At 50.0% G+C, this 121,896-nt stretch overlaps 1 protein-coding gene across 1 annotated transcript; it reads left to right on the top strand.

Moving 5' to 3' along the window:
• The first annotated feature begins 35,897 nt into the window (after positions 1 to 35,897).
• On the top strand, positions 35,898 to 121,657 carry NKD1 (NKD inhibitor of WNT signaling pathway 1). The gene is made up of 10 exons (XM_033218365.1): positions 35,898 to 36,147; positions 36,268 to 36,300; positions 36,974 to 37,107; positions 94,348 to 94,414; positions 107,629 to 107,735; positions 111,500 to 111,595; positions 115,115 to 115,262; positions 115,758 to 115,842; positions 117,215 to 117,342; positions 118,115 to 121,657. Exons 1-10 carry the CDS (start codon positions 36,123 to 36,125, stop codon positions 118,702 to 118,704), a joined length of 1,413 nt encoding a protein of 470 aa, XP_033074256.1. The 5' UTR covers positions 35,898 to 36,122; the 3' UTR covers positions 118,705 to 121,657.
• The last annotated feature ends 239 nt before the right edge of the window (positions 121,658 to 121,896 follow it).

Here is a 121,896-nt window from a genome sequence, read left to right on the forward strand (position 1 = left end):
GAATTTCCTAGACTCCAGAGCTGTGAGAAATAAATTTCTTTTCTTTATAAATAATCCAGTCTCTGGTATCCTGTTATTACATGCACAAAGCAGACTAAGACAGGCAGTATGGATTTTTTAACAATATTAATTATTCAAGTCCAGGAACCTGAGATATCTTTCCATTTATTTGTGTCTTCTTCTATTTCGTTCATCAGTGTGTTACAGTTCTCAATGTACAGATCTCTCACTTCCTTGGTTAAATTCATTCCTGAATTTTTTTGATGCTGTTGTACATGGGATTGTATTCTTAATTTATTTTTCGGATATTTTGTTGTTATTGTAGAGAAATCCCACTGATTAAAATTTTTTAAAAAGATGCTGTCTTGCTGTGTTGCCCAGGCTGGCCTCAAACTCCTAGGTTCAAGTCATCCCATTGCCTCAGCCTCTCAAGTAGCTGGGACTGCAAGTGAACACCATCATGCTTGGAATCCACTGATTTTTGTTTGCTGATTTTGTATCCTGCAACTTCACTGAATTCTTTTATTAGTTCTAACAGTTTTGTGGTGGAGTCTTTAGGGTTTTCTATATTTAAGATGTTGTTTGCTGGGTATGATGGCTCACACCTGTAATACCAGCACTTTGGGAAGCTGAGGCAGGTAGTCAGATTGTTTGAGCTCAGGAGTTCACCAGCCTGGGCAATGTGGCAAAATGCCATCTCTACAAAAAAATTAGCCATGTGTGGTGATGTACCTCTGTAGTCACAGCTACTTGGGAGGCTGAGGTGGGAGGATGGCTTGAACCTGGCAGGCAGATTGTGCCATGGCACTCTGGCCTGGGTGACAGAGCCAGACCTTGTCTCAAAAAAAAAAAAAAAAAAAGAGAAAAAAAGATGTTATCATCTTCAAACAGTGACTTCCTCCTTTCTGATTGGGATGGCTTTTATTTCTTTTTATTGCCTAATTGTTCTGGATAGAAATTCCAGAACTATATTAAATAGAAACAGTAATAGTGGGCATCCTTGTCTTGTTTCTGATATTAGAGGAAAAGCTTTCAACTTTTCATCATTGAGTACTATGTTACTTGTGGGCTTGTCATACATGGTCTTACTTATGTTGAGGTACATTCCTTCTATATGTATTTGTTGAGCATTTTTAATCATAAAAGGATGCTGAATTTTGTAAATTGTTTTTTATGCCATCTATTGAGATGATCATGTGACTCTTATCATTCATTTTGCTAATGTGGTGTATCACATTTATTGATTTGCACGTTAAACTATTCTTGCATCCTAGGGATACATCTCACTGGATTATGGTGTATAATCCTGTGCTCTTGGTGTATAATTCATGTGCTGTTGAATTCTGTTTGCTAGTATTTTGTTGAAAAATTTTTATCTTCATTAGGGTTAATGACCTATAATTTTCTTTTCTTTATTGACCTTACCTGACTTTGGTGTCAGGGTGATGGCCTTGCAAAATTAGTTTGGAAGTGTCCCTTCCCTTCAGTATTTTGGAAGAGTTTCAGAAGGATTAGCATTAAGTCTTTAAAAAATATTTAGTGAAATTCACCAGTAAAGCCATCAAGTCCTAGGCTTCTTTTTTCCTTGGAAAGTTTTTGATTACTGATTCAATGTCATTAGTCATTATTGATCTATATAGGTTTTCTATTTCTTTATAATTCAGCCTTGGAAGTTTGTATGTGTTTAGGAATTTATCCATTTCTTCCAGGTTGCTAATTTGTTGGTGTATAATTTTTATAGCAGTCTCTTATAATCCTTTGCAAATCTGTGGTATCAATCATAATGTCTCCTTTTTTGTTTATAATTTTATTTATTTTAAATTATCTCTATTTTCTTATTCTAGCTAAAGATTTGTCAGTTTTTTTTTTCAAAAAACTAAGCATTCGTTTCATCAGTCTTTTTTACTATTTAGCTATTTCATTATTTTTTGCTCTGATTTTTATTATTTTGCTTTTTCTGTTAACTGCTTTTGCTGCATCTCTTAAGTTTCGGAATGCGATGGTTCTATTTTCATTTGTCTCTCTCTCTCTCTTTTTTTTTTTTTTTTTTTTGACAGGGTCTCACTCTGTCACCCAGGCTGGAGTGCAAGGGCACAATCTCAGCTCACTGCAGTCTCAAACTTCTGGCTCAAGGGACCCTCCCACCTCAGTAGCTTGGATGACAGGCACACATCACCACGTCCAACTAATTTTTAAAATTTTTTTAGAGACAGGGTCTCACTATGTAGCCCAGGCTGGTCTCAAGCTCCTGGACTCAATTGAGCCTCTTGCCTCAGCCTCCCAATGTGCTGGGATTACAGGTGTGAGCCATATGCCTGGCCTCAAGATATATTTTATTTCCGTTTTGGTTTCTCTTTTTATCCATTGGTTGTTCAAAAGTGTGTTGTTTAATTTCCACATACTTGTGAATTTTTCAATTTTCCTCTTGTTACTGATTCCTAGTTTCATAGCATCGTGGTTAGAGAATATATTGGACATAATTTTGATTTTGTTAGGTTTGTTAAGACTTGTTTTGTGGTCTAACATATGATCTATCCTGGAGAATGTTCTGTGTGTGCTAGAAAAGAATGTATATTTTGTGACTGTTGAATGGAATGTTCTGTATATGTTAGTTAGGTCCACTTGGTCTACAGTATTGTTCAATCCTGTTTTTCCTTATTGATTTTCTGTCAGATAATCTATCCATTGTTGGAAGTGGGGTATTGAAGACCCCTACTATTATTGCATTGCTGTCTATTTCTCCCTTCATTTCTGCTAATATTTGCTTTATTTAGGTGCTCCAATGTTGAGTGCATATATAGTCATAATTGTTATATACTTTGGATGCATTGACCTCATTATCATTCTATAATGACCTTGTTTGTCTCTCATGACAGTTTTTGATCAAAAGTCCATTTTGTGTGAAATAAGAGTAGCCATCCCTACTCTCTTTTGGTTACCATTTGTTTGGAATATCTTTTTTCATCCTTTCACTTTCAGCTATGTGTGAAGTCATAGCCAACTCACTTAAAGTGAGTCTCTTGTAGGTAGTATATAGCTGAATATTATTTTTAAAATCCATTAAACCATTCTATGTTTTTTGATTGGACAACTTAATCCATTAACATCTAAAGTAATTATTGATAGGTAAAGGCTTATTATTGCCATTTTGTTAATTATTTTCTGTTTTGTAGTTTATTTATTTATTTCTTTTTTCTCTTTCTGTCTCTTTTTGTGATTTAGGGATTTTTATAGTGGTGTGCTTGATTTCTTTCTCTTTCTTTTTTGTGTATCTACTATGCGTTTTTCTTTTTGGTTATCATGAAACTTACATAAAACGTCTTACGTTATAACATCCTAATTTAAGCTGTTAACAATTTAACTTCTACAACATTCAAAAACCCTATACTTTAACTTCTTCTCCCCCCACATTTTATGTTGTTAATGTCACAATTTATGTCTTTTGTATATTGTGTATGCATTAACAAATTATTGTAGTGGTAGTTATTTTTAATACTTTGTCATTTATTTTTACACTAGAATTAAAAATGATTTACACATTACTGTTAAATACTTAGAGTATTCTGAATTTGATTATGTTCTTATCTATACAGTGAGTTTTATATTTTCCACATATTTTCTGTTGTTAGTTAGTGTCCTTTAATTTCAACTTGAAGAACTCCTATTAGTACTTCTTGTAAGCCAGGTCTGGTTGATGAACACCCATAGCTTTTGCTTGTCCAGGAGTCTTTTTCTCTCCTTATTTTTGGAGAACAGCTCTGCTGGGTATAGTATTTTTGGTTGCTAGTTTTTTTTTTTTTTTTTTCTTTCAGCACTTTGAATATATTATCAAACTCTCTCATGGCCTGTAAGGTTTCTGTTGAAAAATCTACTCATCATCTTATCAATGTTCCTTTGTATGTGATGAGTCACTTTTCTCTTGCTTCTTTCAAAACTCTCTTTGTCTTTGAATTTTGGGAATTTAAGTTTACTATGTCTGGGTGAAGATCTCTTAATATTTAATCTGTTTGTAGTTCTTTGAGCTTTATGACTCTGAATATTCATTTCTTTCTTCAGATTTGGAAAATTTTCTGTAAGTATGTCTTTAAATAAGCTTTCTATTCCTTTCTCTTTCTCTGCTCTTTCAGGGGTCCTGTAATGTGAATATTAGTTTGCTTGATCTCCCATTAGTCCTGTACACTTTCTTTACTGCTTTCCAGTCTTTTTCTTTCTATTCCTCTGACTAATTTCAAATGACTTGTCTTTGAGCTTGCTGATTTTTTTTCTTCTGTGTGGTTAAGGCTGTTTAAGTCTTTTATGAAATCTTTCAGTTCAGTCATGTGTTCTTCAGTTCCATAATTTCTGTTTGGTTCTTTATTATGGTTATATCTCTTTGTTGAGCTTCTAACTTTGTTTGCATATTATTTTCCTTATATCATTTAATGGTCTGTCTGAGTTCTTTTGAAGCTCTTTAAGAAAATTATTTTGAACTTTTTGCCAGGCAGTTCATAGATCTCCATTTCTTTAGGGTCAGTTACTGGTGCTTTTTTTTTTTTTTTTTTTTTTTGAGACGGAGTCTTGCTGTGTCGCCCGGGCTGGAGTGCAGTGGCCGGATCTCAGCTCACTGCAAGCTCCGCCTCCCGGGTTTACGCCATTCTCCTGCCTCAGCCTCCCGAGTAGCTGGGACTACAGCCGCCAGCCACCTCGCCCGGCTAGCTTTTTGTATTTTTTAGTAGAGACGGGGTTTCACCGTGTTAGCCAGGATGGTCTTTTTAAAGATACCTTTAGTGGTATCTTACTTTCCTAATTATTTGTGTCCCTTGTAGCCTTGCATTGGCATCTGCAGATTTGAAGAAGTAGGCCCCTCTTCTAGTCTTCGTGGACTGGCTTTGGCAAGAAAAGTCCTTCACCAGTCAGCCATTCAGAAACTCTGGGAAGCCTATCTGGTAAGGTCCATGGGCAGGTTTGCTGCTAGAGTTTGAGGACCAGGTATGGTCCGTGGTCCCTCATCTCTGGGCTGGCAGGTGGGGCTGGTGCCTGGGTCTGTGGGGCAGGCCTGGTGCCAAGGTCCACAGGAGCCAAACTGGCACTGTGGCAGACCTTGAGCTGGAGTTCACTGGCACCAGCTGGCTGCTAGGATGGGCTGGGTTCTGTATCTGCAGGGGCTGGCCTGGCACCAAGGTCCCCTGGGATGGACTGTAGCACTTGGGTTCAGAGGGGTGGGCTGGATCCTGGGTCTGTAGGTGTGAGTACATAGGGGCAGGCCTGGAGGCTGGGTCCACAAGGGCTTGCCTGGTGCCTGGGCCTATAGTGCTAGCTTGGTGCTGGGGCAGGCCTGGAGTCTGAAGCTACAGGGCCTGGCCTGGACTGTGTCCATAGGACTGGCCTAGTGTGATGGTAGACTTGGAGGCAGGGTCTGCAAGGGACAACCTAGCACTAGAGTGGGCCTGGAGCCTGGAGCCTGGAGCTAGGGCCTGCCTGGAGCCTGCGGCCATGGGAGGGGGTCACAGGGGCTGGCCTGGTCCCATGGTTCACTGGGGCAGACCAGGTATTGGGGTCTATAGTGAAGTCAGGTCTGTGCTGTGTTGCCCAGATTTAGGGGAGGGGTGAAATTGTCCTTTCTACCTTTCTCAGTGTTTTTTCTTACTTTTGTGCTCCATCCAGGTAGTGTAATGTTTCAACCTGGATTTCTTAGCTTTTGTGAAGATATTTTTGTGCATGTATGGTTGTTCAAATGGATGTTTCTGGAAGGGAATGTGTGCTGAAATCCTAGTCTCCCTTCATGCTGATATCACTCTCCAAACTTAGTTTGATTTAGAAAAATACAACAATGACATTAAGAAAACACATACACCTAAGATTATGGAGTAAAATTCATGCCTACTATACATGATTTTAGTTTTAAGCATTTCTATCTTCCAACTGCAGTTTAGCCAACAACAAAAGAATTCTTTTTCGTGAGCGTGGAGAAACTGATGATGGAAAGAAGTCAGTGTAGGATAAAATTGGTTTGTGAATTATCTGCAAAGTGGAATAATCAAGAGTTGGTTAAAATTACTGCTAGCTCTCCCCATCATCAAAATTTGTAAACAACAACAACAACATTAACAATAGTGTTGAAAACATTAGCCAGGTGCTGAGGATCTAGTGTGTTAGAAACTGAGTGTAAGAATCTCCAATTACATTATTTAGTTGAATTGCCTAAAAGCCCCATAAGGTAGGAACTTATTATCCCCACTTTATAAATAGGAGAAACTGAGGTTAAATAACTTTTTTGAAAGCACAGAGCCAGATCTTACTCTGCTTACATGGGGGATTATACAGCTGCAACAGCATAATCTCTCAAGTCAACCTGCACAGAAAAGAATGCGTCATAGGCAAGATACAGGGTGATGTCAAATGGCAAGAGATAGAGGTGAAATGGACTTTGGGAGGGTCTGGACATAGAGAGTTGGGATCACCGGGCCTTGGAGTCTGTTTCTGTCTGCACATCAGCTGCATCTTCCTTTCCTTTTAGACATACCTCACTTGCCTGTGGTCCAGTTTGGATAGTCCCAGCACAGCTTTACAGGACTAGGCCTCAATCCCAACTTCCAAGGAGGAAGGATCTGATTGGCTCAGCTTGGGTAAAGTGTCTGCCCTTGGTCCGGGTGGCTGTTTCCAGGGAGGATGGAGTAGGGAACTATAAATAAGGCTGTAGGGGAGGGGGACGGAGATCAAGCCCCTAGTGGAAGGTGTGTTCTCTGAGCAGACACCTCCCTGTTGTGTAGGGCAACCTGAGGCTCTGAGAAGTAATTTATCTAAGATCATCCAGCTCGCGATGGACCCAGAATGGAACCACTTGCTGAGGTTTTGAGTCAGGTAGACTTGGGTCTCAACTTTGGTCGTACTGTGTAACCTTGGGCAAGTCCTTGAGCCCCCAAAACCTTAGTTTTCTCAATTCTAAAATCTAGAAAATATAAACTGCCACATAGGATTGTTGTGTAGCGTAGATAATGTCCACTCAGCTCCCCACACATAATAGACTCTAGTGTTAGCATCAAGCTAGGTTACGGGATGGCAGCTTGTTGGGCTTTTCTTTCCCACAATAGCGATACTGACCATAATTTCAAAATAAGAGAGAATGAATAAGTGTTCATTCCTTTTGTCTTGTACTTCTTGCATCTTGAGTCTATTATTAACCTCTGTGTGACCCGTCAGCAGCTATTTGAATGCCACAGGGCTTCAATTTTCCCATCTGTAAAATGGGCACAGTCATTTCCCACTCCCAATCATCTCCAGTGGCAGGGGTGAAGTTCTGGTGGGCCCAGGGATATAAAAGAAGACACTTCAAGGGAAACGATAGTTCATTGCAACAGTTAAGAAATTAAAAAAAAGCCTGCATAGGGTTGAAAACTGGTTGGCTCTTTCTGTCATAGAGGTCCAGTATTGCCAGACATTCTGATTTTCTTTTTATTTTGAGACAGAGTCTCTCTCTGTCGCCCAGGCTGGAGTGCAGTGGCGTAATCTCGACTCACTGCAACCTCCATCGCCTAGGTTCAAGCAATTCTCCTGCCTCAGCCTCCCGAATAGCTGGGATTATAGGCATGCACCACTATCCCCAACTAATTTATATATATATATTTTTTAGTAGAGATGGGATTTCACCATGTTGGCCAAGCTGGTCTCAAACTCTTGACTTCAAGTGTCACCTGCCCCAGCCTCCCATAGTGCTGGGATTACAGGTGTGAGCCATTGTGCCTGGCTACATTCTGATTTTTGAAAAGAAATTAGAAAGTATTTTATTTCTTTAAGAAATATTCAAGTATCTGATCTTTTTTTCAATCGTTTAAAGTGTTTGAATATTCAAATTGGTATTTAAATTAAAAATCATCATGGGGGCAAATAAGACATTCCCTAGGGCCACCATTTGAGACAACTCTTCAAAGGGAGGCAGGGAAGTTTGGGGTCTTGCTTTGAAAGCTGTTCCCTACTCAATCTCTGGTCCAAGCCTCTGACCAGGCTACAGAATTCCTGACCTCCACTCTCCCCCCCACCGGAAGCCTCCTCCCTGCCTGGTGCCAGGGATGACTTCAGCTGGAAGACAAAGGGGCCTTCATGTTCAAAGGCCAGCAAGACGGTTCATCCTCTATCCTCCACAAACAAACAGGGAGGCTTTGATCTGGGTGGGGGTGGATGCAGCAGCTCCAATTAGGAGATCAGCCCGTGTCTGGGCTAAAGAATGTTTGTAATAAAATAAAAGATCTAAGTGGCTGTAATGAAGGGCAATAGAAAAATGGTGTCACTTGGGATTCTCTCTGAGTTGCTCCATTTGAAGTGGATGAACTGACTGGTACAGGAAAAGGGACTAGGGGCCAGTCCCCAGAGCCTCTCCAAGCCTTCATCCTCACCCCTGCTCTGGGATTGAGTGGGCACTACTGGGCACACTCAGGAAGGCAGCTAGGAGAGACAGCATGACCCTATTTTCTTTTTTTTCTTTTTCTTTCTTTCTTTTCCTTCCTTCCTTCCTTCCTTCCTTCCTTCCTTTCTTTCTTTTTCTTTCTTCTTTCTTTTCTTTTTCTTTCTCTCTCTGTCTCTTTCTTTCTTTCTTTCTTTCTTTCTCTCTTTCTCTTCTTTCTTTCTTTTCTTTCTTTCTTCTTCTTTCTTTTCTTTCCCTTCCTTCCTTCCTTCCTTCCTTCCCTTCCTCCTGCCCTCCCTTCTTTCCTTCCTTCCTTCCTTCTTTTTTTTTAAATAAGACAAGGTCTCTCTCTGTTACCCAGACTTGCATGTAGTGGTGCGATCATTGCTCACTGTCACCTCAACTTCCTGGGCTCAAGCGATCCTCCCATGTCAGCCTCTCAAGTAGCTGGGACCAGGCATGCGCCATCATGCCCAACTGATTTTTAATTTTTTTGTAGAGATGGGGTCCTGCTATTTCGCCTAGGCTGGTCTTGCATTCCTGGGCTCAAGCGATCCACCCACTTTGCTTCTGGAGGTGTTGGGATTACAGGCATGAGCCACCGTGCCTGGCCAGACCCTCTTTTCTGAAGCATGAACCTCCTCACCTTTGCAGACACAGCCACTTCCACCCTCCTTCACTTGACACATTTAAATCAAGGTGGTCCCCAGTGACTGTCGTTTGGGGGAAAGGTGTTCCTGCTGTTCCTGGCTTTTATTCTCATCCTGCTGTGAGGTTGCTTCCCTCTTGGAGCCTACCACATGGAGTTTAGTCTTGCATTACAGCAGGGCTTGGGCTATTTTCTGCTAGAAACTCTTTTTCTTTGAGGGCAGGAACCCTTGTGGATTGAGGATGGTGCAGTTCTTCTTCAGCTTTTACATCCACTGTACTCAGTGTGAAGGAAGCTTGCAGGGAAGACTTTGAGTTAAAGTCAATGGTTTGATATGCAAACTTACAAAAAAGGAGGCACAGAGGTGGTATCTCCAACATGCCAACTGCTTTATGTTCATCATCAGGACTGACACATATGATTGCTCAGATTGTGCAATGCATGATCACCAGGGATGCCTTCCACAGCCTAGGGAATGATTCCTTTCATCATTCCATGTATCTTCATGATAATGCTGCGAGGCAGTCATTTGGCTCTCAAATAAGGAAACTGAGGCTCTGAGGGGCTGAATGATATCCCCCAAAAAAGATGACTGAGCTAGGAATATGGAGCCTTCTGGACCCCCTGAAGCTCTCATGTCACCACATCAGACTGCAACGCTGAGTGTGTATTTAGTGCTGAAATGCATAGTGCCTGTGTACACTAACCCCTTATACATCCTGATGAGGTGGTGACAGTCATTATTATCTCCATGTTACAGATGAGGAAGTGGAGGCAGAGTGGGCTGGAAGGAATTTGACCCAGGATGCTGAGCAAGCAGAGCTGTGAATATTCGAGCTCAAGCAGTTGGACTCCCGAAGCCGGTGACGTTAACCCTCAGCTACCTTGTCATCATTATAATAGTAATACTTCATTTCTGGCTACTCAATCTGATATGTTTTTCTTTCCTTTAAATTGGTGATTCCATTCACTGGAGAAAGCCTGGGGAGACAACATTTATTCTGTTCCAGACCATATTTGTCCCTTCCAAGTGGACAAATAATAAGTCAACTAATTATTGTCCTGCTGAGGGACAAACAAGAAGTCCCTCCAAGACTTACTGGGGTGTAGGGTCTTCCCCTTTCTTGGTACCCTAATCATCCAGCACCCCTCTCCCCAGGAGCCACCTGCAGAGGGGTCCTCTGTGTTCTAGAGGTAGCCGGAGCTGTCCCTACTCTCTCACCCTCCCTGCGAGAGGGTCATGCTTCCAGGGAAACTGCCTGAGCACACACACACTGTCTGGATTTATCTACCATACATAGAATTGAGGGCAGGCCTTCTTTGACATGGAATTCTTTTATTTTTAATTTTTTGTTTCTAATTATTAGCTCCAGTTAATTTGGTATGACCTAACATCCCTTGCTTCTAAATTACCAGTGAGTAGATATAGTTGGGACATTAGCCTCATTCTTATCTAATCAGTGAGGAGAGATGCAACATTTTAAAGACAATAAGGGACCAGATATGATGGCTCACGCCTGTAATCCCAGCACTTTGGGAGTTTGAGGCAGGAGGATCGCTTGAGGCCAGGAATTTGGGATCAGCCTGGGCAACATGGCAAAACCCTGTCTCTACAAAAAAATTAAAAATTAGCTGGGCATAGTGACACTCACCTGTGGTCCGAGCTGTTCAGGAAGCTGAGGCAGGAGGATCACTTGAGCCCAAGAATTTGAGGCTGCAATGAGCTGTGATCATGCCACTGCACTCTAGCCTGGGCAACAGAGCCAGACCCTGTTTCAAAAAAAAAAAAAAAAAAAGATAATAGAGAGAATCCCAAGGAAGCAACCATCTTCCATCCTCCTAGTGGCTGGAAGAGGGAGATAATCCAAGGAAGGGCAGTTCTGGATCTGTGACTCTGATTGAGCTCTTGAAACAGGGGTCACCAAACCTGGGAGGTTGAACCAGTTCTTGTCTGAGCAAGGACAATCAAATCAGGAGGTCTCCCTGGAGGCACCTTTAGAGACACACATGTGCTTTTTCTGGCCACAGACTTTTAAAATCCATCTTGCTTTTGAATTAGGTTAATGAAGTCGTACCTCTGCCTCACTGAAGCACCACATACATGGCTGTGTTCACATCTGAGTAGACCCAGGGCACATTGATGGGGACCCTTGTCCTTTCCAGCTTTCTGGGGTGGTTGAGGCTCCTTTGTCAGAAAACGTCAGCTGGCATCCATCGGCCAGGGCTCTCTAGGTCTGGGGGGCACCTGTGTGCTCTCAGGAGCTCCTAGCCAATGACTGACAACAACACAGTGCTAGGGCTGCCTCCTATCCTGGGGTATAGGAGGCACTGTATGGGGGAATGGGAGGCCTCTTTTCTTAGTGTTGTTTTTCAAAGCTCAGGCTCCAGATCAGATAGACCTGAGTTGAAATCCTGGTTTCAGCCTTAACATATTGTGAGAATTTGGGCAATTCATGTGGCCTCTGTGGGCCTCAGTTTTCTCATCTATAAAAGGGGGATAGTGACCCTGTGCAGGGTCAATGTCATGAGTCAACGTGACAATGTATATAAATAACTTAGCAGTCTGACACCCTGTAAGCTCACAGCGTTGATATTAGAAGTATTATAGATGAGTCATGTTATATGTATTCAACTCAACTATACACGTCTGACCAAAGCAGAAAAAAATAAGCAAAACACACACACACACACACACACACAATATGGCAGCCATGAAGGTGCACCCCTTAAATCTCCCTTGAGGAAAAACATTGCCATTCAGCTACAAGAAGTGCAGTTGGCAGACAGCCTTCAACTTCAGCATCTTCAGAGTCTGCTTTGACTTTCAAGCTGAGGCCATGGACTTCTCAGGAGCTCCTAGCCAGTGACTGAGAACAACGCGAGTGCTAGGGCCAAAAGTGATATTCTTTCTTGACAGCGTGGGGCTCCTCAGATGGGTAGTTGTTGATTTGGAGCCCTTTTTGAAGTTGGTCTAGTCTTTGTCAACTTTGGATTGCAGTCAGAGGCTCCTCCTGCCTGATCCTGCGTCCTCCCTCTTGTATCTTTCTCAGGCATTATCCCCAAGAAACTGCACTCCTAACTCCATCTCAGCATCTGCTTCCCAGTCTGTCTTATCCCACTGACAAAGAGATGAGACAGAGATGGGAATGATAGAGAGAGGAGGAGAGAGAGAACAATTTACTTATTATTATTATTTTTCAAGTTCCAATTGTTTAATGGCATGGGCTTAAGAGAGATAACAATTTAAATGGGATGGGCAGAAACAAGTATGTGCTCCAGAGGGAATGTGATGACAGAGAGGAGCCTCAGTCCCCATTCTCCTGCGAGAATGGCTCCTGCCTGAGTATGGTTCTCATGCGTAATGTCACATGGCCTCTGTATTAGTCAGGGTTCCCCAATAGGATATGTACATAGAAAGAGGTTTATTATTATAAGGAATTGCCTCATGCAATTACAGAGGCTAAGTCCTTATATCTGCAGTTGGCAGGCTGGAGACCCAGGAGAGCTGAAGGTGTAGTTCTAGTCCAAGTCTGAAGACCTGAGAACCAGGATAGTCAATGGTATAAGTTTTAGTCTGAACCCTGCAGGCTAGAGACACAGGAAGAACGGATGCTTCAGTCCAAGTCTGAGACCGGAGAAGACACATGTCCCAGCTCAAGCAGTCAGGCAGGAGGAATTCTCTCTTAGCCTTTTTACTGTTCATGTCTTCAATGGATTGGATGAGGACCATCCACACTGGGGAGGGTGAGCTACTTGACTCAGTCTACTGATCCAGAAACACCCTTACAAACACACCCGGATTAGTGTTTAGTCAAATGTCTAAGCACTCCATGGGCCAGTCAAGTTGACATACAAAATTTGCGACCCCAGCTTCCCACAGAAGCCAGCTCCCTCAAGAAGAGATGAAGATTCGGCTCTATGTTGCTGGCATGGCATTGTGTACACAGAACAATGGTAGGTCACTCTGTGAGTCCCTGTGGGGATTTTCTAGGGTAAATCAGATCTTGATTCATGTTCACCGTCCTTGCTTATGAGTCTTTAGCACCCCCTAGACTGCAACCCCGACAGCCCTTAGATGTTATGCTCACTTTCACCACATCCCTCAGACTCAGCATTTACAAATGTTCCCCCTGACCTTCGCATCCAATCCCAGGGCTTTGGTCATGGGTGGTTCCAGCTGTCTGCACCTCACAGCTGATACCCCCTCACCTCCTGCCTCCCCAGGGCCACTCTCTCCCCATCCCACCCAAGCTGCCAGGGTGACTTTCAAAACACTCTTCTTTCATCATAGACCATAAGATGTTGGAACTGGCAGGGACTTTAGAGACAGTGCATCCTCTCTGATCTTCCTTGCAAGATTATAGCTGGGAAACTGAGTTCCAAAGGCAGGAAGAGACTTGCCTGGGGAGGCTGCTCTGGTCCTGAGGCCCTGGTCTTTTTGTGGGTCCCCAGGGGTGGTGGAAATGGTGGGGTGGTGAGAGGCCTAGGGTCATCATAGGTGGAGAGGGTGTGAGTAGAGTGACTGGGAGGAGTGGGGATGGGAGGGGAACTTGTGGGTGTGTGGCAGGTGTGTGTGCAATGTGCACACATCTGCATGTGAGCATGTGTGGCTCCTACCAAATGACCCCAGGCGACGGAATCTGGAATGGATGGGGAAAGGGAGTTGGGCAGAAGCCCAGCAGTGTCAGCTAGTTAATAGATAAAACCCATTCGTTGGGATTCTCGTTAGGGCACTGAGGTCTCCATCCACTTCAGACTCAACCTGTATCCATGCAGACCTCACTGAGGGCTTCCAGCAGGCTGTTCTGCTCCCAGCTGTCCTGGGAGAGTGGGTGTGGGTTTTAATTCTTGCCCAGAGCCCTGCTGACAGCTGGTGCTCTGTCTGGAGGCAAACCTGGGGCCCAGCTCAGTGGAACCATTTTCAGCTGTGTACCCCAGCGAGTGCTTGGCCCTTCAGAGCATAATTTCTCTCATGTGCACAAGAAGGGGTGGACCAGGATGGAGGCGGTTTCCAAACACCAGTCTTCCATGCCAACGTCTGTCCCCTGGCCTTGGCAAAAACCAGAACAATAAGGACAATGCCGTGAGTTGTTCATGAAACTAAATGCATCCAGTCTAATGGATTATCCTTTATTCTGAGATGACGTCCTTCCTTTTTTTGATATTCAAATGCCCTTTTGAAAATCAAATGATAGAAACTCTGTGTGTGTGTGTTTGTGTGTGCACATGTGCACGTTTGTATGCTTGTGAATAAAGGCAGGCTAGTGAAAGAAAGGCAGTGCTTATCAAAGTGAGGTCTGAGAATGCCTGGAGGTCCCCAAGACACTTTCAGGGGGTTTAGAAAGTCAAAACTGTTTTCATAAGAGTACTGAGATGTTATCTGCCCTTTTTACCATGCTGACATTTGCACTGGTGGTGCAAGAGCTACAGCCAGTAACCTGCTGGTCTGGTAGCACGCCCCAGGCTGGGACGTTCTTGCAGTAAAACAAAAAAGAGAAAAAGACACAATGTCACTTAAGAATGTCCTTGAAGCAGAAAAAGTTATTAACTTCTTCATTTTTCGACCCTGAGTACAAGACATTTTAATATTCTGTACAATCAAGCGAAGGTGTGCATGAAGCATTTCTCCTGCATACTGAAGTACAATAGTTTTCTTAAGGAAAAGTACTTGTGCAATTGAGTTGTTAGCTGACCTAGCTGAACATCATTTTTACTTGAAAAAAGAAGACTAACAGAAGAATTATGGTTATTCAGACTCAAGTATTGGTACACATTTTCTTGAAAATGGATAAAGTGTGCCTGTCACTTCAAGGAAAATAATGGACCATATTTGTCACCAATGATAAAATTCAAGCTTTCAAGATAATGGAGATAAATGCCTGGAACAGAGTGGCTGTCCAATAAAGTCTGTCTTTCCCCTCTTTCTCCTACTCCTATTTCCTCTTCCTCCTCCTTTTTTTCCTTTTTTTCTTTTTCTTTCTTTTGACAACATCTGACTCTATCACCTAGGCTGGAGTGCACTGGCACCACTTCAGCTCACTGAAACCTCTGCCTCCCAGGCTCAAGCCATCCTCCCACCTCAGCCTCCTGAATAGCTGGGACTACAGGCACACACCACCATGCCCAGTTTATTTTTGTATTTTTGTATTTTTTTTTTTTTTTTGTAGAGATGAAGTTTTGCCACATTTCCCAGGTTGGTCTTGACTTCCCTCTCTTCTCAGTGGAGATTAGCTGCTTGGCCCTGCCTGGCAAGGTGTCTGAAAATTGAGCTTGAGATGGGGTAGGAGGTATTGGTTTGGGCACAGAGTAAGCTGCTGTAAGAACAGTCCCCCAAATACAGCAAGTTCAACAAGATGGAAGATTATTGCTCTCATGGAAAACTCCAAGCTAGGAAGGGAATGGAAGACAATTTGACTCCATGAAGCAGATCAGGAATTTAAGTGACTTCCTTCTTGTGCTCTGCCCTCTTTTTCCATGTCGGAAGCTGGATCTCTGTGCTGTGTCTATGTTTCAGTCTGCAAGAAGGCAGGGAGAAGATGGGAAGGGCTAGCACACATCACTTCTGCTCACATGCCATTCACATATGGCCACATGTAACTGCCTGGGAGGCTGGAAAGTAGTGTAATTTCTAGCAATGTGGCCATTCTATGACTAAAAAGAATAAAGGGAGAATGGATACTGGGGGATGGGTGACAGTTTCTGCCACAATGTGAGTGGGGTAGGATCAGAAGAGAAAAATGTAGGAATAGCAGAAGTGTGACACCTGTGAGCTCACAGCTTCAAAGAGATGCTCAGGTGAAATCCCAGAGAGGCCCAGCTAGACTCAGCACCCTGGTGCTGCTACCTCTTTTCACCTAATCAGTCTGTGCACGGTATGTAGGCCATGTGTCTTTGCGTTTTCTCCAAACATCTGAACATGGTGGATCTAGAAGGCACTTTAGAGATCCTCTTTTTTTCTATAAAAGGAGAGGCAGAGCCCCAGAGACAGAAGACTCTTGACCAATGACACACAGCAATTCAGAGTTGGGGTTGGGACTAGAACCAAGCTTTCCCACTCCCCAGGTCCATAGCTCTCTTGCCATGGCACATAATATCTCTTTGATGATGCACCAGGCCCATTCCTTTCTGATATATCAGATGGCTACTTCCCTGAGCTGACCATCTGATTCCTTATCCTGTGTTACCTTGAAAAGCGTGAATATATGTTAAATGGGAAAGGAATGAAGCAAACATGTATCACACAGTTGAAAAGAAAAGCAGGCATAGGGATGTAGTGTAAGTAAGGTTATTCAGGGAAGGAGCATTTCGATCCCTTTTTATTCATACACCACCCAAGAGTCTTTTGGATGCAGGTGCAAAAATCCCACTGAAACCTGCTTACAAAATTAAGGAGGATTTATTGGCTCATATAGTCTCCAATTCCATATTTTTAGGATGGGTCACTTTTAACACCCCACTCCTGATACCCATTTCTACGTCACTTGAGATGTCTTGTTGACAAGCAGCAGCCATGGGCTCTGACTAAACTGAGACTTTTGGGCATTTATTGGAATGATCCTGGGGTGGTTTCAATGAAAGGACTGAAGAAAGGGCTGAAGAAACAGATCTGGAACTTATATCTTAGAGGATATCAGCAGCAGAAGAGTCTGCCACCTTCCAACCCTGAGTCTGTATGCAGAGGTCAAGTGTGGGCAAAGGAATTCTGATTGCATGCCTACCTCATCTGATACCAGAAGAAAATGGGGTAAACATGGAGAGCAATGACAGATAAAAACAGTCACCCTTTTTCCCCCATAAATGCATACTGTCATTATCCACATTTGCTTATTAGATTTATATTTTTTTCTCAACTTTTAACTTACAGAAATATGTATAGTTCTTATTGATGGCATCTTTCTAATGGGAGCAGTACATGTAATAGAACTTCTTGGCTCAATACTTACTAACTACATAACTTGGGCGAGTTACTCAACTTTTCTGAGACTTGATTTCTTCATCTTTAAGATGGGAATAAGAATTTCTTGTAGGGTATTTGAGATCATTAAGATAACTAATGCATGAAAGGATTTTAAAGTAGAGTGGTTGCCATTTTTATCATTTTAATTTTCCTCTCTCTCTACTATCTTGGGCTGGATTCCCAGAAGAAAACTCTTAGAGAAGGAAATGTGTAGGGGTTGAGAAAGTGGGGCAGAAAGGGAAGCAGATCAGGCAAGGATCCGATATTAAGCAAAGTACCACAGAGGGTAATTTTGGCTCAATTCCACATGTGAGCTTTGGAGACATAAGTCACAACTCAGAGTTGCATGAGCAGGGAACAAGGGAGCTGGGGTATTGATACCCCCATGTTGCCAATCATTGGTTGGGGTGTCTGGCAAGCTGTAGAAAGCATTCTGACAATGAGATGCAAGTGTTGACTGTTGGGAGTCAAAGCACACTGGGGATCAGGAAAAGGAGCAGAGGAGGTATGGATGAAGCATGCTACCTGTCCTCAGTGGCGCTCATTTGCACAATAGACTTGAAGGGGGTTTTTAACAAAGGGGCCAGGGTTAGAGAAAGCATGAAGGTGAGACTCAGCAGCCTGTCCCATCTGGGTCAGAGGTCACTCACTCTGACTCCAGGACTTTTTCCCTGGAGCTGCCAATTTGCAAATTGTAGGCTCAGCAAACTTGGAAAGGCAGGATGCTCAGCTCAAAAGCTGAGAGTATTTGTTTAAAATCTGGGGCTGAGCAATCAGGATTCTCACCTGGAAGCCTTTTTCACCATGGCATTTTGCCAGCAGGCCCTGTGCTGGGTCAGGCTGCACACACTGGCCCAGGCTCCCAGCAGTGCAAAGAAATGAGTGGTTGTTCCCACTGCCCACATTGTGAGGGTTTAGAGGCAGGCTCAGATTTCACAGTTGGCAAGAGGCTCGCCTGCTCAGGTATTCTCCCTGTACTTTCTGATTACCTGTAAGACCTCAGGCATTGACCTCAGCACTGGGGAAAACCTCACGTCTCACAAGACCACAGATAACTCTAGCTCCTGCGCTGCATCAAGAAGGACAGGCAGATCAAGTGTGTTGGGGACATTGAGAAAAGAAACATCAATTTCCACCTCATCAGGAAAGGTCTCAGAGAAGGGGTGGCTTTTGAGTTGTCCTTGAAAAGAACAATCAAAGTGTCTTATTTAGCCAATGGTCTAAAAGTTACATATTTAATATTTATTTTAAAAGCATTCACATGGCATTTATTACATGCCAGGAAAAGTTCAAGAGCTCTACACGTATCAACTCCGTTCCTATTTGTAGGGAATGTGAAGCTTACTGGGGATGTTTGTGGGGATCTTGGCTGCCCAGTGTGGGACCCCTGTCCTCTTTAGGTGTCTAACACATGTTCTCTTTCTCTGTGATGGCTAAGGCATGGCTGGCCAACGGGATGCTTCCCTCTCCAAAGGAGCAGGGAGAGCTGGAGATACCCTCCTTGCAAACAGCAACTTAAGGATCCAGCGCCTGGTGCACAGGTAACCTGTGGTGCTCTCTTTCTCCACCTCGACTATGCCTGTGGCCTCTTCCGGCCCTGGCCACACCTGCCTGACTTTCCCTGCTTTCCATTCATTTTTTCTCAGTTTGATTTTACAGCCACCTTGGAGTCCCTTTTCTGTTAGGGTTCATGAGCGTTGGATTCTGTTTCAGTACCCAGAACCTTGATTGGTTCAGAAGAGGAAGCTGGGAGATGAGGCCAGACGGGAACAAGACCAAGGAAGGTCTCGATTGCCAGATGAATCGTTTGTGACTTTAGCCTTTGGTCTAGTGGTTCTTAATCGGGGACATGCTTTAGGATCATCTGATACTTTGGTTAACTATTACCGCAATAATGCTACGTAACAAGTGACTTCCCACCCAACCAGGGCATACAACAACAAAAATTTATTTTTCTCACTACAGCTCTGCAAATCAGCTGGGGTGACTCTGATGAACTTGATTAGTATTGACTGAACTTGGGCCAGGGTACGCGTTGGGTTCAAGCCTGTTCTGTATATCTGTCATTTGGGGACTCAGACTGAAAGGGTAGTGTCCATCTGGAGCACACTCATGGTAAAGAGCTGGAGTGCAAGAGACAGGAGTGGAAATGTTCAATGCCTCTTCAGACCTTGGCTTGGAACTGGCATAGCATCACTTCTACCCACATTCAGCTGAGCAGGACGCATCACACAGTCAAGTCCAACATAAGTGGTGTGGGGTAGTCCCGTCTGCTCATAGTAAATCATGATACAGGGACACAAGGAAGAATTGTGGATTTATAATTTAATCTATCACACAAGGGGTGTTTTTTCACAACCTGATATCCTGATTCCAACCCTCTGAGTGGAATTTTTTATTTTTTTATTTTTTAGAGACGGGGTCTTGCTCTGTCACCTAGGCTGGAGTACAGTAGTGTCATCATAGCTTATTGCAGCCTCAAACTCCTGGGCTCAAGTGATCCTCCTTCTTTAGCCTCCTGAATACATGAGACTACAGGCATGCGCCACCATGCCCAGCTAATTTTTCTTCTTATTTTGTGTATAGCTATAGTCTTGCAATGTTGCCCAGGCTGGTCTTGAGCTCCTGGACTCAAGTGACCTGCCTTGGCCTCTCAAAGGCTTGAATTACAGGCATGAGCCACCATTTCCAGTTGGAATATTTGTATTTTGAAGAAGCTGCCCTGGTGATTCTGATGTGCACTGTCACTGGGTAAGTACTAAGTACCGCTACGGACGATGAGAAGCCACTGAAGGCTTTTGAGCAGAATGACATGAGCAGTTCTTGGCTTGGAAAATAACCTTGGGAAATAGGTGGCGGTGGAGGCTGACATATCTGCTAGTTAGCAGACTTGCAAATGACCCAGAAGGGATGATGAGGCCTTGAACCCGGTGTTTCGGGCACCTATTGCTGTGTAAGAAACCAGCACAAGACTCGTGACTCAAAACAATACCTGTATTTTTTTGTTTGTTTTTTTGTTTCTTTTTTTGAGATGGAGTTTCACTCTGTTGCCCAGGCTGGAGTGCAGTGGTGTGATTTCAGCTCACTGCAACCTCTGCCTCCCGGGTTCAAGCAATTCTCTTGCCTTAGCCTCCTGAGTAACTGGGAGTACAGGCACGTGCCACCACACCTGGCTAGTTTTTGTAATTTTTGTTGGGATAGGGTTTCACTATGTTGACCGGGCTGGTCTCGAACTCCTGACCTCATGATCCGCCCACCTCAGCCTCCCAAAGTGCTGGGATTACAGGCGTGAGCCACCGTGCCTGGCCAAAACAATACCTGTTTTATGAGTGCTTGTGACTCTGGGGGTTAACTGGGCTCGGTAGGGTAGTTCTGCTCCATGGGACTGCAGTCAATGGGGACCCATTTGGGCCAGACATCCTGGATGGTGCACACGTATGGCTAGCAGCTGTGGCTGGCCATCTGCTGGAAGCTCAAGTGAGGCTGTTGACTGACACACATACATGACCTCTCCATGTGGCTTGAACTTCCAGCACAGAAGCTGGGTCCAGAGAGTGAATGTTCCAGAAGTGAGCATTCCAAGAGGGAGAAAACAAGAGCTGCTTGTCCTCTTAAATGCCATGGGCAGCACGAGCATGGCATTGCTCTACCACATTCTGCTAGTAGTTCAGTGGCCACAGGGCCAGCGCAGAGGCAAGGGCTTCATGGGGAGAATGATGAATAATGTATATCCACCTTTAATCAATCACACCTGGACAGTGGCAGTGCTGAGGGAGGGTATGCAGACTCAAGAGAAGTTTAGGGAGAGTGGACAGGACTTGGCACCTCATTGGTCATAGAAAGAAGAACTTGGGATGCCAAGAAGGTGTTGCTCTGAGCATCTGTCAGGATGATCACTTCAACCCCCAGAGCCAACCATGGGGTTCTGACACGGGGCAGTCTCTCTGCTAGGTGTTGCATGTGTTCTCTGGAAGGGAAAGACGATTGGCACCTTTGCCCAGGACACTCACAACCCTGCTAGCATCGCATCCTAGTCAGATGAGCCAGGCTTCTCACAGAGCACTAATGGAAGCGGGCTCATGACAGGTAAGTTTTGATAGCAGACGAGGTGGAAAAAGAAAAATACTGGATGCTTCTGGGAGATAAGAGCTGCAGAAACCAGGATGGGATGTGGTATGCACAGGTCAGGGAGATGGACAGAGACTGGCCTCTGATTACCCTGAAGCATTAAGTTCTTGCAGATGTTATCAGAGACTGAACTATTCCCCTGCCTCCCCCAAGTGGTGTCAGCTGATTCAGGTGGGAGTCAGATGGCAGCACTACTTCATGATTTCCCTCCATCCTTGGCCCAGGGCCGTCTGGTGAAGGATGTCCTATAGTTCCGCTCAGTGGGAGAGAATCCAAAAATCACCTTACCGAACATCACTAAGGTCAAGCCCTAAAGGGCAATCCTGAGGCAGTGTATGATATATATTTTTATTTCTTTTTTCACTAAAGTACTTTTTTTTCCCTCCAGCTCCCTGGCTAAATTGGTTTTCCTTCAGATCTGGGGCTTCTGGTCTCGAGGTCACCTGTGTTTCCAGGCCAAGGATGGTTGTTAACTTGCTCCTCGGATTGTTCAGTTTCTCATTCCTGTGCTTTGACCAAGAGTCCAAGTCCATTCATTTAAAGTCATCTCTAAAGACCAGGCTTAGTTCTGGACGTGGCGGGACTGGCTCAGGCAGGAGGCTGACTCAGCCGTGGGAAACATTAATGCCTGCCCATGGTCATTCTTTTCCTTCTGAATGCCAGGTTCGTGGGGATTAGATGTAAGGAAACTTATAGAGGCAGATAGTCCTACTGCTCCCAGGGCTGCCACTTATAAATCATGTGACCTTGGGCAAGCTATTCCATAAAATGTGAGACTCGCTATCTCCATCCATAATGTTAAACTAAGACCTCTCAGGCAGACCCTGAGTTGTGTGCATTGGATAGACCCTGAGTTCTGTTATGAGGACAATCCGCCTTCCTCAAATAAGATAACGTCCCACTTCCCTCCTTCCTTTGGGCGACTTGATTCCTCCCATCCAGACTGTGGTTGAGGTGTGGTCACCAATCAACTCCATCTGGCCACAGGATTGGGCAAAAGGCTGTGGACTAATCAAACTCCCACAGTGACTGGTCCAGGAATAGACACATGACCCAAGTTTCACCAATCAGATTCCTTCCCTAGGACTTTTCTCACTTGAGCTGGGGAAGAATTATCTTTTCACTCTCAAAGCAAGGTTGTTAGGTTCTAAGACTGAAGCTGCTCTTGATCTCTTCTCCCAACACCTGGGTTACGTGAGCTCATAAGTTTGCCTTCTTCTTGGACTAGTTTCAGCTGGGTTCTGACAGTGTACCTTACAATCAAAAAGTCCTGAAGAAAGCATTACTTTTTGATGCTATTGTAATAATAATAATGAGAGCTGCTTTATTATATGCCTCCAGCTTGCCAGGTTCTGTGCCAGGTGCTTCCATATATTATCTAATGGTTTACCTCGACCTGTGGTTATTTTCGTGCCTGGTGGCACTCCCCGACTGCACCTAATCTCCTGGAGGTTGATTTCATCTCAACATTGCCCAGGGAACCCCGCTTGGTGCCTGTCCTGCACCTGGTGCATGGCAGCCTGACAGCCCCTCAGGGGGTCACCTTGGAGGGCCACATGGAGATGCGCAGTCTGTTGCCACACATGTTCCACAGGTCACATGGAGTTGGCCCTCTGGCCAGAGGTTGGATGGGTATTGATCTTCATGGGGTGGCTGCATAAAAGTGGGAGCCCTCCCCACTCCTGCCCTCCTGCAGACCCCAGCCTCAGCCCCTTCTTTCCTAAGCAGCCTTTCCTAGTATTATTTTAACAGCTGGCTCCAGAATTTTTTCTGGATACTGAGTAAAGGGTATGGGGAATAAGGAACTTGCTGCTCCTGCTAAGCCACCCAGGTGAAGGTGAGACCTCCTAGGGCTCCAGCTGGCTTATGGAGGAAGAAGTAGCATCTGTGCTGGGACTGACAGGTGGGCAGGAGTCAGGAGTTGGGAGAGCAGAGAGGGGAACCACACAGAGAGGACCCAGGCTCAGGAGGCTGTGTGGGCACCTGAGAAACTGGCCAGATGGTGGCGCTCAGACAGACCTGGGGTGCGAGATAAGGAGGAGCCTGGACGTCCCAGCACTGGCTTTCATTATTCTAGCACATCTCAGGATTTTTTAAGAACAGAAAACCTGGCATTTATATTGGCAATGAAAAATGTTTGAAATCTAAATTATTTTCATCTGAAGCTAGAAATAGCCAGAATGGGCCAGGTGCGATGGCTTATGCCTATAATCCCAGCACTTTGGGAGGCCGAGGTGGGTGGATCACCCGAGGTCAAGAGTTCGAGACCAACCTGGCCAACATGGCAAAACCCCATCTCTGCTAAAATACAAAAATTAGCCGGGTGTGGTGGCGGGTACCTGTAATCCCAGCTACTTGGGAGGCTAAGACAAGAGAATTGCTTGAACCCAGGAGGCAGAGGTTGCAGTGAGCTGAGATTGTGTTACTGCACTCCAGCCTGGGTGACAGAGCCAGACTCCGTCTCAAAAAAACAAAACAAAACAAAAAAACAAAAAGAAAAGACATCTCCAGAATGTTACATGTGCACTCAAGCACTGAATTGAATGAAGTACTGGTTTTGATGGTAACTACAGCTTTCCATCGTTTAAAACTCTTTTAGGCTGGACGTGGTGGCTCATGCCCATAATCCCAGTGCTTTGGGAGGCTGAGGTGAGAGGATCATCTGAGCCAGGAGTTAAAGACCAGCCGGGGCAACATAGCAAGACCCCATCTCTACAAACTTACAAAAAATTAGCTAAGTATGGTGGTGCATGCCTGTAGTCCCAGTGACTCCAGAGGCTAAGGCAGGACAGTTGCTTGAGCCTGGGAGGTTGAGGTTGTAGTGAGCTATGATCATGCCACTGCACTCCAGCCTGTGTGACAGAGTGAGGCCCTGTTTTAAAAAATAATTAATTAAATAAAACCTTTTCAAAATATCTTATTGCTGTTTAGTTTCCATTTTCCAGGTTTTTAATGAGGCTCAGGAGCTTTTCAAAGGTTCACTCTGCCCCCCTAGTCATTTGGTCTGTGTAGTTCAAGAGGACCCGTAGCATCCTTTTACAAAGAACAAGGTTAAGGCGTTAGGGGAGGAGCAGGCAGCACAGGAGGAAGAAGCTTTCAGCCCTTCCTTCCCCTCCTCTTTTCTTTTTTGAGGTCTGCTCCATTCTCTTAGGGCCTGATCCTGGCCTGCCAACGCCGGATAAGGTGTTGTGACCAGGCCTTCCTTCCCGCAGGATTCCCCCTGGAGAGACCCAAGGCAATGGATGGAGGATCCTTGGCCCCACCCCATCTCCTCACCCCACTCAAGGGAACAGCGTCTGAGGACAGAGGGCAGCAGGTAGTGCGGCCCCACCTCACTTCCTGCAGGGAGCTCTGTCACTTTGCTCCTGTGTTGCAAATGCCAGTGGAAAGGCCAGTGCTGTGCTGCCCAGTGAGGTCTTTAAGGTGTTGGCTGGATGCCTGAAGAAAGTGGGAGCCATGGAAGGTTGTATGCAGGAGAAGGGCATGGCCCCTTCTGAGTATGTTTCCACTGGTGGGAGGCCATAGAGAGAATGATAAAGAAGGAGAATGAGACCACATGGATGACAGCTAACCCCTGCTGACAGCCCATTCTGAGCCGTGCACTGTATGCCATTTACGGGCAAAATAAGTGAGCATGCATAGGTGGTCAAAGTTACCCAGCTGACAAGTGACAAAGTCAGAGCCATCAAATTTCACCTGAGATTCCTCCCCAGTTGTTTCAGGCATGTTTGATTCATTTCCTAGCAGTAACTTTGCAAGGATGGTCCTACTGTCCCCATTCACAGATGGGAAAACTGAGGGCAAATGGTAGAGCCAAGTAATGAATATGTTCTGCTTGGTCTTTACTTCTCTTAGATACTCAAGGAAGGCAGCAGGTCTGGGCAAAGAAGGAAGGTGTTTCTTCACCAGAAGCAAAATTTGTGTTGGAAAAGGGATCTTAGAAAAGCCCTAGCCTTGACATTCCTTGGCTCAGCCTCAGGGCTTTATACGTACTTTGATGAACACTTAATAAGTTGCAATTTTTCTGTTCTACCATAGCGTCAGCGCGTACAGTTGTACAGGTTATGCACTATATAATTCACGGAGTTCCAGGGCCTAAACCTGAGGGACCCATCTTGCAGCCCCTGAGACGGTGTGGAGTGGTGTCCACATATGAGGGCTTGGCTGACAAGTAGTGGGGTTTGAGTCTAGACTTTGCTACTTGGTTGAGGAGGTTTTTCCTATTCTCCTTGATCCCATTTCCTCATCTGTAAAGTGGAGATGGTATCATCGTCTCTTCTCCCTCTGGGGCTGTCAGGATAACAGGAGAGAACACACAGCATACGGCCTTTTACACAGGGCCTGGTGCTAGTGGGGCCTTGGAAGGGTTCAGTTTCTCATACTTCTGTCTCCCTGAGTGGGCTTGAGGGCAGGCAGAGGCCCCATCTAACTCATTCCTGCATCCCCGATGCCCAGTGCTGTCCTTGCACTTGGGAGGGACTAGGCACCCATTTGCTGAGGGACCAGAGAAATCATGCTGGAGGCAGTGAGGGGATTTGGGAAACACTGGGACAGCAGGCCCCAGTCCGACATCCCCATCCCTCTTTTCCCCTCTTGGCGACAGCCTTGCCTGAGTTTTTTCCCTTCCCGACACTTTCCTGCCTCCAGGGCACATTTTCTCCTGGATGAGTCCACCCAGGCAGAGGGCGAAGCCGGCAGGCACAGGCTGGATTCCTGCAGAGGCGTGCGTTTCATTTGGCCTGCACCATGGCTTCACGTTTTTAAAATTAGTTGCCGATATTTTACAATTTGGAGATTTCACCTAGAAACCTGGATTTCCAGCTATTCTTGAAAAATCAAAAGATCCAGCAGCCCTAGGCCTGCAGCTGGCAGCTGGTGTGCAGCAGCCACTGTTCCTTTGTGTTGGGTATATGCTGCTCAGTTTGCCACCAGATCCACCTGGTCCAAGTCCCCCTCCCTTATGACTCCTGCCCTTCCCATGGTGAACCTGCAACCCTTGGCTCTATGGAGTGCCCGGGCCATCCCACTGGCCTCGCAGGTCTTGGTTTGGCAAATCATGACCATACCAGGGTCTTTGCCTGTGGAACGGGTATATCTCATCAGAGAGAATCTGTGGGGGTGCCCTCCAAATGTGCCAACCAATGCTCACGATCAAGCCTCCAGTGTAACGATCTGCCCACTTTCTCCTCCTCCCCCTGTCTCCGTGAGCCAGCGAGGCTGCTGCCCTGTTTTGGGACACAAACATACACACGTTATTAGAACCTCAGATCAAAGGCGGCATCCTACAGCCTGCCTCTCAATGGTCCCTTTGTGCAGGCGGAAGCCTGTGAGAGAGTTAGAATCCAGGGAGAGCGGGAGGGGCTGGAGGGGGTGCTCAGCACAAAGATACTTGTCACCCGGAGAAGTCCACAGAAATGATGTTAAAAGAGGCGCCAGGTGGAGGATGTACCCTGGCTCGCTGTTGGAAGATGCAAATGGATAATTCTCAGTTCTGCAGAGGAGAAGAAAACACCCGTCCCTTGTGGTTTCAGAGGAAGAGGGCAACAGTGGCTGCTCACCCCCTCCACCGGCAGCAGCCTCCGTCTGCCTGCCTGCCCTCGCCAGGGGTGTATGTGATACTGAAAAGGGCTTCTTGGAACGAAAAGGTGACAGTGACCTTGTCTTGGGCACAGAGACAGAAGAAATAAAATGATGTGGGAGCGGGGCCTGGGGAAGGCCAGGGGAAGCCGTGGGGGCAGTGTCACCTCTGGCCAGATGGGCCTGTGTGTTCAGCCCTTCAGGCCTACAGCAAAGCATTTCAAAAGCCCCTACTGTGTGCCAGCCACAGTGTGATGCGAGGCAGGAGCACAGAGGATTAACTCGGGGTCAGGACCTCAGCGGAGGCAGAGAGGGCGACGCTGTTCTAACCAGGGCATCAGAGAGAGCTAGCATCTGCTGAGGTCCCCTCGGCTGGATGCTCTAAGCGTTTTACACACATTGTCTCATTTATCTCTAGGGTTGGTTTGAACAAAGAAGTGCTTTGAGAGTTCAGATGTGGAGCCAGGAATCCTGCCTGCCATGGGATGCAGGGAGAGGGGTGGTGAGCAGGTATGGAAGAGGGGGTTCTCTAGGAGGGGAACAGAAGCCAAGAGGCCACTGTGGTGCTGGGATGCGCAGGAGTTCACGGGTGTCTGCGGCCTGCGACACTTGCCAACCTCTCATCTTTGCAAGGCCCTGGGGCTCTCTCCTTGGGCCTCTTCTGTTCTCTGTCCACAGTCATTCCCCAGGGCATCACATCCAGTGTCGGACTTTCAATTCTATCTGCATGCTTATGAGGCCTGGGCACATATCTGCAGCCTGCAACTTGCTTCTGTATTCTAGGCTCATAGATCCAACTGGCCACTCGATCCCACTGCCAGGACACTCAACGGTCCTCTCAAAATAACGTGCCAAATGGAGCTCCCCTTCTTCCTTGCCTGGTAGACCAGCTCCACCCGCAGGCTTCCTCATCGCAGTTCATGGCAGCTCCATCCTGGGAGTTGCTCAGGCCCCACATCTTGGCAGCTTTCTTAGTTTCTCTGTTTCTCTCCTGCTCCACGTCCCATACATTTGCTAATGCTGTTGCTTCTAATTTCAAAATACATTCAGCCTCCAACTTCTTCTACCTCCTCCACTGCCATCACCTAGTCTAAGTCGCCATCATCTCAGTCCTGGCGCCAGACCATAGCCCCGTGATCCACACTTATTCTCAACAGAGCAGCCCAGTTGCTCTGGTTACTACTCTCTCTTTCTTTGAGACAGGGTCTCACTTTGTTGTCCAGGCTGGAGTGCAGTGGTGCAATCTCAGTTCACTGCAACCCCTGCCTCCTGGGCTCAAGCAATCCTCCCACCTCAGCCTCCCCAGTAGCTTGGAATACAGACATGCATCACCTTACCTGACTACTTTTTAAAATTGTTTTTTGTAGAGATGGGGTTTTGTCATGTTACCCAAGCTGGCCTCAATCTCCTAGTTGCAAGGGATTATCCCACCTCAGCTTCCCAAAGTGCTGGGATTACAGGCATGAGCCACCACACCCAGTCACAACTCTCTTCTAGTAACTCCTGTCTTTCTCCAGGAAAGCTGAAGTTTTTGCTGAGACCTACAAAGGTCTCATGACCTGTGCCTGTCATCTCCAACCTCATCTTCTCCCCGCTGCTCCCAAACTGTGGTCTCTCTGCTCTTTGCTGTTTCCAAAACATTCCTGGCATATCCTCACCTCAGGCCCTTTGCACATGCTGTTCTCTCTGCTTCTTCCTCATTTTCAAGTCTTTGTACAAAGGCTATCCTCTCTGATCTGTCGATCTAAAATCATTAGCTCCTGCCATGGTATTTTTTCTTTCTCTTTATCACTTGAATTTTTTCTCCCATAGACACACCACATATTTCATTGACTTGCGTATTTATTGTCTCTCTTCCCCCATGAGAATATAAGCTTCATGAGGACAGGCATTTTTGTCTGTTTTGTGGACACAAGAGCCTGATGTAAATTAGGCCGCCAACAAATCTTCATTGAATGACATGATAAATAAAAGAGAAACATCTTTATTTCTTGGTTGCCTCCTCCCTGACTTTGGCCTCTCCATCTCCTCCCCAGCACGTCTGCTTACACGAGGCAAGGGCAAGCTATGTAACCTTGGTTGCTTCTCAGAAGACTTAACTTTCTAGAGCTTCCAAGTGTGTGTGGTGTGTGGTCTATAGACCAGCACCATCAGCCTCACCTGGGAGCTGGTGAGAAATGACTCTCAGGCTCCACCAACACTGCATTTCAACAAGATCCCAGTGAATTCATATGCACATTAAATTCCAGGGAGTCCTCCTCTAGGCTATTTGACCCTAGCTCAAGAAAGGGGGATTAAGAGTCTTACAGGGAGGGATCCAAGGTCAGAACATACAGTTAGTCAGGGACCAGTCTGTCTGTGTCTCTCTCTCCATGGAGTTTACTATCATTGCTTTCCCCTAATGGTTCTTAGTCCGCTTCTTCCTGCTTATTTTTCAGCCCACAGCGACCCCAAGAAGCTGCTCCAACCCCTGGGACTATGGAGGTCTCCAGCTGTAGAGACCACCAGGAAGTGGACTGCAGGCCCTGGGCCTCTTGATTCAGATTCTGCAAAGAGATCCTGATGGGTTGGGCCAATGGGTCACACATCCAAACAGCTGTGGCTAAGGGGTGAAGGAGTCAGGTGTTACCAACATGGTGGCAGGGACCACCTTAAAGCTGTGTTCTCTGCCATGGAAGAAGGAGGAGGAGGAGGAAGCTAAGCTGAAAGGGAAGGCAGTTGATACAGGAAAATCAACTATGAGCTTTGCTATAGTGACCACTTTTCCTTCACTCCTTGAGCTATGACCTTAAGAACTGTGTACTAGTGGGAAGTACTTGCCTAGTATGTGTTCAATTGCTGAACACTTACAGAGGGGTGTAAGTGGACAAATATGTCCAAAAACACATGAAGTGCACACCATCAACACTTGCAGATGGTCTCCTTCAGGGAAGCTTTCCATACTGGCTCTCCCCTCACTGAGCTTTCCTTCCTATCGCCCTCCCAGTCTAGGCTCCTGGAGTCAGTAGTTGGAATCTCAGATGGGAAGAAACCTTAAAAGTCATCTGGTCCAGCATTTTTCTTTTTTCTTTTTTTTTTTTTGAGACAGAGTCTTGCTCTGCCACCCAGGCTGGAGTGCAGTGGCCGGATCTCAGCTCACTGCAAGCTCCGCCTCCCGGGTTTACGCCATTCTCCTGCCTCAGCCTCCCGAGTAGCTGGGACTACAGGCGCCCGCCTCGTCGCCCAGCTAGTTTTTTGTATTTTTAAGTAGAGACAGGGTTTCACCGTATTAGCCAGGATGGTCTCGATCTCCTGACCTCGTGATCCACCCGTCTCGGCCTCCCAAAGTGCTGGGATTACAGGCTTGAGCCACCGTGCCCGGCCTGGTCCAGCATTTTTCAAAGCATGTTCCATGAACTTGTTTTCCAGAAACGGTTTCCTGGTCTGGTGAGTTTAAGAAACCCTGCTTATGATGATGCTCTCCTCTTAGAGAATCACAAAGCTTGGCTACTCAATGAAAGCTCTGACAAGTCCTGCAGGAAAAGGACTTGTCTCCCTTTGGCTAAGCCAGGGCTGCCCAAAGTTTCTCATGGAGTCCTTTCTTTCACATAATAATAGCATCTCACAAACCAGTGGTCGGGGGAACCCATTATGGGAAATGCCAATCTTCCGGACCCTTCCTTCTATTTTACAGATGGAGAGGTTGTGTGGTGGTCAGATTGGCTGCATGTAACTGAAAAACAAAGGCTTAAAAAGATAGGGGCTTCTTTTGCTCTTTTGTTAACAAAGTCTGGGAATAGTCAAAGACTGGTGCTATGACTAGAAAGGCTTCTGATATGGTTTGGCTCTGTGTTCCCACCCAAATCTCACCTTGAGTTATAATGATCCCCACGTGTCAAAGGCAGGCTCAGGTGGAGGTAATTGAATCATGAGGGCAGTTAACCCCATGCTGTTCTTGTGCTACTGAGTTCTCATAGGATCTGATGGTTTTATAAGGGGTTTTTCCCCCTTTGCTCGGCACCTCTCTCTCCTGCTGCTATGTGAAGAAAGATGTGTTGCTTCCCCTTCTGTCATGATTGTAAGTTTCCTGAGGCCTCTCCAGCCATACAGAACTGTGAGTCAATTAAACCTCTTTCCTTTAAAAATTGCGCAGTTCCGGTATGTTCTTGTAGCAGCCTGAGAACAGACTAATATAGCTTCTCTGACCAGCGTGAGGAAGAGCAGAGAGACAGGGCTGGGAGGAGAACAGGGCGCCTGCCAAGGAGATGGTGAGGCTGGGCTGGCTTTCTCTCTCCTCCAGGCTCACCTGGGAAACCTGTGCTCTAAACTTGCTCAAATACCCTGAACCCAGGAGGAGTTGGTGGCACAAAAATTCAATTCAATTCAACCAACATCCAGACTGTACTTAAGCAGTTGTCTTTTGGCCCAGTCACCTCCAACCTCATCTTCTCCCCTCTACTCCCAAACCATGCTCTCTCTACTCCAGAACCAGGGGCCTCTTTGCTGTTTCCAAAACGTCCATAACAGTCTCCACTTCAGGGCCTTTGCACGTGCTGTTCCCTTGGCCTTTAGTACCCAAACAGAGTGGTTTGGAGACCTCAGCCCTAGTTCCTGGGGAAGCCCAGCCTCCTCCATCTCATATCTAAGGCCTAACGCCTCCTGGCTGCCTCTGCCTCCCATCTTTTCTCCTGCAGGATATCTCCACTCTGAAGATTGCCCTTGGCCCCATTAATTACCTGTGGGGGTCATCTTTCTGATTCCTTCATTTTGTCCTGTGCCACTAACCCAGGGAAGTGGCTAGGATTTTGCTGAGGGCTTGGAGTAACAAAGGAAGAAGAGAACACTGCCAATCGCATGTTAGAGCTCACTGTCCCAAAAGTGAATTGGCCACTCCCCACCTTGCTGGCTGTGCCTTCTTAGGCCCCATTATCACTCTCTTCCCATGCTGTTTCTTTTGAGACCTTTCTCTTCCCTTCCCTCCAAAATGCCTGATATTTTCTCATGCAGAGTAGTCTAACTTTCCCCTCCTCACCCAAACTAGGCTTCCAGGCCCCTTAGCAATGCCAAAACTCACCAGGGAACGATAAAATAAAGCAACTCCAGGGATCCAGGAGGAAACAGTGGAGACTTGGGAACTGATTTTCTCCTTCATATATCCCAGATCATATTCTTGGCAGTACTCCCTCCTTACTGAGCACAACATGCTCCTGGCTAAGGCTGGGCAGAGTGAATTTCTCTCCTTCCACAGCAGGTGTGATGGCACCTGCTATAGGCAGTGCTGTGTTCAGCATTGCATTCAGAGATGCAAGTCAGGCAAGAACCCTGGCCTCAAGGAGCCCTGGCTCCAGGAGTGAAACTTAGTCTCATCCATAAAAAATAATTGGAGATGGGAGGAGGCAGGGAGACCTTGACTAATCAGAGCAGAGAAGAGCCCGTCAGGTTGCAAGGTCAAGGAGGGCTTCCTTTAGGAAGTGGCATATGAAGGGGGCCAGATCAGCTGGCTTAACTCGGGGACAAGCATTGGGGCAGCCAACCCCGGGTGATGTAGGTTTTTTATTTTTTATTTTTTTTACATCTCCCAGCCCTATGTCTGACAGATTTCACCTAAACCAGCCTTGTTAAATCTCAAGCCCCATGAAACCCATTTCTGTTATAATCTCTCTCTCTCATCTCTTCCTTGCCTTCCTTTCCCATTCTCCTCCCCCAGAGGATGGGAAATCTTCAAAGAAAAAGATGTGTCACTGTAAGTATACAGCCCAAGAAATGGGCCAGATAAATTATTAAAACACATAAAAAGACAGTTAGTTGTGGGGTGGGAAGCCCTTGGAGGCCGAATGGCCACCCCAGGTGGACAGCATGCTGGTGGCCTCTGGAGACCCCCTTCTCAGAGCCCTGGACAGGCTAACATTTTGCCACAAGGCCCATCTCTTGGGTTCTCACCCCAGACCCAGTAGGGGTGTCATGATTCCAACAGTGGTGAAGTCCCAGGCGCCTGCTGGGCTGGGAGGCGCCAGGGTGAAGGTGGAGGGGGGCTTTGTGTCTGGGCTGGACATTTGGGATTTACTCCCTGCAAGACTCAAACTGCTAACTGCAGTTTTAGTTCTTGCTTTTATCTCTTTTTGAACTGTAAAAAGAAATTCCCAAGAGGAAGAGGGGATACTTTTTTCTCATGAAAGAAGAAAGCCAGGACTGGTTTAAGAAAGTAACCAACTTTCTAAGCACTGTGAGAAAGGATGCTCCAAGTTTTGCTTTGATTTAGAGGCACCCTGGTACCAGTGGGGAGGGGTGAGAAAGGCAAACAGAAACCCCAGATGAATTCCATTGCCTTTTTGGGGTCTGAAAGAGGGTGCCTACTCCGACTCAGATGCTCAAAGCCCTGCCTCCCTCCTACTCCTGACCCCTGTAGTTCTGCATCACTTGTTCATGCTCCTACAGCTCAGGGGTTCTTACTTCAGCATTACCCACATTTGATGCTGGATCACTTGTTCTGGTGGGGTGGGGGTGGGGGCTGCCTTATGCATTGTGGGATGTATAGCAGCAACCCTGGCCTCTACTCACTAGATGCCTCTAGGCATTACCAAGTGTCCCCCAGAGGGCAAAACTGTTTGCTGCCAGCTCCTTATGGGATGGAAAGAAAGAAAAATGGCCTGTTACCCCTGGTGTAACTTACCACACTGTTTACTCATTCATTACATTTATTGTTTCTTGCCTATCTTTCCCCTAGGTGAGTGGGAGTTCCATGAGAGTGGCAGTTGTCTGTTTTGTTCACTGATGTATCTTAAGTGCCTAAAACAATGGTTGTCACATAGCTGGCCCTTCGTATGTGTTTCCAGATGGGAGACTTTCTTTCTAGTGGTGGAACATTAGTTTTGCACTGTGTTGGAACAACCTGATGTAGTGAAAACAAGCCTGGGCAATGAAATAAACAGATTGGAATTCAGTTCCTAATTCCGTCATGGATGAACTGTGTGACCTTGGGCAAGTGAGTTCACCTCGCTGGGTTGAATAGGTTTCCTCCTTTCTAGAACAAGTATGAGTCTGCATCGGAGAGTGGTTGAGAGGACTATGTATGATGGAGGACGGGGACTGGCACATCAGAAGTACTGAATGAAGAACTGTAACATAAAAATGACAACACTAATATATTTCTGTGGTTTCAGCACTCCTCAAATGAAACCACCCAGCCGACAGGATTATAATGTACTTGCTTATAACATTAGCCTTCGTTTCTACCATAAAGGGTGTGTATAAAAGGAAGCTTGGAAGATGAAAGTAAGACACTTGGATGAAGAGGTTTATGACTCTGGGGGGCTGTGAATCCCTAATGTCCTTTTAAGATATGTAGATCTTCTGGAATGATGCTGCCCAATGCAGTAGCCACAATGCCAAGTGCAAATGATCACTTGCAATATGGCTAGTCTTTGAGATGTGTTTTAAGTGTAAAATACACACTGAATTTTAAAGACTTAGTACAATACAAAGAATGTAAAATATCTCATTATATCTTGAAATTATACTATTTTAGATACATAGTGTTCCCTTGGTATCTTTGGGGACTGGCTCCAGGATCCCAGAAGATACCCAAATCCCCAGAATTCAAGTCCCTTATATGAAATGTCTTGTAGTATTTGCATATAACCTACACATATCCTTCTGTATACTTTAAATCATCTCTACATTCCTTGTAATTCCTAATATAATGTAAATGTTATGTAAATAGTTGTTATACTGTATTAAAAAGTTTTTTATTCTTTATTTTTGCTGTATTACTCTGTTTGCATGTTTTCAGTCCACAGATGGTTGACGCCGCAGATGTGGAACCTGTGAATAGGGAGGGCTGACTGTATTGAGTTAAACGAAATATATTATTAATGTTTCATCTATTTCTTTTCACTTCTAAAAGATGCGGCGACGAGAAAATTTAAAATTACAAATGTGGGCCGGGCGCGGTGGCTCAAGCCTGTAATCCTAGCACTTTGGGAGGCCGAGACGGGCGGATCGCGAGGTCAGGAGATCGAGACCATCCTGGCTAACACGGTGAAACCCCGTCTCTACTAAAAACTACAAAAAACCAGCCGGGCGAGGTGGTGGCGCCTGTAGTCCCAGCTACCTGGGAGGCTGAGGCAGGAGAATGGCGTGAACCCGGGAGGTGGAGCTTGCAGTGAGCTGAGATCTGGCCACTGCACTCCAGCCTGGGTGACAGAGCGAGACTCCGTCTCAAAAAAAAAAAAAAAATTTACAAATGTGGCCCACATTATATTTCTATTGGGCAGTGCTGCTCTAGAGAGTCGGCAAAAAGGGCAGAATGGAGCCTCCATTTTACAGATCACAAAACTGAGCACAGGGAATTCACCTCAAAGGTCGGAGCTGGTTTCACTCTGAGCTCCGGCTTTTCTTTTCCCACGCCCGAGCTGCCTGGTACCAGGACCAGCGTAACATGGACCCACAGTGTCCCCAGAAGGGGGCAGGCGTTCTGAGAGCCACAAAGGTGGGGTAGAACCCCTTGATGTCCACCGCCCCCCCACCCCCGCCGCGCGACCTCCCCGCAGAGACCTCCCCAGACAAAACAAACAAACCCATGGGTCTGGCGAACTGCAGCGGGGAGCGGAAACCAAGGAAGATCAAAGACCCAGCGGTTACCCCCTTCCGGGCCGCGCAGTTTGGCAGCGCGCCCCGACCCGGTCGGGCACCCACGGGCCCCTGGACGAGGAGATGCGAGAGATTGGCTGATAACGGGGCGCTTTGGACGTTTGTCGCCGCCAAGAGAGGGCTGGGCCCACACTGACCCGGGGTGCGCTGGGGTCTCCTCCTGGACTTCCCAAATAAGAAACTAGAGGAGTGCGCTGGTGGGGAGCGGGGCACGGGGCGGGTAATGAACACTTTCTGTAGAAGGTAGGTCGTGGGAAGACCGGGAAAAGGCAGCGCTGTCGAAGCTTGCACCTGAGCAGCTCAGGTCTCCGCTCCCGACCTCAGTTTCCCCACCTGTAAATTGGACCCGCCGAGTCTCGCCCTGCCCATTTAGAAGGAACCTGGAGCGGAGGGAAGTGACAGTACAGTTGGCGAGGGCCGCGGTGTTCTGTCCCAATACCCCTCCTGGAAAAGCTGCCTAGCGGCTGGGAGCGCGGCCTGTGTCCGCCCCTCTGGTCCGTGCCCCGCCCCAGGCCCCGCCCCTTCCCCGCCCCCTTCCCCGCCCCCGCCGCAGCCCGCCTCGCCTTTGATGCGCCGCACCGGCCAATGGGCTCGCGGGGAGGCGCGGGCCGCGGCGGCGGGCTGGGGGCTCCGCGCTCCCGGGCGTCAGTCGGGCCGCGGCGACGGCGGCAGGAGCGCGTCGCGGCTCCGCCTCGGGCTCCGCTCGGCTCGGGGGCTGAGGAGAGGAGGAGGAGAGCCAGGCGAGGCGCCAGGCCAGCGGGCCGGGCGCATGGCTTAGGGACGCTCCCAGCCGCCGCAGCCCCAGCATGGGGAAACTTCACTCCAAGCCGGGTCAGTGCCCCCGCCCGCGCGCTCGCCCCGGGCCCCGCCGCCCTCGCCGCCGCGGTCGCTAACTCTCTCCCTTCCTTTCTTTCCTTCTCCCGCCGCCGCCGCCTTGCGATGTGCCTGCAGCCGCCGTGTGCAAGCGCAGGGAGAGCCCGGAAGGTAGGGGCGCGCGGGGCGCAGACCTCGGGGATGGACGCGGGGGACACCGCGGCCGCAGCAGAACGGCCCAGCCCGCCAGGTCTTATGACCAGGGCCACCCCCAAGCCCCAGTTCCGGCCACCGGCCCCCTAAACCCGCTCCCGGAGCACCCTTCGCGCCCCCTCCTCTGTCCCTTCTACCCGCTCCCCGCGGTCCTGCGCTCCCACCGCTGACCCTCAACCCCTCCCCCTCCCGCGTCCCTGCCCTCGGCTCCCAGGGCGCCCTCTCCTCAGACCCCCGAGCGCCTCTCCGCAAGACCCTGCCCCCTCTTCCTGCCCCCCGGCGCCTTCTCTCGTATCCTGGCTCCTGCACCTACTGCGGCCCCTCTCCTGACCCCCAGCCCTCTCCTCCGCAGTCCTGGCCACCAGCGCTCCCTGGTCTGGTCCCCAAACCCGTCCTCCAGGGGTACTGCTCACCTCTCTTGCCCTCTTCTGTCTCCTGGCTCCTGGGGCTTCGCTGAACCCCCCTTTACTTACCCGCGTCCCTCTCTTGGCTCCTGCCTCAGCCCGCGAACTGCCTCCTGGCTCCCGTGCCGTGGCCCTTCGCCTCCCACCGCGCCTCCTCCTTCCCTCCGCGGGGGTAAGTTTTGGTCCCCGGAGCCAGACTCAGGGGCTTCATGTCGTCCCCGCCCCAGGTGACAGCTTCGCCGTGAGCGCTGCCTGGGCTCGGAAGGGCATCGAGGAGTGGATCGGGAGACAGCGCTGCCCGGGCGGTGTCTCGGGACCCCGACAGCTGCGGTTGGCTGGCACCATAGGCCGAGGCACCCGGGTATGATTCCCCACTCTGCCCCACCTCCTGGCCTCCTTTCAGCCTCAGAGATGGGTCCCCAAACCCATGCACCCCAACTTTGAGCACTTTCCTGCACAGCTTCTGGGTCTAAAAATCTCTTCTCAGCTGCCCCCTGCCCCACCAACGCGACCCTCTTCCCGCGTGCCTTGGAGAACCTTGAAGTGCCCAGCTGGAGGCAGAGGGCTGCCTGGGGTAAAGGTCCTAGGTGGGGAGGTGGTGAAGGTCCAGTTGATGGGGAAGCATGTCTGTACCGGAGGGATTTGGGGGCCTGCTCTGACTTCTACCTTGTTTCTGCCACCAACATTCAAAGGTGGAGGTGGAGTAGGGGCTAGGGAGAGGGTGGTATTGGGGTGTCTGGGTGGAGGGCAGAGCTGTGCTAGCCCCAGGATCTGAGTATGTTCTGATTATCTGTGGCATTCATCAGTGCCACCTGTACAGGAACCCCAGTAGAGCAGGCGGCCCTCTCGGTGGCAGATCTAGGGGGACTGAGACCTGGCAGACCCCTTACTTGGCACATGAGAGAGATGGCCTCATTCTACTGTAGCCTGGGCACAGCCCTGAGCCTTCACCCCATGGGTCCCTGAGGCTGGAGTTCCTGGAGGAGCACTAAGTGTGATGGGAATGAGTGAGTCCAGCCCCAGCTCCTGGCCTGGGACTTGGCGTTCACAGATGTCCTGTGAGCTCCGGAACTCTGCACGGGGCTTTCAGGCGGTCTGCGTGGAACTCGCGCAAGCCTAGGATCAAAGGATGAATCAACTTTTTGATGTGACATTTAATTTTTTTTTTTTTTTAACTTAGAGGGGGAATAGACTGAGTCTCAGGTCTGGTTAGTTCTTTGGTCTTATCCATGGGCTGGGGAGAGGCCAGTGGAGACTTCAGATGTGTGTGTATTTGGGTGGTGGGACCTGGCAGCCCGCTTGCAGTGCTGGTGTCGGGAGGTGGACCTGCGGATAAAGTCAGTTCCTGTGTGTGGATGAAATAACCTCTGGGCCTGGGAGAAGCTCCCCTGTCCTCCTCCACCACCACTGCTTAGCTGGGGGCTTCTCTGTCTTCTGTTGGCTTGGTGGGACTTGGAGCTGCTGTCCCCTAGTAAAGGTCAAATCTTGGTGGGTGGGGGGCACTGCAGTTGAGGCCCTTTAAAAACAGAACTACAAACCTTCCCTTCTTCTGCCCTTTCTAGTTTTTGATCTACTTATTTATTTAAAGACCAACGAAAATGGTCTCATTTAGCCGTATGAACAAATGCGTTTGCAGCTCCAGACAGAGGCCCACTGAGTGGATTTCCATTAATCAAGTTTTGGGTTTTTTCAGCCTGTTTATTTTTACAAAGTATTCCTGCAGAATGACATTTATTTGCAGTCCCTCCTTTTTCTTTTTTTTCTGAACTGCCAGGCAGCTTGCTCCATGCTAGAGGGAAAACTTGAAATACAACGAAGGCTTACTTCAATTGACTTTTATCTTCAAAGCCATAACAAATGTTACCCGCATGTTTTTGGTGGGTCTCCTTGGCATCCAGTCTGGGAGGATGGGAGGGAGGAGGAAAGAGGGAGAGGAAAACAAAAGTCTGTCGTTTTTAATTAAATAGTAGTGTTCCCAGCGAGAGGAATGCAGGCCAGTAAAAGTTACCATTGGGGGAAGTGAGGGAGGATGGGGAGGGGGCCGCAGCTTAAGTCTGTGGCTTTGGTGAAGTCACGGAATTCTGTTGCCTGGTTTCTTCCCCTAGCTGAGGACAGCATGGGATGGTGCCTGTCCCCCTCCCTCCCTCGCCCCCTCTCTCAGAGAAACGCTGAGAGGTCATTAATGTTTGTTCAAAGTACTTTTGAAGATGTGAGGCTCAGAGCTGTTGGCGTGACATGTGTCAGGTGGTTGGAGGGTGGGCCCCAGCCATCAAAGATGTTAAGCAGGGGGCCGGCCTCTGTCTCCTTGGGAGTTATTCTTGCTGCTGGGGACCCAGATGCCTGGGTTTTCACCAACCTTGGCCCCAGATAGCCCAGCCAGTGTGTCTGCAGAGGTAGTGATAAGGAGTCAGACCTTCAAGGGGAGTCCAGGGTGTAGAACAGCCCTCCAGGCATCCTCCAGGTGATTTCAGGTGGTACCTGGATGAACATTTTAAATCTTAATAGTTATCTTTTTCTTTTCTTTAACCAGAAAAAAAAATAGCTAGGACATCAAACCCATGATTTTGCAGATATTATTGCTTAGAATGAAGCTAAGTTAAAAAAGAGTCTAATGTGAAGTCGATTCAGAGAAAAATATTAAGTACAAGTGGTCAAAATTGTGAATGTGGGAACGGAATGCCCATAGTTTGGGCAGCACTGAGATATTGAACAGGACAGCAGTGGGTAACCCTCAGGCTAGTTCATTTCCCCAATTCCCTCTGGTGCCGAAGGGGTAGCTGGTAGGTTCTTCCATGATATTATCAGGATGTAGGAGAGCGTGGGCTGCAAAGTCTGCTGATTTCCAAGGGCTGGCAGAGGTCCTCCCACCAACCCCAAGCCTGTTTTGGGGCTAGTGTCTGCCTCCAGTCCTTTATGTGGCCTGTCAACTAAGTGGCTGGAGACACAGTGGCTCATCCAACTAGTATTACTGTTATTGCAATAATAACTAGTATTTATTAAGTGCCTATATGTGTCAAGCACTTTGCTTACATTACCTTAATCCTCCCCATAACCTTGTAGTGTTGACAGCCTGCTGGTGTGGACTGTGTGTTTCTCCCTTTCTGGAGCAGTTTCTAGGAGAAGCCATGTGTAGAGAAGCCCTGTGGCAGGCCATCCGCCCGGAGGGTGCTGCATACAAAACTCCCATAGAGGGGGTGCTTTGAGATGAGCCAGTCCTGGGGCAGGCAGAAGCAGGATGGCCCCTGTTTGCCCTCTTCCTTCCTGACGGGATCTGATGAACTTGAGAAATGTCCCAGATGAGACCAAGTTACACACAGGGTCCTGAAATGTGAAAGGGTGACCATGCTGGCATTAAACTAAGCCTGCCCTCTTAAATACAGAAATAAATGAGGTCAGGCTCTGTCCTAGTTATTTGTCACCTGTGCAAACCATTTTACCCTTGTATACCTTAATTAGTTCATCTGCAAAATGGGTATGATATTTTCGTCCCTGGCGAGTTATGATGGGATTATAACCGTTGAACCTGGGAAGGAAGTTATGATACTGAAGGCATTTGTAGGGTTGGAGATGGGGGCCTACAAATAGGGAGTGATAGGGCTGGGATAAGAGCACCAGAGGCTCTCTGCCTCCCCCACTCTCATGGCAGGCTCACTTGGAGGGCCGCAGGCCAAGGGCTGGGCCTTTGGCCTTTCCATGGGGACATGAGCAAGTCCAAGGGAATATGGGCTCATAGGAGAAAAGGAATGAGAAATGGGAGGCACACGAGTACTGTGGAAGAGAAGCAATAAACTGACCAGCACACACACCAGAGAACACTGTGTTAAACAGAATTAGAAAGCAAAATAAGCATCATAAACTCAGAGAGAGAACGGAGGATGCTGGAAACATGAAGCAGCAACAGGCAGTTAGAGAAGAAAACCAGTTGGAAACACTGGGTGTGGAAAATAGAATGGACAAGTGAAAAAGCTTAATAGATTGATTAAATAGTGCAGGGGACTCAGGTATCAGGTGGGAGATACTTGGTGAAGACCTGTGTGCCTCTGTATACACTCACAGGCCGATGGTGAATATGTACAACCAGATTTAAAACAATCTCCTCCCCACGGCCCCGATTGGCCCTTTTGTTCTTTTACAGCAGAGCTGCCTGAAGAAATAGGCTGAGAGCCATGGTGCAGGCAAGCCCGCCTCTGGATCAAAGGCAGCTGCCAGGCAGTTTGGTAATTTGACTGGGGGCACCTAGTGCATTTGGATATTTGGAGAAGATGAGGAAGGTGCAGGCTTACTGGGAGCCATGGGGACATGTGGGGTTGGGTGATGAGATTGGAGGCTGGCCCAGCTGTTGCCCGAGCGCCAGATTCCAAGGGAATTATCCTTGAATGATACCAGTTGGCACAATTAAAAGGCCCCATGTCTTTACCATATGGAAAGTGTTAGGCTTCTTTACGTGGTTTCAAAGCTATGTGCTGGGAGGTGGGCTTGACATTTGAGGTAGAGCATAAATTAAATATTTGGTGTTTCAGGATTAAAAGATGATTTGCTTTAAGGCTGGAGAAGGACTAGGGTGGAGGTGTTTGGGCTTTGCTCACTGGCATTTTCGAGTTCTCCAGGGAGGGTCCCCTCTGCTCACGGGCACCAGGGCGAGCTGCCTGGCCCAGCCTGGGCACTGTCTTTCCTCCTGGGGGGTGGGAAGCAGAGGCTGGGAGAGCTTGGGCTGGGCAGAGTGCCGGGGACTGGGGGGAACTTCTGGTTTTCCATAGGTCCCACAGGATGGGTGGGTGGCGGCCATGGGTGTCATCTTCTTAGTGCTTTAATGGGTCTTTGTGATGTGGTCTCTGGTAGAGGCTTCGAGGAGTGTCTTGTCCTCACTTTGAGACTTTTCTTCTTGGGGAAGGAGGCCGGATGCCCCTGACCCAGACTATGCATGCCTTCTGTTCTCTAGAGCCCAGGAGCACCCTCTTCATTCACATTTTTGTAGGAAACCTAGGGGAAATCAAATCCAGGAGGCACCTGCTATGGGTCCTGCAAGGTCCTAGAACTCAGGGGACATTTCCTCTGCTTGCCCAGTGGGGATGTTGGAAGGTAGGGATGGACGGATCGATGGACAGTGTTGCTGTTTGTACCAGGAAGCTCAGGTACACTCTGGGATCAAACTGTCCCCGTGAGGGCATGAAACATCAAGGCTGAACTGTCAGCAGCAAAAAAAGAAGAAATAAATGAAGACACCCTCCCTGCCTCCGTTTTCCCCAGCTCCTCTTCCCTGGTCAGCTTCTTCCCTTTAATTCCTGCTTCCAAATTCCATCTTTTCCCAGGTCCTCCTGTCTGGAGTGGAAGGGTAGAACCAGGCCTTTTCTTTCAGGCACTCAGCTTAATGAATTAATATAAATTGTTATCAATAATTCTTTGTTTATTATTTTTTTTTTGAGACATAGTTTCACTCTGCCATCCAGGCTAGGGTGCAGTGGCATCATCATAGCTCACTGCAGCCTCACAGTGATCCTCCTGCCTCAGCCTCCCGAGTAGCTGGGACTACAGGTGCACGCCACTGTGTCTGGCTAATTTATTTTTATTATTTCATAGCGATTGGGTCTCACTTTGTTGCCCAGGCTGGATTGAACTCCTGGCCTCAAACCGTCCTCCCACATCAACCTCCCAAAGTGCTAGGATTACACATGTGAGCCACCTCACTTGGCCTTGTTATTCATTATGAATTAATAAGTCCCTAACTGGGCCAGGCTCTGGGAATACAGTGGAGAATAAGAGAGACGTGGTTCCTGCCCTCCTGCGGCTTCCAGTCCGATGAAGGGGACAAAGCAGCAGTGAGCACCCAGGCCCACTCCTAGGACTACACAGAGGCACTCTGGGAGGGAGGGGGCAGGACGGGCCACTGAGCCTGAGGAAAGAGGAGGAAGGAGTTGGAGGTTGGGGGAAGAGCTGACCAAGGTCCCAGGCTCAAGCTGCCCTTGTAAGATGGGGTGGGGGGGTTGCCAGGAGGCTTCTGTGTGGAATCAAGTGGGTAATCAAGAAGGGAATGTAGCCTCCAAGTGGCTCTGCAGCCTGTGGGAACTGGAAGTCGTTCCTGGCACTGTCTGTGGAAAGCCTTGCATGTTGGTGGCTCCTGGCACATCTGAGTTACCTGTCTGTCCCTCTGGACAGGTATGTCGGGTGGAGCAGGGCAGGCAGTCAGCGTGCTGCCCCTGTGTCACGGACAGGTCCTTGGGGGCGCAACCCAGCCTATTTCGGTGGGTGGTCCTGCTGTCGTGTTAGGGAGGAGGCTAGCCGCAGGACTGGAAGCCCAGTTGTCAGGGCTACAGGGGACCTGTGGGGTGGGATTGCTGCTCAAGAAGGAGGCACTTCAGGGACCAGGAAACAAGAGGGAGTGACCAGCAAACCCCAGGGAGAGCTCATCATGCCCCAGAGCTGCAGCGCGCCTGTGCCTATGGAAAGAGGCTCCCCCATGTGGGCTGAGCAGGGCTGTCTGAGACAGGATGTGCAGTCCCCTGGCATGGTGAGCCAGGTGCCCTGGAATCCTTTTAGCTCGGGGGTCCTTCAGCCTCGCCCCATGGCTGTGAATCACAACATGCTTGGATTTAGACGCTTTTGGATTTTTCACATCACTTGTTGGATTCCAAACCAGGCACTTCTGGCTGCCTCCCTGCCTTCCCTCTCTCTTGCCCACTCACACGTGTTCTTTTTGCCACTCTTGTCTCTCACAGACATTCTTTCTCTTCCTCTCCCTCCCCACCTCCCTCCCCCCTCCCCCTCCTCCTCCTCCTCCTCCTCCCCCTGAGGAAGGAAAAATATTCAGTCTCTCACAAACAAAATATCTGCCATTCCGTCGGAGGGAGAACTGAGGCAGGAGCCCAGAATATCCTGGAAGGAACGCCAGCGAGAGTTGAAGGCCTCAGTTGTTTAATCTGGAAGGAGGACTTTGATGTCACCCTGCTCCGTTTATCCTGGGAAGCTTCCTGCTGCTTCATGGCTTCGACTCTCCGCGTGAAGGATGGCCGAGCTCCTCCAGGGGCTGGAGGCAAGCCTGAGCAGCCCCGAAGGGCAGCCTGGTGATGCTGCGCTCCTGCCAAGCCCAGGTGGGGTGGAGAACCTTCTCTAAACAAGCACTTCCAGAGACATAAGTAATTCTTTGATAGCTTCCTGGGAAGGCAAAAGGGAGCCGTTTAGCCGTGTGGGCACCAGTCGTGGGACTCTGGGAGGAAAGCCTCAGGTCTCCGCACTGAAGTCATCCCCAGCCTCAGAGTGGTGGCGGCTTGGCCCACCGGGGTGGGTCCTGGATGTGTTTGTTTAGAGGGCTCTGAGGCATGGGTCTGGGCTTCGCTTTCCTTACTTGTTAAGTCACATGGGCTGTGACATGTGTGTGTGGCCTTGTGTGTGGCTGATGCCTTTCAGAGGACACCAGGGTGTTGACAGGGCTTCACATTGGTGTGGCCTCAGCCAAAGACTCCCTGCCTGGGCTTCAGATTCTTCAGCTGAGAAGCAGAATAAAATCATGGTAATTTAGCACTGTCTATTGAGTGCATTCATTCATGCATCTGCAGTAGGGTTTTTTTTTTTTTTTTTTTTTAATTTAGAGACAGGGACTCACTATGTTGCCCAGGCTGGTCTTGAACTCCTGGCCTCAAATGATCCTCCTGCCTTGGCCTCCCAAAGTGCTGGGATTGCAGGTGTGAGCCACTGTGCCCAGTCCTATATATATATTTTAACTTTTATTTTAGGTTCAGGGTACATGTACAGGTTTGTTATATGGGTAAATTGTGTGTCATGGGAGGTTCGTGTGCAGGTTATTTCATCCCCCAGGTAATAAGCACGGTACCCAATAGGTAGTTTTAGATCTTCAGCCTCCTCCCACCCCGCACCCTCCAGTAGGCCCCCGTGTCTCTTGCAGCAGGCATTGAGTACCTGCTTTAGGCCAGGGACACCTAGAAATCCTTGGTATCTAGAGTGAAGGCCTTGATTTCATGGAACTTACCATCTCATAGGAAAACAGAGATATTTTCATAAACAAGTTGTGCAATATAAGTTGTGATATGTGCCTCCAAAAAGTACTGGATGTTTTGAGAACATGTACCAGGGGTCAGAACTCATCTGGGGTGTTATTCATTCCACAAATATTTGACTGCTTTCTCTATCCCATGTGCTGTGCTTAGGGTGTTGTGGAAATTGTGAGGACTAGGACATAGTTCTTGCCTCTGTGAGAGTGGAACTAAGCTCTCCCCATTGCCTTTCATCAATTTTTCTTCTCTTATTGCATTGGTTAGAATCTCTCATACTCTGTTTAACAACTACCAAGTATGATACTTTTTGTTTAAGAAAGCTTCCTTCAACTCCTGGCTTCTGAGCTTTGTAAAATCAGGAATAATTATTGAATTTTGTCACATGCTGTTGGGATGCAGATGGAATGGATCATTCTTTGCTAACGTGGTGTGTGATTTGTATGCTTGATTTACATTGCTGGATTTCCTAGTGCAACCTTCTTGGCCCTCCAAAATTCTTTGTCATGATAGATTATTTTTTTAAATGTGACCGCATTTGATAGGCTAATATTTCACTTTGGATCTTTGCATGAAGTACTCAGTGCAAGTTAACTGTTAAAGTATAAAACCATAAGGGAAGCGCAGGGCTGTGGAGGTTGGCGAGGGTTTTTTTGAAGGAGGTGGGCATGTGAGTAGGGATTTGAAGAGTGGTAAGACTGAGATCAGGGGTTAGAAACTTAAGGACCTACAGGGGCCAGAGAGATCATATGAATGAATGCCACAGGCTCAGTGGGAGACATCTGAGAGGGGTGGGAACCGGGGTGACCCCTGGGGAACACACACCCTGCCTCAAGGGGGCAGTGCCACTCAACCCCAGCCAATCACTGCCATGTGGGAATATGACCCTGGTGTTGCCACATGGGCTGATCATTAAGAAAATCCAGCTGTCTGGATTTTTATGTGAAACTTTTCCAATTTAAAAAATTATTGTTAACCAATTAAAATTTTTAGAAAACACTTTTTTTGGGTGACTCAGACGACTGGATTTGGCCTGTAGTACCCTGGCTTGTGTTTGCTGATTTAGACCTTTAAGATTCTGATGGTGGTGGTGGTAGAGAAGTAGTATGTTAGTGATAAAAGGACACACGAGTGAGTATCATATGCACTAAACATTGTGCCTAATACATAATGCATTCTCTTGTAGAATCCTCACAACTGCCTTAGGTATTATTCCGCTGTCACATAGATGAGGAGGCCGGCCCAGCAAGTTAGTCACTAGCCCAGCCAGGGAGAGCTGGACTCAGGCTGCATCCAAGGCAGAGAGTGCAGGCCAAGCAAAGCCTCAGTGCCAGGAAGCTGTGCACAGCACATTTCAGTCTGGTGGGAGAGTAATGTGGGAGGCACAGGAAGGGTAAGTAAAGATGTGGGCTGGGATGGGAGGCCGAGATGGGCGGATCACCTGAGGTCAGGAGTTCGAGACTAGCCTGGCCAACATGATGAAACCCTGCCTCTACTGAAAATACAAAAAAAAAAAAAAAAAAAAAAAAGCTGGGCGTGGTGCAGTCACCTGTAATCCCAGCTACCTGGGAGGCCGAGGCAGGAGAATTGCTTGAACCCGGGAGATGGAGGTTGCAGTGAGCCAAGATCATGCCATTGCACTCCAGCCTGGGTGACAAGAGTGATACTCTGTCTCAAACAAACAAACAAAAGATGTGGGCTGGGAGACTTTATGCTGAAGACCAGCATGTGCCCATAGAAGGTACCAGAGGTGTGCTTAGAACTTATAGAATCAGACTTCCTGGGTCTGAGTCCCAGCTGCATCTCTCCTCAGCACGGTGGGGCCAAGTGATGGCTCATCTCTGATTCTCAGTTTTCACATCTGTGGAATGGGTAGATAATGGTTCCTACCTCATGGAGTTGTTTTAAGGGTAGAAATGGGTTCATTTCAGCAAGTTAAAGAATAAAGAAGATGTCACCTCTTCTCTCACAGCTTGCCAGTGTTGTTTGCTAGTGATCACCCAGATGTGTGCTAAGTGTGGTACCAGTGTGCTAAGTGCGGTGAAGGAAAAGGATGGGGAAGGAAAATAAGGGAGGATTCTACTTTGGATTAGGGAGCGATGCGTAAGTTGTTAAGACCCAAAGAATAAATAGGAAATAGCTAGGTGATGAAGGGTTTATTAAAAGTATTACAGGCAGAGGGCATGGAATGTGCAAAGGCCAGGAGGCATGCAGGGTTGGTACACAGAGAAAGTCTTCAGCTGCCTTCTCGGTGTCTGGCTTGGAACCACATTCCAGTCTCTGAGGTGTAACGGCAGAACTCTGTGGTGCAGTGGTGGGGAGTGGGCAATGCCTGCTGGGCTGGGTGGTACCACTGTATGTTGCATCCCGTCATGAGGCCTTGTCTCCTTGCTGCAAGTCTTCCATGAAGTGTTACTGGTGTCTGTACTCCAGCTTTCTGGTCAGATTGGAAGAGGTAGGGAGGAGAACCTCTCAGTTACAAGAAATAGTGTCACCCTGGAGCGGATTGGCTGGCTTGCTGGGCTGCCCAAGCCTGCTGGCCTTGAGCATAGAGCTGGGGCCCTGGGGAGGGGGAGGCAGAGCATAAAAGGACCCTGTTAGCAGGATGGGGCTGTCTTCCCTCAGGCCACAGCCTTGCTAATGGGCTCAGGCCGGAGGATGTTTTCCTAACTTCAGAAGGCTGTGTGGGCTGGTGGGCCCCTCACTCAGAGGCCTTGGCTTGCGGTGGCTCCACTGAGTGGGTTTGGGGGTTCTGGTGTGTGGTGCCATGCTCATTCCATGCCTGGTTTCCAGAGGGAGCCTTGTTCCAGGACAGTTTTTGACCCTGACTTTGTTGTTTTACCCTTCTTTCCCCCTTCAAAGGCAAAAAGATGATTGAAGAGAACTACTATAATCCAGGAACAAAGTTGCCTTTTCAGCGGGCACTGGGGACTTTCTCTGCTTGCTCCCTGCCCTGGAAAGTCCAAAGGTACCCACTGCCTCAGCTGGTCCTAGGTATGTGCCTGCTTTCTCAGTGGCTGCAGGCTCAATGTGCCCGTGAGCTGCCCACTGTGTGCATAGCCCCATGCTGAGCCTGGGAGCAGCAGCCCGACGAGGAGGCGATAACAGTGTAGCTGCTGCTTGCTGCATGTCTGCTGTGTGCCAGGCTCCGGGCCAAGCATTGTTCATAGTGCTGGCTTCTCAGAGCACAGTTATGAGGCAGCTGTTATTATTATGCCCATCTTACCCATAGGGAAACTGAGGCTTTAGAAAAGTCAACCACCTTGCCCAAGTCCCCTTGACTTGGAAGTGGAATCTTGCTTCAGCAAGATTCAAATGCAGATCAGTGTGATTTTAGAGCCATCTTAAATCAGTTTAGGTGAGTTTTTTTTTTTTTTTTCCCAACTGTATGTCTCAGCCCCATTCATTGTTCATGACATCAATTTAGTGACCAAAACGAAATAGAAAAGAATAAAAATATGAGAAAACATTATATATAGTAAGAGTAAATATTGTTTTGTGTAATTTTTTGTTCTAGTTAAAAAAAAATGTATACACACATTTCACACACACCTATACCCAAACCCATATACATATATCTGTATCTATCTATCTACAGCAGAGGCACATTGTAAAATATAATTCTTACTATAGGTCATAATCAGAGTGTTAGAAAAACACTGGTGTGGGTCACTGGTGCAGGCCCTGAGCCTGAATGCCTGGTTTTGAGCCCTGGCCGTGCTTCTCCCTAGCAGTGTGACCTAGGGCAACTTTCCTGACCTCTCTGTGCTTTCCGAACTATTTGGTTTGTTGACTTTTGGGCCTGGGTCAGTGCTCCCAAGGATGCTGTGGGTGCTTGCTGCTGGCTCACTCCCTTTGCTTAGGGAATGAAGGGGATGAGCAGTCCCATGGAGGGGCCCCATGGCTTCTCCCCTGAGAAGCCAACAGCAGCAGCTTCATCCCAGGAGAAAGACAGACATGGCTGAGTTGTCAGGGGTTGGACACAATGCTGTGCTGGGAACCCTGAGCCTGGGGGTGTGTCCAGCTTAGCTATGAGGTATCTGTTATGACCTCTCCTGCCTTTTACTTCCTCCTCTCAAATGCATTAAAGGAAAAGAGAAGGTTTTGTTTCTACTGCTGTAAAAAAAAAAAAAAAAAAGTCCAAAAATTAGTGACTTGATCACTGTATGGCTTGCTTGAGAGTATGCACTTTGGGCAGAGCCTGGGAGGGTTAAATTGTCTGTGGCTCCATGTGGCACCGTTAGGGTGGCTCTGACAGCAAGGGTCTGACTGCAGCAGCTCCAATTGGGTGACACGTCTGGGGCTTCAGTTCTCTTCTAGTTGGCCTCACCTCGTGGGTAGCTTGGGCTTCCTCACAGTATGGCAGTCTCAGGGTAATCCGATTTACATGGTGGCTGTCTTTCCCAAGAGTATGGAAATAAAAACTGCCAGGACTTTTTAAGGTTTAGGCCTGGAATTAGCAAAAACACATTCTCTTCATTAAAGCAAGTCACAGGTCCAACTCAGATTTAGGGGAAGGAACTACACAGGGGCATAAATACTGGGAAGTGGGATTCACTGGGGGCCATCCACACAGTCTACCAGAGAGTAGGTGGTCTCTTGAAGAGGGAGTGGAGTTATAGAAAAGGACTGAGATGTGTTCCTTGAGTTTAGGATCCTGGTGGTCACAGTTGGGTCTGGCAGGAACTGTCTTGGCGAAGTGACAGCAGAGGTGAGACTTGGGTGGCTCACGAAGGGACTGAGAAACATGTGCAGGGGAGCAGAAGCACATACTTAACAAGAATATTCATGGCTGCGTTTGGAAGAATGAAAAGTTTGTGACAATTCAAACATCCATCCCTAGGGTACAAGGTAACAGTGGTGTGGACTTCTCATTGAGCTCCCTGCAACTGGTGAAAGCCCAGCGAGTAAGGTCCTCTCTTGCTGCCAGGAAAGAGACCCTGAAACACTGCTGAATGAGCAAAGCAAGTGCAAAACATTCATAGGCTGTGGTCCTGTTTCTTACAGTGTGCGAAAGTCTGTGCAGGCCTGTGTCACTATGTATCTGCAGGGGCATAGAGAAAGAGCTGGAAGAGTACACTGTCAAGGACTATTTCCTGAGGAGTGGAGAATTTCGCTTTTCATTTTGTACATGTTTAGGTTGTTTGACTTAAAAAAGTGAGCATGTGCTACTTTTTGTATTTTTCAAAAAGGTGATACATTTTATTTTATTTTTTTTTTTTGAGACAGACGGAGTCTTGCTTTGTCGCCCAGGCTGGAGTGCAGTGGCCGGATCTCAGCTCACTGCAAGCTCCGCCTCCCAGGTTTACGCCATTCTCCTGCCTCAGCCTCCCGAGTAGCTGGGACTACAGGCGCCCGCCACCTCGCCTGGCTAGTTTTTTGTATTTTTCAGTAGAGACGGGGTTTCACCGGGTTAGCCAGGATGGTCTCGATCTCCTGACCTCGTGATCCGCCCGTCTCAGCCTCCCAAAGTGCTGGGATTACAGGCTTGAGCTACCGCGCCCGGCAAGGTGATACATTTTAAAAGTGAATGACAGATGAGGAAACAACGTGTGTAGGCAACTCTATGGAGAAGCTTTGCCAGAAGGAGTGGAGAGAGAAGACAGCAGCCAGAGGGTGTGGGGTTGGGGAGGACTCAGTGTGGCCGAGGACCACCTACATCCGAACCTCTTGGGTGCTGTTCAAAATGTGGAGTCCTTGGGGTTTCCCAAGCCTGAGTCAGAACCTTTCTGTACTGGGCAACAGCTGGGCCAACTGGACCCTGAAGGAAAGGTGACAGGAGGGTGCAGGAGTTGGAGAGGGATGAGGAGGAGGGCATTCCCCATTTGTAGAGTAGCGGGACCTAATGAGCGACCCTACAGAGACACCAGCACAGGCCCTCACTCCTGACAAGCTCTTGCTCCGTGGTTCTCTCCTCTTCCCACATCCCCAAAACTGTAGCTGCTTAAACTTGCAAATGGATTTAGAGTTTCCCTGGCAGTCATTGACACCTGCCTCTTTTGAAAAGACTGCTAGGTCCCCCCCTGTAGAATGGGAAGAAGGGGCTGTGGAAAGGACCTCTAGACTGTGCTGACCAGTAGAACTTTCTGATGATGGAAATGTTCTGTGTCTGCATTGTCCCTTCTGGGAACCTGTGGCTTAGAATGTGACCACTGGGACTCAGAGACTGCCTTTTAAGATATATTTTATTTGAGTGAATTTAAATGTGAACTTAAATAGCCCCTCGAGGCTAGTGGCTACCGCATTGGACAGCACAGCCCTGGACGCATGGAGAAGATCCCCTGTGTCACAGGCTAAGCTCCGTCCTCAGCGGGCACAGCCCTGGACCCACGGAGAAGATCCTGTGTGTCAGTCTAAACTCCATCCTCAGTGGGCAGGGAGGTGTCAAAGGAGTGATTCACAGCAGGTGGTCATGGAAAGAAAACTCTCCCCCACAGGAAGCACTGGTTAACCCTCTTTGGGGCCTGTCCACAGCCCACTCCTTATAACATGGCTTTGTTCAGGCTTGGTGGGGGTAGCTCTGGCTGGCTACAGCCATGGCCATGGTGGGGAATGATCATGGTCTTCCTTCTAGATGGTTGGATTGGAGCACCTTCTCGTGATGTCACAATTCGGGGCCTTTCTAGCCTTTTTAACCCTGGAAGTTCTGCTCAGAGTTGCTACTGGGGTTCTTGAGTGACGACTCGTCCTCTTGACTCTGTTCTGGGGCATTGGAAGGTAAACTCCCTGCTGGATTGGAGGCAGCAGCACTGAGTGGGTGGCTGTTTTCCAGCCAGGATTTACCCAGGGCTTTATGGCTTGCAAAACCTTCCTCACAGGGCTTTGTCAGGCATTTAATATTCACAGAAATGTGGCCACGATCAGTTATTACTATGGGGAATCTGAGACCAGACTGCACAGTCCACAGGGCAGGTTCTTTATGGCTCAGTCTTGTATCCCTGGGCCTTTTGCCCTGGTTGGCACATGGCAGATCCTCAAGAACATTTTCCAGGTGGATGAGGCTCAGAGGGACCATGCAGCTTGGCCCGAGGGCACACAGCTGCAGAGGGGGCAGGGATTCTCTTCTGTTCCATCTAAGTCCCCACCTCTTTTATGGAGCCAGGATGTTTTGTGTTCTGTGCCTTTGAAGAGAGCCTCTGCCCCTTCAGAAAGGGTCCTCACCTTTTTCCTTTCCTTAAATTAAGTCATACGCATGGTTAAAAAAAAAAAAAAAGAAAATCCAAAATTGTACTAAAGGTATGCAGTACACAGGAAGCCTCCTCCCACCTCCACCTCCCAGCTTCCCCCTTTGGAGACATCTGCTGTAGTGGGCTCCTCAAGATACTTCTAGCCATGCTCTGTTTGTGCATGCTTATCCCTGCACTGACAGCAGAAGCTGTCTTGGCCAACAAGACCAGGAAGCATTGGTATTAGTAGATTAATTGAAATATTCATTTAAGGTGGGAACCATACAGAAGTGATATAGAGGCCAGGCCTGGTGGCTCACCCCTGTAATCCCAGCACTTTGGGAGGCCAGGGCAGGCAGATCACAAGGTCAGGAGATTGAGACCATCCTGGCTAATACGGTGAAACCCCATCTCTACTAAAAATATAAAAAATTACCCAGGTGTGGTGGTGGGGGCCTGTAGTCCCAGCTACTGGGGAGGCTGAGGCAGAAGAATGGTGTGAACCCAGGAGATGGAGTTTGCAGTGAGCTGAGATTGCACCACTGTACTCCAGCCTGGGCAACAGAGTGAGACTCTGTCTCAAAAAAAAAAAAAAAAAAAAGTGATGTAGAAGCCAGGTGCAGTGGCTCATGATTGTAATCACAGCACTTTGGGAGGCCAGAGTGGGAGGATTGCTTGAACCCAGGAGTTTGAGACCAGCCTGGGCAACGTAGTGAGACCCCATCTCTTAACAACAACAACGACAACAACAACAACAAAAACTAGCAGGCATAGTGATGTGTGCCTGTAGTTCCACCTACTTAGGAGGCTGAGACGGGGGGGATGGCTTGGGCCCAGGAGTTTGAGGCTGCAGCGAGCCATGATCGCACCACTGCATTTCGGCCTGAGCGAGACCATGTCTCTCAATAACAACAACTACAATGAAAAGTGATACAGACCTTAAATATTTTCTTTTAACTTAAGATTCATGTATACATCTGGCTCTGCAGCTTGCTTTCTTAATATGTAACTTTTTAAACTTATCTTGGAAATCATTTCATATCAGAATGTATAATCTTATTGTTCTTCATGGCTATCAAGCCTTCTGTTGTAAGGATAGACCATCATTTATTGCATTGATTCCTTACTGCTGGGCATTCAGATCGTTTGTGGGCTTCCGCCTGTGGTCAGCTTTAGAGCAACAGTGTGCATTTCTGCTTCCACCCCTCCCCCTGTGCCCCCGACGCACACTGCACATCCTGATGTGATCCCCAGGTATGGCTCTGCTATGTTTCTGGCAAAGCTGGAGTTTTTTCCCCGGCTGGTGTCTACAAAATCAAGGAGGAAAACAGCTTCGGGGGAGCTTGTGGTTAAGTAGAGGGGACCTTTCTCTGTGGATCCATTGGGACTCTGGGTTTCAAGCCCCTGTCAACTGTTTCATACAGTCAAATTCTTGGCTTGTGTAATCAGGGAGTGGACTTCAGTTACAGCTGGATCATCGAGCCCAAGCTGTGTCCCAGGACAACAATCTGCGTCTTCATCTCTGCTTTCTTTTAGATTGGCTTCATCCTTAGGCACACCCTTCCCAGGTAATGGCAACTTGGCTCCCAGCAGTCCAGGCTTCCAGCTTCAGCTGTTAGAGAAGAAAGTTCCAGCAAAAGTCCAGGCAGAGCTCCCATTGTTTTGACTTGGGTCGCATCCCAGAACCCATCCCTGTGCCTCTGACAGTCCTGAGTCACATGCTTGTCCTGGAGTGGAGGCTGGGATCACCCCCTTACCCGCATCCCTTGAATCTCCCTGATGAGAAACTGACTTGAGAGGAGAAGGCTGTAGAAAGCACACTGTGTGGGTGGAGCCAACAGCTGTGGATGGCTTGGTCCCTGGGATCAGAATCACTGAACAAGGCTTTGGTCAGCAGCTGGCAAGGCTGGGTAAGGACAGGGCAGCCAGGCAGCTGACCATTGATCCACCTATTTCTATCATATCTTGGAAGAGCCTAGATGGTTTGCCACTTCCTCCATGCAGCCCACCTGGGTTACAGCCTTCCTTTCAAGCTTCTGACCTCTCTATGATGATCACAGGTTGATGATTTTTAACCCTCAAGGAGTGAGTAACTTCCCTTTTGGGAATCCACTGAATCTCATGTGTCTCTCTCCTTAGATAAATGCTCTTACATCGGTCACTCCAATTTCAGGGCACCCATGGCCCCAGGTTGAGAACCCCCATTTTAATTTTTATGGGTTTGGCTTTTTTTTTTTTTTTTTTAAGACTTCATTGCATTACTTCACTCCTTTTTCCCTTTGTGATCTCCCAATTCGAGGGGTGCATGGAGCTTAGGACCAGGCTTCAGACTTGGGTTTATACTGAACTGTGTTGATGTTGGGCTTTAGTTTTTTCACCTATAAAAAGAGGAACAGAATGCCCACCGCTTGGGGTTGTTTCAAAGATTAAATAATGAAGTAATGCATATGGCCATTGAAGTGTTAGCATGCAGTGAGCACTCAGCAGACATACTCAGTAGCCCTTTAAGGCCTCTGGATCTGCTGCTGTGTTCTGGAAGATTCCCAGTAAACCCGTCTCCATTTCTTTGGGGCCGAAAATAGCACCTGGAAGGGGCGTGATTGCCGTTTGCCGGATGAAGATGTTGAGAGGGGACATCACATGCGTTTGCTCAGGAGTTCCCCTGAAATGATTGTTCCCATTTACAGATGGGAAAACCAAGCCCTAGGGAGGTTTCAGGGGCTTCTCTGGGTGTCTTGGAGTTAGTTTGATTTAGCTGTGAGTGCCTCTTACACTCTGATCTTGGGACACCCCTCACTTATAAGCTGTACCTCCTCCTTGGCCAAGGACAGGCCACAGGTAACAGCTCCCTTGTGTGTTATGGCCCTTTGGCAGAGTCCCCGATCTCAACTGAGTCCTTTCTGGCCCCAGATCCCAGCCATGGCTCTGCTACCTGCCTGGCTGGATACCAGGTCTGGGGTGGTGGGTATTGTTCTGGTAGAAATATGAACGGGTGCTTCGCTTTGAGTATATTAAGACACAAAGTCCCTGTGGTTAACAGCAAATTAATCACAGTGTTAAGGAGGGCCTGTTTCGGGTAGACATGACTTCATGAGCTTGTCATAAAGCTGGCCTCTGCCATATTTCACTCCCCAAGATTTTTGACTTTCAGAAAAGGAACCGCAGATAGAGTTACCAAGTTTTACAGAAATATTTTTACTGGGCAGAAGATTGCTTTATGGCAAAAGCCAGTTATTTCAGGAGACAAGCAAAGAGCCCTTTATTCTCACGTTCTGTGGGAGGAAAATATGGTGCCAGAAAGCCCGCTTCTTGGATGGGCCCCTTGAGAGGGTGGGCTGCATTTTTGGAGTTGGGAGTGGGTGACATGAGTTGGCTTGCGGAGGCCTGGGGGGCCCCTGAGCACCCGCCTACCTTTTCTTAACCCTCCCTGGGGATTTTGGGCTTATTTTGCAAGCACACATAAGCCTAAGGGTTTTGAACAAGGAAGAGAGGTGGTTAGCACTGGGCTTGAAACCAGGACTGCATATCAGAGAGGGGAAGAAACTGAGAGTGGTAGGCCAGCCTATGGGGGGCCCCAGCTGGAGATACAGGAAGTCCAGGTTAGAGATGGTGCTGCCATTTCCTGGCCATGTGATTCTGTCATTTCTCGTTGTAAACTGGGGATAACAGCAGGACCTGCCTCATGGACTTTCAGGAGGACTAAGTGAGAGCATCTGTGTCAAGCGTTTCCTCATTTATTCAGTCCATAATGTCTATGGTGATCGTTGGCAGTGAGAGAGAGGGGTCTTCCTTCATCCACATTCCTGAATCTACTCATCCCACAGCTTCCTTTGCTTGTGCCTTTGAGTGCAGTGGGCCGGTGCACTGGGAGGTTTGAAATCTGGACCCCTTGGCAGGTCGGAGATTTATGGGCCTCATTCTTTGACTTCCAGTCAGCACCTCTGTACATGGAAGGGACGGTTCTGTCTTGGAAATCCGGGGGAAACAGATTGGCTGGAAATTCTGCCCCTGGAGGATGGGTCTGACCTTTGTGTATTAGGACTGGGTGCTTCTCTCCCCCATTGTGGAAGAAGGATGCATGTTACAAGTTTTGCCTGTGTCTAGAGCAGCCGTGTGCCTGATAAGGAGATGGCCCCCTTGCTCCTGTCTTGCTTCTGACCTTAATCCCTTAAGTTGGGCGGTTGGAGGAGGTTGATTTGTCTCCTTCTCTTCCCCCCCTTCCTTTCATTATTTAGAATGTGAGGGAGAGTTTAACTGGTTCTCTGGGAGATCTATCGTCTCAGCTTTGGAACAGCATCCAGGTTTACAGAATGGAGTCTGGTGCCCAGCGCCTTCTGATAAATATTTTGGGAAGTCAGATTCCGCTGACATTATGGCCTATGGGTTGGGCAGTGGATGCTTTCCCATGACTGGGTGATTGAACTTGGACTCTCCTCATACCATGCCTTGTGCACCAGCTTCATGCTACAGCATTTAAGGCCCAGAATTCCGGCCTCTTTTCCTGCTTCCAAGATTCTGCTTGTGCAGTTTCGTTCATCAGAAATGCACCTATTGCTTCTGTATTCCCTGCAAATACACATGCCTCTGCTTTATCCTTGGCTCTCTGCTTCCTTCTTCCCTTTCATGCTGCCTCCAAGTTCACTCATACCCTCCCTGAAGCCCTCCCTGAAGCTGCCCTCCTTGTTCTTAAAAGCTTCCACATGACTTTGCTGACATCTCCTTTGTTTTGCCCTGGGTTGGCCAAGTCAAATAGGTAGACCCTGGGCAAGATCCATGGTCTGTCAAGCCTCAATTTTCTTACCAATAAAATGAGATGGTAATAACAGAACCAATATCCCAGGATGAGTATGAAGATTAAAAGAGAATGGGTGAGAAGCCCCAGAGCCTGGTGTGCAGTAGGGTTGGTGATTATTTCACTCCTCTCCTCCCGCTTAGATTGTAGGCTGCTTGAGGGCAGAGGCCAGTTCTTACTCCTTGTTGTATCTTGTGAGTTTTTTAGCATGGTGTCTTGTCTGTAGGAGGTCCTGAGAACTAAGTGGAACCCTCTGGTTAGGAGTGGTGGGGTTCCTTGGATGGAGGAAGTCCTGCAGAGATGGATTTTCAGGAGTTTTAGGGAAGACATGGAACGTTGCTTTAGCAAAATGGTTGGAACTGGGCGGGCACTGCCTACCATGGCAGCCTCTATCCTGACGTAGCCACTGAGCGTTTGAAATAGGGCGGGTCTGGATTGGGAGTGCCCAGGGGATTTCAAAATCTTTTTTTTTTTTTTGAGACGGAGTCTTGCTCTGCCACCCAGGCTGGAGTGCAGTGGCCGGATCTCAGCTCACTGCAAGCTCCGCCTCCTGGGTTTACGCCATTCTCCTGCCTCAGCCTCCCGAGTAGCTGGGACTACAGGCGCCCGCCTCGTCGCCCGGCTAGTTTTTTGTATTTTTAAGTAGAGACAGGGTTTCACCGTATTAGCCAGGATGGTCTTGATCTCCTGACCTCGTGATCCGCCCATCTCGGCCTCCCAAAGTGCTGGGATTACAGGCTTGAGCCACCGCGCCCGGCCCGGGATTTCAAAATCTTAATGTAGAAAAGGAAAAGCATGTCAACTTTTTTTAAATTAATAATTAAGCAAATCACATATAACGATAGTATTTTGAAATGTCGATATTTTGATCATATTGGCTTAAATAACATTGTTAAAATTAATGTCACCTGTTTCTTTGTTTTTTAATGTGACTATTACAACATTTAAAATTACATGTGTGGCTTGTATTCTGTTCCTGTCACACAACACTGGCCTTGACTCCATGGGAATGATGTTGACCCCATGGAGGCAGAAATTGGTTCTTGGGGGGCAAAGGAGTCTTAGTCTTTTTAAGTATAAAACACAGATATACATCCAGTATATAAACAGATCCACAGAATATGTGTGGTATTAAAATGTTGTGGTCTACACAGGCTCTGTATGGAGAGGGAAGATAATGGGAATTGAGAAACACTGTACTGGCCCCAGAGATAGGCAGGCCCGATTCAGATGCTGGCCCTGCCACTTACTAGCTGTGTGACCTTTGAGCGAGTGCCTTAACCTCTCTGTGCCTCTGTTTCTTCATCTGTAAAATGGGAGTGAAAATGGTGCTTAGCCCACGGAGCTGTTGTGTAGATCAGATGAGAATGCCTGTGAAACACTTAGCTCCGTATCTAGCCACAAAAAGCAGGTGATACATAGGACAGTTATTATTCATGTGCAATGTGACGAGCTCGGCTGGCCTTTGGAAGCAGAACGGGGTAGGACTTCCACTCTCAGGATCTATGGAGTGACCCTGTCTATTAGCCTTGGTTTTTCCATCTGGGAAATGTGTTGCCAGGAGTGCTGTACCATCTGTGCAGCACTTTGTGCTGAGGGTGGAATGTGGCTGGCAGGTATCCGAGTGATGCAGCCCCCACCCCAGCCATAGCAGCCCTGCGCCAGGCACAGGGAGGCTTCCACACTGAGGGCTGGCTGGTAGTAGTCTTCAGTGGGCTCATGGCAGACCCTCCTGGGTGTGCGACTGTCCTGCTGTCAGGGCCAGGCTGTGCTGGACATCTCCTCCCTGGGGCTGCCTTCGAAGGGAGAGCTGAGAGGAAAGTGGAGGGGAAGGAGGGGCTGCCTGTGGCCTACTCGACACAGACAATTGGATTAAGGTTCCTTTCAAGGCCTTGGAAATTGTCAGTGACATGGGCGCTGGCCTAGGGGCTGCAGGTGGCAGCCCTCCAATAACAAACCCAAATTCTGTCTTTGGAGATCACCATTTGAGAGACACAGATGCCAGGGCTCTGCCTCCTGTGGGGAGATGTGATTCAGAGAGGGGCAGGTCAGCAATGCAGCCAGGATGAGGACGAGCAGCCGGCCACACAGCCTGGTGGAACCAGGGTTCGTGCACATGGAGGCTTTGGGAGTTGGTAGGGGCCTTGAGAGTTTCAAGTGCTCTGAAGACCTGGGTACCCTCCACTCATTGCTGCTCACACACCCAAGCAGCCTGTCGGAAGCAGCCTTCCCCACCTACTCTTGAGACCCATCTGCGCTCCCAGCCTCCAGGTCCCAGTGAAGGGCTCTCTGTTCCTCTGTTGCTCAGAGAGGCATCCTGGGGGGTCATTCCTAACTCCTCCCCTTCCTTCCCTGCAGAGCTGCCAGATGGACACCTTTCGTCAATCTATGACTCTGTGAATCTCAGATTTGCCCACTGCTCACCATGGTCCCCATCCTCTTCTAAGCCATCATCCTGTTGCGCCTGGAGGACTCCAACAGCCTCTGAATTTCTGCTCCCTGCTTCAGCCGGGCTGACTTTGCAGAACCCAATGAGATCCACTCCCTCTCCTACTTGAATCTCTACTGCGGCTTCTCAAAGTCCTTAGAGGAACATCTAAATTCCTTCCCATAGTCCATAAGGCTGGGCACAACCTGCCTCTTTCCTGCTTTTCATCCCTGGCCGCCCTTCCCCTCACTCCATCCCAGCTGCCCTGCTCCCGTCTGGAACATACCCATCGCACGCCCACCTCAGGGCCTTTGCACGCTCTGTTTCTGCAGCTGGAGATACTTCCCAGTACTCTCCCTTGTTCTCGGCTCACCCTCCAGGATGGAGCTCTCACATGTGCCTCAGAACAGCTTTCACTGTGGTTCCTTCTAACACCCTGTTCCTTCTGCCTCCTTGGAATGCTCACCACCATTGGTCATTTGTGACTTATTCATGTGGCAGCTGAGTTACTGCTCACCTCCCACAGGAACAGCGAGGAGGTGTGGATATTGTTATTAACTTGTGGTGGCATGGGGCAGGGTATTGTCACCCCTCTGGTGGCAGGGGCAGGATATTGTCGTTAACCCCTGGGGCTCCACGGCCTCGCACAGGGCCTGACACATATAGGCATCTGTTAATCCTTGAATGAAATTGCTTTGCTGTGTGCTTTGGACAAGTTCTTTCAATCTCTGAGCTTCAGCTATCCTGTCTGTAAATTAGAGGGTGGGAGTAGTTGCTTCCATCTTGGATTTCTTTTGGGAATGAAGCCCGTGTGTTACGTGGGGCTGGCTTGATGACTGGGGGTGGTGGAGTTGTCTGCTCTGCCCTGTCCTTTGTGCTCTAACTCAGGGGAGGTGGCAGATTGGTGGGGAGGGGTTCAGGGGATCTGCTGTGGGACTCTGGGAATCAGAGAAATCCTCTCTGCACCAGTCCGCCAATCTCTAAAAATGAGTACTCACCACCCCTATGGTTCATTGTCTTACCCAGCTTAGGTGCAGCAACAGCATCCGGGCTTGAACTTGTCCCTGAGTCAGACAGAGACAGACCCAAAGCCAGTTTCTGCCAAGTCCAGGAGATGTGGAGGTTAGAAAGGGTGCTGACCAAAGTCAGTCTCTGGAGCCCACAGAATCGTGAGGTCGGAAGGGGTGCTGACCTGCCCTGTGCAGAAGAGGGTGGGAGAGTGGGCTCTGGAATCAGATGAGTTTGAGTCCTGGGCCTGCTACCTAGCAGTTGTGCAAACTTAGGCAACTTTCCTAATGTTTCTGAGGTCTCAGTCTCCCCATCGGTAAAGCAAAACTAGTAGCTGAACCTTCCTCCTGGAGTTGGTGTGTGAACTGGTGAACCTGTGTGGCCTGGAGGTGCTCGGTAAGGCTGCTCTTAGGACTAATTATCATTCCCTCCAAGAGGAAAGTCCTTTCTGGAAGTCCTTTCCCCGCCATGGAAAGGTCTTTGTTATTTCTTTTTTTGCTGGAACCCGCATCTCTACCTTCAGCACCACCCGATCTCAATCCCTGTGGTGCCCCCCTGCACTCTGTCTGGTCTCCAGGTGGCTCAGTGACTCCAGCTGGAGGGTTGCTATGGAGACCTCCTGATGCTGAAGTTGCCCTGTGGGCAGGTGGACATTCCCTGTTCCTCCTCCCCCCAGTCAGGTTAAAGCGAGGCCCTTTGGAGCTTCTGGGCTCTTATTCATCCCCTTGACCTGCCCTGCAGTGTGAAGCCGGATGCTGCGGGGGAAAGAGCCAGCAAGTGCTTTCTGGGGTCAGATCAGAGTTCTGCTGGTCTCTGCCCCTCAGGACCTCCGCTTCTGGATTCTGCATCTTGGCTCAGAGCTGGCAGAGGGTCCCACCCTGACAACCCTTTAGAATCTGAGACCCTTTGCAGATGTACCGCTTCCTGGGGGCCAGGAGGAGGGTCACACCCTCTCAGAGCTTAGCCACTTGGATATTCTGAATTTATCTGGCAGCTGTTCCTAAAACTGTCTCTTGTGTATTAGAATAGCTTGGGGAAAATTGAATAACCTGTGTTGAGCTCCTGGTGATTCTGATTCAGTTAGGTGTCTGAGAGCTCTCACGGAAACGGGTTGGGCTGGCCTCAGCCACAGGGGCTGAGAGGGAAGTGGGGGTGGGGGTGAGTGTGCTGAGCTGGCACAAACAACAGCTGTTGACTATATATGTCTGGGGTGCAGCCCAGCAGTCTCTTTTTAACATACACCTATATGACGTATATGCATGTATATATAATACATGTGTGTCTATATATACATAGAAATTTTAAAACTTTTGTCTTTTCAGTATTTTTTGAAATAGACAGTATCACTCCCATTTTACAGATGGTAAAACTGAGGCTCCAAGTGGCAGAATGCCTTCTTCCTGGACACATGGGTATTGGGTGATAGAACTTGATGCTGGATCCAAATGCAGGACTGCCTATGTTCATTCTACCTCACCACTACCTCTTTGGGGACTCAATTTTCTCTCCTATCAAATGGGTATACCTCCCTTGTCTTGCCCAGCCTCCTAGGTAGACAGGCCTTGGACAGTGGGGGCTAGGGATTGGAAATGTGGGCGTGAGTCAGAACTGGGGGCTGAGGTGTCCTGGGAGGGCCTGTTTAGTTTGGTTGACATTTTCAAGGGATACCGGGCCTCACTGGTGTCCTGGCTGAGTCGACACAGCCGTCTTCCCCCAGGGACTAAATTTAGGATTCCTTGGGACTTGGCTGGGCCTCATCTTGTTTTTGGAAACTTTCATTTTGCTCCTCCTGCTGCTGGTGGCCGAGGCCCAGGCGCGGCCGAGTGGCAGTGCAGCATGGTCTCGCCTTGGATTGATCTTGTCGGAGTTCATTAGCAGCCGGCCTCGCAGGCCTGGTCTCGAGCGGGCAGGAGGAGCTGTGCCTGGGGCGTGCCAGGAGCCGGGGGTCCCCTCCCCACATCCTTGCCTCGTTGTCGTCCCAGGCAGAGGCCCTCTGAGGGAGGCGCTTGGGTTTTCTTTGGCACTTGGTGAGCAAATGGCTCCCTCTCCCTTTTCTTCTGAGCCCTGTAAAAATAAAAAGTTAAAAGACCCTAAAGTTTGAACAGTAAAACCAAATACATGAAACCAAGCTGTTTCCAGTGGGGGCCATGGTCTGTGAACACCCAAGTTTGAAACTTCCTCTCCTTGGAATTTATGGAAGCCTTGGAAACTTTTTCCTTTTCCCTTTAAACATCAGAATTGGCTCAGGGCATTCTTTAAAAGCATAACCCTGGTGCTTCTCACAGCTTGATTTAATACAGCTTGAATATAATAGTAACTTCTGAACCCGGCTGTCTTCTGAGAGAGCTGGAAAGTTGTTTCATGACACCAGTAAGTAGGTGTTTTTTTTTTTTTTTTTTTTCCTTTAGCCAAGAAGTATATTCTAAGATTTATTAGATTCTCCAGTGCCCTCCCCCTAGTAACCCAGATTTTCGCTGGAAGGAAAGGAAACTTGCTCAGATCAAGTTCTTTAACTAGGGACTGAGAGATAGGGAGGCCAGTCTTCTGGGGTAATGTTGGCACTGAAAGATTCACCAGTGCCCAGAGGCTGGCTGGTTTTATAGGCGGGTGGTTCACAAGTGTTTGCTTCATAGGCCAGAGCCGGCTTAGGGCCTGGCTTTCAGAATATCAGCAGGACGGGAATCGTATTTTGGGGGAAAAAGAACAAATGGGGTTGTCAGCCTGTGTTCCTGGGAGAAGGGATTTGAAAAGCCCCTTTGACAGGTGATCTTGTGGCAATATTCCCCCCAAGAAATACGTGGGCCTCCCTTTCCAGGGCTTCTTCCCATGGCCGTGGGGACGGACTTGCTCTTGAACTCAGGAGCTCAAACACTGAGAAGTGGGTTATATGCTTTTTCGTTTTCCATCTGGACTTAGCAGAGGGCTTTTGGAGGCTCTGGCCAGTAACCTGTACACATGCTTTTCGGCTCTCACAGCAGAAAAATATTTAATGAGTTGCCACACTTTAAAAATGGAGACGTATCACATAAAAATCCAGAGAGGAGAAAATGGAAGATGGGAAAACACCAGGCCTAAATTCTGGTGTGGCCACCATTTGTTGCATCCTTTGGAGCAGGGGTTCTCCATGGGAGCACAGGACATTTGGCGATGTCTGGGTACATCCCTCGTTGTCATGGCTGGGTGGGGGGTGCTGCTGGCCTCTAGTGGGTGGAGGTCAGGGATACTGCCAACCATCCTGCAGTGCACAGGATGCCCCACTGCAACAAAGAATGACCTTGGCCCCAAATGTAAGCAGTGCCAAGGTGGAGAAACCCTGCCGTAGGGGAGCATCTGGGCTGCAGAGCCCACCAAGCCTCCTATCTGGGCTCAAGAATATTCTAGAAGATTCTGAGTTCCCAGAATTGATTGCTAGCTTATTGGCTTATTCCTGCCTTTTGTTGAGACTATATGCTAATATGCCCTCACTCTCCGGAGGGCCCTGAACAGGCCCTGGACAGATGGAGGCTTAGTGTCAGGCAGATGTGGGTATTGCCTACACAAGCCTCAGAGCAGGGCTGGGAGGAGCAGCTATACTCACCCCCATGTCCAGTTACATGAAGACATTTAGTCACTCCTTCTCCTCACCTCCTCCAGATAGCAAAGAAGATGCAAACCCCAGTGATGGTAATTCCTGGTTTAAATATTGGTAACTAATGACTGATAAGATTATCCATCCATAACCAGATTGCTGTGATCAAATGATGATTGTTCAGAAGTGGAAGCAGTGCCTTTTGTTATGTTTCTGATTATCCTTGGTGGGGGGAGAACTGGGTTAGAGGACAGGATTTGGGGTGTAAGCCTCCTGAGTATCCTGAAGATGCACCAGAGTTTGGCCTGAAAGCTGCTGCAGGAAACTTGGGGAGATTGTGGGTATGTCTGTGGCCTTTATGGTGGTGGTGGTTTCATGGGTATACCCTTATCCCCAAATTCATTGAGTTGTATACATTACATAAGTATAGGTTTTTACAAGTCAATGATATCTCAATAAAGTGCTTTTTTTTTGTTTGTTTTTTTAAAAGAATGACTTATAAAAACTCATTTTTGGAAAAAAAGAAAGTTATTTACCAAGTATACTCTATCCACCCACCCAGTGACCCACTGGGAAGATATTCCTACCATCCCTATCAACAGGTGAGGGCATGAGGTCAAGCAGCATGTGACTCCCTGCAGTCAGTGATGAGAGGCCCCCACTGGGCCCTGTGAGACTGCACTGATGGATGGCCTGAGTCCCTGCCTTCAGGAGGTGCCCATTATATTGGGGAGGCCACCAAACCTGACTGGCCCATACAAGGCAGAAAGTGATTTGTGGGAAATGATACAAATATTTTGCACCATTCAGAGCAGGTTGGGTTGGTGGAAGGAGTAGGGTCTTAAGTTAAAACCAAGCTCTGCCTCTGCCAGTTTCATGACCTTGGCCAAGTCACTGCACCTCCTGACCTTGTGGCCCTTACCTGTTGATGGAGATAGTCAGAATACCTTCCCAGCAGAGGGTTGTTGGGTGGGTGGGTAGAGTATATTTGGTAAATAACCTTCTTTTTTCCCTAAAGGAGTTTTCATAAGTCATTCTTTATTTAAAAAAATCACTTTATTGAGATATGATTGACTTGTATAAAGCTATACTTAATGTGTACAACTTGAATACAACCTGATGGGTTTGGGGGTAAGCATATACTCATGAAACCATCCCTACCATCAAGACCTGTAATGTCTGTAATCTGCCCAATACATGTCTGTAATCTGTCCAAGTTTCCTCCTGCTCTCTTTATTATTATTATTTGTGTGAAAGAGAGAGAGAAAGAACACTTAAGATCTGCCCTCTTAGAAAATTTTAAATATATAATGGAGTACTGTTAGCTATAGGCACGATGCTGTGCAGTATGTCTCCAGAACCTATTTATCTTACATAACTGAAACTTTGTACCCCTTGGCCATCACCCCTTTCCATTTCCTCCTTTCCCTAGCCTCTGGCAACCACCATTCCACTCTGCTTCTTTGGGTTTGCCCATTTTAGATTCCGCATATAAATGAGATCATGCGGTATTTGTCTTTGTAAGCCATTCTTAATCAAGGTAGGCATAGCTAAGCACCCAGGGGTCTTAAAGTTGACCTTTATGTAGAGGCATTCAGGTGGGTTGTATGTAGCAGGTGGTGACTGATCTTATTTAGCAGATAGATTTTTCCTGTATTGCTTTTGCCTTGAGCTTCTTACCCCAGTGAGGACTTACTTTCTTGACCCATGTATTCTTCTTTCTTTCCACTTGTGTTTTAGGTGGGGCAACTCTGGTTGTTGCAGTAAAGACACCTTGACATTAAAGTTTAGAATTTTATTTATCACTCATGGACCAGTCCAAAACAGGTATCTTGGTTGGAAAATGAGTGACTTAGTGGTCCAGGCTCCTTCCATGTTGTGGCTTCTTCATCTGTGAGAGCCTCTGAGTTCTCTGCTTCCACCTGGTGAAAGGGGAATAAGGGAGTGGAAAAACTCTTCCCACTGCTTAAGATCCCTGGCTGTGAATCATTCTGTACCACTTCTGCTCATGTTCCATTGGTGACAACTAATCACATGGCCCCACCCTGATGAAAGAGGTGCTGGGAAATGTAGTCCCATCTGGGCAGCCACCTTCCACTAACAACTCTACACTGTGGAAGAGGGAGCAGGAATCTTTGGGGGCAGGTAGCCATCTCTGTCATAGTACCAGCTTGAGTTGTTCCCTTTGCAGGTACCCTTGGTACCTGAGCCTCCTTTTCTACTGGCTTCTGCTTCTTCAGCTGGCCATGTCCAGCTCCATGTTCCAGAAGATTCTGCCTCTTTTACTGTGTGGAGTGATGTTCCCCTGGGGATCTACTAGTGCTCTGCTGAGAGACTCACACCCAGGTTCTGATCAGATATACTGTGTACGTTTCTCATGTTGCGGTGTCTGTCAGTCAGCTTCTGAGAAATGTGTGAGAGCAGCATTCCATCTCCCATGATTCTGCAGGTGATCAGGAGGCCTTCTGCAGCCTGTGATTCTCCTGGGCAGCTTGGTAGCTGGCTGGCTGGCCTGGCTGCAGGACCACTGGCTGTGTCTTGGTCACTGCCTCATCTCATCAGGGACTACTTTTGTCTCTGGGAATGCAAATGTCACTATGATCACCTGGAGAAGTCACTTGACATCCATGAGCCTCATCTTTAAAAAGAAAGAAACATTTAAATACAGCCTCAGCCACATATCACATGGGCTGTTATGAGGCTCTAATAAGGCCATCATTGTGCATGTGTTCCTGCTACACTTGCACTCTCTCAGTCCCACGGGCTGCCTGCTATACACACACTCTAACCCACCACACATGCACTGCCTTAGTCCCGCGGGCTGCCCGCTATACACACGCACTCTAACCCACCACACATGCACTGTCTTAGTCCCGCAGACTACCTGCTACACACGCACTCTCTTGGTCTCATGAGTACCTGCTACACATGCACCCTAACCTGCTGCACACATGCACTGTCTCAGTCCCACGGGTTACCAGCTACACACACACTGTCTTGGTCCCACAGGCTAGTCGCTACACATGCACTCTAACCCACTAAACTTGCACTCCAACCCGCTACACATGCACTCTCTCAGTCCTGTGGACTGTGTCTTCCTTCGTTGGCCTCTCCAGGTGGGCTTTCTGCTTTTAGTTTTGATTTGAGAGTGTATTCTATTTCTGAAAAAGACCTTAGGGAGTGTTGTCATGACACCATGATGGATCCCCTTGATGGACTGGCCATTTTGGCCTCCCACTGTGTGCTCACCCCTTCCCACACATGGCAGGGCCTGCCCAAGGAGAGGTGAGGGCCCAGTGCTTAGAGCGGTGACTTAGCAAAGGCAAAGTCTGCATCTTTGGGAGGCCCTAAATGCAACGGGCATAATAGCAGGTACATGCAGGGAATGCAGGACACATGCTCAGTGAATGCAAGAGAAAGCACCCGAGAGAATAAGAGCACTCAAACCCTTGCCAAAGGGTTCCCTGGCCCGAGAAGCTTGGGAAACGGGTGGCAGCACCAGTTGAATGAGCATTACTCCGTCCTTTTTGGCAGAAATTGCCAACTGGTGAGCTGAATCTAGCTCCCAGGAATGTTTTGTTTGACCCTTTCAATTTTGAAACAATTTGAGCCAACATTTAAAAATGAGGAATTTCACTTAGAACTCTAGACTTCTGACTTCCTTTTAAAAATTGGAAAAGCTAATATCATTGGCATCAACCTCTTAGCCTGGCAACATTCAAATGGAGCTGAATGTAGCTGTGCTCTTGGACAGGGCCTGTGTACCCCAGAGGCCCTGCAGTGCCCCCCAATCCTGTTTCTCATTTTTCTCTCTGTTTTTTTCGTCATTGCCTTTGCACATTGGTTTTCTTATAGAATTATATTTCTTTTAAATAAATGTTTCTATTTCTCTCATAGGAAACAATTGCTATCAAAGATGGAAGAGAAAAGATAAACCAAAATGGTTTTTTGTTTTCAGAAAAATAAGAGCATATTTCTTCATGGAGATGAAGAGTGTTTCCATATGCCTCTTATGCAAATATTAAACCTGCCCCCATTTAACTTATTTAAATAACTTAGCTCCTTAGCTCCTATGGGATTGGGGCTTGAGGTATCTGCCCTGTACTGATGTATTGCTTGCCCGGGACAATATTTCCTAAATATGTTATCCCACTGGAGATTCTGGGGAAAAAAAGATTATTTGCAAAATTAATGTTGTGAAACAATTGCTACAACTACCCATTAAATAAGTTCCTTAACTGCAGGACTTCTCAGAGCCTTCATTGTCCTAATGTGCATTGTGAATCTGGAATATGGAGTTTTCCTATTATTCAGGATTCCTTCAGTTTAGGGACCAGTTTCCCAGGCTTCTCTGACCAGGGAGCCCTTTGGCAAACAGTGCTGCAGGATTTGAGTTCTCTTATTCTCTCAGGTGCTTTCTCTTGCATTCACTCAGCATGTCTATTGCATTCCTGTCTGTATCTGCTATTATGTCAGAGGCATTGAGGGCTTCCCAAAGATGCAGACTTTACCTTTGCTAAGGCTTTGCCTTCTGCCAGCTCCTATTGCTGTGTGGGACCCCTGCCACTTACTCAGAGGCACCTTGGATGGAGAGAACTGGCTAAACAGCAAGTTCCTGCTATCTGTGGTGGGTTTGAGGCCCTGGGTACTTTTGGGGCTTCCACAGAGCTGGTGATTAATTTTTCTGATCCAGGATGATGATGTGCTGTCTTGCAGCAGCTCTCAGTGGCTGTGAGCTTACAGAGGAGTGGGATCAGGGGAGGACAGAATTGTGTGTGTAGGCATGCGTGCCCTTTATTGCTGTTAGCCTTGATTTGCAAAGGGCAGGGTGGTTCAGGAGGCAGAGAGCATGTTGCTGATTGCTGAGAGCAAAGGATTTTGTATACAGGATCTGAATGTTGCAAGGAGTGGTTGTTTGGGGCTGCTGGCGTGGAAGGGATTGCCTTGTTGATCTCTGCAAGCTGTGTGTTGTTCTTGCCCAGTAATGCATTTGTCTCTTTGCCCAGCCATCGTAAGGCAGCTCATGGACCACATGCCAGCCGTGATCTGCTGAGCTCTCTGGGATGTTTCTGAGAAGGCCAGAGTGTGTTGCCTGCCCAAGGATGTCTCACCTAATTAGTCCATTAGAGCCAGTGGGCCTCAGATCATGAATCTGGAGCTGTCTGCTAATTATGCCTTGAACGTGGTTTTAGTTAAATGATTAAGGGCTCTCGCAGGGCTGTCCTCCCTACAGCAGTCCCTCAGGCCTGTGCCTAGAGCCCCACCCAAAATGAGATTCACATCTGCCCTGGAAGAGAGCTGCCCCCTCTCACATACCCTAAAGTGGACCCTCCCAGGGGAGTCTGGATCTTGCAGGTGCCCATTTTCAGACTGAGGTCTTTGCAGAGAACGTGGTTGCCTCATCCTTCCCGACATCCCTGTGCATGTGCAGGGAGAGGAACATTGCCATTCGGTGGTCATCCCATTCATTCATTCTGGAATGGAACCTTGGGGCACTCTCATGACACAGCAGATATTCTGGGGTTCCAAGGCTGCTGCCTTTGTCTTGGTGTTCATCCACGAATTGTCTGTGGTTCTGCTGGGAATACACCATTTGTTTACTCAACGCATATGCTGCAGACCCATCCCAGGCCTGCTGCCCAGTGTGCATTGGGGTAAAAATGCATTACTGTGGCCGGGCACAGTGGCTCATGCCTGTAATCCCAGCACTTTGGGAGGCCAAAGTGGATGGATCACGAGGTCAGGCGTTTGAGACCAACTACCTTGCTGGAGAAATCACTTGGAGAGGTCACGTGGAGAGTGAGGCTCTGAGACAGAACAGGGCAAGAGAGAGGCCCAGTTTTCCCAATGTCCTAGTTAGTGTCCCAGCTGAGCCCAGCCTTCCAGCCACCCCTGCCGAGGTGTCAGACATGAGCCATTTGGGGTATTCCACATCAGACAAATTCCTGATGACAGCAGCCCCAGCCTTCCTCCCCCTGCAAACACACAAGACTCGGGAGCTACCAGCACCACTGCCCAGCTGAGGCCAGTCTGCCCAAAGCATCAGGAGTGATAGTAAAATGAAGGTTTTAAGTCACTAAGTTTAGGAGCGGTTTTTTTACACAACGATGGATAGCCGACACAGAGGTGTAGCTTCATGTCAGGCTGGTGTGGAAGAAAGATGCCGTGTCTCCTGGCACATGGTAGAGCATTGCCTTTTAAGTATATAGAAGAGGAGAACAGATCAATAAAGGGTTCCATTTAAGGGACACCGCACAGGTGTGATGGAGCAAATAGAATTGTGACTCCTGATGTGGCTTGATCCCTTCATGTGTATTGTCAAGAATTCTAGAATTCGAATCCTGATCTAAACACAGTAACTTTTTGACAATCCCGCATTTAAAGCAAACCCTTTGATTTAAATGTCTTTCTCACTCACTCTGTTAATTCTCAGGCAGTTATTTTCCTGTGTCAAAAGAGAACAGGCAATGCAGCTGGCATATCAGTTAGCTGTTGCCATGTTGCAAACCACTCTAAGACTTAGTTATTCCACCCACGTCTGCAGGTAGGTGGGAGCTGTATGGACCTGGGCTTGGTTGATCTGGGCTGGGCTTGCTCATGCTTTAAGACAGTTGGCCACAGCTTCCTGGTCTAGATCAGAATTGGCTGGGACAAGTGGTCTCTCCTTCTTGTGCATGTCCTATCTCTCCAGCAGGCAAGGCCAGGCGTTTCTCATTGCAGGGACAGGGTCTGAGAGAGGAAGTGGATTCCCCAGTGCCTTACCAAGTTTCTGTATCACATTCACTACCATCCTATCTGCTAGAGCAAGTCACATGGCTAAGCCCAGTCTCAGTGTGGGAGGGCTCCCCCAAAAGGGTATGGGATCAGGGAGGCATGAACAAATTAGTGCTTTAATGTAATCAGTTTACTCCAGTTTGGTTGAAGGGTCTTTTCCCAGCCCACAGGTCCTATAGTTGGGCAGGGTCCTACCTTTGCCACTTTCCAAATGTGTAACTTTGGGGCATTATTTAACCTGTGCCTCAGTTTTCTCATCTGTAAAATGGGTATGATAAGAGAAGGGATGTTGCAAGGGTTCGAAAAGGGGATAAATGTAAAGCATGTGGCATGATGTCTGGCACAGAGTAGCCTGTGGTAAATGATTAAAATAGAGTAGCCCTTAGCAATGATTAAAATATCAGCCAGCTTATAAGCAACCCAAGGCCATAGGCACATGGAGAATTGGGAGCTACTGGGGCTGTTTGGTTTCTTTCCCTTGACCTCCATAGATAAACAAGGGTCTCTTTCATTTAGGTTGCCCCTGCTGAGCCCTCTCTTGAGTGTGGACAGCAGCTTCTTGGCACCCCCACACTTACCCTATAGCACCTGTGTATCTGAGGGCTCTGGGCTGTTGTCTGCAGATCGTAATGAGGCCCAGGCGCCCAGACTGAGGTTGAGATGTGGGCCTGGCTGCATGGACCCCTGATTGAAGGCACCTTCTGCCCAGCCCAGGCATGCCTTTCTCCCTTGCTGTCCTCAGGAGTCTGAGTGCTGCCAAATTTGGGGTATGTTGCTTTGGAGAACAGAGAAGATTCTTCTTTGTTAATTTTTTCTGTAAAACTTGTTTTTTCATGGGATTTCCTTCCAGTCTCTGGAGAAGGTCACAAAGGAGGTGGATGGCGAAACCTGGCATTAGATTCCGATTTTGACCATGTAGTACCTGCCACTGTCCAGGTGCAGAGGAATCAAGGGGGATAGCTAAAGTCCCTCATGGGTGCTTATACCAATTACGTGGCTGGGGCAGGAGCTGGGATGCTGGCATTTCCCAATTCCTGGGCTCGGGGGCTGGCAGGGCCTTGGTGGGAGCAGAAGAGAAGGCACCCAGCAGCTGGGCTCTGTCAGCTGCATGGAGACGTGAACCCTGCCGGCCAAGGAATTTGGGGCCTGAGTCTGAGAGGCTGCTTTGGACGTGCATCCTGGGCCTTGGAAGAATCTGAGCGCCTGGGCAGCAGGCCCGATGGGGGACATGGGGCCCGGATGCCGGGAACTGAAAGCTGGCCTGACTTCTGAGGCCGTGGAGCTGGCTCTCCAGAGGCCTGGCTGCCTCCAAGATCCAGCCGCCAAGCATTTACCCAGGCAGGGCCTTCCCCACGCCCCAAGTCATTCCTGCCCCAGCTCTCAGAGTCTTGCATTCCTCCCCTGTGTACCTCCTCCTCCTGGGCTGGACACTGTGGTCTGTGACACTGTGGTCTTCTCCCCGTTGGGAATTTGGTAATAGTAATAACTGATAGCAGTGGGAAGGACCGTGATAACAGCTAGCATTAAACGAGTGACCCCTGGGTGTCACAGATGTGCTGATCGCTTTATGTTTGTCATTTCATCGAGTCTGTGCCCTGTTTAATGAACATACTCAGTAAAGCTCCCTCTTCACAAGAGTTCTGTTCCTGTCCACTCTTGGTGTTTATTGGATGTGGTGCTTACAGCATGCTAGGCATTGCTTTAAGGTTTCACGAGGCAGGGATTATTCTCACCTTCATATTCCAGACAAGAATCTAAGGCTCAGGGAGGTCTTAGATTCACCCTTCCACCCAGGGTAGAGCTGAGAGTTTGATCCCGGTGGTCAGACTCTGACCCGCAGCCCAGCTGCCTCCATGCCGGGTCCGTTTCCCTGGCCTTTGACATTTTAGAGGGCAAATTCTCATCAAGGTTTTTTTCATTTTCACCTTGTTCTTCTGTGAACAGAGCAAAACTTGCAGTCACTTGAAGATACCAGCGAGTGGGGTCTGGTTAGTCAAGGTGGTGGCCCACTGGTGAGTGGATGGGGGACTTCTCCAAAGAGTTTCCCTGTTTGAGAAAGTGTGGATCACTGAGTCACAGAGGCATCTCCTTGTTTGGGGGGGTGTGGGTGGCTGTGTCCCTGCCTCCCCTCCCATCTCCAGCCAGGGCTCAGTTAGTTCTGCTTATTACCTGAGGACCACCGTGAGCCAAGTGTCTGGGATCTAGGTTGAGGGAGGTGCTGGGGCTGGAGGGTTAATAATAGGCCCCATCTTCTGTTCCAACTTTTGAGGCCACAGAGGTTTCCTAGGATGTCATGGGCCATGGCAACCCACAGGCAGCTTTTGGTGGGGAAGGGGAGCACACCCACTTTCTGGTTCCCAGTAGATATAGAAGACGCCTTCCTGGCCTTGCAATTAGAGAGAAAAGTTCAACCCATCAAGACTGATTCCTTTGTGAAATGGGAATCCTCTTCTGTGCATCCTGTACAGAAGGCCTCCCAGCCTCTGCTTGGATACCTCCTGTGACAGGAAGCTCACTCCCTTGATTGTCTTTTGTTGGACAACTCTAGCTCCTGAAATGATAGAGAATTTGGGCCCTCCCTGTCATTAGTCCTGCTTTGCCTTCAAGAAATGTGGAGAATTGTCCTTCTTTCTCTGGTGAGGGAGTCATTCTCTCCCTGTGTGAAGGCAGGAAGCTGGCTTCTTCCATCCCATCTCTCAGGTCGTCTTGGGTTCTCACTGCCTTGAGGTCCTACCCCTTCACCATTATGCCATCAGCTCCACAACTTCAAAGCTGTGTGCATGTAAGGTACTCACATGTATTAAAATAGGGCTTGGTACATGCTGGGTATATCAATATTAGCTGTAATCATGCAGTCATCTTTCTGGTTGTCCTTATACCACGGTCTCTCAAACATGAATGTGTATAGGAATTGTGTGGGGATGATGCAAAAATGCAGATTCTGATTTCATAGGGTAGATGGGACCAGAGACTCTGCATTTCTGACCACTTCCCCGACCATGTCAAGACTGCTAGCCCTCAGTCCACACTTTGAATAGCAAGGCTGGTGTAGCTTTGTCTTTCTTTATATATGAAACTTTGTTTCCAGGTGGCACCTAACCTGGTAGAAAGTAGTAGAATCATCAGCTCATCACTTCCCAAAATATAGATGTAATACTTCTATTAACGTAGCCCAACACTGTATTACTTAGAGGGGAAAAGCATTATCTAGGCTTTCCAGGTAACTTTTGTTCTCTGGCTTCTATGTTTGACATGGAAAAATACGCAGTTTGCATATATCTTGATGGATCTGAAAGAAAGTGTGGGTCACTAAGGAGAGATGCTTTACCTCTGGACTTCCCTCTGCTCCTACAGCTGGGATGTATCATGAACCTAAGTCCAGAGTTGAATCAGTAAATGGAATCCCAAAGAGTGCCCTAGAGCAGGGATCCCCAAACCCTGGGCCAAGGGCGGGTACAGGTCTGTGGCCCGTTAGGAACTGGGCAGCACTGCAGGAAGTGAGTGTCTGAGCTCCGCCTCCTGTCAAAATCAGCAGTGGTATTAGATTCTCATAGGAGTGCAAACCCTATCATGAACTGTGCATACAAGGGATCCAGGTTGTGTGCTCCTTATGGAAACCTACAAAATGCCTCATGATCTGAGGTGGAACAGTTTCATCCCGAAACCATCTGCCTACACCTCTCCCTCTGCCCCCATCTGTGGAAAAATTGTCTTCCATAAAACTGGTCCCTGGTGCCAAAAAGGTTGAGGACCACTGCCCTAGTGCAAATATCCTCAGGGCAGGTGTGGCTGATTCAGGTGGACAGCAAATGAAACAGGAATGGCTTGTGCCCTGGTACTGATGGGATTCCTTAATGTCCAGGCCACGTTCATACATGGAAAGGAAAATGTATACCCTTCAGTATTTTGTTTATTGCTCAGTTCATTCAACTTACATATCTAATAGAGGAACCAGTATTTCTTAAAGAATTAAATGCTGATTTCAGGTTAACTTAAATAACTGGGACTGAGACTACAAGTTTAGAATGACAGATCACACACCCTAACAGCAGGTAACAGTAGTTATCAGCTTGTCTGCCCTTGCAGTAAGCCCATGCCAAAGCTATACTGTTGATGCTATAGCTTTAATCCATTGTTTTGCCATTGTTTCTGCGTCTGACCCACCCTGGGCTGAGATCTGTTCTTGGCTGAAATGAAGCAGCAGCTCAGCAGGGCGGCTAGAGCTCAGCCTCGTGCACCCAGGTAGGCTGGATTCAAATCCCAGGGCTGCCCCTTGTTAGCTACTTGGTCAAGCTCCTCCCCTCCCCTCCCCTCCCCTCCCCTCCCCTTTCCTCTCCTCTCTTCTTTTTTTTTTTTCTTTTTCTTTTTTTGACAAAGTCTTGCTCTGTTGCCCAGGGTGGAGTGCAGTGGTGCGATCTCAGCTCACTGCAACCTCCACCTCCTGGGTTCAAGAGAGTTCTCCCACCTCAGCTTCCTGATTAGCTGGGATTACCAGCTCCCGCCATCACGCCCGGCTAATTTTTGTATTTTTGGTAGAGATGGGGTTTCGCCATGTTGGCCAGTCTGGTCTCAAACTCCTGACCTCAAGGGATCCACCTGCCTCAGCCTCCCAAAGTGCTGGGGTTACAGGCGTGAGCCACCGTGCCTGGCCTCAAATTTGTTAACTACTGTCTGCCTCAATTTCCTCATTTGTAGAATGGGGAAGTAGCAATGTCTACCTCATGTTTGTTGTGACGATTAAATGAGTTATAAACATGGGGCACTTGGGAGGGCGACTGGCATATGGTCAGTGTGGCACACCATTTGGTCTCCCTATTTTGCTGTGACCTCACCGTGCCTAAAGGAAACCTAATGTCTTCTCTGACCCCAGCGCTCAGATCCTCCTTGTTGCCCGGGTGACTCTTGGTTAGTCTTGGGCCTGGCTGCTTCTCCCAAGATGGTTTAAACTCAAGCCCCTGTTCTTTAGACTAAGTTCCCCTTTTTAAGACTATTTCTTATAGAACATTTCAGACAGACACGAAAGTAGAGAGAATACGGAAATGAGTTTCCTCACACCAGTCCCTCAGACTCAAGCACCAGTCGACTTTCTTGACTTCCTTTTTAAGCGTTAAACTTCACTGGTGGTGAAAAAGACCTTTTTAAGCCCACGCCTTCCTCATGGGTTTTGTTTGGTTTTGCTTTTCTATAGCCCAGCATGCCCCGAGGTGCTGCACGATGGAAGCTCTGGGCAGCCGACACTTGCAGCCCACTCTAGTCAGCCTGGTCGGGGGCACCATTAAGACAGGGCTGTGCCTTGCTAGTTTCAACCTATAATTAGTGGAGCCGCCCTGAGGGTTCATCCCTCTGGAGGTGGTGGCCCAAGTCTGGGTAGTTCACGCTCGCCTATAAAGGCGGTGGGCAAATGGATCATGTCGGAGGCCTTTGCTGAATGCTTTTCTTTTCTTTTCTTTTCTTTTCTTTTTTCCTTCTTTTCTTTTTCTTTTTCCTTTCCCTTTTTCTTTTCTTTTCTCTCTTTTTTCTCTCCTCTCCTCTCTCTTCTCTCTTTTCTCTTTCTTTTCTTTTCTCTTTTTGAGACAGGGTCTTGCTCTGTTGCCCAGGCTGGAGTGCAATGGCACCATCCCAGCAGACTGCAGCCTCCCACTCCTGAGCTCAAGCAATCCTCCCACCTCAACCTCCTAAGTAGCTGGGACTACAGGTGCACGCCACCATGCCAGGCTACTTTTTAAATTTTTCGTAGAGATGGGTCTTGCTATGTCTCCCAGGCTGGTCTTGAACTCCTGGGCTCAAGTGATCCTCCTGCCTTGGCCTCCCAAAGTGCTGGGATTACAGGCATGAGCCACTGCGCCTGGCCCTGAATGCTCTTTTGACCTTGATATTATAGGTGACCTCTCCTGCCAATCCAGCTTTCCCATTTTTGGAGGAGGCCCAACCTTTTCCAGAACTCTTGGGCTCAACCTCATCTCCCCATACTTATACTTTTGTGTTTGTTCAGATAATGTTAGAACACATCATTTCCTCATGTAAATCTGGCCTATGCCTGATAGAGGAAGAAAAAAATCCCCACATATGTTCACACCCTTCTATATGTTAAAACCAATGAATGCTAAAGATGTTTAGAAACAGTCATCCTTCTTTTTCTTGGGATGGTCATCCTTCTTTTACATTACAAGTGTGTCTTTATGTACTTTATATTCACCTTCATTTTTATTTATTTAACAAGCATTTACATGGTGCTTCTAAGGAACCAGGCATTTTTTTCCAAGCGCTTTACAAATGTGACCCAATTTAATGCTCCCAGTAACTCCACAAGGCAGATATTATTATTTACCCATCATACAGAGGAGGAAACTGAGATACAAAGAAGTTTATTAGTTTGCTCAGCATCACACAACCTGTAGGTGACAGAGCCAGGACCCAAGCCCCAGGCCATGTGGGGCATGGTCTGGGCCCCACACCACCTGGCAATGCTGTTTGCTCCTTTACTGCCATTATGACTTCATGGCCATTAGGATGAAGCCTTTTTTTTTCTTTTTTTGAGATGGAGTCTCACTTTGTTGCTCAGGCTAGAGTGCAGTGGCACAGTCTCGGCTCACTGAACCTCCGCCTCCAAGGTTCAAGTGACTCTCCTGCCTCAGCTTCCTGAGTAGCTGGTAGCTGGGATTACAGGCGCCTGCCACCATGCCCAGCTATTTTTTTTTTTCTTTTTTTTAGTGGAGATGGAGTTTCACCTTATTGGCCAGGCTGGTCTTGAACTCCTGACCTCAAGTGATCTGCCTGCCTCAGCCTCTCAAAGTGCTGGGATTACAGGTGTGAGCCACTGCACCCGGCTAGAATGAAGCCTCTTTTTAGATTAACCTGATAATTCTTTTTTGAGGTGCTGACTGTTAGGCTGAGGCTGCTAGGGTCCTTCCTGGTGTTCTATGCAGGTAGATATTTGCCGTTTGTTCCTCAGCCTGTGAGCTGCACTTCTCTCTCCATCTGTAGCCACTGTGGTTCCCCTGGGTGCAGGGTGTCTGGCGCTGGGAAGGTTGGGTGCTGGGTTGATGCAGAGTTGAGGGAAGCATTCACATCCACACTTTTCTTTCCTTCTCTGCGAAATACTTTTGCCTCCTGAGACAGACAGTCCTGAGGGCTGATCGTTGGCTTTGCAAGTGAGCGGTGGCCCTTCTGGATGGCCTGAAGACAGCAGAGAAGGAACAGAGCCTGGGGCCTGGATGAATGGGCCCTCTCCTGAGCCTGCGGAGTCATGGTGTATTGCAGCAATAAAGCCTTTGGACATACCCTCTTGCCATGGTTCCTCTTTTTGTACAAATGGGGAAACTGAGGCAGAACGCCCAGCTCCCAGGTTAGCATTTTTCCCTGCCATAACCATTTGTTTCCCAGTGAGCTGGACTGAGAAGCTAGGGCAAGACTTCAGAGGGTTCCGAGTTGATTGAAGCAGGGAGCCAGTGAAGACTGTGGAGCTGGGGAGGGGTCCTGTGAAAATAAAACGAGTGTACGCCACCTAGGCTGGGGTGCAAGCCAGGCAACTGGTGTGGCAATGCGTTCTCCAGGTAATTGACCTCAGGCTATATGCCTGACTGAACCAAGAAATCAGGTGGAGTGGCTGCCCAGGGATAGGCAGGGGAGCTGTGTGGGCCGGGGCCAAGCAACCCAAGGGGACCCTGTCTGCTTGTGTGTGGAACAACCTGGGTTGTGTGTGGGATGTGATGGGTTTGGTCTCAGATTGGAGAGGCCCATTGCACCTGCCCCATTTGCATTCTGGGCAGTGACTTGGCTGCCGCTGAGGACAGAGCTGGCTAAGGCCATAAGGAGACGCCGGGCCTGTGTTTTGAGCAGGGGCCAGGGCTGAATGCTGGAATAGCAGCCGGCTCAGGTCCAGTCCACGTTGGCCTCGGATCAATGAAAGCTGTCCCAAGGCCAGCGCATTGCCGCTGCCACTGCCTGGGGGCTGCTGGGCTGGGCGGGGCCTTCTGAGGCCACCATCCCCGAGTCACTGGCTCTGAGAACGTCGCCAGCATGTCCTGGGCCCACTGGGGGTGGATCCTAGCCCTGCCCCATGCCCTCCCCACTCCATGATTCATAGTTTCACTTGTCCCTGCCTGGCATTGCAGCCAGGATGGTTTTATCTACGCACAGAGAAAATACAGAGCCCGCAGAGAGGAGGAAGAGAGGGTTAGCGGTGTCCTTTTTTGTCTGCTATTTTATGTCGTTTTCTAGGCACCATGCCAGCTCTGTAAGGGCCTTCAGTAATGAGGGAGAAATGTACAGACCCTGTCCTCAACAAGTTTAGCTGGCTGGGGAGCCTGCGAGACAAGCAGTTGTCTCGCAGAACGCCAAAGGCTGCAAGGAGGACACAGAGTGGGGCCCTCACAGAACCCGGGCTCCAAGCATGGCTTCTCCGAGGCTAGAAGAATGAATTAGGAGGCAGCAAGAAGCAGCGAGTAGGGGAGCATCCTGCACAGAGGGTGGTGATGGGGAGTGGGGAGAGGGGCAGAATTGAAGGTGTGGTTGTGGGGGAGGGCTAGTGCAGAGGGTTGTGGAGACAGGCAGGATTGGTTTTAGGGATGGCATCCCTGGTCCCTTTACCCAGGGCAGTTCCAGTCTCTCCCGACTTGGGTATGAACAGCACTCCTTTTGTCTCTCTGAAGTGTCCTGGTTAGGGCACTGGCATTATATGGGCAGTCCAGGTATAAGTATCTATGTTTATCTCACAAATAGGGAAACCAAGGCTCACAGAGAGTTTGTTGTGCAAGGACTTGAAACGAGGATGGGACCGAGTGGGGCCGGGAACCGTGCCTGCTTGACTGGAGAGCTCAGGCTTTCCCATCGCCCCATGCCACCTTCCTTAGTGAAAGTAAAACCATGTTCTCTGAGCATAGACTCTGCCCAGCCTCATGCCCAGGTGACAAGGGTGAGGAGGAGCGAGTGAGCAGGACTCATTCACTGGCTTACGAGGAGAATAAGCTCACACTGGCTTAAGCCAAAAGGGGAGATTTTGTGGTTCATGTCATTGAAAAATGTAGGGGAGGTGCTAGCTTCAGGCACCGTTTGATCCAGGGACTCAAATGATATTGTCAGGACCCCTTTTCTTTTGCATCCCCTCGTGTCTCTGTTTTCCTTAGTATCAACTGTTTTCATAGCTAGAATTTCTCTTTGAGGTGGTAAAGTGCTTTCAGCAGGGTCAGGCTCTCAGCTCACATCTCACCAATGTCAACAGAGAGAGAGAGAGAAGATGTCCTGGGGTTGCCTGTCCTTGGCCTAGCTTGGGTTGTGTGCCCGGCCCTGACCAGTCCCCACGATTGGCATGGTGCGAAGCTCTTATTGGGCAGTCCTGGGTCACGTGCCTTTCCTGGTGGTTACGCGGAGAGATCAGCCTGCCCACACCATGTGGGTGAGAGGAGTGGAGGGGCAGGGTTTCCAGATAAAATATAGGCCACACGGTTAAATTTGAATTTCAGATGAATAGCACTTAATTTTTTTGTGTTTTAAGTCTATCCCAAATACTGCATGGGACATACTTATGCTAGACAATGATGTGTTATCTGATATTCAAATTTAACTGAACGTCCTTTGTTTTTATTTGTGAGGTCTAGAAAGCCAACAAGGAACATCAAAGTGTTCCCAGAAGAAGGAGGAAGGGAGGCTGGGGCCAGGGGCTTCCAAACTGCAGATGCCCACTGCAGGAGCCAGATGAGGGACAAAGAGCTTCCCATAGCCTTGGCTTCCTCCCGAACTTACAGTCTGTGAAGCCGGCCCGAAACGCGCTGGCTGAATGAGAGAGGTTCCTGGGGCACGAGGTGCTTAGAACAAGCTTCTTGCACTTGAATTAGGCTCTGAAAGATGGGGAGGGGGTTCCTGAAGTGGGGCTGGGGTGGGGTGGGGTGGGAAAAAATGTCCATTTCCATTTTTCTGCCTCTCAGGCCTGAACCCTGGCATTAGGGTCCCTGGCCCCTCATGCAGCTGAATTGGCCACAGTGTGACCACTGCCTTTCTGGGCTGGACTGATGTTCCACCTGCTTTGTCTGAGACCAACCAACTTGCAATTCATTGGCCTGCCTACTCCCTGTGAATTCACCAAGTGGGTCAGGATTCCTCCGACTACCCGCGTAGTTCAGGGGAGAGCCCTGTGAGGTCAGGGACTGCAGAAACAGAGCCTGAGGTGAGGGTCACGTGCAAGTGATTCACTCAGGACACTCTCCCAGGGCAGGGCAGGCCAGTGAGGCAGTGGAGGAAGCAGGACAGACAAGAGGAAGACGCCAAGCACAGGTGCCATTTCAGGCAAAGTCTTGGCTTTAGTCTGACCCTCTGGGGGAGCTCTGGGGTATAAATTATGCCTCTGAGTTTGTCCTGACAGGAGGTATGGGCTTTCATTCTCCTGCACCAGGCTCAGGGCCACCTGGGGTGGGGACATGGCAGTTCTTTGAATCTGCAGACATAGCCCTAGGGCAGGCCTCTGAAGAGGGCCCCCAGGTGTGAGCTGCTGGGAGGGGGCACACAGGGAAGGGAGGGGGCACACAGACTCGGGGGGATCTGCATGTGCACATGGTGCCCTGGGGAGGTGGACTGCAATCAAAGGGTCTAGAGAAGTGAGGAGACCCCCGATCTGTGGGCACCTCGTGGGAGTCCTGCTGCAGGTGGCCTAGAAAGGCTTGAGAAGCCCACGCAGCGTTCCCCAAACATCCTGGGCCCTTATGCCTGGACCCACTACATTTTCCTTTGAAATGTTTGATTGCCCGAGACGGTGCTTGTGGAGAAACCATCTGAAGGTGGGCTTGTTGGGCTGGGTGTTCCGGCCCTTGGCAGTCAGGGCGTGTGGGGGCTCTTGTCCTGTGCCTCTGCTCCCCGAGGGAACTCATCTCTTGCTGGTTCTTTGCTCCCAGTGGTGGGTCCTCTGGATTCGGATCCTGGCTCTGCTTCTCTTTGGCTTTGTGACGCTGGGCAAGTCCTGTCCCTTTTTGAGCCCTCAGTTTACCCATCTGAACTCTCAGAGGTTCCTAAACTAAAATTCACAAAAGGACTTGTAGTGGGGAGGTTCAGGAACCCCCTGAAATTCAATGTGCAATTTTCTTTGCATGGCATTTTTCTAGGGGGCATATTCTCAGAGGGGCTGGGTCCTTCTTGCAGGTAAGAACCTCTGAACAAAGGCTCTGGCCTAGCCTGATGCTGGTGGTCCTGGTGGAAATGTGGGGCTCAGACGGCAGAGGCGTCTCTTCCAGATCCAGGAACACCCAGGGGCATGTCCTGAGAGCTCTGGCCTTCCTCTCGGGAGTGCTCCGTTTCTCCCAGCCTTACCACTTTCTTGCCTCCCCTATGACTCTCAGTCCCCCCGTCTGTAAAAACAGCAATAGCTCACACGTGGACCTCCTGGGTTGTTGGGTGAGGTACAGGTGTGATGGGTGAAGTCACTGCCATGAAGACCTTCTTACCCCCAGGCCCAAGAGTGGCCTCTCATGCTGACCATAGGCCCTCTCCCAGACCTCACTGACTTCCCAGGCGACCACCCTGTGGTGACACAGGGTGATGTGGGCTGTTGACTGGACCTGCAGGGGCAGGCAGCAACCTTCTAGATCCCCATACTTTTTGCTTTGAGATCTTTGGTTGCCTGAGAATGGCAACAGCAAAATTTGGTGTGTGCTGGTTGGGATGCGCAGGAGAGTGCCACCCTGCTCCCCCTGGGCCCCCATTGACAGCCTGGCTTGCATGCTTAGCTGGTCTTGTGCCATTTCTGGAATCAAAGTACTGTCTGCATTACATAGCCCCTGGCTTCCTATGCACGTACAGTGAGCAGTGAGAAGCAGGCAGGGGTCTGGCTGTGGCCTCTTTGTGACCTGTGTGCACTGTGTGGCTGTGGAAGGGAGCAATGGAGTCTGGGTGGCCCAAAGTCTGGAGTCTCCACCTTCCCTCCCAGCTGGAATCAGGAGGCCACCCATTTCACCAGAAAGCTGTAGGTCTTGCCACTGCTAAGGCCAAGACCCTTTCAGCAGATTTCTGAGTGCGAGTCTTTCTACAACCAACTTGGGTGCCCATTTTTATGTGTTTTAGCATTTTTTTTCCCTCAAAATGCTTTGCTGTAATTTCTGATTGTAGAAGTAATCGTGTGTTCATGGAAGACCATTAGGTGACCCAGAATCCAGCACTGGGCACCATTTCTGGGAGCATTTTGGTGCCCGTCTCTGCAGACGTGTGCCTCCTCCTACAGCACATGGAAACACGTGCAGATAATGTGAGGAAATGTAATCACATTTTCTCTGCTCTTTGGCAACTGCTTTTTCCTTTCAAGAAAATGCGGGGCATGTTTTTCTGAGTCAGTAAATATAGAGCTGCGTTTGGTGGTTGACACGCCAGTCGAGTGTCTCTGCCGTCAGGAGTTGATACATGGTGTGTCAGATGGTGGGAATGCCCCAGAGACAATAAAGAAGGGAGTGTGGGAGAGGGGGCTGCAGTTTTAAATAAAGAGATCTGGGAAGACCTCACCTAGGTGACAAGGTGATAATGAGCCCAAACCTGAAGGAGGGGCAGGAGGGAAGAGCTGTCCAGAGGAAGAGCCTTCTGGGTAGAGGGAACAGCGCGTACGAAGACCCTGAGTGGGGAATGAGCTAAACCTGTTGGAGAAACAGCAAGACGCCTGTGTGGCTGCGGGCGAGCGAGTGAACGGGGAGGAACAGAAGGGGTGAGGGAGGTGATAGGGCAGACAAATTGGGTGGGGCTTTAATGGGCTTTGGTGGAACTTTGGGCAATTAGGTAGGGGTTGGGGTGGCAGCGAGGGCAGAGAATAGAAAATGATTGTCATTATTCAAGAGGACTGTGGCCTGGAACTCGTGGCAGAAGTGGAGGAGGTAGCAATGATTGGTTTCAGGGTGTGTTTTGAGGGAGAGCCAACAGGATGTGCGGATGCCTCTGGGGTGTCTGGCCAGAGCCAAGGAAGCAGGGAGCTGCCCTGTGTGTGCACAGGGAAAGCACTGGGGAGGACAGGTTTGGGGGCCACCAGGCATCCGGTTTGGACACGTGAAGTTTGAGGTGCCTGTTGAGCAACTTGGTGACATCAAACAGGAGGTAGAGCCACATCATTAGTTTTAATGGAAAAACCTCTTTGAAAAAAGTTATTTTTTTTAGTATAAAAGGGTTGAATATTCTTGGTTTAAAAAGAGAGAATATAAATATAAAATTCAAATCACCCAGAAAGCCGGACATCTGAAGGAGACAGCACCCCAGTTCCCATTCTGAAGTGGAGTGTGGCCTTCCAGAAACGTTCCGGAAAACACACCTTTTTGTTTATTAACACAGCAGCAGGGGACTCGGCTGTTCCTCCGCAGCTTCCTGTCTGACAGCACTGTGGACCCTGGGCCCTCATTCCCAAATGGCCCCTCTCACCTTCTTGGCTTTTCCACACTCACCTTTGGTGTGATCATTGTGCACTGCTGCGTGGCAGGCGGGTGAGACTGGTGCCCTCATTTTATAGATGTGGCCACTGAGACTTTCGATCACAGACAGCCCTGGCAGCATGCAGACTGCTGAGTTTCAGAATGAACTGAGTCCTCTGGAAGCTGCCAGTGTGACCCTCTTGATTATGTCCTCATCTGGTAGTTGAGGAAGGTGGGAAGTCGAAATCCACAGTGGCAAAAGACTTCACCAGCAGTAGAGGGAGGAGGGCGCTCTGGATGAAGGGGACAAGACAGCTTAGGACTGGGAGGCTCTGAGCGGGCAGTCTGACCTGTGAGAGGGATGGTGACAAGTTTCTTAGAGCTATTTTGGGGATGCAGGGACAGAAGGGGCCAGGAGATGAGAATGGGAGGCCCAGGGCAGATGGGATCAGAGTGGGTAGGAGCATGGCTTCTGCAAGATGGTTTCTCCAGGGCACTGCGGGGCTGCATGGGTGGACTCTGTGTGTGTCTGTGTGTGTGTGTGTGTGTGCACGCGTGTGTGTGCACCTGTGCTCATGGGCACTCTTGTCCTGTCCATAAAATGAGGCCTCGGGGTATAGGAATCAAGAGGCTCTTACTTCATCTATTTTGTTTAGGTTCAGAAAAGCAAGAAGCTCAAGCCCTTCATTCCTGAGGCTGAGCAAGAAATTCCAGGCTTCTTGGGTCCCCAAGCCCCTTCCCTGGGCAGGAGCACACATCCTTTCCCTACAGTGAGGTGCGGATGCCTATGGCCGTGGGGCACCCTTCCTTGGGGCCAGATGACAGTGCTGCCTATCATAAGCAGCCTGGCTCAGGGCCACCCTGTCAGCAGGTCACATGCGCTGGACCCTGGCAGCAGACCGGGGGCCTGTCCCAGGGCCAGGAATTGCTGGCAGATGCCGCCCCAGCTGCTTGGGTGATCAGAGGCATGCCACAGGCCCTCGGACCTCTCCTCTTACCAGCACTCAGCTGTGCAGCGTGGTGGGCCAGTGGCTGGACTAGTCAGCAGTGTGCCAGGTGGTGTCATGGTGGGGCCAGTGGTGTGGTGGGCAGCAGTGTGGCAGGATCAGTGGTGCAGTGTGCAGTGGCATGGTGGTGTCAGTGGTGCGGTGTGCAGTGGTGTGGTGGGCAGTGGTGGGACAGGATCAATGGTGTGGTGGGCAGTGTTGTGGTGGGCAGTGGCTTAGAGAGGTCAATGGTGGGTGGGAAGGCTATGTGTGTATGTGTGTGGTCAGCAGTGGGTGGGAGTGCAGAGACTCCGACAAGCGCTGAGTGCACTCTGCTCTCTGCAGCCGGCCAGAAGTGGGGTCACCTGAGGCCTTCTGGGGTGATGAGGCAGTGCTGGGCTGGGCTTTGATCCGCTGTGGCATCCCTGACAAAAACCAGGGCAGAAGAGAGGATGTGAGGGGACAGAATGAAAGACCAGGGCCCGGAGGGAGAAGAAGGTGACAGCTGTGACTTGGGACATGCTGTTTGAGCCAGACCATGCACGAAGCACCGTACACATACTCTCCATTCCTCTCACAACTGCCCTGCCGGGTGGGGGCTGTCATTTCCACTTTTGGCTGGGGAAACTGGGGCATAGTCAGGTAGAATCATTTGTACAAAGTCACACAATATAAAGCCGAAGAACCAAGGCTCAAACCCAGACCTGACTGACAACTTGAGTGAGTCACTTAACCTCTCTAAGCCTCAGTTTCCTCATGGCCAAAGTGGGGGTCACTGCAGAGCCCAGCTTCTAGGGCTGCTGGGAGCACTTGGTCGGTGATGCCCCGAACGTGCTTCATGGAACACTTGGCAGACGTCACACACTGACTAAGGCTGGTTATCATCATCACGGAGTCCTTTATATTCACGACCTCAGTTACCCCCAGGCCGCAACATGCCCATCTGATCCCAGTTTCCACTGTGGAAATGCCTTTGAACACGGTCTAGTTGGAAAATTGTGGTCAGACGAACAGCAAAGTCTCCCTGCCCCGTGCCCTGCCTGGCTGTGGACAATCCCTACATTGGGTCATCTCTTAAGGGCTTTGAAATGCCAGCAGTTTGAGATCAGGGAGCATTCTAGGTGATGTCAAGATTTACCCTTTTCTGTTGTTGGTTTTGGTGTTTTGGGGTTTTTTTTCCCCCATTAGTCATTTTTTCTCCATGCTCAGAAATCACACTCTGAAGCCATGAGTCTTGAAGGAGGGGGGCCAGGTGGGAAGGTTGGTGGCCTCTCCTGGTGCCCACCTTGCCTGGTGTCTCTCTCCCACCCACCTTCTTCCTACTTGTTGGAACCAGCCTGACCACTGTGGGGGCCAGGGGATGGGTTCTTTAAATCGCGTTGTTCTGAAAGCGTGGTTCAGTGGTCGATGTCCTATTGAGGGGTTGGAACTTCGGGTGGTAAGTGGTGGGTGTCTTATATTTTAATGATTCTGAATTTGTTCAATATGAATTGTCCTTAAAAAAAAAAGAAAAAACACCAGCACTACCTAACCTGGGCAACATAGCAAGACTCTGTCTCTACAAAAAGTTTTAAAAAATTAGCTGGGCGTGGTGGCCTGTGCCGGCGGGAGTCACAGATACTCAGGAGAGTCACTTGAGCCCAGGAGTTGGAGGCCGCAGTGAGCTGTGGTCACGCAACTGCACTCCATCGGGGGGGACAGAGTGAGAACTCCATCTCAGAACCAAACCAAACCAAGCCCCCCAGCACCTGTGATTTTATTGATCTTATTGCTTTATGGCAAGACTAGATTAAAAAGAGAGAGAGAGAGCCAATTTAAAGAGAAGCATTTAAGTACTCATGGTAGCCCAGGTGGGACATGGCTCTGGAGGAAGGTGTGACAGTGGCATGTGGATGCCTGTGACTGACTGGGGTGACAGCCCAGGAAGTAGCCTTTGCTGGCCCTTTGGTGACTGTGGCTGGCTGAGGTGCAGGATTGGGCAACCCGTCTCTAGGGATTATGTGCACCCTGTCGGGCCTCAGGCCTGAGGGCTGGAGGAAGGGAGTGTGGTGGTTTCAGAATCAGGCCCCGGGTCTGAAGTCTTTCCTGCCAGCCCTGCTGTACCACTCCTTGCTGGCTGTCCACCTTCCCTGTGCAAACCCTCAAGCCCAGGAGGCAGGCTCAGGTTGGGGTTCCCAGGATGTGGGGAGCTGAAGGCTGGGGATCTACAGTTAGGAGCACATCGATTGCATCTTGGGCAGATAAAAATAGTCCAGGAGAAATCTGAGGAATTTTAATTGCTGCTCAATGTCTTTGGCGTCTTGAAGACCTGGTCCTTGCAAGCCAAACACAAAAGGCCTGGTCTGTGTGTGCAGCCCGGGGAGCCTGTCTTCCCTCCCGCCTCAGCTTCCACAGCTCTGAGTGGAGTCTGCAGGTGAGGCTCCTGCAGGGACCTGCGGTACAGCAGGGCGGCAGGAGCTTGCTCCACTGGCTCCCAAGCTTGCCTGGGAATCCTGGACTTAGCTTTGAGGATGCTGTGGATCGCTTCTGGGAGCTGTAGGAGTCAGAGCTTTTAGTTGCAAGTAACAGAAACCTGACCTGAATTGCTGGAAGCAGCAAGAGCCGTTTAGTGGCTTGTGTGACCGTCCCATCGGTGGGAATTGGGGGTGAGGGTGGGCCTGCCCCAGGGTTCACCGAACAGACACTTTATCAAGTGCCTGCCTGGTACCAGGTGCTGTTCAAGGGCAAAACAGACCCAGAGACCTGCCCGCAGGCAGCCTCCTTCTGGAGAAGGCTGGGCCTGAGACTGGTCCCAGCGCTGGCCTCCGTCTCTGTCTGTGTGAGCTGCCTCCTCGAGTGAGCTGTCTCTGAGAAGCTGCCAATGAGATGAGATACAGCCTTGGCACCAGAGAAGAGTTCTTTCCCTTCAGCTCCCAAGAAGGGGTCCCGGGGAAGGGTTCTAATTGGCTTGGCTGCGGCGGGGCACAGGTCTGGTGGGCAGAGCCAGGAGCCACCACCAGGTGACCTATGGCTGTGGTGGGCTCAAGGGTCTTCAGGGGAGTGGCTGAGGACTCTGCCCTATATTTTGGCTCCTCTGGAAAGAGATGCCATTTATCTTGGAAGCAGCATGTTGAGGCCTGTGTTCTGATGACCCAGGCAGGGAGGGGCAAGCCTGTTTTCCTCTCCTGGGGAGGAGGATGCCCCCAGCCTCTCCTGTCCCTGGGGTCAGGCCTCCAGGAGCCTTCCCTGACTCCTGCCCGCTGTGCCCTCTTACCATTTCCCCGCCCTTTGATGAGGATTATTTTTGTGTCACTGGCCTGCGTGTTGTGTAGTGTTGGGACGGGCTGGGTAATTTCCTAGCACTTTCAGCCTGCCGCGCTTATAGGCAGAGTAGGCTCTGGAGGCCTGGGAAAGCCCTGGGGGCCTGGGGATGGGAGGGAGGCTGTGTGGGCAGAGATAACAGGTCCACAGGGGAGAGGTACATGTGAGAGACATAGAACTTGAGGCCCAGAAACTGGACAGCCCCAGTTTTCCTCTTGTTTCCTGGGTATAGCCCTAGAAAAGAGCTGCCCATTGATGGTATGTGGGCTGGAACCCAAGAAGGTCTGTGCTCCAGGGAACTGTGAGCATCATCTTGGCCGGCCTCCCTATTCTAGAGACCCCTCCAGGGGTCTATCCCACTCTGTTACTTTCCACAAAACCTTGGACCTGTTATTTAATCTCCCAGCTTTTGTTTTCTCTTTTGTAAAGTGGGTTATTATCTGCGGTTTTACTAAATTGGATTTTAATTACCCAAGTAATATACTCATCCATTAAACATGAGAACACTTCAGATAAGGCTGGGGTTTATGACCCCCCACACCCGCTGCCTCTGTCTGCCCTCCCTTCCCTGGAGGTCGCTGTGGCTGTCGTCTTCCGCATGTTCACCCACACGGGGATAATCTCATGGTGTACATGGGTTTGGTGCTCTCCTCTGTGTACAGGTAGCAGCACAGTCTGCGTATCTTCCTGTCGTGGCTCCTTTGCCCGTGCTGTGGTCTGGCTGTCTGCCTGAGAGATCTGCAGGTCTGTCTTGTTCTTTTGGAGTCCCTCTCATGTGGTGTTCCTCTGTGGAGATCCAGTGCACGTGCCTTTGGGACATCCAGGGTGTTCCTGACTGCGGATTAACAGGAAGTGCGTTGCATTAAACATCACTGGATTTAAATGTGCCTCCTGGACACACATGTGAGCATCGTCTCAGGGTGGACATTGAGGCACTGGCTCGCCAGGCATTAGGATGGAATGTGAGAATGTTCCTGAACCTGTGTTGGGAAGAGGAGAGAAACTGATGTTAGTGCTTCCAGCTTCGCATTAGACACCATCTAGGCCTGTTGTCTACGTTTTCTCATTGACTGCTCTTTGACATCAAAATCCCCATTTTACAGAAGGGGAAAATGGAGGCTGGAGAAGTTAAGTGATGTGTCTGCTGCCAGTCGGCTGCTGAGGGTGGGGCTGGGCCCGGAGCCTGGGTGCCCCGACTGCCAGGTTGCTCTGGACGCTGGGGAGTGGAGCATCCCTGTCCTGCCTCCTGAGAGGGAACAAGAGGAAGGCAAGAGCTTGCTCTCAGCAAGGCCTGGAGAGCGCCTGGCCGGGCTGCAGCCTCAGCGTACTGGGAAGAGAGAGCTTGCCAGGAATTTCCTGGGGCAGCTCCAGGGTAGGCTGCTTGGATCTAAGGGTTACAGGGTGGCCTGGGCCCTGCCCGCCCCCCCCCCCTTTCCCCGGCACGTCCCAACCCTGTACATTCTTGGAATCTGTGAGTTGTGCCGTGTTCTGTGGGCACTGGGAGTTTGCTTTGAAACCCGTGGCACCAACATCTGTTAGCTCTTAGAGAACAGAAAGATTGACAAAGCACTGCTGGGGCAGGCGGTGGGGGAAGATCTTACATTCAGGAGTAGGAAGTCTCAAAGACAGAGGAAAAACCCCAGCCAAACTCCAGCTCGCTCCCCAAGGCTGCTTTGATGTGGTTTTCCCATTCCCAGAGGCCTTATAAGGTATCGTGCCTGGATTCTGGGCTCTGGACTGGTGCTGGCCGCACACCCTGTGCCCGGAGGAGCTGGCCTCTCTTCCTGGGGCCCAGTGTAGGGCAGAGGAGGGGCTTTAGGGCCAGCTGATGGGGCACCACTGGGACTTAGGAAGGTGGCACATCTGGGCCTGAGAGGCCACCAAGCCAGGCCACTGAGCAGGAGCAGCCTGGCCCCAGGTCTGGTGGAGCAGGGGCTCTGGAGACCCAGGAAGGTCTTTGATCAGAACTTGCAGAAGAGTCTGAGGCCCACTGTCCGGGAGGCTAGAGGGGAGGGGCCTGGGACCACGGGCAGAGTGACAACTAAGTAGACAAAAGAAGTGGAGGAGGGTGGCCACTGCAGCCAAGCCCCACATGTGGGTTTCCCAGGTGCAGTGGTAAAGGGTGTGGGCTTGGGCACTGGCACTTACTAGCTGTGTGACCTTGGGCAAGTAAGTCACTTGACCTTTCTGTGCCTCAGTTGTCTCATCTGTAAAGCAGGGTAGTCGTGGCAGTCCTTTGGAATACCTGAAAGGATTGCCACGAGGGGGAAATGCAGCCCCCAGAAAACCGTGTGCTGGGCAGGATGGGGCATGTTTCCAGGTGTCTGTGAGGGCATATGGGGTCTGGCGAGTCTCTCAGCTCGTCCCAGCAATGTTCTGGCCACCATATGATAATAGCAAGAGTAATAAACAGTAACTACTGACCTGATGAACCCCATTCCCGCTTTCAGCTGCCCTGCTAAGCGCTTCACACGCAATGACTTCCTCACTTCTCACACTGCCCCCCTCAGATATCCTGATTGCTGTCGCCCCTGTTTACGAATGGGGAGACTGAGGTGCACTAGAGATAAAGTTCCTTCCGCCAGGTGGCGCAGCACATGTGAGGCAGAGCTGGGATTTGAACCAAGGTCTGACCACCTCCAGTTCCATGCCCTCTGCACGGGGGCTCGCAGTGGCGCCGTCGAAGGTCGGAGTGTCTCCCAGCAACAGCTGCCTTCCCGAAGGGTGGTGCCGAGGGCCTGGCCCTGGCCCTGACATGTGAGGCTGCCAGCCAGGGCTCAGCTTGAGGGCAGGGCTAAGTCCTCAAGTTGTGGGGAGCAGCAGGGGAGCTTTGAGTCTTGCTAGGCTGATGGGAGACGTTGACCACTCACCCACTGGAGCTGCCGGCTGGGCTATTTTTCTTGCACTCCTTTAGGTGTGATCCTTGGTCCCTGGTAGGCACCAGGGCTCCTGGCCACCTCTGCTCCCATGCCCACAGGAGCCCTGGTTGCATGAGTAGGAGCCCGGGCTGAGGCACCTGAAGGAGCTGGCTCGAGTCCCCACTTTGCCCCTTGCTGGCAGGTGATCCAGAGGGGGTTGCAGCCTCTTGGAGCCTCTTAGCCACTTAGATGCAGGGCTGTGGGGAGGCCATTCTCCGGAGCCTCCCGTGAGGATCCCATTGGTCAGTACCTCGCACACTGTGAGCACGCGGTAGATGACGGGTGACTGTCATCAGCACCGTTTCTGGTCTCATATGGTCCTTCAGGGTTGAGGCCACTTTCTTTGTAGATAATAACAGTAACGATTATACCTCTCACTTTACAATTTGCAAATCATTTTAATGAGCATCTATTTCTTGAGAGATGGAAAGACCAGGGCTGTTGTGATGATTCAAGGGGTTAATAAATACACATGTACACAGTTGGCCCTCCATATCCATGGGCTCTGTATTTATGGATTCAGCCAACCATAGATAGGAAATATTTGGAAACAAAAAAGCATCCGTACTGAACACATACAGACTTTTCTTGTCCTTATTCCCTAAGCAATACAGTATAACAACAATTTCCATAGCATTTGCACTCTGTTAGGTATTGTAAGTAATCTAGAGGTGATTTAAAGTATAGGGGAGGATGTTCGTAGGTTATATGCAAATACTACACCATTTATATACAGGACTTGAGCATCTACAGATTTTGATAGCCTCAGGGAGTTTTGGAACCAGTCGCCCACGGGTACCGAGGAATGACTGTATACATAAAGTGCCTGACACATGGAAAATGCACAGTAAGTGTCAGCTGTTTGGTTATTATTATGGTTGATGACTATGCCCATTTTACAAATAAGTAGACTGAGGTCCAAAGGCGAGGCAGGCGGTACAGCCAGGATGTGATCCTGTGTTTGGCTCCACATCCCACATGGCTTCTGGCCTAGAGACTCAAAGCTCTAGGAGCATGCACACTGCATGCCGCAGACCCTGGCTGTGTGGCTCAGCAGAGGAGATGCATTTTTTTTTTTTTTTTTTGAGACGGAGTCTCACACTGTCACCCAGGCTGGAGTGCAGTGGCGCAATCTCAGCTTACTGTAGCCTCTACCTCCCAGGTTCAGACAATTCTTCTGCCTCAGCCTCCCAAGTAGTTGGATTACAGGTGCCTGCCACCATGCCCGGCTAATCTTTTGTATTTTTAGTAGAGACGGGGTTTCACCATGTTGGCCAGGTTGCCTGACCTCGTGATCCACCGGCCTAGGCCTCCCACAGTGCTGGGATTACAGGCGTGAGCCACTGCACCTGGCCGGGGAGAGAGAGTTTTTGCAAAGTTGAGCATTGGCACAGCACAGTGTGTCCACGGACCATGCCTCAGGGAGCTTTCCAGTGTTCTTCAGAGCAGGGTGCTCTTGAGTGGTGAGAGGCCTATCCTGGAACTTGCCAGAACTCTGCTTTCTGGGTGTGTCAGAGAGCTTGGTCCTCTGAATAGGGAGTGCTGAAGCTGTCATCGGTGATGACTGGGGTGCTTTGAGCACACGTGGTCATCGTTATAGGGTCCCACACGGCTGCCTTGTTGGTGGCGATGTCTGGAGTCTTTAAACTCTTCCAAGTGTGCCAGTAAAAAGACACGAGTACTCAGACGTCTCATTGATGCTGTCACCCGGCTGCGGTGCAGTCAGGGTGGCAGGCGCAGAGCCCCCCTCTGCAGAAGACCTCAGCGTGAAGAGGTGCACAGATTCTCTTGAAGACTGTTGCCTGTTCCCTCGAGGAAGCTCTGTCTACCAGCCTTTCAGGGGGCGGTGGCACCCGTCTTTCTCCTGCATGAAAGATGGGCTTTAATTGGCTGCTGGGGCGTCCCAGCCATCTAATGATGCCACCTGTGTGCATCCCTTTCCTGTCATCGTCTCCCAGCTCCCCTGTCAACTCGGGCTCTGTTAACACAAACAGCCAGTTTACAAGCCCAGGAAATGTTCGATGATTATAATAATTGGCGGAGGAGGAGAGGGAAGCCATCCTGACTCGAGGAATAAAGTAGCCTGGTTTTGAAGTAAATGGGACACCAGAATCTGAATGGCCACATTTTAACAGCTTTTAAGAAAGAGTGTGTAATGCCCTAGAAAGATTTGAAAGAAGAAAGAGAATAGCCACAAAATGTTAGCTGTTTGTCTTTAAAACAAAAAACAAAGAAAAGCAAGAGGCTTACCTCCAGCTGTGTCCAGTTGATGAGATCAGCAATACAAAGCCGTGTTTTTCTTTTGTTCATCAAGATGAAGACTGGCTTTTTTTAAAGCATCATCTGAGGTGTAGAGTTTTTTTTTTCTCCCAAGGAAAGGGTTTTTTTTTTTTTTTTCTCTCTCTCTCTCTCTCTCTCTTTTATTTTCACAAAGAGAAGTTGGTGACAGCTGCTGAGTTTGGGCTTTTTATTGCTTGTCATTTTGTATTTTGAGAAGCACTACCATAGCATCATCATCCCCCCAAACCCTTGTCTGTCCTCCCATAACAGGAGTATTTCCTAAAGTGGGTTTCTTGGGACATGAATCTCGTGATGCTTTTGAAAAACGAAGCTCCATGGTCTGAGTAAGTTTGGAGAATGCAAAATATGCCAGCACTTGGAGATTCACAGTGTTTAGAACCATAGTAAAAGTCCTGATAAGTCCTGCTGTAAGGGATCTTGTTTAACTTTGTTTAAAAGAATCTTCTTTGATCATGGAAGTCTTCTGGCAGAATACCAATAAATACAGAAGACAGTTTGACAAGGTATGGTCTAGCTTCTTCCATATTTGGAGTTATCCTGCTAGGGTGGGTCAGACAGATGGGGCCTTTGTTGATATCCTAGAAATTTCCCAGCTTTTGGACCAGCAACACTCCCCTCGCTAACTTGACACCTCCTGGTCAGGTTAGTTGGGATGAGATCCCAGATATCCTTAACTCACTGGTGGGGAACAGGCAGGGTGAGTGCAAGGAATCAGGCTGGTTTCTGGAAAGCATGTGTGTTGGTGAAATATGGGAGGCATGATGGAAGACCATGTGGAGCCATAGCCTGCAGGGGCCTAAATGTTGTGCTGACACTTGTGGGTTTATGTTAAGGGCAGGAGGGACCCACCTTGTCGCTTAACTTTTCAGGTGCAATAGGATCTGCCTCACTTGACCTGAATTCCCATCAGAAGAATCAGCCCAGGGTCTTCAAGGCGCCACTTTTAATGTCTCAGCACTGTACTCCCCCTAATGCCTCTGCTTTGTCTTCTAGGAGCTCGTGGGCGACGTGTTGAGAGACACGCTCAGCGAGGAAGAGGAGGACGACTTCCGGCTGGAAGGTACTCGGAGTCCATTGCTCTCTTCCCAGCAGCAGCGAGTGGGGGAAGCCGGTGTCCGGCTGGCCATGTGCCCTGCATATTCCAGAAAATCTGCAGACGGAGGGCACAACAGGGACCTTGTGACCTTGTGACTCTGGGTGGGGGTGGACTGGAGGGTGGGATGGAGGAGAGGAGTAAGAGACAGATGTGGCACTTCATAGGTCCAAGCCCAGGTAGGGGCTGGTCCTGACCCTGCACCAGATTAGCTGGTGGACCTTGGACAGGTTGTTGAAACTCTGCTACTCCTCTGGGGATAATAAGAGTAGCTGCTCAGAGTGGTGTGTGAAGTGTGATCAGGCAGTGTTGGGCATGGAGTAAGCATAACACACAGTGCCTATTCCGTTTCCTCCATCGTGTCACTCCCTTGGCACATGAGTGCACACACACACACACACAGCCAGCCTCTCACCTCTCTCCTGTGTCGTCCTCCTTCCTTTCTTGAGACGGGGTCTTGCTCTGTCACCCAGGCTGGAGTGCAGTAGATAATCATTGCTCACTGCAGCCTCGACCTCTTGGGCTCAAGTGATTCTCTCACCTCAGCCTCTCAAGTAGCTAGGACTACAGTTGCACACCACCATGCCAAGCTAATTTTTAAATTTTTCTGTAGAGACGGGATCTCATTATGTTGCCCAGACTGGTCTTGAACTTCTGGCCTCAAGCAACCCTCCCACCTTGGCCTCCCAAAGTGCTGGGGTTACAGGCATGAGCCACCGCACTTGGCCGCTGCTTTCTTTCTTCATGGTAAAGCGCCGTGTTGTAGAGAGAATCAGGACGCTCAAGTAGAGGGTCTGCTGGCTGCTGGTGTGCTGGTTTGACTTTGGGAAGGCCACCCCACCTTTCTGAGCCTCAGTTTCCACATCTGTAGAATGGGAACAAGGGCCTTTGCCCTGCTTGGCTCCCAGAATTGGTGCCAGGAATGGATGACAGCATGAAGCAGAGTGTTTGCTGAATGGGAGATTTTAAATTCAGAAGCAGGAAGAAATCACCAAATGGGGGGCTGCCTTATGAGAGTAAGGAAGGACATCTCTGCTGAGAGCAGGGCAGACAGCTGGCCGGAGAGCTGGGGAGCCATGGTGCAAGGGTCTGCGGAGGGGGATCCAGGCCTGCGGGTGTCCGAAGGGCCGTAAGAGGAGAGCAGACCGTTCTGGGAAGTTCTTAAGGGGAGCCTGGGCCAGACCTGAGGACCGTGGCCACATCTGGCCTGAGAGCTGTTATAAATAGAGAATCTTCACTCCAGCCCAGGCCTGCTGAATCCGATCTGCATTTTAATAAGCTCCCCAGGTGACTTGCATGCACACTACACTCGGAGAAGCACTGTTTGAAGATACTCCGTTGCCTAGAAGTTGGAGGCAGTTTGGAGAGCCAGGTATCTAGCAAACTTTGTTCAAATGTAAGCAGGCCCCAGATCAAGGGGGAGGAGTCCCGTGAACAGAAAGCTTTGTATGTGCATACAGTCTGATATCTTTTATGAAAAGAAGGCACCAGACCATCCTCAGGAGTTTCTTAGGGTACCACATATGCATATGACTGTGTGGATAGAGGCCTAGACAGATGATAACCATAGCTCTTTCCAAACATGGGAGGAGACTTAAGTCTGTGTTATCTGCATTTCATGGTTAAACTGTTTTAAGAAGAACATAGTTGGGCATGGTGGCTCATGCTTATAATCTCAGCACTTTGGGAGGCTGGGGCTGGAGAATTGCTTGAGCTCACGAGTTCAAGACCAGCCTGGGCAACATAACAAGACCCTGTCTCTATTATCAATAATTCTAAAATTATATATTTTTAAAAAATCAAAAAAGGACATAATTATGTATTCCTTATGAATTTAAAAACTAATGTCAGTATTTAAAAGTGAAAACCATAAATAAGGCAGCAGGAGCAGAGCTGCTCTGGTTTGAGTCAGGTGGGCATTTGGACCTGTCCGTGTGGCCCTTAAGACCCCATGAGGGACCCTGGACCCAGTGGCCATCTGTGGTCCTCTGGCACCCTTGGTCCTGTGGTCTGGGCAATATGATGTGGATGGCAGGCCACCACATGGCTAGGTCTGGTGAGAGCAGGTGCTACTGAGTTCTGGCCACAGAAAACCAGCTGCCTGCTCCGGACCTGGGGCTGGGGGGTCCCTCTGTGCTACTGGCCAAGGGAGAAAAAGCTGAGTCCTGAATCTCTTCTTTGTCTTCCTGTTGGCCAAGTTCATTGCCTCTTGGCGGGCTGGAGAGCTGTTTAAGAGAGAAAAAAGGCCATCTGAGGCGTGAAGATAAAAAGAAGTCTTTTAGCCATCCCAGGAGAGGATGGCTTTAGCTCCCGCGTTGTTATGTAAAGCCGGCCCTAATCCAGCGTCTTAACCGCCTTAACTGGCCAGCTGGGAGCGGGAGGGATGGGAGATTAAGGCTGGGCTTGGTGCGAGGGCCAGGGCTGCAGAGCTCCTTTTGAACTGGGGAAAGAACAAAGTAAACATCAAAAGTCCCAAGCTCTGAGAGCTGGCTGGGCGTGGCAGGGCTGGTGAGGTGAGGCTTTTATGGGGAGGAGGGGAGAGGGCCCCCTCCTCAGCTGACCCAGCTGGGGTCTGAGGACCGGCGAGGGGTGACCCCATGCTTACCTTCAGTGCACACCCGGCCTCCCTGCCCCACAGCTGGGCAGCACTCCAGGTAGTCGCAGCCTGTGGCTTGGGCCCCACGGGGAGAATGGGTGCCAGGCCGTGTTCTCCTGCATGGCCTCCAGGAGTCACTGTGTCTGAGGGTGCTCCAGCCACTGCTTCGTCCCCCTCTCCCATCTCCCTTTCTCCAGGGACCCCCTGCCTCTCACCTGGTGAACCCTGCCCCCGCCCAGCTTCTTGGCTGTCTCTGTGTCTCACCTCTGGGCCTTTGCTCATTCTCGCTCTGCGTCCTCAAGTGCCTGGTTCCTGTCTCTCCACTTCCTGGCATCTTTCTCTAGGAAGCCCCCTCTGCAGGGCACGGTCCAGCCTGCAGGGTCCCTGCTTCCTAAAGGAGATGCTACAACCACTGAAGTCAGGCAGCCCCTCCTCCTCAGGACCAGGCCCGGGCCTCCCAGCTTCCAGGGCAGGCCTTGCTTTGCCCCTGCCGCCCCCTCCCCACTGGCCTGACGTGCAGACGTGGCAGCCCTTGGGGTGGTCTCTGCTTCCTCAACCCAAGGGTGGATGTGCCTGGAGTTGCTCGTTCAGCCCAGCAGGGAGCAGTGCTAGGACCGAGACCTGGTGGGGGCTTAGCAGCACTCTGGAAACTCAGGTCCTGTTCAGCTCTGCAATGGTCCCTAACTTTGCCTTCCTCATCTCTCCTCCCTTCATTCTGACTTTTTATGGATTTGCAGCTCAGACCCCATTCTAGCCTGGCTTACCCACACTCACTATGTGACCTTGGGCGGGTCACTTCCCTGTGGCTCAGTTTCCTCACTGGGTTCCTTGTAGCACTTCTTCGCCAGGGTTATCGTGAAGACAGTGAGGTGATGGATGTAGGTCCCAAGGGTGGCCCTGGTACAGCGTAAGTGCCCAACACACTTGAGCTGCCATGATTCTTGTTTCCTGGGTTCAGTTTTCTTGAAGAGGCGCCAGCCCGTGTTTATAATCATTTACCTAGCCCAGATGAAAGACGGCCTCTTTGCAAAGCTTCTTTAATCCTATTAGAATCTCCAAAGGCCTCCCTGTGCTCCCGGTGTCTGGAGTAGGGTCTGGCATGCTGTATGTGCTCAATAAATAAACACTCACTGAAGAGGGAAAGTCAACACCCTGTAGTCACTGAAAGCAGGCGACCCCTCCCTCTGCCTCACTGAAAGCAGGTGACCCCTTCCTCCGGCCTCTCAGACAGGTCCTATGTACCTGTGTTGGGGCCTAGGCTAGTCCGTCCAGGCTCCCAGGGGTCAGATGTTGGGCAAAGGGACTTGGGAGGCCTATAGTCTCTTTCATCGGCAGTTGGAAAACTGAAGCCCAGAGAGGGGAAGTGACCTGTCTAAGGTCACACAGCAGACTGAGAACAGAATCTGGCCCCTCATTCCTCACCATTCAGTATGTGCTGGGCATTTGCTGCAGCTAGGGGCTCTGCTGGGCCCTGGATTCACAGTGAGCAAGGTAGGCAGGCCCATTGGTCATAACATTCACAGGAAGGAGGCAGGGATGAATACGTAAATCTGCGAAGGAGCATGGAAGTTTCTGGTAGTGGTTCTCTGCTAAGAGGTAAAACCCAGGAAGAGGTAGAGTGAGGAGGCTTTTCTGAGAAGGTGATGTTTCACCTGAGATGCAGATGTCAGGAAGGAGCCAGCCATGGAAGAATGTAGGGGGAGAGCAGCTAGGAGGAGTGAGCAGAACCCCAGGGTAGAGGGAACTTGGTGTTTGGGGAAGAACAGAAAGGAGGCCGTTGTGGCATCAGGAATGAGAGTGGGGTGGTCGTCAAGTGTGGGACCACGCACTTGGGTTGGAGAGGGTTGAGTGGGTGACTGCTGGATTCTGACCTGTTTTAAGAAGCGAATTCTGGCTTCTGGGAGGGACTGCCCGGGCAGGGAGGAAGAGGGCAATGAAACCAGGAGGTGATTGCAGGGTTGCAGGCGAGAGGATTTGGTGCTGGCCTAGTTTGGGAGCTTGGGGCTGTGGAGAAGTCCATGAGGCTGGGGGTTGGAGCTGGTGAGAAGGGGGTTGACGGAGTGATAGAGATCAGGGATGCATCTTAGACTTTTGGCTTCAGGAACTAAGGATTTGGCAGTGTCACTTCTGAGGTGGAGGTTTTGGCAGGTGACCATCAAGTCTCCTGTTTTTGGACCTGTTGGGTTCAAGATGCCCATTTAACATCCAAGGAGAGGTACCGAGGAGGCCGTGGGATACCTGCTGATTGGAGCTTGGGGTTCAGGGAGCAGTTGGGCAAGAAACAGAGAGAGAGCGAGTTAAGACTTCTCAGGAAGTAGCCATGGACATTGCCCGGGACTCCCAGGCAAGGCTCCCTAATACACAGGGCTGGTGGTGGCTTCCTAGGAAGGCTGGGAGGAAGGGGAGTTCACGGGAGGGCAACGGGGACCCCCAGATGGAGGGGCAGGTGCCCATGCCCTGCTGGCTCCTCTCCCTCAGTTCAGAGCCCATCCTGTCGGGGGATGTCAGCGGCCCTGACTCTCCACTCCCCTGCAGTCCCCCCAGAAGCTGAGTTGCAGCGGTGACAGAGAACAAGCGGACTTTGTTACCTTGGCAGTTTCTCTCAAGTCTGCTCCTCATAAAAGCTCAGCTGGAACAGTGGAAATTCTGACTTGTGTCAGATACCGGAGAGGCTTTAATAGTTTCAAGTAGCTGGGGTTAGATTGTAAAAGCTGAATTTCATCACATGTTTTAACTTGGGTGGGGATGGAGGGGGGAGAGTGGAAGGGACATGATATTTTTAGCCCACAGAAGGCTTTTTCTCCCCTTTCCCCCTCTCTTTCTCCCGGGGCTTCCCCCTCCCTCCCTGAACAGATGTTTCGTCTCAATCCTGTTCAGATCTCAAAGCCGAGTGGCCACCAGCCTTATGCTCTGATGAGGAAAAAAAGGCCAGAATGTTATTTGTTGAGAAGAATTTGCTCGCCCATCCCCTTTTTCCCCTTTTTTGTTTCCCCTCAGTTACAATTGGTCCATAAGCAAAATCCTGTGGCAGTAAAATGCAGCTGGGAGGCAGGATGGTGGAGAAGAAGACCCTGCTGGCATTTCTGGTCTCAGGAAGGGGCAGACCCCCACTGGTGAGAAAGCTGGACATTGCCCTAGAGGGCACTGCCCTGGGGGAGTGAATCACTGCTGTGGTGCTGGTACTGGTGGTTTTTCCTAAAAAGCAGGATCTCAGAGAGATGGATGTGTTAAGTCAGGATTTTTTCGGTTCTTTTGGACACTCACTTAAACTTTTGGCTCATGAAATTGAAAAATCCTAGGGTAGATCTTGCCTAAAAAGGCCTGTTTGGATTCTGGAGCTAAAACTGTGTCGTGGACACATGCACGCACACACACACTCACACATGCACGTATATTCACACACTCACACACGTGACTCTCTCGTTGCCCCTCTGTGTCCCTCTCCATCATCTCTCCCTCTGTTCCCTGGTAGCTTCTCCCCCACAGGTGGCGAGGGTGGCAGTGCCCAGTTGTGGGCGCTGCCATCCTATGAGCACAGCCCTCTCAGGTGGAAGAAAGTTCCCAGGTCACAGTGCTCCTTGCACATGTCGGACTCACTTTACTGACCACTTTACTGGTCACTTGACCAGGGTAAATCTAGGTTTTGTGGGACCTGAAGCTTTCAGGGGCTAAACCAAAATAAATATCTCACCACCTCAGTCTCTCCTTAGCTCATGTCCAGAAATACCTGTATTTCCCCCAGTATCACCTCACACAGGCACAGGATGTCAGAATGGTTAGATGACAATCTTAATAGATTGAGGATAAAATGCCTAATTTGGAAAATGTTACAAATACAAACACATATGACCACATAAACACCTTCAAAGACCCATTCTGACTTGGAAAGGGCCCATATAGGTGAGAGGGCCCAGAAGTCTAGCTTCATTAGCTTCTCCATAAACTCTCCTTTCATACTGACCTAGGACCAGCCAGCCACATGGCCTTCAGGATGAAACAAGCCGGGTCAGGTGGGGGTACTGAGTGCAGTGCGACCCTGGAGTGGGATCAGTCTCCATAAATTACATAGACTGAGAGTGGGGGATGAGTGACTCTGCAGAGGAAAGCCAGATGCTATTATCAGAAGGAGAAGGATTGTTGGATAGGCAGGAACAGGTGTCAGCTATTGTGGTCTGACACAGTGGAGAGGCCAGTGGTTGAGGAGTTGGGAAAGTGGGATTTAGTTCTCTTTGTTCCACAACTTCTGGGTTCAAATCCTGGTTCTGCTACTTACTGTTGTTTCCTTTTGATGAAGCTGATGATGCTGATGATGATACAGCATCTATAGTGTGAGACACTGCCCTATAGACATATATATCTCAGGGTATATATATTGGGCTGACAGAAGATTCAGATGATTAAATGAGTGATACAATAATGGTGTAATAAGGCTCACTGAGCAGGGAAGCCTAACCTAGCCCTGAGGGTGTGAGAGCATGCTGCTCAGAAGAAGGGAGGCTTAAACTGAAGACCTGAAGGATGAGCGGGAATTGCAGAGCTGGAAAGAGCATTCTTGGCAGGGATGAGGGCATGGCAGGCTCAGAAAAGGGAACGCAGTTCCATAGAGAGACAGGGCTGAGAGGCAGCAGCAGCCGGGTTGTGGAAGCCTTTGCACCCCTCCTTAGGGGAAAGGGGGCCACTGGAGGGGTTTAAGCAGGGAAACGGCGTAATCAGTTTTGGTTTTTAAGCTTAGTTTCCTCTTTTGCACAATGCCAACAGTAGCACATTCAGTGTTAAGAGGACTTAATGGAATAATGTGTGGTACTACTAACTTCATCAGCCTCTCCGTGCGGCCCACCAAATTGTGTGGCTGTGTTTACAAACAGAGTTGGGATCGCTAGGACCCTCATTCCCTGCGGAGAGCCTGATACAGATACTGCAAGAAACCATTTGGCCTGGAATGCACATATGATATCTTTCTCTTTTTACTGGCAGCAGATTTACCCGCCTAATTATATTTGGCAGAGGCTAATATTAAAATTCATCTGCATTCCCTCGAACAGCTGCTGTCAGAAGGTTGCGGACTCAAACATCTTGGCAAGCAACCCTGAGACTAAAATATTTGCAGCAGATAATCTGTACGTGGACAATTGAGAAAGGACTGTGGATATGTCAGGGCGAGCATCCAGACTCTAGCAAGGAAGTTCTGGCTTGTGTTAAATTTTACATTGTATTCACTGAGAAGAACTTGCCAGGTAACTAGGCTAAGAGAGGGGTCTGCCATGCATTTGAAGTGTTAGTAATTTCTGGTCTTTAGTGGGGCCGATTTAGTCATAACTGTGTTTCAAATTCGTCTCTTCTTTCGAAGTTTCATATGCACCAGGCCTTTCTGGATTGTGTTAAGATAAGCTGGCATTTACTGGTATCATCCCGGGTTTGGATTTTTACCAAAATTTCAACTCCTCACCTCCCCATGGCACTTCCCAGTCTCCATCAAGGCAGAAGGTGTGGCATATTTGTTATGTAGCCAGACTTCCTTATGCCTACCTGTAGAATGTGCTGTAGTTCAGCAGGCCTGGCAGAATCTTTGCCCTGTGCATGTATGGGAAGCGCTAGGCATTGGGCAACCTGGGAGCAGAAGCCTAGAGGGCCCCAGATCTCAAGAAACTTGCTTTCTGGCTGTGCAGATGTGGAGGCTCCTGTGAGGCAATCAGAAGGTCCCAGATAGGAGTGTACAGAATAAAGTGCTAGACTGAACGGCGGGAGACAGCACCCCACTAGCTCCGGATGCATTCGTGCAAATTAGAAAAAAGCTGCCCCTCCTCAAGACACCTTTCTGCCATCTGTCCAAAGGATGTCATAAGCAATACACGTATCTAGGGTATCAGTCATGTGAGTGGCACCACCTGGGGATGTACAGTGCACAGCCTGCTTCTTGGAGCTGGTCTCCTAGTGACCCCAAGTGACCCCAGACCAAGGGGAAGAGCCCTGAGGAGCTCACCCTGCCAGACTGTTGAGGAGGGTGGGTCTGTTTTATTTCACAGGCCTTCTTCTCTTGCTGTTAGGGTGGCGCCAGCTGTCAGCAGCTTGGGCTGGGTGGGCCGTGCCATCCTGCTCCCTGGGTCACTGCCATTTGCCAGGGTAAACAGTCCCGAGTGACTGTGGCTCTCACAGCATGCGATCCCCAAGGAGCCTCCCACTGGGCCCATGGGGAGTCGGGAGGGGTGTCTAGACCCACAATCAAAGTTGTCACCATTCAGGTATTTCCTCACTGTCTTTCGCTCTCTCTTCCTCTCCACCCCTCCCTTTTTTTTTAAACTGGGGGAGGGGAGAGGGAAGAGACTGTCTTTGATCTCAGCGGAGGAAAAAAGTCTGTTCTGTTCAGGCTTTTGGCTAACACAACAAACAGTGTTTAAAATTTAACTTTGCTTAATTAATTAGTAATTCTGTTTAATGCTGTCTGATCTCCCTCCAAAAGGTATTTTGAAGCTTGAGAAGGGAACATCAAAGGGAGCCGGGTGAAGATGGTCAAGTAATGCATTTAATCTGGCAGTTGCCGAGGGTGGAGAGCTGCCAGGCTGGGAGCTAATGGGGAGAGAACCGTCATTTGGTAAACACAGCAAGCCGACTCCTCGTGGCTGTGGTGTGAGGAGGGACAGGGAGCAGCTTCCAAAGAGAAGGAGCTCCTCAAACCAGTACCACTCCCCCAGATTCATATGAGCTGACAATAGGCTTTAAGAAAGCAGAGTTGACATTTTCTTTCTTCCATGGCCACTGTATGTTTGGGCAGATTGTGTACTGCACAAGGGTTTCCAACCAAGCAGGCAAGTTATAGGTGAAATTGTCTGTGCCCTGCTCCTCAAGCACATATCCTGCGCTTGGAAGTGGAGGGTAGCACACATCTAAAGCAGCAATCGATCCACAGACTTTTTCCTGAAGGGCCAGATAGTATGTATTTCAGACTTTGTGGGCTCTGTTGCAACAGTTCAACTCTGCTGTCATAGAGTGAAAGAAGCCATGGACAATGCAAATAAGCATGGCCGTGTCCCAATAAAACTTTATTTACAGAAACAGGAGGTGGGCCAGGTTTGGCTCAGCAAATGTACTTTGCCACTTCCTGCTCTAAGTCACCCAAAAGTACTTCTTAGGCAAGTGAAAGGCCTTTTTTCCCACCTGGTCCTCTACTTTCCTTTTTTCTTCCAAATGAGCAGTGTCTCCTGCACAGTTCCTCAGGCTTTCAGTTGAAGAGTGATCAGCATGATCAGCACTCCCTGAAATTAGGCCCCCAAAAGATAATTTCCCAAGGGGAAAAATGGCTGGGCTAAACCAGAATCAGAGGCAGAGAATGGACTCAGACTCTGGTGCCAAAGCTGATCTCAACAGAAATATATCATTGCAATCCCCCTTGGCATGACCTGGGCAGCCTGCAGCGAGCACCAGTCCCCCTCTTCTGCCTCCCATGAGCCTGCTCTCACTGATGGGTGGAGGGTGGTTTCTTCTGCACAGGACTGACTGGGGGCCTTGGTGGCTTGACTTAGTTTAGTTTCAGAGGGCTCATATGTGGATGAGGCCTGGCCCCTGCCCCTGGCATTGGGGTCTGCATGGCCAGTTCTCTGCCACCTCTTCTGGCTACTGGGCAGGGGACAATAGGAGGGTGAATGACCTTCTTTGGTGGAGATAGAGTGCTGACCGTCCTTGTTCCTGACCCTCACAGCCCCAGGGCAGGATGGATCACAGGCCCCATGCTGGGAGGGGCCCCTGGTGGGTTCAGCTGACCTGTGGATGTCTGGGTGACTTTCTGAGCTGGGATGGGATGAGGGAGCCACTGGTGAAGAAAGGACAATCCCGACCACCGTAGTCTTTGGGGAAGATATATGAGGGGTCGAGGAGGATGTTTTCCAGCCCCTTCAGGTGAGGAGAAAGGAAGGAAGAGGGGAGGTCCTGAGGGAAGACAGGCTGTCCGTGCATGGTGGGGGAAGAGTGCTCCAGGGGAGGAGAGAGCAGGGACAGAGGTTCCTTTTCTTTGGATTTTATCAAGTGGAACATGAAAGGCAACATTGAACCTGAAGGTGGTTTTCTGATAACTTCCCTTTGAACTTGAAGTTTGGTTTCGACAAGCCTGGCCAGCTTGCATCTCCAGCCAGGACCTCTGCAGAGAGAGGCAGCGGCTTTGAAGATGGAGCTGGGCTTTGTTTTTCTTTCTTCTTTTTCTTTCTCTTCTTTCCCCCTGCCTGGGAGGGGTGAGTAGAGGATGCTGCAGGCCGTGATATTACTCTGGTTTCTCCAGTGGGGCAGCCTGGGGTCAAGCCGGATCGTTGGGATCTGGGCTGTCAGCTGGGACCACAGTCTGTCTACATCCTTGGCAAAGCCAGCATTTATTGAGCACCTACTGAGTGCTGGCCACTGTGCTCTGTAAGCTCTTTCCTCCTTGCCCTTTCCCAATAGCCCTGTGAAGGTGAGGCCGTCGTGTTCCCATTTTACAGACGAGGGGACTGAGGTCCAGAGGAGTCAAGGGCCTTGTCCAAAGCTGCCTGCACAGGCTGTGTGTATTTGATATAATGCTTTTGTGTCCATTTGCATTCCTGAAGCCTCTGTTTTGAGAAAACTTAGCTGCTAACTGTCCTGTTCCCAGGAGTCAGTGGGGTGGGGTCATCGGTCCCCTGACTGTTACTACTCATGGCCAGACCTAGCGCACTGGAGGTCTTAGCCCGTTGTGATCAGAGCTTGTTGCATCCACACAAGAATCCTCTGGGGAAGGGATTGGTAGCTTCCTCATTTTACAACTGGGAAACTGAGACGTCTAAAGAAGGTATGTGACCCGCCCAGGGTCACACAGTGCCAGAGAACAGAACCCAGGTGGAGATGACCGCTGCCCTGGCTGGCCGGCCTCCATTAGACAGAGAGAGGCAGGCCGAGAGAAGCACCGAGTCTCCAGAATTGAGCAATGAAAGGCAGGGAGGGGCAGCCTAGGACTGACTGTGAGCATGATTCAGGCTGCCTGGGTTCAAATCCCAGCTCTGTCGTTTACTAGCAAGGCACTTATCCTCTCCAAGCTTCAGTTTTCCCATCTGGAAAATGGAGCTAATCATAATAACTGCCTCACAGGGCTTCGTGAGGATGGAGTTAGTAAACAGCAAGTGCTTAGTCATTGCTGCCTCATCTTTACGTACAGTGGCGCCAAGGGGAAGTGCCTTAGTTAACTGCAGAGGAGAGAGCTCCCAGCCCGCAGGACCGAGCAGAGCAGGAGAGCAGGAGCCCAGGCCCACTGGGGGCATCCCCACTGTGCCTGGCCCAGGGACTATGCTTAGGTCCTTGCTTGCACAGCTGGGGTGTGTGAGTGTGGTAGGAGTGTGGGATCAGAGAGGCACAAAGCCCCCATCTAGTTGCCTGGCCAAGCAGCCTCATTTCTCCAGGCTGCTGACTTCCCAAGAAAGTCCTGCTTTGCCTTCCTTTCTGACTGGGGAGTCTCAGCTCCTCACATAACCCCCTGGGCCACATTTGGGTCAGGGTAGAGGGACCAGGCTCCCTTCCCGGAGTAGGAGCCAGGCCGTTTCTTCACCTTTAAAACAGGACAACAAATTTACTACCCCAGGGCAACAGAGGGAATCAGATGAGAGGAGCGGTGAGTGTGGCCTGGAAAAGATGTCTCCGGCAAACCCCAGCCCCGCCATCAGACAGAGACAAAATGGCAGAAGGGACTAAAGGAGGCTTATGGGACATTCCAAGAATTGATGGCACTTTGTAGCCTGGGTCCTAGGTCAAGGAGGATGGTGCTACCCTGAGCTGGCTTCCTCAGGAAAATAGTGTCAGTAGGTCCTGGGATTTCACACTCACCCTCCCACAGCTCCTGGCAGGCCACACACAGGGTCGTGACCTTTGGCAGAGAAGGGAGAACCTGGGGTGAGCAGAGGCCAAATGCAAGGTTCAGGATGAGTGTGCTCCCTGAAGATGCCTTTTGTGTATGTGCGAGTGTGTGCGCATGTGTGAGTGTGCATATGTGTGCGAGCAGGTGTGATGCATGAGTGTACATATATGTGCATGTGTGCATGTGCATACGTGTGTATGTGTGTGCATGTGTGCTTGTGCATACATATATGTGGACGAGTGCCAACCCAGTTGAACTCTGTTTCTGGCACTCCTCCTGGCCATCCACCAAGGTGCTGTAGGCTGTGCCCAGGTGGTAGCACCTTTGAGGAGGCCAAAATGTCAGCACGTAAGGCGGTAGGACTGCAGAAAATGGCCGTGGTTCCTAAGCTCCCTCGCCAGGCCCCAGAAGCACCCCTCCACTCTCATCCATCTGCCCTCTGGCCTGACACTGCTCTGGGTGGCTGTGTGCCTCCACAGGGCAGAAGTCACAGGCTGGTAGGGGCCTGAGGGGGCCCCCGACGGTGCAAATGGGTGTACCATGCTTGGCAGGGGGTCTCCCCAGGCAGTACCAGGTGCCAGAGTAGTGTGATGTTGACCCCAGCAAATGGGCAGGGCAGGAGTGGGCCCAGCCCACTGGCGAGAATGTCCAGGCCAGGCCTGGAAGACGAAGGTGCAGTGAGTGCAGCTGCCCTGCGTCTGGACCCTGCTCCTCATGCTCCCTCGCCTCCCTCCCTGACAGTGGCCCTGCCTCCTGAGAAGACCGACGGGCTGGGCAGCGGAGATGAGAAGAAGATGGAGAGAGTGAGCGAAACCTGCCCAGGCTCCAAGAAGCAGCTGAAGTTTGAAGTAAGTTTCCTTTTGGTGCTGGGTCCTGGGGAGATGAGATGGGTTTTCTCAACTTTGTGCTTTGGGAGGAGGGAAGCTGAGGCCCTTCCAGACAGGACAGCCCTTCCTCTGCATGAACAGCACCCTCTGTGGGAGGTTCTTCCTGCCACATCTGGGGCTGTCCTGGCTCAGGGCAGACCCCAGGGACTCACCACTGCTCACCCGCTCAGCCTGGTCCCAGCCCCTCCATGCGGGGTGTGCCCAGCAGCCTGGGAGAAGGCATGAGAGTAGACGAGGGAGGCAGGACTCTGGCCCTGCTGCTGCTGTCACCTCTCTGGACCTCAGTTTGCTTGGTGAAACCTTCCCTTCCAACTCTTGAGGCTGTTCTTGGGGTGCCTGCGGGGGCTCTCAGGTGGAATGGATGAGCAGGAGGCACAGGCAGGTCCCTGACGCTCTCTGGGCCTCAGTTTCCCCATGTGGGCAACACCAGGGATGTGCCTCTCTGTGGCTCTGTGTGGTGCCTGGAGGAGGGAGCAGAGGCTGTGGGCGGAGGTTGGTGAGGCTCTGAGCGTAGGGGTAGGAGTTGGGAGAGGGGTGCACAGGAGAGCCTTTGGGAAGAGAAGGGCCTTTGGGGTGAGAAGGGGACACATGAGTGCCCCAGACCCAGTGGCTGCACGGTCTGTTCCCCACCGCCTGATAGTGTAGCATGCCCCTGTGCACCCAGTGCTGAGAGCCAGGCCCAGGCCTGCTGCATGGAGCTTCCCCACTGCTCCGCCCTCCTTGCTCCCTCCCTCCTTCCCTCTGTTTGCCTTCCTGAGACCACCAGGGTATAGCTCTAGAGTCAGCAGGCCTGGGTTCAAATCCTGGCTATGAACTTAGTGGCTGTGTGACTTTGGGGCAAGTTCCCTAAAGTCTCAGTGGCCTCACATGCCTCGCCTGTAAGGTGGGGACAGTGGTGATGTCTGTTGCATTGGGCTGTTGTCAGCATCATGAGTTCGTGCGCCTAAAGGTCTAAAGTGCTTAAGAGGGTGTCCCTCTTTCTAACCAATGCTGATTGGCACCGGCTAATTGCCAGGGGACCCAGCTTAGACTGGGTGTGGTTCCTGCTGTCAAGGAGTGCACAGTGTGACCAGGGGACAGTTGAGTGCCCCAGACCCAGTGGCTGCACAGTCAGTGATGAGATGAGATCTGGGAGCCCGGGGTGGGCGTCACGCCGAGGGGTGTGGGTAACAGACATTTGGCATTTTCAGGCTCTGTGCGGTGCCTGGAAGAGGGAACAGCAGCTGGCGGTGGAGACTGGGGAGGTGGGTGAGGCTCTGAGCATAGGGGTAGGAGTTGGGAGAGGGGTGCACAAGGGAGCCTTTGGGGTGAGAAGGGTCTTTCAAGCAGAGGGAGCTGCAGGAGCAAGGGCCTGGAGGTTGAAGTGCCAGCGTGCTGTGTGGGGAGAATGAGCCGCGTCGTGTGGCCTGTGCTGGATGGTGGGACATGGGGGAGACGCCCTGTGTGCAGGGTCCCTGGTGACCGATCTTACACCCTTTCCAGTATCGTCTCCCTGCCATGCGCCACCATCCTGCACAGGCCACACCACACAGCTTGCTCTCCCCACACAGCACACCAGCACTCCAGCCTCCAAGAGGCTTGAAGGCTCGCCTGAGGAGGACAGGTAGTGTCTAGTAGGAATTAGGGCTGCCAGCTTCTTCCTGGAGCCCAGCCCCACCCTAAGCCCACCTGGGTCCTTGTAGGGTCTTTTGGGGAGCTTGGCAAAGCCCAGGGCTAAACTCAGTGGCAGAAGGAAGACCGGGCCCAGGCATCCTGCCTCCCTGGAAGCCCAAGTGTGCTTGCTTCTGGAGGGGCAGGCTCAGGACTGAGCTGTGGTCCACAGGCAGGACTCACCTGAGAAGCCCAGATGGGGTGTGGGAGAGGCCTAGGAGACACACATGTGACAGGTGGGGCAAGTGGCCAGAGTTACTCAACTCATGTTTCTGAAGCTCAGACCCAAGCTGTCTTGGAAACAGGTAAATGGTGTGTGTGTGTGTGTGTGTGTGTGTGTGTGTGTACACAGGTATGTGTGTGTAGGGTGTGCACATATGGGGTGTACCTGTGTAGGTGTGCGTGTGTATAGGTACATGTTTAGGGGTATGCATGTGTGTGTGTGTGTGTGTGTGTAGGGGTGTGTATGTAGGCTCGTGTGTCATGCCACATGAAACAGTGCCTTGGGCAGCAATGAGGGCCCTTGGCAGGTGTCAGATGGGCGTGGCTGAAGCAAGGTTGGCTTTGAACTCAGCGTGGGCGCCTAAGAATTGCTGGAGGGAAATGGCTTAGTGCTGCAGCAGCCAGGGCCAGGACGCCGTGCTGGGGCTCACTCCCCTATTGTTCGCAGACAGGTGCCTTCCCCTCTCTGGGGAGCTGAGCCTTCCCCCTGCCAGGCCAGCCGGATGCCACCTTCTTGATGGTGGAAGGAGAGGTGGAGTTTGGCATGCCATGGAACAAAATGGTCTTGTTTCCATAGAATCTTATGGATCTGAAAGGCTGTTTGTGGAGCCCTTTCCTGCTGAACAGCATGCTTCCTAGAACTGTTCGTCTGACACTCAGCCAGCCTCTGCACACAGCCCTCCGGTGACCAGCTCACCACTTCGCGGCTCATATTCCCTAGGGTCAGACACTTCAGGTTGCTGAAAATGATAATAATGAAATGATTGTTTCATTGATTATTGATTGAAATAATTATTTCAATGAAATAATATGTTAATCATTACAGCAAAAGTAACAGCTGCTACCTTTGAGCTTTTCCATGTGCCAGACAGTGCTCCAAGCACAGGTGTAAACGACACCAGCATTTACCCTCCACTTCCTGTTTCCAGTTCCCCTAAGCAGACCTGGCCACATGGCACTGGGAGCAGGCAGTGTGTAGGGGAGGCGATCCTGGAGCACAGGTGCGAGGAAGGAGGGAAGCCTGTGAAATCTGGGTTCATCTGTGGGCTCTGCCTGCTGGAGAGCCTCCTAGGAGCCATGTAGCGTGCGCTCAGATTTGTCCCAGGGAGGGGTGAGGAGGCCTGGCATTTCCACTGCCTCCTGTCCCTCCCTTGTTCCATCGCCTCTGCGCATTCCTTCCCGGGCTCTTCAGGGCTGCCCTGAGACAGAAAAGCGTACATGAAGCGGGAGGTTGGAAACTGTCCCCACCACAGGTGCAGGGAAACAGCTGGGCTGAGGGCATGTGGGTGGGGCATTTAATCTTCCCAGCAACTTCTTGGGAGACAGGCTATCATTTTCCGTAATGTATACAAAGAGAAACTGAGGCACAGCGGAGGGCAGTGACATGCCCCGGGTCACACAGCTGTGGAGGGCCCTGCAGGGGCTGGGGCCTGGGGCTGACTGGCACCCGAGCTCCTCACGCTCATGCTGTCCTACCCTGGCGTGCTGCTGGGGCTCCCAAGTTGATGCTCCCTTGCCTTCTAGTTGCCTCTTGCCCTTGGTCCAAGCTCAGCTTTTCTGAGACCACAGCGCCTCTTCTCAGACCCCCTGTGTTTCCTTTGTCTTTCAAGACCCACAGACCACCAGGCACCCCTGCAGGCATCCCTCCCTAGGCCAAACCTCCTCTGCCGGGGCTCTGGCTACCCTCCTGGGCCAGTTCTGTCTTGGCCAAGGTGCTCCCTGTCCACTCAAGGTCTGGGGAGGGCAGAGGACAGGTGGCCGCCCCTTGGCCTGGCTTCTAGGCCCAGGCTTCCACCACCCAGTCAGTGTTGCCACAGATAGGGGACCAGCCCCACCCATCTCTCTGCATCCAGGAGCTCCAGTGCGATGTGTCCGTGGAGGAGGACAGCCGGCAGGAGTGGACCTTCACCCTGTACGACTTTGACAACAACGGCAAGGTCACCCGAGAGGTGAGTGCACCTGCCTGGCCTCTTGCTGTGCATCATGCCCGCAGGCACAGGGCCTGGGCACAGTACCCCACCACTGCCACTTCTCACCCCTGCATCGGTCCTGCCCCTCAGGGAAAGCTGTAATAGCTAGGGAGTTGCTGGGAGCTCCTGCGAGATCTGGAGGAGCATCCCAGAGCTGCTGGCAAGTGGGAAGAGAGGACAGGGAGGGAGGGCAGCTCCCCTGCTCTCAGCCCAGGCACTGCCCCTCAGTGTCCTCTCTTCCCACTTGCCAGCAGCTCTGGAATGCTCCTCCAGATCTCGCAGGAGCTCTGCAGATAGTGCAGGAGAAGTTCACCTTTATGCTGCCAGATGTGAGTTCTGGGTTAACAAGGTCACCTCCTCCTCAGGCTGTGGTTTAGGAGCTGTTCCAACAGGTTGGAGGAGGAAGTAGTGACTTTTAAGTACCCAGGACTCTTTGACATGTAAGTGACAGAATACATGCTCCGACTGCTGTATTTAAAAAAAAAAAAAAAAAAGGAATACAATACATTGGCTCATGTAACTGAAATTTGGTCCAGGGTCTGACTTCATGGATGGCTTGACACAGAGGCTCGGTGGCTTCAGGACAAGGTTTTCATCACTGCTCTGTTTCCTCAGTCTATGTCCTCTGTTCCTCAGCTTTATTTCCCTTCTTGTGAGGCGGACTCTCCCCTTGGCAGTAGCAAGACGATCGATGACAGCTTCAACCTGCGTTGTCCTTCACTGCCTTGGTAATGAGAGGAAGGGAGAGAGGGTTTCCAAGGAAGGTGGCCCAGCCTGGCCCTGGAGAAAGTGTTCACTGGGTCATGTCTTCCTCCCACCGAGGAGCCAGGGAGTGGTTTTGAGTGGAGGGAGGACAGGACTGGTCTGGTGTTTCCCTGGTCTATTTTTAGCCCTGACGCCACTCCTCAAATTTGGCTGTAAATACGATTCCCTTCCACGCCTTCTGAGTGCCAGGGCGGATGGGCTCCCACCTCACAGCATCTGCAGCCCAGAGCTGGGGTGTGGGCCAGCTTTCCAATCAGAAAGAAGACCTGCTCCTCCTTCAGGCGTTCGTTCATGCAGGAAATAGCACACTGATTCCTGCGTGTCTGGCCCTGTGTAGTCAGTGAGGTTGATTTTCAAGCTAGAATTGCCAGAGCACATAGGCTCTGAGACCCTCGGTCTGCTGGGACCACCTCCACCCTGATTACACACCAGGGCCCCAGGTCCTCTAAGGTATCAGAAGTCCGGGGGATGAAGTGAGTGTCCCTCAGCCGCCTCATCTGTATAACGAAGCCTCCTTCATGGGCTGCCCAAGATAGAGAGAGTGAGCAAACAGGTCCTTATGAAGAAGCCAGAGGGAAGGACAGGAGGAGCAAGGAGAGCCCTCTGTGGGCCTCATCGGGAGAGGTGGGGTCACTGAGCAAGCCAGCTAGGGAGTGCCTGGAGCCTGGGTCTCAAACTTGTGGCCCCCACAATTTCAATCTGGCCCCCAGATGTTCTGGTCTGGTCCCCCAAAGGGTTTTGTTAAAAATCAGTTGTCAATATCAGTGATTCTGAAGATTTAACAGAAGATCCTGGATTTCTGGCTTTTCTGAGTGACCCCCTCCCACCTGCATTGTCAGAGGACAAGTCAACTGAGCTGAGCCACCACGCCTCCCAGGACAGGGTCAGCGCCTCTGACGGCCCCCACTACACTGGGCCACCCTCCTACATGCCTGCCTGGTTGGGGCTGCGCTGGGGTTGCCTCAGCTGCTTCAGCCTGCAGGACTTAACAGGCAGGAGGTGAAGGATTGCTGGGCAGGTAACTGGCCACAGATGGGTCTGCTTCATAGAGAAAAAATGTCTTCTCCAGAGGTTTCCAATGCCAATTAAAGCAGGACGTTGCCCCCCACCCCAGCACCAGACAAGTGACCGCAGCAGATACCCAGACAGAAAAGGCCTAGTGAGGGGAATCTGTGCCCTCCAGCCCCAATCAGAAGGGTTTTGAGACACCCAGGGAACATTGTGTGGACACCTCGTTCTGGTTGAGGGATACCTGAGGCTCAGAGAGATGAGATTTGGTCAAGTTCTCACAGATTAGTTTATCTTGTAGGGATGGTCTCAGCCAGCTCAAGCTGCCATAACAAAATGCTACAGACTGGGTGGCTTAGCAGAAATTTATTCCTCACAGTTCTGGAGGCTGGAAGTCCAAGACCAAGGTGCCACCTACTTCAGTTCCTGGTGAGGGCTCACTTCCTGGCTTGCAGATGGCCATCTTCTCACTGTGTCCTCACGTGGTGGAGAGACCTCTTCTGGTGTCTCTTCCTTTTTTCCTAAAAAGAGATGGGATCTTGCACTGTTGCTCAGGCTGGAGTGCAGTGGTGTGCTCATGGCTCACTACAGCCTCAAACTCCTAGACTCAAGTGATCCTCCCACCTCAGCCTCCCAAGTAGCTGGGACTACAGGTGTGCACCACCACACATGGCTTTTTTAAAAAAAATTTTTGGTAGAGAATGTTATGTTGCCCAGGCTGGTCTTCAACTTCTGGGCTGAAGTGATCCTCCCACTTCGGCCTCCCAAAGTGCTGGGATCCCAGGTGTGAGCCATATCCCTAGCTCTCCTCTTCTTCTAAGGGCCCTGATCTCCTATCATGGTCCTGCCTTCATGACCTCGTTTAACCTTAGTTATCTCCTTACTCCAAATACAATCACATTGGGGGTTAGGGCTTTAACCTGTGGATTTGCAAGTGAGTGGGGAGCCACAATTCAGTCCATAGCAGGAACACGTCTCCCTTTCCAGTTTTCATTTCAAACCCGAAGCAGATGCTCTTGATGCCCCCACCCCATTTTCCCTGGGCCCACCTCGAAGTTCACCTGCTACCGTGGTGGACGGTGCCCACTGTAAGAACTTTCTCAGGTACAGGGAGCTGGCTTGGCCCTTGCAGGAAAGCCCAAAAGCACAAGGGAGGGTGGGGCACAGTGGCTCATGGCTCATACCTGTAATCCCAGCACTTAGGGAGACTGAGGTCGGAGGATCGCTTAAGACTGGGAGTTCAAGGCTGCAGTGAGCCATGATCACACCCCTGCACTCCAGCCTGGGTGAGAGTGAGACCCCATCTCAAACAAACAAACAAAAATCCAAAGTACAGGGAATGTAGCATCCTTGGGGAGCTCTCAGGCAGTGAAGAATGACAGTCCATTTCTAAACTCTCCATCTATCTCATGAGGCTGTTCCAAGGTGGGCTCCACACTCTGCCTCCAGGGCCCCAGTGTGACTGAGCCCCAGTTGCCCCTGGCTGTAACCTGTTCTTTTCCTTTTCTCTTATGGGATTTTCCTCTTCTCTCTCCCTGCTCCCTCACTTCTGCTTCCTAGGATCTCTTCCCAAATGAACCTCAGACATCCAGGTTTCTGCCTTAGGCTCTGCTTTGGGGCAGCCAGAGGGGTTCAGTCCTGCAGTATCCACCGGGCCCTCTGGTTTCTATTTTCAAGGCCCTGTGACTGAAACCCCACATGGGTCTCTGCTTCCCTCCCATTCAGGACATCACCAGCTTGCTGCACACCATCTATGAGGTGGTGGACTCCTCTGTCAACCACTCTCCGACATCCAGCAAGATGCTGCGGGTAAAGCTCACTGTGGCTCCCGAGGGCAGCCAGAGCAAGAGGAGCATCCTTGTCAATCAGGCCGGTGAGGGCTGCAGGGCTGAGCCTGGGAAACAACGTCCTCCCATCTCTTAGGAAGGACCAGAGCCTTCCTGGGAGGGCTGGAAGGGAACCTGTGGGCTTTCTGGGGCAGCTGCTTTGTGGACAGGTGGGGTTCAAATGGGTCCTTGAAGGGGTAGGAGGAAGGGTGGGAAGGGGAGGGAAGGGATTCTGGGTGAGAGGCCTCACATAGGCAGAGCCATGCTGCTGGTATAAAGGCTGGTGTTGTGGGCAGCACGGCGTCTGCAAGCCTTGAGGCCAGCTAGAAGGAGGTGAGGCTGGAGGGGGAGTCTGGGGAAGGAGGTGAGACTAGATGGGGACGCGTCCAGGGCAGGTAGCCTTGAGACCCCATTTATTTAGCCCCAGCTCGGGGAACCCCCCCACAGTGCCCTTGCAAAGCAGCTGCATGCCAGGCAGCCCTGGGGAGGGTGGGAGCAGGTGGCTTACCTGGTGTCTCCTGTGCTTCTCGGGCCGGACTCAGACCTGCAGAGCACAAGGCCCCGAGCAGAGACCAAACCCACTGAGGAGCTGCGGAGCTGGGAGAAGAAGCAGCGAGCCCCGCTCAGGTATGTGGGCATGGTGCACATGAGCATATGTTGAACACCAGCTGTGTACCTGCATCTGAAGGATTCAGAGCAGGAAGTTTTGCTCTGGTCTGTGTTCTCTTCAGGGAGCCAACGCTTTTGATGCACAGACTCATCAATCAAATGAAAATCTTAACAAATAACTACATGTAGCCCACATCCTTTTATGGAACACATCTTGGGCAGACAGGACTGGAGTCCAGCATTTTTGGGGCTTTGGAAAGGTGCTCTCAGCAGTGTATCAGGCTCTGACGCATTGCTGTTTCTGCTGGGAGATGACTGGATATTCACACTAAGTGAGATAGAGACCGTAAACACCTTCCCATCCCTTTAGGGTGGGCCTAGCTGCTATGTGGGTTATGAAAAATCTTAGTTTTCAGGCTTTTTGGATTTCAGAATGGTGGAAAAGGAATTATGAGGCTGTAGTTAATTTTCACCTGTTATTTCTTCAGCTGCAAGGGAGGAAGGGAGGAAAGGAAAGAGAGATTGTTTAAAGAAAGGGATTGAGTAAACAACAGTAACACGGCAGGCATGAGGCTGTGTTAACCTCTAGTGTGCAAATGGTAAGGGAATGACCAGAGCTGGATTAGTACTTGCTTAGGGGAAAGAAAAAACAGTTCAAGCAGGGTCACAGCCAGGTGTGGGGACAGGGCTGAGAATCAGAGGGACCCAGGCTGGCTAGAGATCCTGGGGGAAGGTGGTACTGTGTTGTGTGGGAAGGAAGCCAGGATGGGAGCAGATCAAAGAGGTCTTTGGAGGAGAGGACCAGGGAGCCCCGAGCCCTGCAGGAGAAAAAGAAAGCCTCTGGCAGCATTTCTCCCCACCCCTCCATACACACTGTGTTAGTCACACGTGTGTGTGCACACACACACTCATACACTGGTGAGGCCCATCCTGGGCTGTAGGGCAGGTCATGGGGTCTGCCAGGCCCAACTCCAACAGTTTAAGGGGCTTCTGCTGCCCGTACCCCCTGGGGAACCAGACCGGGGGTTAGGCTACCTACCTGCAGTGGGCACATAGAGCTTGAAGCCTGGCACTGGGGCATTCTTAGAAGTTGGCCAATAATCTCTCACATTTGCTTTGAACCTGTTCAGAGCAAACTTCCGTCCACTCCTCCCAGAAGCTGCGGGGAGGTCCGGCCGTGGGCTGCGGTCTGTGGTCTGTCTCTCCATTGGCAGGGAAGCAAATGGAGGCACAGCTTGTAGAGAGGGCTGTTCCTCCCCACCCTCTCCAAAGGCCAAGAAGAAAATGAATGAACAGTCCAGAGTTCGTTCTGGGGGCTTCCCAGTAGCCTATGCACTTGCCCCCACCTGGTGGTCAGTGTCACCCTACTCACTTTCCTCCCCTGCCGTAGGTTCCAGGGTGACAGCCGCCTGGAGCAGTCTGGCTGCTACCACCATTGCGTGGATGAGAACATCGAGAGGAGAAACCACTACTTAGATCTCGCTGGGATAGAAAACTACACGTCCCAGTTTGGGCCTGGTAAGGGACTCAAGCACCCTGCGATGGGTGATGAGGACAGGGCGTGGCTGGACGGGCCATGTGGGCGGTGTTCACTGCTACCCCAGGCTTCAGGAAGACAGCTATTATGGGACAGGTCAAAGACTCTTGGAGAAAGTGACATTAAAAACGGTTTCAAAATTAAAGTAATACATGCATGAAATTGAACAAAGTCAAATAGTATCTAAGGACTTAGCACCCAATGACAAACAACAGTTCCGTGCCCCAACCCAGCCCATTCAAGCCCTGTTCCCTGGGCAACCACTTTGACCCCTTCTGGCTGTTTCTTCCAGCGAGAACCTCGGTTTCCCTAGGTACAGTGCTGCTGTGTCTTTATCAGCCTTGACATATGTTGACCTCTTGCTCAATTTCACTCCCACAACTCCCTTCTCCCCTTTCTCTTCATATGTTTAATTCCTCTAGGAGTTACTTCTGTATGTTTTTAGCAATATACTTAGAGTTCTTTCTTGCCCCAGTAACCTTGGACAGTTTTTGGGGTCTCTGCTGCCATCTCTCTTTCTCGGCTCCCTCTCGGAGAGTATTTTTTAAGACCTACCAAAGAACCAGTTCTTCCCACTTAGCAGATGGGAAAGTTCCATTTCAGATAGTTTTCCTGCAAGGCAGTGAGGGGCAGTTGGGCGTTGGGGGGTAGCTCTGGTCTTGGAGAACTGGGGGTGGGGGTGATGTCTGGGGTACAGCACAAGCCCCAGCACACAGTAGGTGCTCATTAAATGTCTGTTGAATTGGTTCCTAGGCTCCCCTTCCGTGGCCCAGAAGTCAGAACTGCCCCCCCGCACCTCCAACCCCACTCGGTCTCGCTCCCATGAGCCGGAAGCCATCCACGTCCCACACCGAAAGCCCCAAGGCGTGGACCCGGGCTCCTTCCACTTCCTTGACACCCCAATCGCCAAGGTCTCGGAGCTCCAGCAACGGCTCCGGGGCACCCAGGACGGGAGCAAGCACTTTGTGAGGTCCCCCAAGGCCCAGGGCAAGAGCGTGGGTGTGGGCCACGCGGCCAGAGGGGCAAGAAACAAGCCCCCTCTGGGACCCGCCTTCCCTGCAGTGTCCCCCTCCGCCCACCTGGCTGCCAGCCCGGCCCTCCTCCCCTCCCTAGCCCCCCTCGGGCACAAGAAGCACAAGCACCGAGCCAAGGAGAGCCAGCAGGGCTGCCGGGGCCTACAGGCACCGCTGGCCTCGGGCGGCCCCATCCTGGGGCGGGAGCACCTGCGGGAGCTGCCCGCCCTGGTGGTGTATGAGAGCCAGGCTGGGCAGCCGGTCCAGAGACATGAGCACCACCACCACCACGAACATCACCACCATTACCACCACTTCTACCAGACATAGAGCCCCTCCCCAGGGCCCCACCCTGCCGTATGAAGGACCCCACCCCCGACACCCCAAGGCATTATTATTCTATTAATTATTGTTATTATGACGATTATTGTTATTAATAATTATTGTTACTCCACTAATATTTAGCTAGCCTTCATGTAGAAGATCTATGGAAACACAGAACTAAACCTTTATTTATATGTTGTGGGGACTGCATATCTAGCCCAGGAAATGACTCTGGTTTGGAGTGGCCTGTAATGGGCAGAGGCTCCCTGGAGGCTCAGGAGCTGCAGCATCTGTGTGGATCAACCCACACCCTTCCCAGAGCCGGGGAGCCCTCAGCCCCAACTCCACCCCACCCCAGCCTCTTCCAGGAGAGCACCCTTACCTGGCCCAGCTTCCAGAGACCCTCGAAATCTCCGAGAAGATAAACAGCTGCTACCTCTTAGTATTATTCTGATTTTATTTTGCCCTTAACTGATTGTAATGTGCTACAAGGGATTTCAGTGGACTGCAGAGTGCGAACGTCTTGCTGTTGTGTTTTTATGTCCCAACCTAGAAACCTTAGCTGTCTTTTCTGGAGTTGTCTTTCATGCTTTTCCAGTGGGATCAAGCCCTTTTCCCCAAAGCAGTCCCATCTCTTCTGCCATGCACAACATGAAAATCCACTTCTCTTCCTTCTCCTCCTTCTCTCTCCTTTACAGCGATACATACACATATTTAAGGACTATCCCCGAGACCATCCTTCTCATTTTGGAAACTGCTAGGGAGGGAACCAACCACTTAAACAAGCGTCGTTTTCCAAGATCCGGGCAATTGCGTGCTGTTGGTTGTGGGGGAGGATGTGGCAGATACATACGTACCTACACGATTCTCTAACAGCGCTTTCTGTATCTATACATAGACGCCATCTGTCCATTTCTATGTATCTTTCTATAAATATACACTCTCAGGTATCTTTTCTGGTGTGTAGAAATCAGTGGTTTGCTTCTCTGGACGCTTCTGGAACCCAGATGTGACCCTGCTTGTCTCCTTTTGGGGCTGGATGGCTCAGATGCTTTCATCAGAGGTCCCTTCTCGGGTTTGGGGGTCTGATGGATTTTGGAGAAAACTGCTGGGGTACAGAAGCTTGGAGGGAAAAGGGGACCATGACCAGTGTTGGGACCCGGGGGCAGCATCCTCTACAGAGAAGGATTTTGTCTGGCCAGAGCCTGGAGAAACCTGAGGAAGAACCAGTCAGCTAGCCAGGGTCTCAAAGAAAAGCAGATTACACACTCAAATTGGGTAATTTGAGCAGAGTTTAATAAAGGTAATATTTACAAAGTGTGGGCTGAGCCTCCCATGAGAATGCAGAACCCTGGGACTAGCAGTGTGGAGCGCTACTCCCACCCCTGGGCCTGAGTGGGGAAGGAGTTATCTTTAGCAGACAGAGGATTGCTGGAGGAGTGAGAGGGGCACCTGAAGGAGCTGTGACCTTTGCTCAAAGGATGCAGCCAGTCATGGGGACCCTCCAGGGCAATTAATATCCCGACCCTGCTTTTCTGCCCCCGCCTCAATCCATTGACTGAGGCTGCTGGAAGCCACCGGGCCGAGGGAGCTTGTTGATGTGGGTCACATGGGCATGTTCCCAGCTCAGAGAGGAGAGCATACAGTGAATCTAGAGGGACACAAGAGGGAGAAGCAACTCCAGCCACCTTCCTTTCTGCCGTTTTGGCTCCCAGCTGGCACCCTCTTTTCCAGAGCCTCGAGTTTGGGTTTAATGTAGTTAGTAAGGAGTTACTTCCAAAGATAGTGGGCTTAGTTGTTACCATATTATTAATTTTATTAATGACTGATGTGCCTGGGATTGGATTAATACATTAATCCTTAGGACAGCCCCATGAGGCAGCTTGGTGGCAGCACAGGGAGCATGTCTAAGGCTCAGAAGTTCGTGACTCCCTTGAGGCCGCGCAGAGGACAGAGCTGGGATTCTGGTCTCCCACTTGATCCCTTTGCCACTGGTGCAGGGCTTAATCATGGCCATGGGCTGCCCTTGTTTTGGGTTGTGGGTTGTGGGTTTCTGTCAGTGAGAACTCAACTCAATCCAAAGTGAATGAAACCAAGTTGGAAGGCAGGGAGGGAACTGGCTTTGAGATGACAGGGTCCAGGATGTGAACTCAGCTGAGACTGGTTCTTGTCCCTCCCTCTTGTCCTTCGGATTGATACTGGTACTCAACTACATGCTTTGTCAGGGAGCCCTGGCTGTTGGCCTTCTAGGTCCCCTAACCATAAGGAAAAGGACCTTCCATTAGTGTAAAGCCCAAGGCAGGATTCTGATTGGCTGGGCTTAGATCTGGTGCCCATAGCTGGACCAATCATGACATCCCAGCTGGGATCACATGGCCAACCTGCCGACAAGGGGGTGGGGGTCTATACCGGAAGACAGGAGGGGAGGGGTGTAGACTGGACAGGAAGTAATGGCGCCCCAGGTTCCGAATTGCTGCAACCCTGGAGGCCAGCCGGGAGTTGAAACTACTGGTTTTAGAGCAGTTCCTCTGCCTCCCTAAGCTCCACACCTATCAGGATTCTGTTACTTCTTGGTAACTGGGACTTTCCCAGCTTTAAAAACATTATTTAAAAAAATAGTAACGTGCACATGTAAAAGATTCAAATAGTACATACACAAAGTACACAGTAAAAAGTGAACTTCCCTCCATCCCAGACCCGCCAGCATCCCAGATGCCAACTTTCTGGGTGTGGCCTAGGGCCCCTCAGTGTAGTGTAGGGGTTGTGAGCACAGACTTTGGTGCCAGCTTGCTGGGTTTGAATCCTGACTCCCTCTTTGTAGCCCTGTGCTTCAACTGAAATACTGTGCCTCAGTTTTTCCTTTATAAAGGCGGGGATCATGAGAGTGCCTGGCCCATGTGAGCACTATGAAAGTGTTAGCTGTTCTTTACCAGAATAAATGCATTTCTATATCTCCCCATATGCATTTTGTTAATTTTTAAAGTATTTCAAACACAAAGTTTGAAACAGAAAATTGTGAAACAGTAACTGTGAACTCACCACCCAGAATTTACAAATGCTGACATTTTGCAATATTTATTTCAGATCTATTTTTAAGGGGGGGGGGCGGGGAATCCTGCAGTTACTGCTTAATCCTCTTCCCACCCCACCCTTTTATTTTTACACAAGGAGCATAGTGTTCATACTTATGCTATTTTT

The sequence above is a fragment of the Trachypithecus francoisi genome, unplaced genomic scaffold (genome assembly GCF_009764315.1).
Source record: "Trachypithecus francoisi isolate TF-2019V2 unplaced genomic scaffold, Tfra_2.0 Lachesis_group10, whole genome shotgun sequence".
NCBI lineage: Eukaryota > Metazoa > Chordata > Mammalia > Primates > Cercopithecidae > Trachypithecus > Trachypithecus francoisi.

What these genes read in the sequence shown, in the direction of transcription:
- NKD1 (XM_033218365.1), top strand. Translation starts at nt 36,123, where the DNA reads ATGGGGAAACTTCACTCCAAGCCGG. An exon ending in CATCCTTGTCAATCAGGCCG is followed by an intron (nt 115,263 to 115,757) that starts GTGAGGGCTGCA and finishes GGCCGGACTCAG; the next exon opens with ACCTGCAGAGCACAAGGCCC. An exon ending in AAGCAGCGAGCCCCGCTCAG is followed by an intron (nt 115,843 to 117,214) that starts GTATGTGGGCAT and finishes CCCCTGCCGTAG; the next exon opens with GTTCCAGGGTGACAGCCGCC.